This window comes from Cibotium barometz, chromosome 51 (assembly GCF_041138505.1).
Source record: "Cibotium barometz isolate CiBa-2024 chromosome 51, ASM4113850v1, whole genome shotgun sequence".
Classification (NCBI taxonomy): Eukaryota; Viridiplantae; Streptophyta; class Polypodiopsida; order Cyatheales; family Cibotiaceae; genus Cibotium; species Cibotium barometz.
In genome coordinates, this window is record NC_141096.1 from 7,431,083 (window position 1) to 7,575,261 (window position 144,179).

Here is a 144,179-nt window from a genome sequence, read left to right on the forward strand (position 1 = left end):
CTGGCATAAAATACTGGCCTGTACCATCCTGTCACCCTCTCCTGCATCAGAATTTCCCCTACTGCTACATCTGAGGCATCAACAAAAATATGGAAAGGTAGAGTCCAATCTGGTGACTGCAAAACTGGTGCAACAGCTACCATCTTCTTCAACAATTGAAATGCCTTCTCTTGAGGCTCATCCCACACAAAAGGCACATCCTTCTTAGTTAAATGTGTCAATGGTGCACAAATATTGGCTAAATATCTGAGGTACCTGGCATGCCATTTGATCTGACCCACAAACCTCATTACTTCCTTCACATTAGTAGGAGACTTTGCTGTTTGAATAGCCTCAACCTTCTTCACATCAATTGCCATGCCTTCCTGTGAGATCACATGACCCAACAAAATCCCACTCTTCACAGCAATCACACTCTTGTAAGGGTTCAAGGCTAGTCTGAACTGCCTACACCTCTCCAAACACAACTTTAGATGCATCAGATGTAAGTCCTTCTTACCAAAAACAGAGAAATCATCAACAAATACTCTCATGAAGTCTTGTAAGTGTGGCTCAAAAACCTTATGTGCCACATAATTGAAGGATGGTGGTCCATTTTTCAAACCAAAACTCATGACAGTAAAATCATATGCACCAAACTCAGTGATGAAAGCAATTTTATGCTGATCCTCCTCAGCAACACTAATCTGATTGTAACCTGAAAAGCCATCCAAAAAGCTATACATTTCATGACCTGCTACAGCATCTAACACTGCATCACAAAATGGCATTGGAAAAGGATCTGTTATGGTTGCTGCATTGAGTTTCCTGTAATCAACACATACTCTCAGCTTCCCATTTTTCTTAGGCACCACAATTATTGGAGATAACCATGTCACCTGGCTCACAGGTTTAATGAACCCGACTGCCAACAACTTATCTATTTCTTCCTTCACCTGCAATGCAAAATTCGGATTCATCCTATACCTTTGCTGCACCACTGGAACTGCATCTGTTCTTAAATTAATCCGATGCTGATGTAATGCAGGATCTATACCCTTCACCTGAGAATACTCCCAAGCAAAGACATCTATATAGTCCTGTAACAACTGCAAAAGATCCTCCAAAAATTGTCCTTCCACCTGCACACTTACTTTCACCATCCTTGGTTCTGCATCTGTACCCAAATTCAGTTCCTTAAGATCATCTTCTTTAACCCGACTGGACGTGCCATACTTCTTGTCATAAATCCTTACAGCCATCTCTCCTGCCTCCTTTTGCTCTTGTTCCATCTGTTCCTTGGTAGCAATCTCTGTTTGCTGTTCCAGCAATTGTCTGAACACTGTCCCTTCAATCTCTTGACCTGGCAAGAACTCAGACTCTTCCTGATTCTGATATTCCACAAGCTACAATATTCTTTCTACATCAACATCAAATAGTGGCACCACTGTTGGATTAGCCATTAAAAACTGTTCCTCCTCATCATCTTCTATTTCTTCAGCAAGATTAATTGTCTGTGCAAACAATGGCTTTTCTTTAAGAGACATATTTCTCTTACCCTGCATGGTTACAGTAATCTTCTTTTTCCCCTTGGTCAGAACCACCACATTCAATCCCCAATCCTGTTTAACTTTAGCCATTCTAAACCAAGGCCTACCCAGTAACATTTCATAAGGTGATAGTGATTCTGACATTCTGATTACCACAAAATTTACCAAGAATCCCATACCTGCAACTTCAATTTCCTGTTGCTTCAAAATTCCCAATGGTTGCACCCTGGTTTGATCTGCCATTTTCACCTGAAATGGTGCTGGGGCTAAACTTGCTGCACCCATTTCTTTGTATACAATTTCAGGGAGAATGTTAACCCCTGATCCTCCATCCAAAAGAACTTCATCAAACACCCTGCCCTGGTACTCAACCTTAATGACAGGAACCACAAAGTCAACATCTGCTGGATCAATGCTATTAACTGCTGAAACCAAAGTCGGATTATCTCCTGACTGCTGATCCTGAAGTCTTTTAAGCAATCTTTCCTTAAATGCTGGAACCAAAGCTAACAACTGATCTAATGACAATTGCAAGGGAGAATTTATGAGTACCTCAAACCAATCTTTGTCCCTTTCATCCTTCATCTTCACATGGCTTTCTGACTGATGCAGAACTAACTCTTCTTCATCCTCCAACTCCGATTCTTCTTGCTTGTCCTGATGCTTCAAAATTCTTCTTTGTACCTGGTCCCTGATGCCTTTTTGTTCCTTCCAATCAATTGGTCCTTTCTGTTTAGACCTGGTAACAGCCAATACCTCAATATCCTCAATATCCTCAGTATGCTCTTTGCTTTGCTGCTCTTGTATGTTTGGACCTTGCGTTACCTGTACCTGTTCATCTTCTAATTGAATCATGATTACATTTGCTTGAGCTACTGGTTGATTCTGTTGTTGCTGCTGCCCCTGCTGGTTATTCTGATTGTACCTAATCACTGGGACACCTCTTTCTTCTCTATGTTTCACCCATAAGGCACATCCTGGCCCTATCCAATGATCTGGTGCTGAACAATAAACACAAGGCATGACTCTTGCCTGTCTTCCTTCATTGTTTTCCTGTTCCCTCTATGGTGGTCTATCAGATCTTGCTCTCTGAAATACTCCTCTGCCCCTAGTTGGAGCAGCCTGGTTTGCTGCAACCTCACCCCTGCCTCTACCTGCATAAGGTGTAGTCTGACCCCTGTTCTTGGGATTATACCAACATAAAGCTGTCGTATGCCCATCCTTGTCACAAATTTCACAGAACTTCTTTTCTTTTGGTGCTGCAACAGAATAACCTATCTTTTCTTTTGGTGCTGCAACAGAATAACCTATCTTTCTCAATTTACTTACCAAATCCTCCTCTTTGGATTGCTTTGCTTTGGTCTTGTGCTTTTTCTTTGGCTTCACCTCTTCTTCCTCACTGTCGGATCCTGCTTCTGAATCCTCCTCCTCAGAATCTGATGCTGACTCTGGCTGGTCATCTGAATCCGAATCATTCTTTCTGGTGTGTTTGCCCTTGCCGCTTCCAAGTCTTTTCTCTACTCTAGCTGCTGCAATTACCAAATCATTAATTCCACCTGCAATATCAATGCTAGCCACTGCATTTTTCAGCCCACTTCTCAATCCTTTCAGAAAATAACCTGCCAGCATCTCATTGGTGGGTCTCTCATTTCCCTGTAACCTTTCAACCAGAATTCTGAATTTCTGAGCATAGTCCTCTACAAGCATCTTCTTCTGTCTGATGTCTCGGAGTTTTCTTAAAATGTCTGTTGGAGTCTTTTCCCTCCTGAATCTCTGTAAAAAGGCTGTTCTAAGATCATCATATGTTGGGAAGTGTGGTATCCCATATTGGCTAAACCAACTCATGGCCTTCCCTTCTAGAGTTGCTGCAAATTGCTGCAATTTAACTGCATCATTGTACAACACAGTATACCCATTTGCTTCCCATTTTGTCTCAAACTGAGCTACATGACAATCAGCATCCTCCTTAGATCCTCCGCTGAATTTAGCTGCTTTCACCCTAGGGTTGGGTAGTTGTTGAGCCATCGGATTTGGCTGAGGTGGTTTCCTAGGTCTTTGCCTGGTAGCCCCCCTTAATGGGTTGAACTGAAGACTCCTTCTAACTCCTGCAGACCTTCCTGTCAGGATTAGGGCGCCTAGAAGTCCCCCCACTAGCCTCTTCTCTGGTGCAACTGAACTTTCCCCCCCTTGGCCTACAACAATTTCTTCAGGGATTTGGTGTTCCTGATCATCTTCACCCTCGTCATCATAATGAAACGGGTCAGTGTTACCAATTTGGGCCTGAGCCCTGGTATAGTAAACCCTTCCTACTCTTCTGTCCCCCTCTGACATTCATTTCCCTTCTCGTAACAGAACGGGACCAGCGGGATCGCCAATGTGTTTAGGGTTCTCAAACACAACACAACTAACTACTTCTGACACAGCAAAGACACCCCCATTAGGTAACACTAACTTCAATTCCCACATCAAGCTAAACACAAACAGAGCATAGAGAACACGAATTGAGCAGAGATTTGCTAAACAAGATAGAGAATAACAGAACAAAACTGAAATACCATGTTTGATTGATCAAGATGAATCATACATTGCTTTCTCCTTCTTCTCTTATAAAAGACGACTACAAAGCCCCTATAAATAGACGACTTCAGACAGTTTTAGACGGTTGTAACTAGAATGTCACAAGACACTAACAGATGATATCCGACTAACCAGATCATAACAAACTCCGACTGATCAACAATCCGACTGAGTAGAATTCCGACTGAGCAACAATCCGACTGAGCAAAGATACATATATCCGACTAAGCAACTATTAGGTAACTATTAGGTATTCTATCTGTAGTTCAACAATCTTGTCCAGGCTTCTCTGGCATCCTCCGACTCTCAAACTAAACTTGTCCCATTAGGATATCACCTAGAGGATCTAAGCTGATGTAGGTCAAAATCCTTTCTAACCTGACATAGTCTAGCTGGCACCTAGACAACTATCAATACTAAACCTGTTAGACTGACTGCTACTGATTACTTCTAATTGTCAGCCCCCAGACCACAAAAAACATTAAACAAGGCAAAACTAATATACAAATAACCTCAGCTGACCTATGCTACTCATTAGGCTGCCGTACTTGCTGGCTCAAACTCAAGTTGATTAAGACAAATCTGATTCAACACAAGTTAGAAATTCTCAACAAACTCCATCAAAACAGCATAAAAAAAACCAAAATATAAGATTTCATAAGTCCAGCATAAACAGACTTCCTTGTGTAACTATAACAGAGAAAATCTTAACAACCCTGAGGTTTTGGGGATAAAGTAGGAAAACGAGAACACAATGAAACCAAGGAACCTCTATACTATTGTCCAAGTAAAAGCCTGTATGCTCAACTTCACAAAAACCAGACATTAGAGGTGAAATATGGACTCTCATTTTTGACCTATAGAAGTCTCCAATTACATGCCACATCATCACCGATTTGAGGACTTTTTGAATATTCAAAATTGTTTATCATGCTATAGATCATTGGAAAGGTCTCAAAGAATAGATTCCAAATGTCCAAACTCAGCTCACTTTTAAGTTGATTTGCAAAAATTTCACCATGAGCCCATTTCTCTAGAGAGAGGAGGTGTGGAAATCCTTAAGGGGCAAAAATGAGAGTCCATATTTTGCCTAATGAACAACCACCATAACTGTAGCAACACACTACAAACAGCCACCAACATACATTGGAGAGGATTATTGATAAAGGCTTTGAGCTGTCCAAGTTCTAATAGAATTGCAACACACTACAAACAGCCACGAACATACATTGGAGAGGATTATTGATAAAGGCTTTGAGCTGTCCAAGTTCTAATAGAATTGCAACTAGAGAGGTCTTAGAGAACTTGCCTCCCACAAGACCCGCTCACCTTCTATAACTTTTGCTCTGGGCACACTCAAATCAACTCAAAAAAAGCCTACGTTGTCTTCTCTTTCACTCCCCCCCACGACCCTTTTCTTCTATGCGCCCTTTAGACCTTCTTCTCGATTTCTCTTCTCTACTCTCTTCTTGAAGTATAGCTCACACAAAATCCAATCTTCACTGTCTATAGACTTCTTCTTCCAAGTGTCTCCTATCCCAAGCTTCTCTCCACAACCTCTCACAACTTTTGCCTTTCTTTCACAATCTCTCGTCTCTACTACGTACAAGTGTACTTTTCCACCATTGGCTAAGACGGCAATGACTAAATTTTATTTATTTGGGCTCAAAAAAACCTGCCAACGTCTCACTTTGAGAGATTTTGGCTACACCCATAATTCCTTACAGTTGCTTTTTAATGGCCCCCATCATGCCAAATTTCGTGCATTTGAGCCATATGAGGTAGTTGTTGCCATTGAGCTTGTCAATGGAGAACAACCTTGGCTTGGTTGTTGCAGCAGAAGAAGAGACTACCTCCATGAGAAAGCTTAGAATAAGAAGGTAGTGGAGTTTGAAGCTAAGAGAGTAAGACTTCAAGGTGTAGAAAGCTTATGGAAAGGCTATGTGAGAACTCAAAGCTCTGATACCATGTGAGAAATCACATAGAGTAGAGAAAATGGTAAGAAGAAGGAGAATGATATGAGAAGAGAGAGAGAGAAGGAGAATACTTGTAGACAATCACTTGTATTTCATTGATATCCAAAGGTTTACAAAGAGTTGGCCTTTTATACAAAATAAGGTTGCTATATGTGGAGAGGTGACCATTTCCAAGTGACTATTGGATATCCAAAGGTTTACAAAGAGTTGGCCTTTTATACAAAATAAGGTTGCTATATGTGGAGAGGTGACCATTTCCAAGTGATTGTTGGATATTCCAAAAGCAGAGATATTCCTCCTAGAATAATGCATGAAATAATGCTAAGTCAAATGGACACACACTATGCATTAATGGCCAACAGGGGCATCCACGCTGTTACCCTCTATACCTTATCCTGCTTGTACGAATCCTATTTTTCGATTTTTGGTTTGTCCTTAGCCTCACCAACAACATATGCCCTCCCTCTCCTCACCTTCCCATTCCTACTGCCTCACCTATACCCCCCCTTAGGGACCCTCATCCTTTACCCCTCCTATAAACCGTTGCACGATAATGTCCTCCTTCGCTTCGCTGTCAGTGCCACTTCCACAGACTGGAAACTCTCTTCTTCTACGAGCAAACACTTGGATACCTTCGTGATTGTTGCTACTTTTGACGACAACAACATTTCATCGTCTCCATCTTTCAAGGTCTTCATACTCGGCAAGATCTACAATGTGGCCTCCAATGAGTGGGAGGTGTGCAAAACCTCACTGCCGAGCGGAGGCCTATCTCAATTTATAGGATGTAAGATTCCTCCCCAGCCTCTCAAGAAGTCCAATATCTTCCCCTGTAATCAATTCCCTCTTCAGAAATATAAAAGATCTTGTTTCTACCTGTTTTGGCCTCCTAGAGAGAGAAAATCTTTTAAAGAGAGGTGATTCAGTTTTTAAAAATTTTTGGATGGAAAAATATCTCATCTTATTAAAATAAATTCCCCGGAAACAGAAGTTCAAAAAGAATTTCAGAAGGTGCATTAGAAATAAATTATAATCTGTTCAAAAGGCCTTATCCTAAGGGTCCAGATTTTTTGAAAATTTTAAATTAAGGTTCCTATGGACCAATAAGATTAATCCAAATGTAGGTAGGAGGTAAATTGAAGAAATAAAGAAAATGCCCCCAAAAATGAGTAAATACTCACATAAGATGAAGAGTGGATTAAGGACCAAAAGAAATACTAAAAAATAAATTTTTGACACCTCAGAGAGGGGATTCCCCCTCATGAAGTAGGTGCCTTTTTCCCATCATTTCTTTTGAATTTTAAATCAATAAAATTAGATATTTCATCTCTCCTCTCTCCTAATTCAAAATTGGATCCAAAAAGTGAACTAAACTGACCCAAAAATGGTCAAAAATTGACCAAATTGATCTGGAAAATTCTAGAATCAGTTTGCTTAGTTAGAAGCTCACTTTTTCCTATAAAAAGAAGCCTCTCCCTTTGTAGAAGCTTAATAGTGTTTTATGTACTGTTACTCTACTCCTCCCCAGAGCCAAAAACATTGCATTTATTGATAATTCATTAGTTTTTGACCATTTTCTCTTCAAAAGAATTGGTGGCCACTCTTGTTGCAAACAAGAGTAGATCCCTCAAACCATCAAGCTAAAGAAAAGCTTACAAAAATTCATGTGTAAGCTAGAAATCTTACTTTTTCTTTATTCCATTTAATGGTTTTCTAATTTTTGTTTTCTTTAAAATGAAAAATGATGTTATGCCTTGTTTGGAAGTCTTTCCCCCTCTCTTCATTCTTGAATTCAGCCTTTCTTTATCCTAGATATGTAATCAAATTGTTAGAATTAAACTTTTCATATTGTTTATCTTTAAAAAGTGAAATTTGATTAGTTTAGAATGCTTTAAACCATTTGGGATAATTTCTAAGTAACTTGAGAATGAAAAGAATTGAAAAATGGTCAGCCATACAAAGGAGGTTATGGCAAAATTTTCTTAAATTTTGTGAAATAAATTTTATCTTTTATTATTAAAAAAGAGTAATCCCCACCGCTTGTGTATTCTAAAAGCGTTATTTTCATTCTATGCATAGAAAAATGCATATTAGAAATATTTTTTTTATAAAAGTGTTATTTCCATTAGAATTAATTTCTATGCATAGAAAGATGCATATTGGAGTTTTTTTTAATTCTAAAAGTGTTACTTTTATCAAAATTTATTTTTATGCATTAATAGATGCATAAAAGTTTTTTTATATAAAAGTGTTACTTTCATCAAAATTGATTTTTATACATATATAGATGCATAAAAGAATTTTTTTATTATAAAAGTGTTACTTTCATCAAAATTGATTTTTATGCATAAATAGATGCATAAAAGAATTTATTTAATTATAAAAGTGTTACTTTCATCAAAATTAATTTTTATGCATAAAAGAATTTTTTTATTATAAAAGTGTTACTTTCATCAAAATTGATTTTTATGCATAAATAGATGCATAAAAGATTTTTTTTTTAAAATTCTAAAAGTGTTACTTTCATCAAAATTGATTTTTATGCAAAAATAGATGCATAAAAGAAATTTTTTAATTATAAAAGTGTTACTTTCATCAAAATGGATTTTTATGCATAAATAGATGCATAAAAGAACTTTTTTTAAAATTATAAAGGTGTTACTTTCATCAAAATTGATTTTTATGCATTAATAGATGCATAAGAGAAATTTCTTATTATAAAAGTGTTACTTTCATCAAAATTGATTTTTATGCATAAAAGAAATTTTTTTATTATAAAAGTGTTACTTTCATCAAAATTGATTTTATGCATAAATAGATGCATAGAGAATTTTTATATCAAAATAGGAGTTCTCTTTAATCCTATGTTTAAATCCCATGAATATTGGTAAATGAATAAGTAAATACTCTGTGAGAGAAAATTATACCATTTCATATTCTCTAGGATGGTAATGAGAAAACTCAAAAAAACTATCGAAGTTGGAATTTTAGTTAAATGATTATTTATTCCTCATAGGAATTCGTGATTAGTTTTGAATTCAATTAAGCAAATACTCAATGAATGAAATTCAGTAAAGTAGTAATTGAAATATTACCCTTCGAGAAAGATAGTTCAGGGAGAACCTTTCGAGACTCAAACCTTGAATTAGACTATGACCAAGACATAACTCCTTCGTCAGCTTCAAGAAAAGACCATTTCAAAAAAATTCACTCAAATCACCCTCCGAATCTGAATCTAAGTTGAGACCCTTTGATTTTGATCTGAGGATCAAGGTTACAGAATTCGAGGAATTTTGTTTGGAATTCAGAGACCTGTGATCAGAAAGTCTTGGGATACGGATTGAAGATATACTCATTGTATTCAAAAGAAAATCAAAACTGAAAACTTGCATAGAAATCCTGTTTTCTTAAAGGACTGCCTTACGCCAGAATGCTAGAGGGAGCATTTGGTATATGTGTTTTTCTAAGGGAAGTTCGGTTGCAACAGCTGGTGGGGGGAGTGTTCAAAGGACGGCTCACGCGGCAAAAACCTGCCCAGGTCTTTGACCAGCCTTGGTATGGTGAAAAATGGTGTGCTTTCGGTATGATGGGCGAGGGGCTGATGAAGCGGTCCCTGAGTGAAGTGCCAGGACACCTAATGAGGATCTTGGAGGGTTATGACCAAGCGATGCATGGGCTCGTGTTGCTTAGGACACCCATGCGTATGCCGTGGAAGATATTATATGATGGACCAATGTTTATTGTAATCTATTACTGGATCTCGTTTGCTAACCAGCTGGAGTGATACTATTTTTTTTGTGAGAAACAAGGATTGTATGGAATTTTTGAGCTATGACATCTGTAACCAATTTGTCAATGGATTGTTTTATAAGTTAAAGTTTAAAGAGGAGTGTGTGCGTATCGGTATTCTAAAGCAAAAGATAAGAAAGGCATTCAATTATGGGTTGGTGAGTACTTGTCTGGTTCTACCAATTCCAGTGGTTGGGCGGTGGCTAACCCATGGGCCGGAGGCTGGAATCAGTAGAGTTTTAATAATAAAATTGATTTATTAATAGGAATACGTTTAGAACTCGTGTAGTTAAATAAAATCCTAAGGACTTCTCTAATAAATAGATCAACGGCTATGCCTCATTCAATTGGGAAAAAAGCGTTGATCCCTTCAAGTTAAGTTTGTAATAGTTTCCCTTCTATCTGGTTTATTCAGATGAAGGTTAGTTCAGTATCTTGACTTCGTTAGAAAAATTTGTTAAGAAAATAAAAAATGGTGGAATCGTCCCCATTTTCTAGGCATGAGAAATTTTCCCAATTTTGGTTTTCGAAATGACCACCAGCTTAGTCTCGTGCCCAGACATTCGAGGGCGAGGCCGTGAGTGGGAAACCCTACCCCATGCATGAGGGAGCTGCGTCCGCTACCAGCAGCTACTACCGAGAATCCGGTGTGCGGAGGGGGCAATGGGATCTCATAGTTGGTATCAGAGCGTTGTTGTAAATTTATGTAACAGCAACTGAAATTGCTCGAACCTTTTCTTACACTCATTTATGTAGTGCCCTGGTTTCCTACAATAGTGACACTTGCCCTTTTTTTAGGCTTATCACCTTCTTTCTCTACATCCTTACCTCAGGATTCTGATTTTGGCTTATAGCCACCATGCGAAGAAGCTTTACCTTTGCCTTTCTAATTGGCAACAACAAAAGCTTGGTCACCAACTCGCATAATAGATCTATTTTTCCTAGACTCCTCTTCTTATTGCAAGAGTACTGAAACCAACTCATCAAATCTAAGGGAATTTGGATTTCCCTTAATCATGAGTCTAAGGGTAGAGAAAAAATTGTGATAAGAATCCGGCAATGCATTCAAAACTATGGGCACCAATGTACTGTTAGGATATATCTCATCCATACTAGAAAGCTACTCCTTAAAATATTTGATCTTGGTCAAGAAGATGTCCATTGAGTCTCCCTCATTCATGTGCTCAGACTAAAACTATTTGCATATATATACAAAGCATGCTTCATTGCGCACCTAGTATAATACAGCAAGTGCATCCCACGCGTGTTTTGAAGTCTTACATGACCAAATATGAGGAATAATGCTTCGCTTCATAAAAAGTGCAAGCAATGCATGTGCCTATGAAACTCTTCCATCCCATCTCATTTGAGCAGTAGTGGGAGGTACTGGTGGTGTATGTAGAGGACCACATCTATATCAAATTCTACTTCAGATATACCTACAGTACTTGGTTGCACTGGTAGTTGTGAAACAGGACAAGTTTCACTACCACTGACCACATTCCAAAGGCCTTTAGCAAAACCAGTACATGCCTCATCATATAGGACCACAATGGGTAGTTAGTCCCATCAAGTTTGTCCTCAGTAGACAACATGTTGAATACATCACTACTGCTAGCCATGACTTTCTACCAAATGCAAAATATTTCAACACACTGCAAGTACTCAATATTTCCTGGATGGCTGCAGCAGCTGACTGAAGCACTTGCAAAGTGTATGAAAAATAACACAGAGTAGAGAATAGAGTGTTACTAGTAGCAAAAGTATGATGGGTGTTCGATGTTGTTGAAGACACTATAGATGTTGCTGCACACCAAATCTTTGCCGCTACACATCCCAAACACCCAAAATCGAGCAAAACCAATCCAAAATGATGCCTCTCCAGAAAGTTTGCAGAAACCTTGTGGTGCCCAAAATGCACCTGAATCGTGCGGTACGGACCTCAAAAATTCTGTATACACTGTATACTTTGTATACATCACACTACAGTATATACCTTTTTCTCCTATGAGGGTATCTCAATTGGAGAAAGAAAAATGGGGTCGTGAGGAGAGAGGAAAACTACTAGATCAAGTGTCAAGGCAGTTAGCTCTGACAACAATTGTATTAGGGTTAGGGTTGCCACAATACAAACTACTAGATAGATAAGCTTGAGAGCACACAAACTTACTAGATTAGAATGAACAAATGTGTTCCAGATACAAAAGATAAGTACAGACCCCAAAATGAGTAGATAAGAGGGTGTACATACGCATGGGGAAAAAAACCTCCTAGTGAGGGAAAAAGTACCGCGAGAGTCGTAAGTGTGTTCACACAAATCACTATCATATAATACTACATTATTATCATCATCTCCAATAGCATTTGCTAATTAGCAGTCTACAAGTGCTAAGTAGCAATCTACAAGTGCTGACAACATGTGCAAATTATCAACCTACAAGTGCTAATTAGCAAATGCTATCTGTGCTAGTTAGAAGTCTATCTGAGAACAACTCTCTGGAATACACGATAGTTAGCAGTCTATCTGGAAATAGCTCTTTAGAACATATGCTAGTTGATAGTCACATCTGTGCTAGTTAGCAATTTGTCTGGAAATAGCTCTTTGGAACATATGCTAGTTAGCATTCTCTCTGGAAACAACTCTCTGGAACATATGCTAGTTAACCGTCATAGAGGTGCTAATTAGCAGTCACTAACTGTGCTACTTAGCAGTCTGTCTCTCAAAATAGCTCTCTAGAATATAAGCTACTTAGCAATCTACCCAGAAACAACTCTCTGGAACATATGCTAGTTAACAGTCACACAGGTGCTTGTTAGTAGTCACAGGTATACTACTTACATATTTTCAACAAGAAAATTATTAACATAACCCCGAACTACTAACTAGCATACCACTAACTGACAAACAAGGCATCGACAAAAGTATATTGAAAACTAGTAGGTTACGTGTCAAATCCCAAAGAGCATGATGTTATAGATTGCTTCATAGCTTTCTGGAGTGATTGTGTACACTTGCCACCTTTTTGACATGTGCTCCATGTGTATCTTGATACAACGTACAAGATTTGAAAGTATGTGGCAGTGGGCTGCTTGTTATCTAGTTTGAAGGAGTAGGAATCTATTTGCTTGTAATACAATCCTTGCACAACATAAGAACCTTTGTCAATTACATTCTTCCCTTCATTATTGTACCCCTTCTCTACCTTCTCCTTTACTATAATACACTTAACAAGGTAAAAATCTGCATCCTCATCATTGGTTGTCGCATCTGGATTTAGCACAAAAGCATCACCAACACACAAAGTGATGCTTAACACATCATAGTGGCCTTCATAAGTCAATCCTTCATATCCAATGATATAACCTAAAGGGACCTCATAATCATCAGGCAATGGCACCATATGGTGATAATCCCAAGGCTACACATGGACCCTATTAGTGCAATGGTTCCAACATCCTAAGGCTGCACATGGGCCTTGTTAGTGCAATGGTCATTGTCTCCATTTTCAAGGTCTTCATACTCAGCAAGCTCTACAATGTGGCCACTATACAGCTCTACGACTCCGCCTCCAACGAGTGGGAGGTGTGCAAGACCTTAATGTTTAGTGGAGGCCTATCTCAATTTATAGGATCTTTTCATACAATGTCTTCAGTGGTAGTAGGGCCTAAGGTTTACCTTAGGCCCTACATCTCTTTAGGTACAATCACATGCTTCAACATGGATATCAACATCTCTTTAGGTACAATCACATGCTTCAACATGGATATCAAAGCATGGAGCACAACGTCAAAATTGAGGGCACCGGATGCGAGGTGTTTCTTGATTACCTTACCAACATCTCTTTAGGTACAATCCCATGCTTCAACATGGATATCAAAGCATGGAGCACAATGTCAAAATTGAGGGCACCGGATGCGAGGTGTTTCTTGATTTCATCAACACACAAAGGGCTTTATGCACTAGGACTATGTGTTGTTGGTGAGGCAGAGGAATGTCTTAAGATGTTTAAGGTAGATGAGCTCACCATGGAGTGTAAAGAGGTGAGCTAAATGCCAAATTTTCTATGGTCCTTCTTTGCTGACCAGTTTGAACAAGACGCAACTTTAGTTTTGATCTTCATTGTTTTCATATGTGTAGGCTCAGGGAGCTTAGTGTATGTGTATACTTGCTCTTATTTCAGTAGATTGCGGGTTTCTATATGCGATGTTGACGTTGATTACAAATGGTATTAGCTTCCGACATTGTCAGATGCATTGTGGAAGAGAAGGTATCTCATGGAGATAGCACGATGTATGGTGAAAGCCCAAGATTTACCTCATGGTTTTTGGTAAGAGACACCTATGTGTGCAAACTATGTGTTGAACAAATGCCCTACCAAGGCCTTGCAGTCTAAAACTCCTTATGAAGCTTGGCATGGCCGAAAGCCTTCTATGGCTCATTTGCGTGTTTTTGGTTGTCTTGCTTATGCCCAAATATTTTTGTGAGCACATTTGTCTACCTAGAAAACCCACTAGTATCTCCACAAAGAGGAAACCAAAAAATGTAAACATAGGTGTGTAAACAAGTAAGACTTTTTTTACCTTAATGAAAACTTTATATTAAACAACTAGACTCACAAGTTGGCTACATATTGTGTGTGTGTGTGTGTGTGTGTTATGAGAGAGAGAGAGAGAGAGAAAGAGATAGCTCCTTCCCACAAGTAGAATGCGATAACCTTGGCATTTGTATGTGTACACTTTTGTATATGTGTGCGTTGCATAAACAAGAATCAACATGATTTTAAAAGTAACCTAGATTCTCCTAAAATTAACATAGAAAGTGTGCATTTTATAAATTAAAAGGGTAATTTTGATCATGTTTATTTGGAAAAATTTGGATGGCCTTAGCAACAAGCAATTGTACTCAACCTAGTTGGATCATATTGGGGTGGCTCTACCTTCTACAATGGATCACATGGTTTCTCGAATAGTTTTAAAGGAAACCATGCGGTGGACATTCTAGATGCATGGGAGTTGGATATTATTAGTCTTTTTTAGCATACTTCCTCTTTGTCCTCTCACTCTCACTTAGAATCGTGGTTTTTAAATGTGACACCATACAACATACGCATCTGGGCATGAAAGTATGGTGTTTTCCCTTGGCTTTTGAAACATATGCAGCCCTAATTCTCTAAGTCATTTTTCAAGGGGATAGGTAAATACATGAGGGATATAACATCAATGATTGGGATAGAACATTAATGATTAAGATAGATATTGTAAAGCCAAAACTCAAGCCTTGGAAGGCTTAAAAGAAGGCAAATCAAGTTGGGTCACATAAAAAATGTTCTAAGGTTTTTTTTGGGGATTTTCCCCCAATTTTTGGGTGCTAAAATTTTCAAGGTCAAATGTCATAAAATAGCACATATGCATGCCCCCTCCCCCCCTCCCCCCCATGATTGTGGGTCCTCCTCCCCCCAACAACCCATTACGACCACACATAAATACACAAGGGGCTATCACCCTTGGCCAATTACAAGCACTAGACCCATTCATGCAAGAGTCATGTGGATCTATGCACCTATGATACTTGGGCAAGAGATTGCTATGATAGTAGTCTTGTGGGGGGCGGGAAAGTACTTCATGCTCTTGGTGGGAAAGGGCAAGAGCCATAACCATCGCGAACACCCCAAGGAGCACAGGAGTCCCTCTTGAAGAAGATAGAGGGAGACTTTTACCCACAAAAGCCCAAGATTCTACCACTAGACCAACTTGTGGGTGACAGATACGCATACATTTTGGTAAGGGGTGGTTCAAAAGTGTTGAGGATGGTACCCATTTTAGGGCATGCCATAATTCTATTACTATTTGGATTGTGCTAACTTTTTTCGTCATCCTTTTTCCTCCTCTTCTTAGCTCCCTTTCCTTTCTATGTCCTAATGGTTTTTAATAAAATCTAGATGTTTTTGTTCACTTTAATGCACATACTTGGTTTACTATACTAGGAGTGGACTTTGGGTTGTTCCCCATCTTCCTCCTAATTTTTAAAGATTTTTTCTCTTTTAATGTAATCTTTGATGAACGATAATCAACACACGAGGCTAATATAGTTAAGCACGCTGGCTAGTATTAGTTAAGCAGGTTGGTTCAACTGTGTAGGGGAGCTTTGATAGAATGTAGAGGAGTCGAGAGGATTTTTTGTGGACATGGCGAGAGGACCCTATCTTCTCAAGGGATGACGATGCCTGACATAGGCACTACAGGCCACCTACTTGGCTTTCCACCTCCGATCATATGATGTAGCCTCTTAAGAGTGGGTGTATTGTTTGGGGCATCTCCCTCTATTGTATATCTACTTCCGCCAAGCCAAGAATGCTTGTAGCCTACGACATGTAGTTTTTCTTTCAGCTAATAGAAGAATCTCTTTGTGGAAAAGAAAGTATAAGCTAATACTTCCCATAGGGATTCAACTATGTAACTTGTTGCTTGATAATGCAAATCTTATTCTCTCTTTGAAAAAAAGAGGGTTAAATACTAGGATCACCTTTTTTATGCTGAGAAGTCATAATAAATTGAGCATTTCTAGTTTTAGGAAGAAAAATAAGTTAAAGATATCAAATAGCCATTATAAATCTTTAAATAGAAAAATTTACAATATAAATCTTCTTAAATGAAATGGAACTTGCAATGTGCTTAAAGTAAATTCTATACTAGTAGTGAACCAAATCAAGAACCTTGGATAAATGGGTTCACTTGAGACAGAAACCTTGAATGGGTAAATTGTATACTAGTAAAATGAACCAAATCAAGAACCTTGGATGAATGGTCAGATGATGTGAGATAAAACCAAAAAATCATGAGTAATAGTTGATGTGTTTATGGCATGTGCATGCTTTGGATCTTCTATTCTTCAAAGATATTTTAAGCTTAAAGATAGAATCATCCAAGAGCATCTCTTTAGTGGCATTCGGGGGGAGTATGAAGTCCAATCAACATTGCCAATCCAAGCATCATATGTGACAGTCTATTCTAAAACTAACATTAGGAAAGGTGCACAGAAAAAGAGTAAGAAATGCTGCCCACCTTATTCATGTGCTCCAGTAGAATAAAAGATTTTTTACGATAATAAATTTTTGGTATGCTTATAGCTTCAAAGATTGTACCGAATGTTTCCTCTCGGTGTGTCCCCACAATAAACTTGAAATGAATCGTGATTAAGGGAGATTTTTTATATTAAAAGTGTGATTTTCATCATAAATGATTTTTATACATAAATGGATGCATAAAAGAAATTCTTTTATATTAAAAAAGTGATTTTCGTCATAAATTATTTTTATGCATAAATGGATGCATAAAAGAAATTCTTTTATATTAAAAGTGTGATTTTCATCATAAATTATTTGTATGCATAAACATATGCATAAAAGATTTTTCTTATATTAAAAGTGTGGTTTTCATCATAAATGGATTTTATGCATAAATTAGATGCATAAGAGAAATTCTTTTATTCTAAAAGTGTAGTTCCTACTAAATTGGATTTATGCATGAAAAGATGCATAAAGAATTTATTTTAATCCAAAAGTGTTATTCTCATCAATTTTGATTTTATGCATAGAATGATGCATAAAGAAATCTATTTTTATTTCAAAAAGTTATTTTCATCAATTTTGATTTTATGCATAAATAGATGCATAAAGAATTCTATTTTTATTTCAAAAGAGTTATTCTTATCAATTTTGATTTTATGCATAAATAGATGCATAAAGAATTTTATTTTTATTCCAAAAGAGTTATTTTTTTTAAATCAATTTTGATTTTATGCATAAATAGATGCATAAAGAATTTTACTTTTAATCCAAAAGAGTTATTCTTATCAATTTTGATTTTATGCATAGAAAGATGCATAAAAGAATTATTTTATTTTGAAAGAATTATTTTCATTGAAATTAAAATTATGCATAGATAGATGCATAAAAGGTTTATTTTTAATTCGAAAGTGTTATTTCCCTTAAAATTGAATTTATGCCTAAATAGATGCATAAAAGGATTTTTATAAAAGTGTTATTCCTACTAAAGTTGTCTTTATGCCTAATTAGATGCGTAAAGAATCTTTATATAAAAAAAATAGAATTCTCTTACATTCTATAAATAGATGTGATAGGAATCAGATAGATGTAAATGGATGGATGGAAGTGATACGAATCAGATAAATGAAAAATGGATGTGTGGATGTATGAATGTAGATGTGGATGTGGATGTGGATGTATGAATGTAGATGTGGATGTATGAATGTGGATGTGGATGTATGGATGCGGATATGGATGTGTATGAATGAATGCGGATGTGGAAGTGGATGTATGAATGTAGATGTGGATGTGGATGTGGATGTATGAATGTGGATGTGGATGTATGGATGTGGATGTATGAATGTGGAAATGGATGTGTATGTATGAATGCAGATGTGGAAGTGGATGTATGAATGTAGATGTGGATGTGGATGTGGATGTATGGATGCGGATATGGATGTGTACATATGAATGCGAATGTGGAAGTGGATGTATGAATGTGGATATGGACATGGATGTGTGGATGTATGAATGTAGATGTGGATGTGGATGTGGATGTATGAATGTGGATGTGGATGTATGGATGTGGATATGGATGTGTATGTATGAATGCGGATGTGGAAGTGGATGTATGAATGTGGATATGAAAATGGATGTGTGGATGTATGAATGTAGATGTGGATGTGGATGTATGAATGTGGATGTGGATGTATGGATGTGGATATGGATGTGTACGTATGAATGCGGATGTGAAAGTGGATGTGAAAATGGATGTGTGGATGTATGAATGTAGATATGGATGTGGATGTATGAATGTGAATGTGGATGTGGATGTGGATGTATGAATGTGAATGTGGATGTGGATGTATGAATGAGAAAGGGGATGTGGATGTATAAATGTGGATGTGGTATGGATGTGGATGTGAAGGTGGATATGGATGTGAATGTGGATGTGGAAATGGATGTATGGATGTGGATGTGGATGTGGATGTACGAATGTGGAATAATGAATGCGAATGTGTATGTGAAATGATGTGATGTCAATATGAGTGAATGGATGAGATGTGATGACATGTGAATTGGGATGTGAATAAATGATATGTGATGTGAATGAATCTGATGTGATGAGATGGAAAATGATGTGATTGGATGAGAATGAGTACACATATGAATGGAATGTGGAATAAGTAATGTGGATTAATGAGAGATAATGTGGAAAGACAAGAGTTCATTATAGAAATTGTATTTGTGACCTGTTTGTAAATGACTGTTTTATGTCAAGAGAATGCTGGGGAAGCATTTTGATCGTCTTGTGATTAAAGTCATGGAGACCTAACTGATAAAATTTCAACTGCTATGACGGAGAGTCAATGGAGGACGTCTCATGTAGCAAGGTTGGCCGATGTCTTGATTTGACGAGCCTCGGTTTGATTAAAATGGTGAGCTTCTGGTACAATGGATGAGGGACCAAGAAAGCGGCCTATGAGTGAAGCGCTAGGTGACCCTAGATGGTGTTGACCATGCGGTGCTCGGGCTCTGGGTCGCCGAAGATACCCACGAGTACGCCGGGGAAGATATTGGAACAAGGAGTAAGAGTTGTTTTCTGAATCTGGGTGTGGATCTGGTTGATTGACCTTGCTGATGAGTCCATGACTCTTTTATATGGATTTGTTGGTTGATCTTGCTGATCTTCCATGGAGATTCCATTTTGTTATGAGAATATATTACCGATTACTATGAGCTAGGAACTATCAAAAAGGCCCCTGAGTGAACAGGTGGTGAGCGTTCTGGTTCCAATGATGCCATAAGTACACCGATGAAGGAATGATTGGAAATAAGGATTCAACCAAAGATTTTGAGGATTGTGATTAGTGACACAATGGTTTCATTAAAGGATTGTTTTAAAGTTAGCTGATGATGCTGAGAAAAAAGGCAATTTCATATTGCGTGTGTAAGTGGTGTGACTAGTTTTATGTTTGCATGAACATCCGGCTAGGGGGCCTTGGAACTCTTTTCCCTGGTACCCAGGACAAAACCTAACCAAATTCCTAATTGGATCCCATCACTACAGTGGTTGGGCGGTTGGCTAACCCATGGGACTGGATGGGGTTAGGCTGGACTGATGGATCCATAAATCGAGACTCAATTTCTGTTTAGTTCGATAGATGAAGTAAATTTCGGACAAAAATTGTTCAATGGAAAAGAATCAACGGCTGTGCCTCTCACGGGGTGAAACCTTATGCTGATGGACTATTCATTAGTTACATGTCATAAGAAACATTGCCATAGCCCAATCACAGATGAAATGAAAGAATTGGTTTACATATTTTGGAGAGATGAGGCACGTATATCCTCTAACAAAAAGAATGTTTGTCTGGAAGAGAATGGGGAGGAAAAGTCATATAAGGCACCCCGTGCACTTGCTCGATGAGCCTCAGGTGCTATGTCTAACTTAAGTGAAATAAATCAAGTCTCTACTAATAGCACTAGTGATTTATGTTTTACTCTACTTTGAACTCTATGATAATTAGCAATAGTAACTCCTTTTAGTAGTTAGTCCTTCATCTCATAATTAAAGCTTCTATGAAAAGTCATATAAGGCACCCCGTGCACCTGCTCGATGAGCCTCAGGTGCTATGCCTAACTTAAGTGAAATAAATCAAGTCTCTACTAATAGCACTAGTGATTTATGTTTTACTCTACTTTGAACTCTATGATAATTAGCAGTAGTAACTCCTTTTAGTAGTTAGTCCTTCATCTCATAATTAAAGCTTCTATGATAAACAGCATTACAAAGTGTGCTATCTAGTGTCACATCTGAAAACTAGTATGGTCTAGTAGATAGATGATGCTAACTAGAATGGTCCAATAATAACAAGCCTGGTATGATTACTAGCATGTGCTAGTAACTAGATTGTACTAACTAGCATGGTCTACTAACAAGCACGGTCTAATAACTAGCATGTGATTATAGCAAGTAGATGATGCTAACTAGCATAGTATGATAACTAGCATGACCTAACTAGACGATGCTAACTAGCATGCCTAATAACAAGCAATGTTTAAGATGCTAACTAGCATGTCTAATAACTAGCATGTGATTCTAGCAAGTAGATGATGCTAACTAGCATAGTATGATAACTAGCATGACCTAACTAGACGATGCTAACTAGCATGCCTAATAACAAGCAATGTTTAATAACTAATATGTGCTAATAACTAGATTATGCAAACTAACATGGTCTCATAACAAGCATGTGATGCTAGCAAGTAGATATGCTAACTACCATGGTATGATAATTAGCATGGACTAATAACTAGATGATGGTCACTAGCATGGTCTAATCACAAGAATGTTCTAATAAGTAGTATGTGCTAATAACTAGATTATGCTAACTAGCATGGTCTCATGACAAGCACAATCTCACTAGCATGTGATGTAGCAATTAGATGATGCTAACTAGCATGGTTTGATAAGTATCATGTGCTAATAACTAGATTATGCTAACTAGCATGTGATGCTAGCAAGTAGATAATGTATGCTAGCAAGGTTTGATAACTAGCATGTGCTAATAACTAGATTATGCTAACTAACATGGTCTAATAACAAGCGTGTGGTGCTAGCGAGATGAGTAGATATGCTGACTAGCATGGTATAACTAGCATGCACTAATAACAAGCATGCTAATGAATAGATTATGATAACTAGCATGGTCTAATAACCAGCATGCTAATGACTAGATCATGCTAACCAACATGGTCTAATAACAAGCACAGTATGATAACATTTACTATTAATTGACATACAGATGTGTTACTTGACACGTGATGCTATGAAGGCAGAGTGCTAACTAGCATTGTCTGATAACAAACAAGACAGTACTTGTGCTAACTAGAACTTGCTATTAACTTTTAAAGCCAAATCAGGTGATGAGTGCACATGCTCGTCTAGATTTGAGATTAATGCATTATTGTGAAATTTCACAGGTTCAGTTCTTCCATAGGTTCAAAGCAAAATATCTAGACTATAACATTGGAATGAGATCCTTTGAGATACTGAACCCATTTTTCATATGTCGGTTGAAGGATAGATACACATGCTACTGTGAATACCATGTGCAAATGTCCTTTATAAAGGACACATTGAACCACATGCCGTCCCATACCTTCGGGCTCCATGAAGTGGGATGCAATTGTAAATGTGACATTTGTGCCACATGTGCTCCTGACATGAGCATTGGTTGCTCGGCTTTACTTCTAAAGGTATCACACATCTGTGGGATTCAATACTCTGCCCAACTTAGAAATAGATGCATCTTTCCATAGCAGGAAGTGTCTAATGGGAGCATGCAAGAATTGTGGTGTGAAGAAGTTAGAAACATGCGTCTTAAAGACAAAAAAAAGGTAAAGACCATTACTGTAAAATTATTTGAATATGTCAAAGCAATGGATAAGCATTTAAAAAAAAGAAAAGATCTTTTGCATTGCGAGTTTCTTCAGCTCTTGAAGACCAAGCTCAAGCTCTTCATCACACATAACTACATCGCCCAATGGCAAGCATAACAATGCAAGGAATGTATACTTAAATTTCCTGATGATGTGGTTGTTTCAGTTGTATATTTTGCAGAGCTATGCATTAAGGATGAAAAATGAGATAGAGTCCATGCACTCCCACTCGAGTTAAGTAACCATTTTCATACACATAACGTATGATCGAAAGGTAGGGGAAGTAGTCAAAACAATCCACTTCTTCATATCAGATGACAAGGTGCATGGCACACTGTTTGTCTAGCATTGTTTTATGTTGCATTGTGATTGTCTACGAAGACAAGGTGTCTCTCTAAAACAACACTAGGTTTGGTTACATGGTGCAGCCTCATAGTTCAAGGCTGCTAGGTGTTTCTATTTTGTTGCAAGATATGCTGGACTGACAGGGATGAATGTAAGGTTCCCCCTTCTAAAATAGGAGAAACACTTAAGATAGTCCACTAAGTCTTAACTTGGAGAAAATTTTCTATTTATCGACACCTTGACCATGTAGAGATTCAAGGATACGATTCATAGGTAAGACCTAGTCCTATCCCACAGGGGAAGCGTGATCTTCTTAAAGTCAAATCACCCATAGGGTAATTTATCATAAATTGGGCAACTACTAGGCTTGATTTCTAGAGGCAACGCTTTTTTCCTCATCCATGCAAGGCACAGCCGCTGACCTAGTCTTCTAGAATAGAGTTGCCCAAGAACCTAATTATCTAGCCTAGAGCTTTCACTTAATCTGTTGGAAAGCTACCCGACTAATCGGGTCCACCCGTCCGTAGGATGGTGCCATCGGGGCATTCCATCCTCCCACTTTCCACCCTACTCACGCGTCAATTTGTTTTCTAATTAAACCTACCACACTGTTTGACATAAATAAACATGTTTCTTAATTACGGCCCTTTTCACAAGGTTTGTTAAAATAGCCTTTTTACACAATACAATCATGCCAAATACAAGATATATATATATAAAGTTGATACATGAATCAATTCCATACAAGCCAAACTGGCTCTCTTATTCTTTTCCTTTATTCTGCCGATGATCTAGAATTCGGCCTTCCAACCTCTACATGCTGGGCAAAACCCTACGGGGGATCATACACCTCATCATCAGTTCTGGCGAGGACTCAAGCCGGCCTGTCGCCCTGTCACGCTCTATCGCTTGATCCTCCCGCCCCCCCCAGAGGGATGTCTGCACACTAGGATGGACTTATTTATCGCACTAACATGGGCCCTCAGAACTATGTAGCATCATAACCTCTCGCCTCAATCGGCGAACCTTATTCTCCCAATGGTATGAGGGATACCTTGGGCCATTCCTAGGCTTTGCTAACGATGCCGCCCGGCTACACAAGCACGAAACGGAGTTAGCGTTGAAGCCAGGAAAAACTTGCACTCTTTAAAGATAACAATTTCAATGCAATTTATTGAATACAGCATCACACAATTCGTAACTTCATACAATTTTATGTCATTATTTTTAAAAGGAAAAGATACACATTTATTAGCACTAATATAGAAAAAAAAACTCTTCTTTAAAATATAACCAAGCTAACCTGGTCACCATTTCCTTGAGGATGAAAAGGGAGGGTTGCCGCATCGGGGGCATCTTCCCTAATCTCGTTGTTGCGTGCTCCTCTCGGGGCAATATTCTGATGTTTCTGGGATGGGGCCATCTTGGACGTCGACTTGTAGGGCTTGCTCTTACAGTCAAAGCACTTCAGTCGGATCTCAATTCTGAGATCGTTTGCTCACCGTATGAGCAAAAGACTATAGCACACGAACCCTTTCTTAAGGCAAAAACCTCTTATTAAAGTCTACGTAAATGTTGGGGGGGGGGGGAAATTGTGAGATGTCCTAAAGACAAAAACGTTTTGCAAAAGGGGAGAAGGGTTGAGGGCTGTTGTAAGTCTATTCACACAGGGGGGGAAGAGTTAAGGACACTGCCTTCTAGCAAGAGGGGGATGGAGAAAAATTGCCTTATCTAAAAAGAGGCAAATGAGGGGGTGTGAGAGGGGTGGCTGCAAGGGGTGGCTGTACTATAGCAAGTACACCACACAGGGACGGACGACGGTACAACAGGGCGTAAGCTGCGCAGAAATACGTGTAGCCTGTGGAGCACCCCGAGGGTTTATGTAGCTGAGGGGTAGGGTACAGGTGCTGCGCAAAGCAAGGACGAAGGGATGGTGTACCATCAAAGGCTAGGATCAGTGGCTTGCATGGGTCTAGGGGAAAGGCACGGTGTCGGTTATCAGGGAAAGGAGTGGTACGCATGTACCTTATCTGGTCTAGGGCAGCATGGGTGTCCACGTAGCGGTCCACACAGTGGGTGGCTGTCCTTTGGTTCTTGTGCGGCCATCGTACGGGCACCCTAGCAATTGTGTACGGTCCAAATTTTGGGGTGGGTGTTGAGATATCGAGCTCATCTAGTGAGGCGGTGGACACTGATGACCTGCCTGGGGGATAGGCCCCACACTTACACCACTGGCATGGTTGGTGAGATCATGGGAGATATGCGGCCAGTGGGATGACAGGCTGTGTGACAGCCATTCTAGAGACTGGCATAGTTATAACGCCAGCTCATTTAGTCGGGTTCACACTATAGAGAACCCGTGTATGTATTGGTTGAGTACCTTTCATATTATTGTGTACTCTTATTCTTGTATATGGTGTGTTGAGTGTTGAGTGAAGAAGAAGAAGATTTTCAGCCTCTCACCTTGTGTGTTCTCTATTAGGGTTTTGTGAGTGTGTGTGTGCTTGCAAGAGCTCAAGCTCTCTTTCCCCCTGCATCTTTTCATGGTATCAGAGCCTGGTTCATGCTAAGGGCTGAGCTGCAAGCAAGAGAACCACAGGAAGCGGTACGAGGGTAAGAGCTGTAACTACTCTTCCCTATTTGTGTTGGTGATGACTACACCCTTGTCGGGAGCTCTACGGGAGGCACCGGCAACGATCTCTGATTGAGGAGCTTTCTTCGCGCGGGAGTAAAGCTATAGGGCAACTATACTGTCCTATCGGACTACCTTTTTTAGGCCGAAAATGCATTTCGGGCGCGTCTGGACCTCCGTTTTTCAGAAAGCAGGCAATTTCGAGCACTACGGGTAAGTCATTGATTCTCTGCAGAACTCTGTTTTAAGAACTGTAGGAAGACAGATTGACTGTGCAGACATTGTGGGTGCTGCAAGAGGTCTACAGTTGCCATTGGGTGTATGTATGCACATTGATGTCACTGGTTGTGACATTTGAGAGTACTACAGTACCGCTGTGCAGAAAATACAGTAGTTTGTGCAGAAAAACCAGAGTGCAGTTTCTGGTAAAATTGTGTGTTTGGCAAGATGTCAAATGATGGGATAACTCAGATTGTGGCTGAGAAGCTTGATAAGAATAACTTCCATGCTTGGAGGTTCAGGTTGACGAATTTCCTGATGGGAAAAGGCTATTGGGATTACATAGAAGGTGAGCATGAAGAGGCATCGGAGATACCGGATATAAATCCAACTGCTGCAGATGTGAAAGAGTTTAAAGACTAGAACCAACGAACCAGGAAGGTTATGTATTGGCTCTCCATTAGTATACATGACACCATGATTGGGCACATTCAGGATGCCAAGTCCCCCAAGGAGGCGTGGGACACCTTGGTAAAGCTTTATGAAACAAATACCAAGGCACGCAAGATATAGTTGAAGAATGAACTTCATACTGTGGAGAAAAAGAGCATGTCTGTGAATGACTATGCATTGAAGATAAAGGGTATTGTGGATCCCTTGCATCTATTGGTGTGTCAGTAGATGATGATGATAAGGTGGAGGTCTGTCTACGTGGTCTCGGGCCACAATACAAGGCGTTCAAGACGTTTATTCAGACTCGGGAAAACATTCCCAACTTTACAGATTTGGTGTCTATGCTGATTATCAAAGAGAAGAGCTTGGGTGAAGACCAACAGTCTTCACAAAGCAAAAACATTTCAGAGCAACAGGCCTTCTACACGAGTTTAGGAAGAGGACAAGGTAGAGGAGGCCGTGGACGCGGTCAAGGAGGTGGCTGAACAGGTAATTAGAATTATGGCCAACAGTAGCAGCAACAACAACAGTCCCAGAATCAACAACAACAACAACACGCAGGTGGAAGAGGCAAATTCAGAGGCAGGGGGAGTCAAAGAGGACGTGGAAATTGGCAAAGGCAGTACAATGATGCACGTGAATGCTATTATTGTGGTAAGACTGGACATGTGCAGGCAGAATGTTATAAGAAGCAAGCTGACATGCAAATGGGAAAGTGCAGCAAAACAACTATGCATCCTCAAGCATAAATAATGAGGATAATGAAAGGTTGTTTGTTATGCAGCATGTCGTGAATGCCATGTCTGAAAATGTTGATGCAGCACAAAAAGATAATGTATGGTATGTGGATTCAGGCGCTTCGAACCACATGACAAGGCATGGGGAGTGGTTCAAGGAGATGAAAAACCCGGAAAGACCAGGTTTTGTGGAAACAGGGGATGACACTGCTCATCCAATTGCCCATGTTGGAGATGTGCCATTGTCTATGCAGGATGGCAAAGTGAAGTACCTTGCAGATGTACTTCATGTACCGAACATAACAAAGAATCTAGTTTCAGTTGGCTAGATGATTGAGCAGGGTTTGCAGGTTCGGTTTAACCCTGATGGTTGTTATGTTGAAGACTTTAAAGACAAGTGCAAGTTGGTTGCAAAAGGCAACAGAGTGGGCAAAATGTTTACGTTGAATGTAGACATGCCTGAAGTGAGTGCTGCGATGTTTGCAAATGGTTCAGGAATTGTTGCAGACACAGACATTTGGCATAAAAGGATTGGACATGTGAATGTGCAGAGATTGAAGTCTATGCAGACCAAAGGAATTGTGACAGGGCTGCCAAAATTTAAAGTGGAAGGTATGCAGAAAATATGTGAAGCATGCCAATTTGGGAAGCAAACAAAGCATGTGTTTCCACGTAACAGATATGTGAGCAGAAATGCACTAGATCTTGTGCATTCAGATGTATGGGGTCCTACGAAGACCATATCTATGGGAGGCTGCAAGTATTATGTGACTTTCATTGATGACCACACAAGAAAAGTGTGGGTATATTTCATGAAGGAGAAGAGTGAGGTGTTCACTCACTTTCAGAATTTCAGAGTTTTGGTTGAAAAGCAAACAGGGAAATATGTAAAGTGCCTAAGGTCAGATGGAGGGGGAGAGTACTTCTCCAATGAGTTCTCTGAATTTTTGAAGAAGAATGGTATTCGGAGACAGTTTACATGCAGATACACTCCGCAGCAAAATGGAGTTGCTGAGCGAAAAAACAGGCACATTGCTGAGATTGCGCGAGCATTGATGGAAGAGAAGAATATGCCGCATTGCTATTGGGCTGAGGCTGTTTCTACAGCAGTATACATCATGAACAGGACTCCAACTGCAGCCATACATGATGTAACTCCAGAGGAGAGGTTTACTGGCAGAAAACCAGATTTGTCTCATCTGTCTTTGGATGCATTGCATATGTGCATGTGCCAGATGAGCTGAGAACTAAGCTGGATCCAAAAGCTGAAAAATGTGTGTTTATTGGATACTCCCTTGAGCAAAAGGGATACAGGTGTTATAACCCTGCTACACGTGAGTTGAGGGTAAGCAGGGACGTTGTCTTTGATGAGATGAGCAGCTAGTATGCTGCTCAAAAAGAAGCTGTTGGGGCTGATGTGAGTGGAAGTGTGATTGCACAGAATGCAGGTCAGCAATCACAGTCTTTGAGTGGACCAGGAGAGTCCTCATCTAGTGGGTCTATTGATAGACCATGGAGTGGCAGGCTGCGTCATAATACCAGTCCTGCAAATGTGATTAGTACATCACGTAGAGGAAAAGAGAAAGTGGTTGAGTCTCTTGGTATGCCTGACATTTCTGCAAGGCATTCTCATGTGGCTCAGATATGAGCCTTGATGAGGAGCTTGGGATCCCAGCTTTGAGAATACCTGGTGTAAAGAAGGCTATGGAAGCCATGAATGAAAAGCTGCGAAGATCAGGGAGAGTGAAGAACCCTGTGCAAAGATTTACATATGATGGTTATGTGGCACATCACTATGCATATATGGTGGCAAAGGTTGTGCAGGTTGTAGAGCCCACATGCATTGATGAGGCTATTGGAAATGTGTGTTAGGAGAAAGCTATGGATGAGGAGATGGATGCACTATATGGAAATGAAACTTGGGATTTAGTGCAATTGCCTGAAGGCAAGAAAGCCATTGGATGCAAGTGTGTGTACAAAGTTAAACATAACAGTGATGGAAGCATAAACAGGTACAAGGCTAGATTGGTAGCCAAAGGATATGCGTAGACATATGGGATTGATTATGAGGAAACTTTCAGCCTAGTTGCCAAGATGGCAACGGTGAGAGTTGTGATAGCAGTGGTTGCATCAAAGCAATGGTCTTTACATCAAATGGATGTAAAGAATGCATTCTTGCATGGGGATTTGCAAGAAGAGGTGTCTATGTTGCAGCCACCTGGTTATGAGGATGTGGGTCACCCCGAGCATGTTTGCAGGTTGAAGAAAGCCTTGTATGGCTTAAAGCAAGCACCAAGAGCATGGTCTGACAAGATTTCTGAATATCTTGTCACTATTGGCTTTCATGTAGCCAATGCAGATTTCTCGCTATATGTGAGACATGGTGATAGAGGAGTTGTGCTTGTTGTCATCTATGTAGATGACTTGATCATTACGGGGGACCATGATGCAGAGATCTTTGATGTAAAGATCTTGCTTAGATAGAAGTTCGAGATGAAGGATCTGGGGGAGCTTAGATATTTCTTGGGCATTGAGGTGATTAGGTCGCCACATGGTATTGGATTACTGCAGAGACAGTATGGCTTGGACATGTTGTCCAAGTATGGTATGACAGGCTGTAAGCCTATTTCTGTGCCATTAGATCAGAATGGCAAGTTGAGTGCAGATTCAGGAGAGATCTTGGAGGATCATACTATGTACAGGCGCATATTAGGAAGTTTGATCTACATGACGATCACCAGACCAGATTTGAGCTATGCTGTTGGGTTGGTGAGTCAGTTTATGCAGGTTCCAGGGAAGCCGCATTTGGATGCAGTGAGACGCATACTGAGGTATGTGAAGTCTACTTTGCATTGTGGACTATTTTATGAGACTGGGACAGAGATATGTGTACATGGGTACACAGATGCTAGATGCTGATTGGGCTGGTAGTATCTCAGATAGAAGATCTACCAGTGGATTCATGTTTTCTTTGGGGAGTGCTACTGTGACTTGGAGCAGCAAGAAGCAGCCTACGGTTGCTCTATCGAGTATAGAGGCCGAGTACAAAGGAGCTGCTATGGCAGCATGTGAGGTAGCTTGGTTGAGAAAGCTACTTGCAGATTTGGGTCTATCAGTGGATAGACAAGTTGTCATTTTCTGTGACAACATTAGCAGTATATAGTTGGCCAGGAACCCAGTCTTTCATGCTCGTACGAAGCACATAGAGGTCCACTACCACTTCGTCAGAGAGAAGGTCTTGGCACGAGATCTTGACCTTGTTTATGTCAGCACAGAGGATCAGGTAGCTGACATCTTCACCAAAGCATTGGGTACAGAGAAGCTCCGTAGATTCAGGGCTTCGCTTGGTGTACATGAGATGGAGTTGAGCTCGAGGGGGAGTGTTGAGATATCGAGCTCGTCTAGTGAGGCGGCGGTGGACACTGATGACCCGCCGCCTTGGGGATAGGCCCCACACTTACACCACTGGCATGGTTGGTAAGATCATGGGAGATATGCGGCCAGTGGGATGACAGGCTGTGTGACAGCCATTCTAGAGACTGGCATAGTTATAGTGCCAGCTCATTTAGTCGGGTTCACACTATAGAGAACCCGTGTATGTATTGGTTGAGTACCTTTCATATTATTGTGTACTCTTATTCTTGTATATGGTGTGTTGAGTGTTGAGTGAAGAAGAAAAAGATTTTAGCCTCTCACCTTCTGTGTTCTCTATTAGGGTTTTGTGAGTGTGTGTGTGCTTGCAAGAGCTCAAGCTCTCTCCCCCCCTGCATCTTTTCATCAGTGGGGTCCCCAAATTTGCGTGCCAGACCCTGCCTCGGGGGAGCAAATTTTTTTTTTTTGTCCGGGAGGTTCTCTTAGTTGTTGGGGTTCAGACCGTTCGTCAATCGGACGCCCGGTCGTGCATTTATTAAGGTTTAAAGGTCGTCGTTTTTTAACTAAAATGACTGAAATTTACGTATAAGCTTGATCCGGTGTCCATTTTAGATGTTGTAAAATCCTATATTAGGGTAAAATCACACGCAAATTCTAAATTTGGGCTCAGAATTTGAAGATTCTAAGTAGATATGACTCAAATAATAAAATTATTGATTTTTATACCATAAAAACTCATAAATTTTCTATTACATGAACGTTTCTTTATTAACGAAGATGGGTATGTTACATCCTTCCTCCCTTAAAGAAATTGAGATGTCCTCATCTCGTCATGAATTGGGGATAATCCTTAAAGAGTGTACAGCTTCATCTTCCCAAGTTGCATCCTCTTCAGGGTAATCTTTCCACTGTACTAGATGTTCTACAAGAGTTCTATTTTGGAGTTGCCTTTCCCTAGAATCTATGATGCTACTGGGCTGTAATTCAAGGACTCCTTGAGTAGGGATTACAACTTGTTCATCATCAAGAATATGATCGAGATTGGGTACATATGGTTTTAACAAACTTACATGAAATACATTGTGGACTTTGATATGGGCTGGGAGTTGGAGTTTATAGGCACTTTTACCTAGACACTTGATAACTGTATAGGGACCACAATACCTAGGGCTGAGTTTCTTATATTTTCCAAGTGATAGAGAACTTCGTTTGGGTCGCACTCGTAGAAGAACTCTGTCTCCTTCCTTGAAGATCCTTTCAAACCTCTTGGTGTCAGCATAATGCTTTTGTTGATCTTGGGCAGCTTTAATATCCTTTTGGATTGCCTTGGTTTGTTCTTCCATCTCTTCGAGCATTTTCTTGGATGCCTCAACTCTTATGGTCAGATCAGAGAAATTTAGAGGAGACAAGCATTCTTGCCCATAGAGTGCTTTTGAATGGTGACATTCCTATGCTCTGATGATAAGATGCATTGTAGGCAAATTCTACCAGAGGAAGGTATTGAATCCACCTTCTTGGTTCCCGTCCACAATATGCTCTGAGAATGTCTTCAATTACTTGATTGACTCTCTCAGTCTGGCCATCGGTCTCTGGATGATAAGCTGTGCTAAAGCAAAGTTGAGTTCCCAAGGCTTGAAATAAGAACTACCCCATAACTTTGAAGTGAAGTCAGAATCCCGATCACTTACTATCCTTTTTGGGAGACCATGAAGTTTGAGGACTTCCTTGATGAATATTCGAGCAACATCAGAAGCTTTGAAGGTCTTCTTCACTGGTATAAGGTGAGCTACTTTGGTAAGTAAGTCCACTACTACCATAATGGAGTCATATCCTCCTTGAACAGTGGGGAGACTTGTGACAAAATCCATACTAATGCACTCCCGTTTCATTTGTGGGGAATATCTAAGGGTTGAAGTTTTCCAGGCATCTTGACCCTTTCAGCTTTGATCCTTTGGCATGAGAGATATTGCTTCAAGTACCGAAGGACATCATTTTTCAAGCCTGCCCAATGAAAGCTCCTTCTTATGGCATTTAATGTTTTTGCATAGCCTGGGTAGCCTGCAACAACAGGACTATCATGAGCTTCATGGAGGATAAGTTTCTTTAAAGTAGGATCCTTAGGGATACATAGCCTGTGTGATTGAAGTAGAGGCTTCCTTCATGAGTGGAGTATCCCTTGATTAGATTCTTCTCTTTCTCTGAATTTCCCCCTTCTTCTACTAACTTCATCATCCTCTGATAATTTGGATCATGAGATGAGATGAGACTTCTTCCACCTTGACCAGTATGGGATTATTTGGAATTGAAATTGCACTCAAGAAAGATTTGTGGCTAAGTGCATCTGCTACCACATTATCTTTCCCAGGGTGAAATCTGTGAAAAAGATAATTTCATATTGGGTGTGTAAGTGGTGTGACTGGCATTAAATTTGCATGAGTATCTGGCTAGGGGGCCTGGGAACTATTTTCCTTGGTACCCGGGACAAAACGTAACCAAATTCCTAATTGGATCCCATCACTACAGTGGATTGGGCGGTTGGCTAACCCATGGGACTGGATGGGGTTAGGTTGGACTGATGGATCCATAAAATGAGACTCAATTCTGTTATAGTACGATAGATGAAGTAAATCCCGGATAGTAATTGTTCTATGGAAAATAATCAATGACTGTGCTCTCGATAGGGAAAAAAACATTGGTTTCTATAATCCAAGTGCAAGTTTCTTCCTTGATCTGACCAAGTGACTCACAAGTTTGGTCGGATCAGTTTGGTCGGTAATGACCCTGACTACGTTAGAGTACAAATATCCTGGAGGAATCGCCCGTGCTTTCTGGGCGAGGGAAGTTTTTTCGGGTTTGGTTTTGGAAGAACCGAGGGATTAGTCTCTTGTCCGGATATCCGTGGTGGGCGAGGCCTCGAGTGAGGGATCCTACCCCACGCTAGAAGTGCTACTTCCGTTGCTAGCACCCCTCTCCCCCCGAATCCGTTTGCAGGAAGCGGGTAGGGATCTTTCAGCTGGTATCAGAGCAAATTGACTAAAGTGGATCAACTAAAAAGCCAAAAGTGTCAAAAATTTGTGAAGTAATAGTAAAAGGTTGTAATTGTGTGATAAAATTCATACGAATTGATATTCAAAATGAAGATTCATAAAATTAAATGTGGGTCTTCAGATCAAGTACCGCAATTGTATGGAAATCCTTGACTTGCTTGAGGCCTCGAGTGAGGGATCCTGCCCCACGCTAGAAGTGCTACTTCCGCTGCTAGCACCCTTGAATCCGTTGTGTAGAGCGGGAAGGGATCTTTCATAGGTTATGGTTCGGTGGAGAATCAAAGTTCTAGTCTTACAAGTCCTCTTGCTTATAATGCAAGGAGCATTACATTGGTATCATATCTAAGTTCTATCTCTTCCATGTTTTCATTAAGCTACTCATTGCTAATACTAATATCTACTCCTTCATCTCTTGTCATTGATTTCCATAAGCAGGAGCATTACATTGGTATCATATCTAAGTTCTATCTCTTCCATGTTTTCATTAAGCTACTCATTGCTAATACTATCTTGTCATTGATTTCCATAAGGTAATCCTTATACTTCTCAAATCGTCTCCATACAAATACCAATTTTTTAATAGATTGGGCATACCTCTTACCTAGTAGATTGAGCATACCTCTTGCCTAATAAATTTGGAATACTTTGGAGATTATGCATGAAGCAAGTGGAATACATGACAACCTTGAAGAATCATTGAATCAAATATCAACAACAAGGAGGAATCAATGGAATTGTTATTCACATCATTAGAGACAATTCATAATTACCCAACCAAGTAAGGTCGTTTGTGGTGTGTCTTTTTTGCTTTGTAAGAAACTTTCCATTTTGCTTATTGTTAGAGTAAATGGCTTCTCAAGGTGGGAAGGATGAAAATGGGGAGAAGGGAAAAAACCTAATGTCCTCTTTCCACATGGAAGAGCATATTACAAAAATAAATAAGTAGATATGCAAGATTTAGATCTTAATAAGTATAAGGATATAGAAATGAAGGAAATGAAAGAAAAAATGTCTAATATAGAGAAACAAATTGAAAAAATGATGGGTCTTCTTAGCTCCTTGCTGGTCCTTGATGGGGAGGAGAAGGATTAGGAGTAAAAGAAATATCTAAAAATAACATTGATGAGGGAAGGAAACAAATGTAGAAAAAGGATTGAATATTTAAAGGCACCCACTTTTAGTGGAGAAGAGAAGGAGATAAATAAAGATGTGCTCCATATTTTTCTACAAAAATTGAAAGATTTGCATTTTTAAGAAATGTACCTAATCATAACCACCGCATTGAAGCTAGCCTATCCTTAAAAGGCAAAGCTTATAAGTGGTGGATGAGTTTAGCTGAAGCAAGGTAAGTACCCACCAATTCTCGGGATTCATTTAAGGAATTTTATCGTCTTGAAAATGAAGAAGATCAGAATTGGGAGGAGTGGGATAATTGTTCGATGGAATAAAATAATTTAAGTTTGACTCAATATATAGCTTGCTACAAAGAAATTGTCTTAAAACTTAAAAGCATAGACAATTTTCAAAAAGTAAGAGGCTTCATTAGAGGCCTAAAAAGGGAGTACAAGAAGTAAGATTGCTCCAAATAGCCAAAAAACTTAGATGAGGCTATAAGATTTGAAAAAACATTTGACGATACCATGGGTAATGGTAATCGTAGATAAAAATATAATAATTTTTCATGTAAGCTCAAAAAAGAAAGGGTTTTTTTCTTTAAAAGATATGAACCTTCAAAAAGCAAAAATCCAATCCTATTAAGTTTCTAAAAAAGTAAGATTTTAAGGGAGCAGTTAAAGGAAAACTTTTTTTCTCTTATCTTGATCTATGACCTGATAAAAAGAATTGTCCTAAGTCCCAAGGATAAGAACTTTTGGGAATGGTAATGATAAACCTAAAGGAAGATCAGTGCACACTATTAAAGTGCTAACACTTAAGGATTCTCCTTAATATAAATCGGTTGAGGTTTGTCATTCTGATGAAAAGCATTGTTGTACGGTGGCAAAATCTATGTGGGAACCATCATTTGGACCACATGATTTGGTTTGAGTGCATGGAAATATTAAAGATAAAAAAGTCAGAATCATCATAGATGATGTAGCAACACAACTTTTTAAATTACAACTTGGTTAAGAAACTTAACCTACCTCAAGTCCCAAGTTCTCATAAGTATATAGTATCATTAGCCAATGGCTATGATAAAGGTGAGTGAGATACTGTGGTAAACCAAGTTGGGATAAAGATTCAAGAGTACGAAGCACTTTTGGATTTTCAAGTGATGTGTCTGTTGAACGCATATGTAATTCTTGGGAGAGAATGGTTATTTTCATTGGTAGAAACACTTTTGAGAAGCTATTTGCATAATACACTAACATTTGAGCATAAAGGAAAATTTATTACATTGCAAGGAGAGAACAATGTACCATCTTCTACTTTGATATGCAATATTGAGCTCCAAAAGCTTCATCAAGATAATGGAATAGAATAAATGTTTTTCTGATATGAAATTCTTTAGTTTAAAAACCATTATGAAAAGTTTGATTCAAGTATTGTGAAGTAGTTAATTATTCTTTGAACAATTTATTAGAATAATTTAAATATTTCTTTATGGAAACATTGCCGAAAGGTTTATCTCCAAATAGAGGGATAGATCATTCCATAGAAGTTTTAAAGAATTCAAGGCCAATTAGTAAGTCACCATATAGATTAAGTTTAATTGAAAGACAAGAAGTTGAAAAGAAGTTGGCTGAATATTTAGAACAAGGCTTTATTAGGCCAAGTAAGTCTCCCCCCCGGCCTTCACCAATATTATTGGTGAAGGAAAAAAATGAATCTATGCACTTGTGCATAGATTATCATGGATTGAATACAATCACAATAAAAAATAAATTTCTTATTCCCAGGATAGATGAGTTATTTGATCCCAAAGATGCTAAATATTTTATTAAGATAGATTTAAGGTGTGGATATCATCAAGTAAGAATTATAATTGAAGATGTGCCAAAAACAACATTTAGGACATCTTCTGGGCACTATGAGTTTTTACTTATGCCTTTTGGTCTAACTAATGCTCCCACTACTTTTATGACCATAATGAACACTATACCCTTATTTAGGAAAGTTTGTGGTGGTTTTTATTGTTGATGATATATTAGTCTTTAGTTAAAATGAACAAGAACCTTTGGAGCACCTTAGAAAAGTATTATTGAGAAAAAACAAATTATTTGCTAAAGAATCTAAATGTGATTTCTTCAAAAAAGAAGTGCAATATCTTGGGCACATAGTGTTTAACAAAGGGATTTGTATGGATCTTGATAAAGTTGAAGCTATATTCAGATGGAAGGCCCCATCTAATATAGATGAGTTACAAACCTTTTTAGAACTTGCTAGATTTTATTGAAAGTTTATAAGAAATTATCCTAAGATAGTTGTTCCAATGATGAACCAGCTTAAAGAAAAAGGAAAAAATTTAGTTGAACTCATGATCAACAAACTAGTTTTGAAAAATTAAAAGTGGCAATAGCTACTGATCCTATTTTGAAAATAGTGGATCCAAATGAACCATTTGTGTTGGAAACATATGCTAGTAATTTTGTTGTAAGTGCAGTATGATTACAAAAGCAAAGGCCAAATGCATTTGAAAGTAAAAAGTTGGACAAAGCTTAAAGTAACTATTAAACTTATGAGAAATAGTTGTTTGTAATTGTGCATGCTCTTAAGAAGTGGCATCATTATTTGTATGGTGCCAATTTTGAAGTATTGTCTAACCATGAAAGTCTTAAATGGTTAAGTACTTAAAAGGAGTTAAAAGCTAGGAAGGCTAGATGGGATGAAATCATATAAGAGTTTGATTTTCAAATCAGATATAGAAAAGAAAATTTTAATGTCGTGGGAAAATTCTCTAAGTCGAGCACCCATGATAAATGAGTTGAGTTTTACTTAACTAGAAAGTGAGTTGCTGGCTCACTTAAAAAGGAAAATGTGCTAATGACCCTAGCTATAATGTAGTTTGGAATTACTTGATTTAAAAAAATAACTCTCAAAAAGAGAGTAAAGAAAATGCCGAGTGTCACTTAAAAAAGATAGTGCTTCAAAAGAATCACTTAAAGAAGGGTCAATAAGTGAAAAAGATTGTTTTAAAAGTGTTTCCATCAATAATGGGTACTTGTTATATAAAGGTCATGTTTGTGTACCCAAAGAAGAAAATATTCATCATAGTATTTTACTATAATGTAATGACAATCCAACTGCGGGGCACCCGAGAATTTATAAGACCTATGCACTTGTTAAAGATAATTTTATTGGGAAGGTTTAAATAAGAACATCCAGAATTATGTTATGAAATTACCTAAGTGCCAAGTTAATAAAGCTGAATGCCTAAAAGTAGGTAGAATATTACAACCACTATAAATAACTAAGGGGTAAGTGGGAAAGTATTTCTATGGATTTCATAGTAGGACTACCCCGAACAAGTAGAGGGCATGATTTAATGTGAGTACTAGTGGATAGGTTAACCAAGTTGGTATAATTTATACCAACTAAAATAGAAGTAAAAACACCATAATTGGCTAGAATGTTTATCCATCATCTATACAGATTATATGAATTGCCAACAGATATAGTAAGCAACCGAGATACAAAATTTACAAGCCATTTTTGGAAAGAAGTGTCAAAAAAGTTGGACACCAAACTTAGTATGAGTATGTTTGAACATCCACAAAGTGATGGACAAACATAAAGGGTTAATTAGGTCCTAGAAGATATGCTTCGAGCATATGTTAATCATAAGCAAAATAATTGGGATGAGTATCTTCCATTATTAGAATTTGCTTATAACACTGCAAAACATTTTGCTATACCAATTTTAGTCCATTTATGCTAATTTATGGATTTCAACCTAGAGTACCCATAGCTGTTGGGTTTCAAAAAGAAAAATGGCAGAGTGTGAAATACTTTCTCAAAGGCATGTTAACATTGCAAGAAGCAACATTAAAAGAGTGTGGGGTCGTTCTATTAGTTATGAGAAAGGTAAAAGAAGACTAATTAATTTTGAGGAAGGTGATTTAGTCTATGTAAAAGTTTCTGAAAAGTCAAAAACTTTAAAAACTAGAAAAGTTCCAAAGTTAAGTCCAAGGTATTATGGTCCTTATATAATACAGTTTAAAAAAAATGGAAGTGTAGCTTACAAGGTAGCTTTACTTGAAGGATCTAGAGTGCATCCTATGTTTCATGTTAGTAGATTGAAACGCAAGATGGAAAACAATGACATCATCATTGGAAAAGAATCAATTATAGTTGATCTCATAGAACTACCTATTCTTCCACATGAGCCTAAAAAGATTCTTGAATATCGAGAAAAGAAAACTATGCATTCTGTGTCTAAAGAATGCTTAGTAAAATGAAAAGATAAACCAGAAGGAAGGATCAACCTGGGAAAGAGTGGCTACAATGAAGAAAAGGTTTCCTTAGTTTGTTTTCAAGGATGAAAACTTTTCTTTTAAGGGGGATGAAATGTTATGAGACTGACAAGAAACACTATAAGGTAAGACTAGAAAAGATTATTTATTTGTAAAAGGTTTGCATATAAATAAGGTTCAGGGGATTTCAAACCAGAAATACCTAAAGAAATGGTTAATAGGCATTAAGGTTAAAGTAAAAGGGATGTAGATGGTGCACAATGGAAGCCCAAAGGCCACAGAAATAGGCACCCTCTTCCAGGGGGAGTTTAGGAGGCATTGGAGAGTGAAAAGGCCATGCCTAGCCAATGAAAGGTTAAGGGGCTGAAGTCAGAAGGTCATGCATCACTTAGGTCTATATAACCATGTGTTTAGGGTCCATTTGGGATATGGTTGGGTGGACAATCAAAGTTTTAGTCTTACAAGTCCTCAAGATTATAACGCAAGGAGGTCATGGGGACATCAAGGAGAACAAGTGGTACCCATAGTAAAAGGTGTCACGTTGGATAAGTATAATGCCATGAAATATGGGTCCGGAGGAAAGTCAGCTTGGATCGCGAGCTTTGTAAGTTATATAGCTTGTATTATAATACATGTGCTTTCTTATGAATTGCTAAATATGTGTCATTATTTCTATGTATTTAATTTCATGTGCTACATGTTCATAATTGTAGGAAATGGAAGTTGGTTTGAGAGAGAACAAAAGAAGAGTTATCGTAGACATCATCTAAAGCCAAAATTGGGGAGTAGCTTAAACAAGCAAGAATGGTGATCAACATTATGGCATCGACTAGAGAGCTCAACGCAACTATGGGGTGAGTAGTTGATCCCACATGTACTTTATTTCTTTAAATATTTATATTAAAGATTTATATGAGCTTGTTTTAGCACTAGCTGTGTATCCTTTTTTATTATGTAATGTAGGAGGAGATTGAAAGTGGTTAGGATGAAGGTGAAGGTGAAGGTAAAGGTGGTGGTGGGAGCTCGAGGATACAGATGATGATGAGGAGGATGATTAAATTTGAATATTATCTTTGTGATCTTATGAGTACCTTAGTTTGCTTTTTTGAAATAATAATTTGACCTTATACATCTTCTTATTCTCAATGTGAACACTTTGTTTGACTTAATGTGTACTAATCTCAATATATGTTTATTTTTTGAATGATTTTTTAATAATATGTTGTAAATGTGTATTTTTCATACGTGTGTTAGTTTTTTAAAGACAGAAGTGGGGGGGGGGATGGGAGAGAGAGAGAGAAGCATATTTGATATATTCATCTCTCTCTCATTCTCTCCCCCCTCCCATTTTTTTTGCATAGACTGTAATGTAGATATTTACCTGGCTACATGTGCGACTATAGCCACATGCCCCTAGCAGCATGCATAATCGCACGAGATAAATTTGAAACTCTATAATTCTTGTGTAGAGAAATTGTAGATGCACCTTATGCATGCATCCTCTTGTAGTGAGTTCATCTAGCTAATGCCCATCCCATGTTGTTTTTTACACTTCAAAATTTGAGTCATTAGAAATGTAGTAGTTTGGGACCCTCTTTGGGATGCCAAATAACCTCCTCCTCACCTCTTGTCCATCATAGCAGTGATGCATTTTTTTAGGTCAAGATCACTGTGCCCAATAAATGTGTTCACCCTAACCCCGAAATTGAAAATAAATTATCATGTGTGTATAGCCCCTTAGAGAATTAGGACTATTGCATGGCCACCTGCAACAAGTGAATTGATGTTATTATCAAGTGTGAAGTGAAGGTGGAACTCCTTCATGGATAACTAGAGTCAGCGGTATTTTATGAGATCAAGGAGAAGATGTATGAAATGGTGTTTGTAAGAGAAAAGTGCACTGTTGTTGTGAGCAGCATATGGAAGAAAATTGAGAATAAGAGCAATATGAGCATTGGGTGATAGCATAGTTGAGAAATGTGTGAGAGAGCCAAGGGGATTTTGGGTTTGATCTTTATGGAAGTTGTTGGTGTATGGTGTTTTTGAGAAAATGATAGGGGATTTGACTGGGAAATGTTGAGTCCATCGAGAGAGCAAAGGGCACTAAGGTGATAAAAGATCTTGTAGGAAGCTGGTTCCCTAGAATCTCTCTAAATAGCAACTCTATTACAACTTGGACTAGCCTAAGGCTTTAGGCTTTGCTCAATTTATCTTGGTTGTGTTTGAGGGTGAAGGCCTATAGGAGTGTTTGCAGATTTCTTTGTAGCTAGTTCTTGTGGAATTTGAAGGAGAAGATTGAAGGGCTTTGTTGGGGTCATCTTGTGGGGGATTCCCTTGTTTCCTTGATGCTTTCTCTCTTTCCCGTTTAATCTTCACGTCTCTAGGCTATGGAGACAGACTGAATTATCGTCTATATAGAATAGGTTCCTTTTATTATTATTTTTGGATGGATGAGTTGATTTTTTTGCTCTACTCTTGTTGTTTGGTTTGATATTGTTGTTGAGAGAATATATTCTTGAGTAAGTTTCTAAGGTTTGGTAGGTCGGGTTTGGGTCCAGGAAGCTTTAATTTGGAGTCAGAAGGGTTATGTCACTTGGAGTCAGCTGTGTGTCTAGATTAGTCAACTGATGTTGTTGAAGTATAGATCTTGTCTTGTTTAACACTTGTGAAGTATGGGCTGACAATCAGATACCTGTAAGAATTCGGCCGGATAGGTTGGGGATTGGATGGTAGTTTAGATCAGGACTATGTCAGGTCAAAAGACAGTTAGCTACTATCAGCTTGGAGTGTGTGAAGTTGAGTCTTGGTGGAATTTGATGCATTTAAGAGATTGGAGGTGTTATAGTAGCAGACATTGGGGTGTTGAGGTCTAACTAAGGACTGGGTAAACTGAGATAAAAAGGTCAGCAGATCTTGGTCAGCAGGGAGTCAATAGAGGTGTGTTGGCAGGTGTTGTGAGGTTCTAAATCAAGTGAAGATAGTTGGCAGGTGTTGTGAGGTTCTAAAGCAAGTGAAGATAGTTGGCAGGTGTTGTGAGGTTCTAAAGCAAGTGAAGATAGTTGGCAGGTGTTGTGAGGTTCTAAAGCAAGTGAAGATAGTTGAGGCTGGGGAGCTTTGAGGAAGCTTAGGGAACATATTTCTGACTAGGATCATCAAACAACTATCTGATTCAGTTTTCAATCATAAAACTAATTAGTTTGTGTTAGCTAGAAGATTTTGTGGTTAGCTCAGGGGTTTTGAGTAAAGATCAGAGGTATTGGAGGTCAAAACAAACTTCTAGGAGGATAGCTAGAGGAGTCATCTATATCACAATTAGAGGAGTTGGAGAGTATTTAGGTGTCCAACTATGTTAGCTGGAGGACACAGGACATCAATTGAGTGGATTGGTACCTTGATTTGTTGTTTGTGTTGGTTTTGTGGTGCTAGTGGTGGTTCCCTCCTCATGGTTGTGTGTTTGGTGGATGATCTATAGAGGAAGGTCTCCCCGACACATCGTTGTTTTGGTACCCCTACTGAGGAAGGCTTTGAAGCAGAGGATGGGAGGAGATGTTTATCCTTTGGAACCTAGAAGGGCAAACAAATAGGATGTTAGACAAGATGTTAGGCGAGAAGAGGAAATGCCAAATCAGTAGGTACCATAGGCTCAACAGTAGGTAATGGACCAAGATAGGGAGAGATGAATTTAATTGGCATGGATGAAGAAGTGGACATATTAGCTAATAAGAGAACTAGAGGGACATAGAATGAGCCAAGACCATCCAAGAGGAAGACGTGGAAACAAGTGGAAGATCAGCCCAAGGAAGGTAGGAAGAAGACCAAGTCTAGAAGACACATTGGCATGCAGGATTTTCCTTTGGGTGTTCATGAGAGGAAGGGTATGATCTGATGAAAGATCTTCAAAAAAAAGGGACCTAGTCTAACTTGGCCCCAACTTTTGTAGCTATGCCCCAGACTCAAGAGGACATGGAGTAAGTTGGTTAGCACAAGAAACTCCAAGAAAGAGAAGAAGGGAGGTCAAATTAATGTAGTGTAGGTAAAAAGGAGATAAAGATTATGCCAGTTATGGATGCTTGGGTGAACAAGCACAGAGTTCCCAAAGTATATATTGATGGTGGTGCATAGGTATGCATAATGACCCAATACATAATGGAGACTTTGAGACTAAAAGTTGTAGCACCATCTAAATTTATAGTCAAAATGCCAAAAAGTTTTTCAGATGTTGGGGAATTGTAAAGAAGCTATAGGTGAATGTTTTGGTACTAGAAGCAGAATTAGATGTATATGTCATGCCAACAAAGTATGAAGCATACCCACTGATTCTTGGGAGACTATGGATGATTGCTATGAGGGCTGGAAAAGACTGGTGGAGAGGACATCTAATTTTGAGGCTGGACGAGCCTGTGAGAAAACAAGTCAGATATGATATGTCTAAAGAAAGAGAGAGTAGGACATCAAAAGAAGAAGATGAAGAAATGAGCTCTATAGAGGATTCATAAACATAGGAAGTCAGCTTAGAAGATGGTCCAGCTACTGTTGGAGTCTAATTCTGACCTTATGTGTATGTCTGTATAGCTATGTTCAGAGGAAGGTAAGAAGATAAAGTCTAAAGTTGAAGTGTAGCCAAGTGGGCAAGAAGTTTTACAAAAGATGTTGGCCAATGATCTGACTGAGGCTAAGAGAAAGGAGTATATGGGCATGCCGCAGAAACTTCTAGACCTAATTATCTCTTCTTACACACAGATTAGGGGAGTGTCTACAGTGCTACATCAGATCCAGGTGAAGCCAAGGGATAAGCCAATCGTACAGAGGTTGAGATTGGGAATTGTATAGCAATAGGTTTTGAGAGAGGAAGTGGATAAACTATTGAAAGTAGGGTTTATATTCCTGGTTGATAACTCTGAATGGGCTTCTCCAGTGGTAATCAATCCAAAGAAGAGTGGTAAATGGAGAGTATGTGTTGATTTTAAGGCCCTAAATGCTATAACTAAAAGAGATCATTACCCATTGCCTTTCTAAGATGAGATTCTGGATAGTGTGGCTAGACATAAAAGATATAGTGTGTGTATTGGATATTCAGGATATTTTCAGATCTCAATTTCTCTAGAGGACTAGAGGAAAACCATCTTTATTATCCCTTGGGGATGTTTTGCACAAGATTATGCCCTTTGGGCTACCAAATTCCCCTGTAACCTTTCAGAAGTTTATGAATATGGTGTTTGAGCCCTATCTAGGGTTCTACATCAGAGTGTTTATTGATGAATTTTGTATCTATAGTGGGCAAATGGATCCATTGTGAGAAGCTAAGGTTGTCTTTGAAGACTTGATGATTTGGAAGGTCAGTTAAATCTAGATAAATGTCTTTGAAGAGATTTGATGATTTGGAAGGTCAGTTAAATCTAGATAAATGTCGTTTGGCTCAAGCCACAATGACTCTTCTTGGTCATGTGGTTTCTTAAAATTGGATTGAATCTAATCCTGAAAAGGTGAAAGCTTTGCTTTTATTGGAGGCTCCTCAAGAGGTCAAGTAGTTGCAGATTTTCACTCACAAAGTAAGATATCTTGCCAGGTTTATCTTTTTTTTATCTCAGGCTTTATATCCATTGCAACAAGAATCCCAAAGGGATCCTTCTATCTGGCGAGTCAAAATGGAAGAGGCCTTCATGGTGAGTAAAAGAAAATTTTAGTACTTTACCAGTGGCAATGCCTCCTAACTACAGCAGAGAATTTTTGTGAACCCTACTGTGGGTGAGGATGTTGTGGGTGTAGTGTTGTTACAGTAGGGAAGGAACATTCTTATATGAGGCCTATGTATTTTGTCAACACAACTAAGACACAAGGGGAGAGGATATATTCTGAGGTAGAGCAAGTGATGGCGGCTATTGTTTTTGCTCTTAGAAAGTTTAGATCTATCTACTCCCAAAGCCATTTACTAGTCTGACCCCCCATTGTTCTCTACTTCCTCATCTAATCCAGTCTAACATTCCTTCCAAGTGATTGTCCAAGTGATTGATTGAATTCCAAGAGTTTCAGTTTATTTGTATGGTGGAGGATAGGACAACACTAGAACTACATTGGTTGATATTCTTATTTGTATGGTGGAGGACAGGACTACACTAGAACTACATTGATTGCAGAGAAGAAAGTGCCCATATGGAAGGGCCCAAAAATAGGGCTATCAAATGCTTTTACTCTGTTCTTTGATGGGCCTTTAAAGAGAAACTGAGTGATGAAAAGTGGAGGTATAGTCTTATTGGACCCAAAAGGCAAAGAAGTAGGGATTAAATTGCAAGTGTAGATCAGTAATGAAACTGAATATGCTACTTTGGAGTATGGATTTTAGCTGTGCATTAAGAAGGGAATCAGAAATTTTATCATCAAAGGGGACATTTTTTGGGTCATTAGGCAGCTTCAAGCTGATCGAAAAGCAAAAAACCCTAAATTGAAAGAATGGAATTTTCAAATAAAGAGGATGATGCATAGATTCTAGAAAGCGTAGATACATCATGTGAAGAGGGAGCTGAATCAGGATGCTGATGCACTAGCAAAGGGGGAGTTGCACAAGGATCTAGATATGCATGCTATCACTGTTGCCCATCCCAGCTCGGTTAGAAGAGAGAAATTACAAGAAATTGAAGATTTTTTACACTAGGTCATGCACCTTCAAATCTGTCCAAGAGGTAGAAATATGGTTTCATCAGGAAAGCTTTGTAGTACCTCATTCTGAATGAACATCTATATATGAAAGACAAGTATCTGATTCTCAAGAGAGTTCCTAGTAGGGAGGAGATATTTGCCATTTTTTCCTCTTACCATGAAGGTGTCTATGGTGGAGGGTATTTTCCCTTGATGTTGACAATGAGGAAAGTCTTAACAATAGGGTATGTTTGGCCTACAGGAGTTGTGAACCCTGTCAAAAACAAGGAAGAAAGTTTTTACAATATGAGTTAAGGAAGAATATTTTTTACAATATGAGTTAAGGAAGAATATTTTATCATATGGAGCTTTTGAAAAGTGAGGATTGGATGCAATTGGTCCTCTGCCCACTACTGCTAGGGGTAAGACCTACATATTGACTAGAGCAGACTATCTGACAAGATGGACTGAAGCTAGATGTGTGAAGAATATAACTTCTAAAGAGGTGGACAAACTTGTATTTGAAGACATGTGCCAGATTTGGCATACTTTTGGAGCTATTGGCAGACCAACAAGGATCTAGATTCGGAGGAGAGGTTATATAAGAGATCATGCACAAATTACATATTACACATAGGTAGTCTACTCCTTACTATCCCCACTGTAATGGGCTAGTAGAAAGGTTTAATGGAGAGTTATGCACTATGCTGACTAAGAACATCCCAAATAGTGGGATTTGCATGTTTCCTTAGCTATGTGGGATTATAAGGTTTTCACCTTATCATCTTGTTTTTGGGAAAGAGGCCATGATGCCTATTGAGGTTGAAATTCGTAGTTTATAGTTTCTTCTGAAGCATCAAGAACGGGGACTAGATGAGTTTCAGTTAGCTTGAGAAGAGGAAGCCTTGGACCACTTAATTCAGTTAAGAAATCAAAGAGTTGAGCATTTAGATCAGACTATTAAAGACAAAGGTATCAAAGAAGGTGATCTAGTGCTCAGGTACAACAATGGACTAGACAACACTTTCTAGAGCAAGTTCCATATTAAATAGGAGGGTCCCTTCAAGGTGGTACATATACATAAGAATGGTACTTATCAACTAGCTTACATGGATGATCAGTTGCATTTAAAAAGAGTCAACGGCTATAGGCTTAAGCCATATTGGTGTAGAATTCCAACTGATGTCGGAGATTTTTCTTCGGACCTAAATATACTTTTCTTTGAGGATTGTTTTATTGGACAACATGCTGTGGTTGAGCAGAAATAATTTAACCAAGGGGAGTTAGGAAGACTATGATGGTTTATTTTGGGTCAAGATCATTGTGCCCAATAGATGTGTCAAGATCATTGTGCCCAATAGATGTGTTCACCCCAACCCCAAAACTGAAAATAAATCATTGTGTGTGTGTAGACCCTGAGAGGATTAGGACTAGTGCATGGCCACGTACAACAAGTGAACTGATGTTATTAGCTATGAAGTGAACTGATGTTGTTAGCTATGAAGTGAATTGATATTATTAGCTGTGAAGTGAAGGTGGAACTCTTGCATGGATAGATAGAGTCGGGGGTAGTTAACGAGATTGAGGAGAAGATGTACGGAATCATTGTTGTGCTAGTTTTTTAAGAGAGAAACGCACTATTTTGTGAGCAACATAGGGAAGAAAATTGAGAAGAAGAGTGATAGGAGAATTGGGGATAGCATAGTTGAGAAGTGCATGAGAGAGCCAAGGGGATTTTGTGTTGGAGCTTTGTGGAAGGTGCTGGTGTATGGGGGTGGAAGCATGAATATGTGTACAAAAAAGTTGTGTCCCCGGACAATGCTATTTGGGTAGTGAACTAGCTCTTTGAAAGGTGTAAAGCTAGATTTCAAGAAATCCATTTTACTCTATGAAAAAGACCTCACAATTCTAACTTTTAGGTTGTACAATTCAAACCTTTGGATTCTAGGCTAGGCTCTGATACCATGTTAAAATTATAGCAATGTGATGAGCTATGGTGGATCAAATGCTAGAATCAACATCATTAACAAAGTGATTAGATAATAATTAAGATGTGATTAGTGAGTAATTAACTAATAGCTGAATGTAGGCATGGACAATCAAAAACCAGCAAGTTCTCATTAGGCCAATGCCTCAATTTATAGAGTTTACATCCAAGCATCTAATCCCATTGATTTCTCCTTGATTCACTCCCCCACCTCTTTTGCTTGATTCTCTCCACCTCTCCCAAAATATCTCCACACTTCCTAAATCTTCTCATGCTACCATTTATTCTCTCCCAGTAGATTCTTCTCACCTTTTCACAGGTTCTCTCACATTTACAGATTCTCTTTTACAGCCTCTAGCCAAGGGCTTGTTCCCGCACACACCCTATTCACTTGTATATTTCAACACAAATTCCTAAATGGATCCTATCACTACAATGGTTGAGCGGTTGGCTAACCCATGGGGCTAGACTGATGGATCCCTAAAATGAGACTCAATTCTATTATGGTACGATAGATGAAGTAAATCCTGGATAGTCTTGTTCTTTGGAAAAGAATCAACGGCTGTGCTTCTCGACGATGAGGAAAAAAGCGTTGGTCTCTATGATCCAAGTGCAAGTTTCTTCCTTGATCTGACCATGTGACTTATAGGTTTGGTCGGATTAGTTTGGTTAGTTAAGGCTCTTGACTACGTTAGAATAAAAAAATATCCTGGAGGAACGCCCGTGCTTTCTAGGCGAGGGAAGTTTTTCCAGGTTCAATTTTGGAAGAACTAAGGGATTAGTCTCTTGTCCGGATATCCTTGGGCGAGGCCCTGAGTGAGAGGCTCTGCCCTGTGCAAGAAGTGCTACTTCCGTTGCTAGCACCCCCAAATTCGCTGCGCGGAGGGGGCAGGGATCTTTCAGCTCATATTATAGCGAATTGGCTAAAGTGGATCAATCGAGAAGCAAGAAATGTCAAAAATTTATAAAGTACGAGTAAAAGATTGTAATTGTGTGATGAAATTCATATAAATTGATATTCAAAATGAAGATTCTTCAGAGGGAAGTACCGCAATTGTATGGAATCCTGTTTGAGGCCTAGATATGATGGTATTTACCTTATAATTCCAAGGACCGTGACTACCCGTATATATCGTGGGTATAACTGTAGCTCTTTACTAACAATATATACAAGTAAATATAAGAACTTGAAATTATAAGCAAAAATGCTAACCAGATGATGAATTCGAATGCTAGCTAATATGATCTTAGAATTTTGGTTGAGAATTGATGAGTTGATTTGGATTCTGATGATTGAAAGATAATGATTCCTGAATTCTAGTTGAAAGAAGATACGTTTAACAAAGCCACATGAGGATAAATGGGACGAATCCCAGTGATGTGATGATAGTAACTAGAATGATGATTGTGACTTCAGAAAATCACTATGAGATTAGTGGATTGTGCTGAGACAGATTGCTACTGTTTGACCTTGACCCAGTGACTAATTAAGGGATGACAAATTAAGAACCTGCATAACGAAAATGCCCGTGGAGGAATGTTCAGATGGAATTTTCGGTTTGAGGGACCATTACTGTGTTAAGAATATGAATGAATTATTCTCTGATAATGAGTTCCGTATGTTCTTCTATTAGAAGAAATCTTTATCCCATGATTATGTGGGGGGCTGACCAATCTAAAGAACCCCAAAATCAGTTGGATCTTAAGTCGGATTTGAATTATAAATAAAGGGAGTTAACAAGAATTTTTGTATTGATAGGATCATGGATCGAGGTCGTCGTGGTAGGAATGTTAATCCCCAACTTGATGAGGAAGAGCTTGACTTGGATGTTCGTAAAACTCTTCATAGATCGCAGCCTAGACCTTTCAAGGGTGAAGGGGAAAACTTATGCGAGGCTATGGAGAAGTGGATCGAAGCAATGGAAGAGTACTTCGATGTCACCGGGTACAATGAAAAGAGTAAAATGGCTCTTGCAAGGCTAAAAATAGTAGAAATAGCCAGAGTGGAGAAACCACTGTGAGACAAACCGTCTGGATCGAAAAACCCAGACACGGAATGATCTCAAAATTTACCTAAGGAAGAGATTCTGTCCTCTCGGATTTATGGAAACCAAGATGAATGAAATCTTAGAGTTAACCTAGGGGATCAGAACCATTAAAGTGTATCATCAAGCATTCGCTCTTCTCCTCAAGTACTCGCCACACCACTGGATGAAGAACAACTGATGCCCAGGTTCATTCGGGGATTGAACAAACCTTTGAATATCCTAGTGAAGAATGTCAAGCCAGTTTCCATAGCCGAAGTAGTGCGGGATGGCGAAGGATTTCGTCAAGGCCTTTGATGTCAAGGTCCCGCTGAAGCCAGCACCATCATCTTTCAAAAGATTTCTAGCTCCACAAGGTGATTCCAACCTTCCACCGCCTAAGAGACAACAAGGTCAAGCTCATAATATGGAAAGTTCCAGAATGGAAGAAAGGTCCTTTTCCCAGAACTCAATCCCTTGGAATTCAACTTCAGAAGTTCCACCCTTGAACAAGGAAGTGAAATACTATAACTGTCAAGGATTTGGATATCGCAGTATGGATTGCCCAACTCCTTTTGGATCAAGGTTTTTGGTGCAGGGAAATCAAGGACCAAGATTCCAGACTCCAGCTCCTTCCTACCACAGTAATCAGGTTCCTTTCCGTCAAAATCAAGGAAATCCTAGAGGTAGACCCTCTGACCTGTTGAGATTCAAGCTCAATGTCAGTGTGAGCCAGCTATGCTATGTGCTAGCATGTTAGGTAGGAACATGTGTGAGACATAAATGACCACGTGTCCAGCTGGTCATAGAGTATGGACATTAGCTAGGGTTAGATGGTGTGTGGACACAACTCATAGAGTGTTGTGTGTATTATGGATTATGCATTTAACTTTGTGTGAGAGTGGAGATGGCTTCCCTCTATGGTTAGGGTTTGCCCTGTACATTAGGGTTTGCTCCTCTGTGTGTGTCTCCTCCCCCTCTACTGTTCTTTCAACATGGTATCAGAGCCTTGCGCTGTTTATTAGGGTTTTGAGTGAGTGAGTGAAGAGGGAGAAGAAGCTGTGAAGCTTGCCATTGGAGCTGTGAAGCTTGGAGCACACCAAATACTATCAGATCTGAGAGCTTGGCCTACCGGGTAAGGTCTTCTAAACATCCTTGAGTGGATTGCACGTGATACAGGCAAAAACAAAGCAAAGAGAAATTCTGGTTTTTGGAAGCTTTCCATTAAAGCTTGGAAACACTGATGTATGGTGAAATAGAAGTGATTCTGGCAAAAGACACATGTATTTCACAAAGAGGGATGTATTGGAAACCCCTATGCAAGCCTTAAACAAATTTTGGAGCAAATTTACATGCATTTGATTGAGTGAAAAACTCTAGTTTTTGAGCTCTCACAAAACAGAGAAAAGCAAGTCAAAAATTGATGCATTTGGAGCAAGTTTTTGGTAAAAATCAAAGCATTGATGGGTCACACACTTGCCTAGGTGTGTTGGGCACTTAGTTTCATCATCAAATTGTATTACAAACACTCACAAATCCCTGTAGAGCAGGCGGCGCAGCTCCTACAGAGAAACAGGGAAGTTTTGTGTTCATTTTGAAGCGAGGAGATCAAATGCTCATTGGTTGCTTGATATATTTCAAGTTTGATTTAGCAATTAGTTGCTACACACATTGGAGAAGAGGGCTATGTGATTGGATTGATGAATTATGCCTAATTGAGCTGGGAATGAGCTGATTAAAAGACTGTTCAAAAAACAAAGCATTTTTAATTGAGCAATTAATCTTTGGTCTTATACAATTGGACAAATTCCTCTTACATGGAGTTGATGGACACTATTGCTAAGCGAATGAATGCCTGGTTGCTCAATTTGGACAAATATTGAAGAAATTAGAGCCAATTTACTACTGGTTTTTCTGGTTTTTTCCAAAACAGAGAAAGGGGTTTTTAAAAATTGATATGTATACATGTCAGATGGTGTTGATACTCTACATTGAGGTTGTTTAGGTGTAAATGCAAGTTTTCCATACTTGATTGCACCACTACATTGTGATTTGGAGCCGTGAAAGCGCATCAAAATAGGGTATCCCGGACTGCGTGAGTCAGTTCATCTTGGATGCATACAGGTTGATTTTCTACATCAAATTTGAAGATTTGTGATTACTTTGGAGTATCTGGAACACTCATTGGAGTGTGGTTGAGCCGAGGAAGGCTTGGTTACAGTTTTGGATGAGTGCGGAAGGTGCACATTAAGCAAAAATGTCGGATAATCCAGTTCAGATTGTTGGTGAAAAGCTGGATAGGAAGAACTTCCAGGCATGGAAGTACAGGATAAAAAGTTTCTTGAAAGGAAAAGGATTTTGGAATCTCATTACAGGTGCTAAGCCAGAGCCAGAGCTACCTCGACAACCTACACAGCAGGCAGCTTATTGCTCATAAGCAATGGTCAGAGAGAGCATTCAAAGTGCTGCATTATTTGTCTATATGTATTTCTGATGCTATGCTCATACACATACAGGATGCTGAGAATCCCAAAGATGCATGAGATACTTTGGTCAAGATGTTTGATACAGATACGAGTGCTCGCAAGTCTCAGTTGTGACAGCAGATACATAATGTGAAAAGGAATAAAAGGAGCATACATGATTATGTGCAAGAAATCAAGAAGTTTGCAGATGCATTGGCCACAATAAATGCCCCCATGCCTGATGATGATTTGGTGGATATTACCTTGCGTGGTCTTGGCAAGGAATACAAATCTTTTGATACATCTATCTCAGTGAGGAGTATAGGTTTACCAAACTTTGATGAGTTGGTTTCACTCTTGCTGGTTGAGGAAATCAAACTCAGTGATTCATTTATGGATGCATCTACTAGCCATGATGATGGCAAAAATCAGGCTTTCTATTCTCAGAGAGGTTTTAGAGGCAGGGGAGATTCACATCACGTGGATGTGGTGGTAATGGTCGTGGATGGCAGGACAGGTCACCACAGCAGAATTTTCAGCCTTCATATGGTGCTAGAGGTGGTCGTGGATATGCACCTCAGCGAGGCAGAGGTAACCCCCGATGGTAGAGGATGTTGCCAAGGCCAACAAAATTCTATGCAAGATGTGGAATGCCATTACTGTGGCAAATATGGTCATATGGCGAGAGATTGTTTCCACAAACAGAATGATTTGAGAGGGGGAAGAGCACAACGTGGTGGTCATTATGGTGGAAATTATGCACAACATGGTGGAAACTATGCATCAAGCAGTAATGATGGCACTGCAAATCATTTGTTTGCCATGAAACATGTTGTGGGTTCTATGACGACAAATGCTGAGAATGATGACACATGGTATATGGACTCAGGAGCATCAAACCATATGACATGTCATGGTGAATGGTTTGAGCATATGAAGCCTATGGATGTAAAAGGCTATGTGGAGACAGGTGATGATACCCAGCATGTCATTACACATGTTGGAAGTGTACCATTGGTTATGCACAATGGTCAGACAAAGTCTATGTCAGATGTATTGTATGTGCCTTCTATCACAAAGAGCTTGTTCGTCAAATGGTGGAACAAGGATTACAGGTTCGTTTCAACGAGCATGGTTGCTTCGTTGAGGACTTTAAACATGGATGTAGAGTCATTTTGCTAAAGGCAAGAAAGAAGGCAGATTGTTTAAGTTGGATGCTCGAATTCCTGAGCTAAAATCAGCCATGTTCTCCAAAAGTAAAAATGTGGTATAGGACATTGATATGTGGCATAAGAGGATTAGACATGTCAATATACAGAGATTAAAGAACATGTAAACAAGAGGCATTGTCAGTGGATTGCCTAGATTCAAATATGATGGAAATATGCATGTTTGTGAAGCCTGTCAGTTTGAAAAGCAGGCAAGGTTGAGGTTTCCTAGAGAAGGAAATATGAGTAGCAGGCCACTTGAGATCGTACATAGTGATGTATGGGGTCCTGCACAAAACCCATCTATCAAAGGCAGTTTATACTATGTCACATTCATTGATGATTTCTGTAGGATGACATGGATATACTTTCTTAGAGAGAAGAGTGAAGTATTGGAAAAGTTCATGGATTTCAAAGCTTTTGCAGAAAAGCAATATGGCTGTTGGATTAAATGTTTGAGAACAGATGGAGGTGGTGAATACACCTCAAAGGCTTTTGAGCATTTCTTGAGGAAGCATGGAATAAGAAGACAATTGACTTGCAGGTATACACCTCAGCAGAATGGTGTGGCTGAGAGAAAGAATAAAGTCATATGTGAAGTGGCTAGGGCGATGCTCAATGAAAAGAGCATGCCAGATTACTATTGGGCAGAAGCATGTGCTACTGCAGTGTATATACTGAACAAAACACCTACGACAGCCATTCATGGAAGCATGGGCCAGAGATGCGGCTTACAGGTTATAGGCCAAACATTGGACACCTTAAAGTTTTTGGATGCACAGCTTATGTACATGTGCCTGATGAAAGAAGAAGGAAGTTGGATCCTAAGGCAGAGAAATGTGTATTTGTTGGATATGCACAGGATCGAAAGGCATACAAATGTTATAATCCACAAACTAGACAAGTGGTCATCTCACGTGATGTGGTGTTTGATGAGCTTGCTAGTTGGTACAAAGCAAAAGATGAGGGTGTCATTGAGTCACTTAAGGCTGATGTGCATGTGAACTTGCCACCACAAGCAAGTTCTAGTTCTACTACTATGTCTGGGCCAGCACAGCAGAGGCTGAGAGTAGTACAGTACGTCCATGGTCAAGACGTTTGAGGCATGAGAGTGTGAGCACTGGTGGGAGTAGTGCTATGGATAAAGGAATGAAGAAGGTCGAAGGAATTGGAATCACAGGTTATGAGTCATCTAGTTCGGAGAGTTTGGATGAGGAGCTTGGCATACCTGTTTTACGCACACCTGGTGCTAGGTAGGATAGATATGTGCCACCACATGCTAGAGTTACAGGTGTTCAGAGTTACCCGCATGCATTGCGGAGATCCCAGAGAGTCAGATATCCAGTTGACAGATTGACATATCGAGATTTTGCTATGCACTATGCATATATGACATCTATGGTGAAGCATGTAGAACCTACATGCTATACAGAGGCTATTGGAGAGCATGTATGGGAGAAAGCAATGGATGTTGAGATGGACGCATTAGTCCATAATGATACATGGGATTTGGTTGCATTACCAAAGGACAAGAATGTTATTAGATGTAAATGGGTTTACAAAGTGAAGTGCAAATCTGATGGTTCTATTGAGAGACATAAAGCAAGATTGGTAGCAAAGGGTATGCAAGACCCAAGGTTTGGACTATGATGAAACCTTTAGTCCAGTGGCTAAGATGGGCACAGTGAGAGCAGTCATTGCTATGGCTGTAGCTAATGGCTGGGAAATGCATCAAATGGATGTCAAGAATGCATTTCTGAATGGAGATCTACAAGAGGAAGTGTATATGACACAGCCAGAAGGGTATGTACACCCAAGATATCCCACTCACGTATGCAGATTGAAAAAGGCATTGTATGGTCTGAAGCAAGCACCTCATGCTTGGAGTGATAAGATGAGAAGATATCTTATCTCACTTGGTTTTTAGATTTCTACAGCAAATTCTTCACTCTATGTGAAGAAGACAGAGCATGGGATTGTTTTACTCGTCATCTATGTGGATGACTTGATTATCACAGGTGATCATGGTGCAGATGTGATGCATGTCAAGAAAACTTTGAGTGGGCAATTTGACATGAAAGACCTTGGTGAGTTGAGATACTTTCTTGGCATAGAAGTGATCAAAGATCATGCAGGTACATGGTTAGTACAGCGCGCCAATATGCATTGGATATGTTGGCAAAGTATGGCATGATAGGGTGTAAGCCTATGAGTACACCTTTGGAGCAAAATGTGAAGTTGCAGGCTGATTATGGTGAGGAACTTGATGATCCATCTATGTACAGGAAGATGGTTGGTAGTCTCATTTACATGACTATCACACGCCCAGATTTGAGTTATGCTGTGGGGCTAGTAAGCCAGTTTATGCAGAGCCCCAGAAAGCCTCATTTGGATGCAGTGAGACGCATCATGAGATATGTGAAGACCACTGCACATTATGGTCTACTTTATGAGAGTGGTAAAATCTTGGATATACATGGCTACATAGATGCTGATTGGGCAGGTAGCTCATATGACAGGAGGTCTACTAGTGGATATGCTTTTACACTTGGAAGTGCCGTGGTGAGTTGGAGTAGCAAGAAGCAACCTACAGTTGCTTTATCCAGTACAGAGGCTGAATACAGAGGTGCAGCCATTGCTACTTGTGAGGCAGTATGGTTAAAGGGTCTCTTGGCAGATTTATGTGAGCCTATTGATGGCAAAGTTGTCATTCATTATGACAACATGAGCAGTATACAGTTGGCCAAGAATCCAGTATTTCATGCGAGGACTAAACACATAGAGGTCCATTATCACTTTGTCAGAGAGAAGGTGCTAGATGGTACAGTTGATCTTCAGTATGTGAAGACTGATGAGCAGGTGGCAGACATCTTTATGAAGCCACTTAGCAGGGAGAAGTTTGAGTACTTCTGGACTATGTTGGGAGTACATGGGATGAGCTTGAGGGGGAGTGTTGAGAGTCTTGATATCCCAAGCTCATCTACATCTTCATCGGCAGTACATCATGAGCTTGAGGGGGAGTGTTGAGAGTCTTGATATCCCAAGCTCATCTACATCTTCATCGGCAGTACATCATGAGCTTGAGAGAGGCTGTTGAGATTCAAGCTCGATGTCAATGTGAGCCAGCTATGCTATGTGCTGGCATGTTAGGTAGGAACATGTGTGACATAAATGACCGCGTGTCCAGCTGGTCATAGAGTATGGACATTAGCTAGGGTTAGATGGTGTGTGGACACAACTCATAGAGTGTTGTGTGTATTATGGATTATGGATTATGCATTATGCTTTGTGTGAGAGTGGAGATGGCTTCCCTCTATGGTTAGGGTTTGCAATATACATTAGGGTTTGCTCCTGTGTGTGTGTCTCCTCCCCCTCTACCGTTCTTTCAACATAACCAACCCTCAGTTTCAATCCAAAGTAATGCAAGATCTCCACCTCAGAATAGGGGAAGTCAAAGAGAGATGTTCCTAAATCGTCCGTCCACTTCTAAGGCAGTAACGTTGGAAGTGATTGAAGAAGAAGAAGATGAAAGAGATTATACTCCACCTGCGAGATGAGGACATCTCGTGTTTTTTAAGTGGGGTAGGATGTAAGATTCCTCCCTCTGGCTTTTGAGGACATCTCGTGTTTTTTAAGTGGGGTAGGATGTAAGATTCCTCCCTCTGGCTTTTGAGGTGTAAAGGTGTAAGAACCTCCCCTTCTGTGCTTGTAATTATTCCCTTCTCTAAAATAGAAGAAAGATCTTGTTTTACCCTATTTGGCCTAGAGAGAGAAAATGTCTAGAGAGAGATAATCCAAAATTAAGATACCTTTTGATATAAAAATCCTCCTAGTTTCTGAAATGGCTTTCTCTGAAATAGAAGTTCAAAATAAACTTTCCAATGTGCATTAGGAATCAATTAAAAATGATATAAGGGACCTTGGCCTAAGGGTCTAGATTTTTAGAAATTTCTAGATTATGGTCCAATTAAGGTTCCTATGGACCAATAGGATTAATCCAAGTGAACATTGGGATGAGATAAATTCAAAGAATAAAAGAAAATACCCAAAAATGAGTAAATGCTCACATAAGATGAAGAGTTGACTGAGTACAAGGTTTATTAGTTAAAAATTAAGAGATATTACTAAAAAAATGAGATATTTTGAAGAAATGATGAATTTTTGACACCTTGGTAAGGAAGGGGAGACCTTTGAGGAAGGCGCCTATTTCACACCTGTGGATGAGTTTTTAACTCAAAAAATTTGTGATATTTTTATCTCTCCTCTCTCCTGGATCAAACTGGATCAAAATGGGAGCTAAATTGGTCCAAATCTTGTCTAAATTTAGCCAAACTAAAGTTGGAAAATTCTAGAACTTAGTTGGACTCAGTTAGTGGCCTCCCTCACCTATAAATAGACCCTCATTCTTTTGTATTCTCATCTTTGAGCTATACCATGCTAGTATTACATTAAAATAATGATATTTTCTATTATCCCTTAAAAATCCTCTACTTTTGGAGAGATTGGAGCTTCTCTCTCTCTTCAACAATCCTTGGAGCCTTCTTCTCAACATACTAAACCAATTGATTTGTTGGGGGCTTCCTTCTAAGATAAAGAAGCAAGCAAAATCAAGAGGGAAGATGTAATTTCATGGTTTTCTTTAATATTCTCAATGATTTCACTTCTCAACCCCTCTCAAGCTTGAGAAGTTTTAAATGAATTATTTTTCAATGAAAATTAAGCTTTCTATAAGAATTCTAATGATTAATCACAAAAAGTTTATATTTATGCTTAATTAGGATGCTTTTTATGTATATCTCTCTCTCCCCAAAAGAATGGTCATTCCTATGACGGACTAATTCTTATTCAAATGGATGCTTCTCATTGATAAATTCTCAATTCAAAAATCAAACTCTATGCTAGTTAAGTTAGAGGTTTGAAAATGGCTTTTTTATGCTTTTATGCTAATAAAATTATAGTAACTTATGATTTAATTCCATAAATTGGATTTAGGTCTAATGATAGTTATTCTATCATAATTATACTACAAAGTATTATTCTTTCCAAAAATATTGAAAATTATCAGTAATAGCAGCGGAGCTATGGCAAAAAATTTAGAAATTAATACATAACTCATTTTTATGCATAATGTGAAAAGAGGACTTCCTACCATATTCTAGGATTGGACATCCTATGCTAAAAGAATGATTCTCATCAAATTCATGGGAAACTAATTTTTAGTATTTATGCATAAATAATTAGTTTAAAAAAAGATGAATTTTTGGTATTTTCTATTTTAATGCAAAAAGAGAAATTTCCATGATAATGGAGATCCATGTAAATAAATGAAAAAAGAGAACTTTTTGTATATTAAAATAATGAATATTTAATTTAAAGAGAAATTTAAGATAAATTTATTTTATGCATGAGAAAATTTAAATGGTAAAAAAAGGAATTCCCATGACAATTGGAATTCAATCATTTAAATGTTAAAAGTAGAATTCTTGGCATATTTGAAATAATGGACATTTTTATTAAAGAAAAGAGGAATATTAGAAAAATTTATTTTATGATAAAAGAGGAATTCCCATAACATTTGGAATTCAATCATTTAAATGCAAAAAGAGAAATTCCCATGATATTTGAGATCCAAGAAATTAAATGGAAAAAGAGGAATTTTTAGCATAAGTTAAGATATGAGTATTTATCAAAAGTGGAATTTTGAGCATTATTGGGAAATATGGGTAGAATTGATTTTTGTAAATCCCATGAATCTTTTACTCAAAAGAAGAATATTGAATATATTTCACTTGAGAAATTTGAGAAAGAATATGAAAATATCCATCGAGAAAAAGTACCTTTAACTAGGCCAAGCAATTGGCAGAAATTTAGAAAAAGTCCCATCGGTTTTGAAAGTAGAAAATGTTACTAAATGTGAATACGATGTGAATAAGATGAGAATACAATGTGATAAGATGTGAATGCAATGTGATAGGATGTGACAAGATGTGAGTGGATGTGGTAAGATGTGAATGTGATGTAAATGGATGTGGATGTAAAGAGATGTGGATGGGATATGATGTGATGTAAATGGATGTGGATGTAAAGAGATGTGGATGGGATGTGATGTGATGTAAATGGATGTGGATGTGATGAGATGTGGATGGAATGTGATGTGATATAAATGGATGTGGATGTGGTGAGATGTGGATGAAATGTGATGTGATGTAAATGGATGTGGATGTGGATGGGATGTGATGTGATGTAAATGGATGTGGATGTGAATGTGATGAGATGAGATTAAGATGTGATGATATGTGAAAGGAAGTGATGTGATGTAAATGGATGAGAATGAGATGTGGACGTGATGTAATGTGGATGGGATGTATATGATGTGATGTGGATGTAATGAATGAGATGGATGTGAATGGATGTTATGAGATGTGAATGGATGACATGTGATGTGATGTAAATAGATGTGAATGGATGTGAATGTGATGTGATGTAAATAGATGTGAATGGATGAGATGTGATGTGATGACTGGATGTGATGGGATATGGATAGATGTCAATGGATGAGATGCGATGTGAATGGATGTGATGTGATGTGAAATGGATGTGATGTGAATCGGGATAGATGTGATGTGATGTGTGAATCGGGATAGATGTGAATGAATGAGATGTGATGTGATGTAAATAGATGTGGATATGGATGTGATAAGATGTGGTGTGATGTAAATGAATGTGGATGTGATAAGATGTGATGTGATGTGAGATGGATGTGGTGTGATGTGATGTAATGTGAATCGGGATAGATGTGAATGAATGAGATGTGAATGCGATGCGATGTGATGTGAATCGAGATAGATGTGAATGAATGACATGTGAATGTGATGTGATGTGATGTGAATCGGGATAGATGTGAATGGATGAGATGTGATGCAAATGGATGTCATATGATGTGATGTGAATCGGGATAGATGTGAATGGATGAGATGTGATGTGAATGGATGTGATGTAAATAGATGTGAATGGATGAGATGTGATGTGAATGGATGAGATGTGATGTAAATAGATATGAATGGATGAGATGTGATGTGAATAAATGTGATGTAAATAGATGTGAATGGATGAGATGTGATGTGATGTGGATATGGGTAGATGAGAATGGATGAGATGTGATGAGGATAGATGTGGATAGATGTGATGGGATGTAATATAATGTGATTAGACGAGAATGGATGAGATGTGATGAGGATAGATGTGGATAGATGTGATGGGATGTAATATAATGTGATTAGATGAGAATGGATGAAGGACGATGGGAATACATATGATTGCATGTGGATTAAGCAATGTGAATTGATGTAGAATAATGTGGAATAACAAGAAATGATGTAGAATAATGTAGAAAGATGAGAGTTCATTAGAAATTATATTTATGACCTGTTTTTAAATGACTGTTTTATGTCAAGAATGGTGTGAAAGCATTTTGACCATCTTGTGAATGAGGTCGTGGAGACCAAAGTGATAAAGTTGCAACAGCTGACGAAGAGTCAACGGAGGACGTTTCGCGTAGCAAAGTCGGCCGAGGTCTTGACCATTTAAATGGTGAGCCTCCGGTACGGTGGATGAGGGACCAAGGAAGCGTCCTATGAGTGCAGTGCTAGGTGACCTGTGAAGGATCCTAGAGGGTGCTGACCATACGGTGCTTGGGCTCTAGGTCACCAAAGATACCCATGCGTGCATCGAGGAAGAAAATGGAACAAGGTGTTAAAGTTGTTTTCTGAACTCCGGTATGGATCTGGTTGATTGACCTTGCTGGTCCTCAACGGATGAGTCCATGGATCTTTTATATGGATCTATTGGTTGATCTTGCTGATCTTCAATGGAGTGTCCATCTGGATTTTTATAAGTGAATATATTTTTCGGGTACTATGAGCTAGGAACTATTGAAAAGGCCCCTGAGTGGATAGGTGGTGAGCGTTCTGCTTGCCAATGATGCCATAGGTACATCGATGAAAGAATGATTGAAAATTAGAATTCAACCGGATATTTTGGAGGATTATGATCAGTGATACTATGGTTTCATTAAAAGATTGTTTTAAAGATAGCTGAATTTGTGAAACATGCAATTTCATATTGGGTGTGTAAGTGGTGTGACTATCTTGAAGTTTGCATGAAGCGTCAGCTAAGGGGCTGGGAACTCTTTTCCCTGGTACTCGGGGCAAAACATAACCAAATTCCTAAATGGATCCTATCACTACAGTGGTTGGGCGGTTGGCCTAACCCATGGGACTGGATGGGGTTAGGCTGGATTGATGGATCCCTAAAATGAGACTCAATTCTGTTATGGTATGATAGATGAAATAAATCCCGGATAGTCTTGTTTTATGGAAAAGAATCAATGGCTGTGCCTCTTGATGAGGAAAAAAGCTTTGGTCTCTATGATCCAAGTGCGAGTTTTTTCCTTGATCTGACCATGTGACTTACGGGTTCGGTCGGATCAATTTGGTTAGTTAAGGCTCTTGACTACGTTAGAATAAAAAAATATCCTAGAGGAATCGCCTGTGCTTTCTGGGTGAGGAAAGTTTTTTGGGGTTCGATTTTGGAAGAACCAAGGGATTAGTCTCTTGTTCGGATATCCGTGGTGGGCGAGGCCTCGAGTGAGAGGCTCTTGTTTTCTTAACTAGACTCTAAAATAGGAAGCAAATAGCTATGCAACTTTGGAGAAGTTGAACCTACTTGCCCTACATGATGTCCCCATCAAATCTAAAGTCTATTGGTTTTCTTTTCTAGAGACAAACAAGACCACTAAATCTATGTTCAAACTTACTCAAGGAGACCACATATACAGACAGTAAGTTGTAGCATTCTATTGCAATTTGGCTCTGCACATGGCACTCTATTGTATTGGGCTCTTGCATTTGCTAACCACACATTCTTGTTTTAATATGTGGGATGTGCACATTTATGTTTTTGTTTTATAGTCTTCTATGGATAGAAGTGATTTTGGAAAAAGTATCGCAGAGAGCTCATGATCTCTTAAGATATTTTCAAGAAGTTCTTGGTGGTTTTGTGGTCCTTGAAGATTGTTTAATGTACAACTACTATGAAGAGGTGAAGCTTGTTTTAGGCTCTACATATGCGGCCTTTGGATTTAGTGGCTTACCACTATTTACTCGAGGTATCACGGAGTAGAGAGCCTAGCGGGGAAGAGATTCAGAGATGAGAATTACATTTATGGCTTTATTTCTTGAGTTATTTTGCCATCGTGATGGTATTTACCTTGAGTTAGGATGTGTTACAACCTCTATTCTCAAGGCATGTTTGAAGATAGGCCATGTGTGCACCTCAATGGACAAGGATGAGAGACTTGTATCATCATACGTGTAGCCACTGCCTCTTGCTAAGAAGTGGGGACGACATGGGGAGAGGCTAGTAGTTCACAGGTTGCTGATGAGATTGATGCATGTGCAAGAGATAATCCATAATATGACTAGTGAGCATCTGCACATTCTGCATAGTTTCAGTGGGATGACTATTTGTTTGTGCTCCTTGTTCCAATATCTTCCACGACGCACGTGTGGGTATCTTCGGTGACCCAAAGCCCGAGTACCGTATGGTCAGCACCCTCTAGGATCCTTTGCAGGTCACCTAGCACTTCACTCATAGGCCGCTTCCTTGGTCCCTCATCCACCGTACCGGAAGCTCACCATTTAAATCGGTGGTCAAGACCTCGGCCGACCTTGCTACGCGAGACGTCCTCCGTTGACTCTCCGTCAGATGTTGCAACTTTATCATGTAGGTCTCCACGACCTTAATCACAAGACGGTCAAAATGCTTCCCCAGCATTCTTGACATAAAATAGTCATTTACAAACAAGTCACAAATATAGTTTCTATAATGAACTCTCGTCTTTCCACTTTATCCCTCATCAGTCCACATTACTTATTCCACATTCCATTCATATGTGTACTCATTCTCATCCAATCACATCATTTTCCATCTCATCACATCAGATTCATTCACATCACATATCATTTATTCACATCCCAATTCACATGTCATCACATCTCATCCATTCACTCATATCGACGTCTCATCATTTCACATACACATTTGCATTCATTATTCCACATACACATCCACTTTCATACATCCATTTCCACATCTGCATTCAAACATCCATATCCACATCCACATTCATACATCCACATCCACATTCCATATCTACATCCATACATCCACATCCACATCTATATTCATACATCCACATCCACATTCCATATCTACATCCATATTAACATCCATACATCCACATCCACATTCCATATCTACATCCATATTAACATCCATACATCCACATCCATACATCCACATCCACATCCACATCCAAACATCCATTTCCACATCCACATTCACATCCATACATCCATTTCCACATCCACAACCACTCAAACCTCTCTCTAGAATATTTTCTCTCTCTGGGACAAAACAGGTATAAACAAGATCTTTTATATTTCTGAAGAGGGATCTGACTACAGGGGAAGATACTGGACATCCTGAGAGGCTGGGGAGGAATCTTACAGTGCAAGTGGTGATAGTGTGTTGGTCATATCTCTAATGAGGTGTGGTTGATACAACTTGATGGCATGGTTGTGTGAGATGGGGGTTGGAATTTGCAAACTAGTTTGTGATGCCTAAAACTTATTTTTGTTTTGATTTCAATACGAAGTTGACTGTCCCAATATGCAGAGGCAATGGAAAGAACTTGTTGTATCTACCATGTGAGAATTTCCATTTTGAAGGATGCTGTCAATTATATGTGTAGTCAAGCCTTCGGAATGCATGGTGGGTTGTGCAAATGTACATGCATGGTGTGCGTGTATTCATCACTACCATGTCAATGTTCTGCATCTAAACACATTGTGAAGAGCATTTTAAAGATTATAGATTCTATCTTGTGCCCTAGGCAAGATGGGTCTACTTACCATGTAGTAAAATGTCTCATGGGTGAATGTACGAAGTGTGGAACAAAGAAACTAAAATGTTGCCCACACGAGCTATTTGAAGACGCAAAAACCATCATAGTGAGAGTATTTGAGGATGTGGAAACAGGCACTTCTGAAGGTGGAAAGAAGGAAAAAATAAAGGACATTGTATACAAGAAGATGCGTTGCACTGATCTATTGCAGTTGTTTAAGAGCTACCTTCAAAAGTTTATTAAACATGACTTCATGTATCAATGGAAGGCTGAATAGCAAATTCAAGGAGTGCATTATGCATTTTCCAGATGATGTAGTTGTTTCAGTCATGGACTTTGCTGAAAATTACTCTCTCAAGGAACGAAATGAAATCCAATTCATGCATTGGTACTCCCATCAAGTCACCATTTTTGTGCACATTACCTACTATCGTGTTGGAGGTGATGTGAGAAATACTATACACTTCTTCATTTCTGACGATAAAAGAATGACACTCTGTTTGTGAAAAATTTCTTCATGCTACATTGGCAATGGTTGAAGGACAAAGACTTGGATGTCAACCAACATTGGGTTTGGTCTAATGGGGCTACATCTCAAGGCAAGGCAAAGAGTCCCTTCTATTTTGTTGGTAGATATGCTGGATTAACAGGAAAAATAATGGTATGGAAATTTTTTGGTAATGGTCATGGTAAGGGAGAACATGATGGGGTAGGTGCAGTTGTGAAGAGGGCTTTAACACATGAACAATTGAAGGACAATGGAGCTGAGTTAAAATATGCAGCAAATGTCATGCAATTCCTTCATCAACACTTATCCAACGGATCCATTGCACACTACCCTTCCAAGAATAGGCACATAGAACGTATATTTTTGGAGGTCAAGGTGGGAGATGTGAATCGAGAGATTCGATGGGACTGTCAAACTTTCCCCGAGGCATGCTCATTACATTGTATTAGTGGCTACTCAAAACAAGATGGATCCACACTTTCATATAGACAACTTTCTTATTACTATAGTGCATGCATGCACGATCAATGGAGAAGATTCTGACACAAAACACATGTGACAAGCTGGAGCTACCATAAGATAACTCCTAATGACGGTGGAAATAGTGATGAAGAATTTAATGAGCCTACATATGAAGGGCATTATGAAGCACTAAGCAAAGCACTCCAAGTAGGAGATAAATTTGTTGTCAATGCTAAGGATGGGAATGAAGAAGTCATGGACTTCTACTTGATCAAGTGCACAAGTACAAAGGAGAAACTTAGAGTAGATGAGGAGGACAGTTTGGGTGATGAAATTGAAGTAGGGTCCTACATTTTCAAGGGACTCTTTTATAAGAAGCTAGATGAATCCCGTTACAAGTTGTTGAGTAGAAAGCCTGTGGTCTACATATACTCCCATCTTGTTAGATGTATTAAAATTTCTATGACACCTATTAAAGGTGCCGAGGGATTGTATATGATCGCTCCCGAGGTCTTTGAATCTATATACAACAGCATGCCATGGGACCTATAAACTCATATTTGGTCATTAAATATATTTTACATTTTTGCTTCAATCTAGCATTCAAAAGTGTCAATCAAGTGGTGAACAAATATTGTTAATCAAAAGTACTTATCAACCCACATATGTTGAGATGTCAAGCTCAACATGAGCTGACACTCACGAGGCACTTGCATGACCATTCGACATTTACATCACTAGCGGGTTTGGTAGCTGGCATTAGCATATCTTTGCCATAGATTCTACAACTGGATTACACCGACTAGTCCACATCTACCCACTCCTCTTAGCGTGTTCACATTATGGACCGCTTGTGTATACTCTATTATGTGTGTTACTCACTTTATCTTCATTGTAGACCTCTTTTGTTGTGTGAAGAAGAAAAAGAATTTTTAGCCTCTCACCGTGTGTGTTCTCTTCCAGGGTTTGTGTGAGTGTGTGTGTGTGCTTGCAAGAGCTCAAGATCTCTTCTCCCCTGCATCTTTTCATGGTATCAGAGCTTGGTTCATGCTAATGGCTAAGTGGCAATAAAGAGAAGCACAAGAAGTGGTACGAGGGTAAGAGCTTCATCTACTCTTCCCCCTTTATGTTGGCTACTACATCCTTGTCGCGGGAGCTCTTTGGGAGGCACCGGCAAAATGAACTCCGATTGAGGAGCTTTCTTCACGGGAGTAAAGTTACAAGGAAACTATACTATCTGTAAATGCATTTTGGGCACTTCTAAACCTCCGTTTTTCAGTTTGTAGGCGTTCACGGGTATTGCGGGTAAGTTTTGATTCTCTACAGAATTCTGTTTTTGGAACTGTAGGAAGGGCGATTTGTTGTGTAGACACTATGTGTACTACAAAGAGGTCTCAAAGTTGCCATTGGGTGTATGTATGCAAATTGGCATCATTGGTTGTGAGAATTTGGGTGTAGTATAATACCACTATGAACAGAGAATACAACAATTTATCTAGGTCAAACAAGAGTTTTGTTTTTGGGTAAATTTGTGTTGTAGACAAGATGTCTAATGATGGAATATACTAGATTGTTGGAGAGAAGCTTGACAAGAACAACTTCCATGCTTGGAGGTTTAGATTGAAAAATTTCCTAATGGGAAAAGGTAATTGGGACTACATTGAAGGTGAACATGGAGGAGGCACCAGAGATACCTGAGATTAATCCAACTATACAGATGTAAAAGAATTCAAGGATTGGAATCAAGGAGTAAGGAAAGTCACGTGTTGGCTTTCTATTAGTATACAGGACACTATGATTAGGCATATACAAGAAGCCAAGTCACCTAGCATGGAAGATTTAGTTAAAGAATGAGATTCATATTGTGGAGATGAAAATTATGTCTGTGAATGATTATGCTTTGAAGATCAAGGGAATTATGGAATCCCTTGTATAAATTGATGTTTCTATGTTGATGATGATGATAAGGTGGAAGTGTGTCTACATGGTCTTGGGTCTTCTCTTAAATGATCACCATTGACACCAAATTTGTGAAGTTGGGAATGTTCTCCCAAGTCTTAATGGACCTCTTGAATGCTTTGTATTGTGGGTGAAGATCAACAGTCTTCACAAAACAAAAACAGTTCAGAGCAGCAGGCCTTTTACACGTGTAGGTAGAGGACGAGGTAGAGGTTATGGATGTGGCCAAGGTGGTGGCCAAATAGGTAATCAAAATTATGGTCAACAGTAGAAACAGTCCCTAGAATCGTAAACAACAACATACAGGTGGAAGAGGCAAGTTTAGAGGCAGCGGGAGTCAAATAGATTGTGGTAATTAGCAAAGGGGTAGCATAATGATACACGAGGCTATTTTTACTATGGTAAGCCTCGACATGTGCAGGCATATTGCTATTAGAAGCAGAGTGACATGGGAAATGGAAAAGTACAGCAAAATAACTATGCATCCTCTAGCATTGATAATGAGGACAATGAGAGGTTGTTTGTGATGCAACATGTAGTTAATGATGTGTCTAGAAATGATATGGCAGCATGTAAGGATGATGTATGGTATCTTGATTTAGGGGCTTCAAACCACATGACAAGTCATCATGAGTGGTTCAAGGAAATAAATAGTCTTGAAAGACCAAGTTTTGTTGAAATAGGGGATGACACTGTTCATCCGATTGCCCATGTTGGAGATATGCCATTGTCTATGCAGAATGGTAAGATGAAGTACTTTGAAAATGTACTTCATGTTCCAAACATTATAAAGAATCTGGTTTCCGTTGGCCAGATGATTGAGCACGGTTTGCAGGTCCGGTTTAACCCTGATGGCTGTTATGTAGAAGACTTTAAAGATGAGTGCAAGTTGGTTGCGAAAGGCAATAGAGTGGGCATAATGTTTACATTGAATGGAAATATGCCTAAAGTGAGTGTTGTAATGTTTTCAAATGGTTCAGGAGTTGTTGTAGATATAGACATTTAGCATAAGAGAATTGGGCATGTAAATGTGCAAAGAATAAAGTTTATGTAGACTAAAGAAATTGTGACAGGGCTCCCTAAATTTAAAGTTGAAGGTATGCAGAAAGTTTGTGAAGCATGTTAATTTGGAAAGCAAACAAAACATGTAATTCCACATGGCACAAATGTGAGAAGGAATGTACTAGATGTTATGCATTCAGATGTATGGGGTCTTGCAAAGAAGACTGTCTATGGGTGGCTACAGGTACTATGTAACATTCACTGATGACCACATGAGAAAAGTGTGGGTATATTTCATGAAGGAGAAGAGTGAAGTGTTCACTCATTTTCAAAATTTAAGAGTTATGGCTGAAAAACAAATAGAAAAGCATGTGAAGTACCTAAGGTTAGATGGATGGGGAGAATACTTTTTGAATTCTTGCAAAAGAATGGCATTCAGAGATAATTTACATGTAGATACACTTTGCAAAAAAAGAGTTACTGAGCAAAAAACAGGCACATTGTAGAGATAGTAGGAGCATTGATGGTAGAGAAGAATATGCCACATAGCTATTGGGTTGAGGCTGTATCTATAGCAGCTTATATCATGAACAGGACTCCTATTGTAGTTTTTGGATGTATTGCATATGTGCATGTATCAGATAAGTTGCGTACTAAGCTAGATCCAAAAGCATAAAAATGTGTGTTTATTGGATATTGCCTTGAGCAAAAGAAATAGAGATGTTATAATCCTGCTACACGTGAATTGAGGGTAAGAAGGGATATTGTATTTGATGAGATGAGTAGCTGGTATGCTACTGAAAAAGATGTTGTTGGGGCTGATGTAAGTGGAAATGTGGTTGCACAGAATGCAAGTTAGCAATCACAGTCATTGAGTGGACCAGGAGAGTCCTCATCCAACGGTTCTATTGATAGACCATGGAGTGATAGACCATGGTGTGGTAGGCTGCATCATAAGACCAGTCCTAAAAATGTAGTTGGTACATAACATAAAGGCAAAGGGAGAGTGGTTGAGGCCCTTGGTATGCCTGATATTTCTACAGGGCATGAGATTCTAGTGGCTTAGAGATGAGCCTTGATGAGGAGCTTGGGATTCCAACAATGAGGACACCTTGTGTGAAGAAGGCTATGAAAGCCATAAATGCAAAGTTACAAAGATCTCGAATAGTAAAAAACCATGTGCAGAGGTTGACTTATGATGGTTATGTGGCACATCACTGTGCTTATACAACAAAAGTTGTGCAAGTAGTAGAACCCACATGTTTTGATGAGGCTATTGGAAATGTGTGTTGGGAGAAAGCTATGGATGAGGAGATGGATTCATTGTATGGAAATGATTTGGTGCCGTTGTTGCTTGAAGGCAAGAAAGATATTGGCTGTTAAAACATAATAGTCATGACAACATAAGTAGATACAAGGCTAGATTAGTAGCCAAAGGATATGCGCAGACACATGGGATTGATTATGAGGAGACATTTTTCCCAGTTTAAAAGATGGCAACTCTGAGAGTTGTAACTTGTGATTGTGGTGGTTGCAGCTAAAGGCTAGTTTTTACATCAGATGGATGTAAAAAATGTGTTCTTCCATGGTGACTTGCAAGAAGAGGTGTATATGGATCAACCACCATGTTTTGAGGATACAGGTCACCCAAAATATGTATGTAAGCTTCGTAAGGCTTTGTATGGGATGAAGCAAGCTCCACGAGCATGGCATGACAAGATTGTTGAGTATCTTGTCAATATTGGTTTTCATATGGCAGATGCAGATCACTCTTTGTATGTGTGCAAAAGTGATAAGGGTATTGTGATCATCACCATATATGTAGATGATCTTATTGTTAGAGGTGAAAACTTGGATGAGATTGAGCATGTGAAAAGTCTTCTCAAAAGGAAGTTTGAGATGATGAAGGATTTGGGAGATGTGTGCTACTTTTTGGGAATGGAGGTCATTTGCACACCTAAGAGTATTTGGTTGTCACAGAGACAGTATGTATTGGACATGTTGTCCAAGTATGGGCTGGCTGATTATAAGTCAATCTCGGTGCCATTAGATCAAAATGGCAAGCTTAGTGCGGATGCATGTTATGTGTTGGAGGATCCCACTATGTATAGGAAAATGGTGGGGAGTTTGATCTATCACAATTAGCAGGCTAGATTTGAGTTACACTATTGTCTTAGAGAGTTAGTTTATGCAGATTCCACACAAACCACAACTTGATAGTGTGTGACGCACACTTTGGTGCTTGAGGGCCACTGTTGATTATGCATTGTTTTATGCAGTGGATGTACCATTGGAGCTATATGGGTACACAGATGCAGATTGGGCAGGTAGCATTTCGGGCAGGTATCAGAGCTCGAGCTCTCCTCTCCCCTGCATCTTTTCAAGCATCACAATGTGTGTGCTTGCAAGAGCTCAAGCTCTCTTCTCCCCTATGTCTTTTCAACGTATACACAGCTATTAGTAGTTATTAACAATTTTGAACAAGTCATATCATAGCTAGTATAATATTAACACAAAAGAAGCTTTGCATTATATATCATTCCACATGTCCATTATAGTACACTCTCTACATGTCCATTACAAAGGAGATGAGAATATATTACATTACATCAAAATGTTACACCACAGTACAATCTGCAGCAAAATACAACCACATAGAATCCCTAATTTCTTGTGATATCCTTGGTTGTTTGTAGAAAAGGTGTATTCCATACCACCTTGGTTGCCTCTTCCTCTTCTTAAACATCCTCGCTCGCGCAGGTGTCATCGTGTGCCATCCGCATATCATCTGCGGTCTTGGGAGCTACATGGCCTACCATAATACCCCCATAATAGTTCAGCTTTCTCTTGGCATGTTCTTTAATAAGTGTGATAACCTGCAAATCTTCTGCATTGCCACATTCACCAAAAACATCACCTCTCCCAACAAACGATTAGCTATCGAGTGCTTTTAGATACTTCCACAACCATGGGGCTAGCTTGTAAGTAAAAAATGGTGCACACCATGAATCACTCATGGAGCCAAACTTTGGTACAATACAGAAGGTGCCAGGAACTTGTAAAGGCTATCATCGATAAGCAATGTTTTGTCTTCATCAAATTGACTGTTTCTCTCCCAAAAATCATCAAGATGCTTGAAAAACATAGGTTTCTTGGCATGTAAATGATAACCTTGCAATACATCACAAGAACCTTGCCCAATGAAGCCTGTAATCACACCACACAGACTTGGAAAGTAACTATGAAATTTCTCCACCAAATTCTTTTCTATGCATAAGCTCTATAAGTAGACCCTGAAGTGCCCTGCTGGTCCACAACAAAAACTAAATAGTATAAGGGCACACAAGGAAGTAAATTCTCCTTGGATTTAGCACTAGAATTTGTTAATATTGAATATGCCAAGATGGGAAGAACAACTCTTCTTGTAGATCCACTTTATGAAACAGAAGACCATTGAGGCCAAGAATTAGAGCACGAGGATCCTCCTCCAGATTGACTAGGGTGGATGAATTCTCCTTAGGTGCTTCAATCATCCATGTTGGATCATTGCAACATGGAAAAGCCCGTGCACAATAGCTAGACTAGAATATATGTCGTAGCTTTTTATAGTACATTTCCTTGAGCTCCTTCTATGTCTTCATCCTATCGTTTTATGGGTGACACGAGCTACGCAGCTTAGGCCTCATCTTATGCTTTTTGTGTTGAAAGCATACTAGATCCATGCTCATTTCTCTATGGATGACTGCACACATAGCATCACACATAGCATCACATATCAAGAAAGGAACTTGACACTAAGCACAAAATACTACATAGGCAAGTACAAATTCAAACACAAACGTGATGTATGCACAAATTGAAAAATTCAATGGTTACACTTAGAATCATCAAATGTCAAAAGACTAATACATTATTCAATGTTTCCTTGGCTCTTGGCCGAAACAGAGTTACATAGGCATATTTTGGGACAATAAATCACCATCATCAGCATGGATTTTAGGAGCATCATGCTCAAGAGTAGTGTGAGCACACCAGCAATGGTCTTTGTCTCTTCAGCAATAGTATTCTTCATTCTTTCCACACACACGAATGTTTCCTTAGATACTTCCACAACTCGATTATGTGCATGCACAGGAGCTTTCTTGAGCCTCTTGGATGACACTTTCTCACGACTTGGTTTCTTTCATTTTGTGTGCATCAATATTTCCTGCAAGGTGTCCTCACATGCTGTGTCAACAAAAATTCATGCACATAGACAACATGGCATTTTAGGCAAGAAGCTTGACACCAAGCACAATATTTACATTACACAAACTGAACTTTCAAAATAGCAACAATCTAATGTAGAATTCAATGTTTTCATAAGCATACTTTGAAATGACGAATCACCATCAGCATGGCCAACATGCTTAGGATCACGTGCACCCTGAGTGATGCATGCGTGACCCTCCTTGGTACTTGCTTTCCTTCACCGCCTTTCTGTCACTTTGCCTTTTCAAGAAGTCCTGCAAGGTGTCTCCATATGCTTTATCCACATTACTTGGTATCTATTGGTCTGTACCAATATCAAGTGACCTCTTGGGTGAAGATGCTACCAAAATAGTAGAAAACATCTAACAACTATCAAAAAATCTAAAACTATTAACAACGAACACATCCATCAGCATGTAGTCATCACACAACTATTGGTTGCCAAAAACAAAATTGTTAGGTACTACCATTTGTTACCTGTGCTATCAAGAACAACATTTTGAACCATGTTAGAGCCTTCAAAATCCCAAGGATCACTGACATTAGTTGTCGGTTCAAGTGTGCTCTTGAGTGGGCTGCAAAAACAGACCTGGTTGGGCCACTTTTAATTGATACCCTCCTAGGTGAAGGTGCTAAAAAAATAGTGGAGAACATTTAGTAACTATTAATACAACTTTAAACACAAGTGCCATATTTATTACTACAATTATTAACACAACAAATATTAGCATAACTATTAACAACAACTATTAGAAAAGCTATTAGCACTTAACAAAAGCTATTATCATGCTTATTAGCTCTTAGCATAGCTATGAACAACTATTAATACATGTTTTAGGACTTAACAACAACTATTAAAAGCTATAAGCACAGCTATTAAAAGCTACTAATAGCTATTAGCACAGGTTTAGAGTTTAGGACTTAAAGACAATTAGGGTTTAGAGTTACCACAACTATTAACAGAGCTATTGACAGTTATTACCACAAGCATATTAAAAACTATTAACATCTATTACATAGCTATTGGTAGCTATTAGCACAACATACATATTAAAAGCCTATGCATAGCTATTAGAAGCTATTACTTCAGCTATTAGCAACTATTAATATATTTAGGACCTACCCCATAGCTACTAACAACTATTACCATAGCTAAACATCTATCCTGTGGAGGAGTCAGTTGTATCAGTTAGATGGGTTTAGAGAGTATTCATGTATCTGATTGTGCCAACTATTGACAAAGGACATAAGCTAAGTAGATTGGTACCTTGATTTGGTGTTTGTGTTGGTGTTGTGGTGTTGACAGTGGTTCCCTCCTCACGATGGTGTGTTCGGATGAGATATAGATGTAGGTCTCCCCGACACATCAGCGATGGCTACTAAATTTTTCTTTAATACTCCTCTGAGATCTTTCACAGAGGGATTTCTAAGTTCTCCTTTAGTAGTCCTCTACGATCTTTCACAAGGAAGACATAATGATTGTGAATAGTATATGCTTAAAATATCTCTATAATAGGTTATGGTACCCCTTTGAACTTTGAGCTTATTATATCTTAGATTCCCATTCAACCATAAACGTTTTTTTATTTTTTTAAATGTTAAGTAGATGTAATAATTAGCATAGAGCTATGGCTTATAGTGTCTAGTTTCATCTTCTCTTAGTTTTGATAGCATGACTCATGTATGTCCATAGCTTTGACATATTGAAATAAAGGAAGTTTTTTTTCAATGGCATCATACTTTTACAATGCACTTTTTCTTAATGACCCTTTAGAATTTGTAGGAGAATTTTGTAGTTATTTGAAGATTAAATTTTTACTTCTACTTAGGCTATGGAGTGGAAGATCTAAAGACTTTTACTACACCTATTGTTGTGAATAGAAGTGCAACTTTCCTCCTCCTTCTTTGACTAAAAGAATTTCCTCCTAATTCTAGAGGAATGTCTACTATAGGTAAAAGATGCATCTAATGTTTTGATTCAAATGTCTTAAAAAGTGTTCCTCTAGCTCTTTAAGACAAGTGGCTAAGGGTTACTAAAAAGTGTGACAAGTGTGGTAGACATAGATAAAATCTATTCTAGTTGTGTCACATTTATTACTAAGAATCCCTAATCAACCTCATAGGATGTGTTTTCAAGTTGTGTAGGACAACTATACCAATTCAACCTAAACTTTTGGTAGTTTCATCATTGTAGTAGCAAGTTTTTTAGAAGATGTAAAAATATAGGCAAGCACTCAAGAAATGTTAGATTTGAGTTATATTGTTGCTGTACATATTCATTCCTAATAATAGCTATGTGGTGGAGTATTTAAGTTGTATTGTTGCCCTACATGTACATTCCTAATAATAGCTATGTGGTGGAAGATGAAACCAACATATATTCTACTTTGTTATCAACTATACATCCACAACGGCCACATTTTTCAATATGTGGACCACTATTAATGGGAATGCCTATAAACGCGGTTAAACTTTGCAGGATGAGGTTCTTAGCCTCGATAGTAAGAGAAAACAATTCACAAAAAAAATCATCAAGGTAAAATGTCATGCTTATCATTATAACCCATGGGGGGAGGGATGTCACCTCAAAATGGACTTGGTGGCATTGACAAGATTGTGGGAAGTAATGTCAAGCTTTTGACTTTTCATAGGAAAAAGAAATGCAGTTAAGGAAAGTGACAAGACTTTGTCAAAAAAGGAGGATATTTTTTTTTCCAAAAATGAAGTTAGGTGCCTGAAAGAAACATTGTGATGTAGACTAATAAACAAGAAAACAAATTTGAAAATAGGGCAAAGATGTGATTGGGAGACTAATTTAGGACACAAGAGGAGAATAACAATATAATCCCTTATTCTAGGTGCTAGGAGATAATCACATGGACCACCAACACCAACAAAGTGGGGTTATGCTTTCTAAGTGTGAGTGGAAATTGACCCTTTCGATTGAAGACTCAAGCTCTCTTAAAGTTTTTTATCGTACTCATATATTTTATCTTTGACTATGAAATAAATTCTATGTCACTAAGCATATCTATGTGCTATTGGGGGGGCAGAGAAGGAATGGTTCATGAGAAAGTCGTTGACAAGTTGTAGAGGTGAAAAGCTATGTGGAAGGCGCCATATTACAATTGGGCATTTTGAACAATTGGTGGGAGGAGCGTGCAAAATTAACATTGCCAGACCATAGGTGGTATTATTATTGATACTAGTGGGCAACTAGTGCTTCTCACATCTTTTGAGACTCCAAATTCAAATTCTACCCAAACCTCCTCCGTCTTTTCCAAACCTCCAAATTCTTGCCATGTGGAAGCTTTGTGAAACTCTTCCTTAACATAATATAGAGATAAAGATGTACTAAAAAAAAATATAGTAACGTATAGTGTAAGAATATTAACAAAGAAAAGGGGCGAGTTGGAAAGTATAAAAAGGTTGCCGTCTTCATAGCGTAGAAGCGTGGGTCACGAGATGTGGGCTAACTGTGTTAAAAAATTGAACGAACAGAATGATCAACCTTACTTGCAACGATAGGCTGAGATGGGCACGTAACTGCGGGGCCTTCAAATAGCTGAACTCGCCAAACTACTTGCAAGCCACTTCTCTTCTTCTTCTTCTCGCAACATGAAGCTGCTTTCTGTCCAAAGCATGACCATCGCCCTTGTCATTATTGCTTACGTGACGCCCGCACAGGCATCCGATGGACCCGGTGTGTTCACTCTTGCCCTTTTAATCATCATCATAATCTTCATTAATACTCTGTAATCTTTATGATATTGGTTTTCGGGTTAAACGCAGGCTTGGAGGTGGCCGTTGCGCACGTTGCAGCTGCACCTACTATGAAATTGCCCGTCAAGGTCCTTGACCAGAGTTATTAGTACGATTAATGTGCCGTTAATTGCTTTTCAAATGCGCCAAAATCTTAATTTCATTCCTTTTTCTTCTTCTTCATCTAATTACAGAAGCTCGATGAGATTAAGGGAGCGTCGGCAGTTGCACAACAGCAGTGGGGCCAGTCTGGATCATCTGGAAGCAACTGCTGCTAGTTTATGATAGAATTGTGGCTTTGTAAACACCCAAAATTTGATAATGGCTTCTTACAGCTCTCCTTCATAGTTGAACCTTTCTGGCAATGTTTTATTTATTGGTTAAGTTATTATTTCCAGTCGAAGTGAAGTTTTTTAAAAATATATTTTAAAAGAAGCCCCTTTCTGAGAGGATGCAATGCAGCATTGCACCACTCTCACAGACACCACAGATATCAAGTTCCAACCCGGGTCTATAAGCCGGGTCTATTCATTTGGGTAAAGTAGAATGAGGGATTTTTTTTTGCGAGCTTTTTTTGCCGAGCTTTTTGGAGCAATGAACAAGGAGTCCGAGCTTTGCAAAGGACCATGAACTTACTATGAGCTTTGTAAAGGACCAGGAACTTACTTACATATAAATAACAAGCTTTGAAAGATCAACAATATAAATTTCAGTCTGTTAAAGATCTAGTCCCCATAAAAATATTAATAATTACAAAGTCTTTTGATCCACATCATACTTATTGATATAATTACATATATTCATATACCTATCTAAATTCATGCACCTCATACATATACATATACACATACAAAAGATACATATACATACATACATGCAAGAGCTACCCTACATACTAACATATATATATACATACATACATACATACTTTCTTACTTACTTAAATATAAAAAACAATCCTTTAAAGATAAAAAATGTATATATCGATCTTTAAAATTCCAAACCATGAAAATCTCGATTACAAAGTCTTTTGATCCACATCATACTTATTGATATAATTATATATATCTACCTAAATTCATACACCTCGTACATATACATATACATACATACATACAAGAGCTACCTACGCAGCACTAACATATATACATACATTACATATATACTTTCTTACTTACTTAAATATATAACACAATCTTTTAAAGATCAAAAATGTATATATCGATCTTTAAACTTCCAAACCATGACAGTCTCGATTACAAAGTCTTTTGATCCACAAATTATAGCATTCTTCTACGTGTCATCCTGACCTAATGAGAAATCTCCCAGACATACTTTGGCTACCTCCATGTCATTCTCTATCCCCATATAGTGCCTTTTTAACTCTTGGCATGCACGTCCCAAGCCTCCACATCCCGCAAAAACGTCCAAGACACCATCTCCTTCACTTGAGAAGGTCTCCACTAGCCACCTACAATGAAATACAATCATAAACGTGCATCTAAGTATTTTGAAAAAGTAGCTATGAAAATGAACAGAATGAAAATTGTCTCACCTAAAGAACATAGGAGATCTTTCTGCACCACCTCGAATGTAGCGCTCCAAGACCGTCATGCGTTGGAATGGATGCTTCTTATTCTTCTCAAAAATGAAATTTCGTTGAGCGTTGAATAACTTCTTTGAAACATTTTGCCCAGCCTTACGATCAATAATAGGGACATGGCAATTTACTCGATAGAACATACTAAGCGCCAATGTATCCACTACCATAACGAGAAAACATTATGTTTGGATATCCATACCACATAACATGTATACATAAAGGGAAATATTTGAGAGATTATGACTTACCCGTTCTCCATTCTCATACAAATAACTTGATTCCACATGAACAGACATTGTTCGATGTATGACCAATCCAACTTTCTTTCCCGTGGAATATATTTTAGGAAGTTGATCCATTAGACTTAAACACACAAACCAACCTTCATCAGCCACCACAAACAAACCAACAAAACTGAGTGTGGCACGTATCAATGATGAAGAAACTTGATTCCATGAGGGACACCCATCTGTATCTACATCAACAACTTGTAAACCTGTAGGAAAGTCAGCCCATACAAGGCGAGCCACTGTATCTGAGGGAGCACCTCTATGAGATAGAGCCTTGGGAAACTTCATCAAGAATTCTTCCACACTACATAAAAGATCTATGATGTCTAGTTTTGGTAAGTATAACTTGGAAAACTAATTCTATGGTGAAATTATTCTTTTTACCTATCTGAGCCCTCCGAAAGAGTGTGGACGTCTACCAGCAATATGTGTGAAGAACACCTCTCACCTGCAAGTAAACAAGACAAAAAATGAGATGCATTTCGAAAGCACACACTTCTCAAAATAAATTTGTGATGGAAAGTACTCTTACTAGTCATGTCCATGATGTCAAGTTTTCCTGACACCTCCCCTTCTTGAAGATGCTCTGGAGGGTCTCTCTCTTGATCTTCATTTGTGGGGTCTCCCTCTTGAACATCATGCATAATGTCAAGACGTCTCTTTGTTCGCCTCTCACGTTGCACTTGAGATGATGTAGATGTATGCTCTTGGTGTGATTGTGGCACTCATGAGACAGTGGTGTGGATGGTTTTGGGGCCACGCGTGAGGATCCAACTACTACTGGAGATTGGGTCAAGTTTGTTGGCTACGAGGAAGGTATTCTAGAGTCTTCTTGAGTTGAGGGCTCTCTTTCAAGCTCAGATTGGCAATTCTTAAATTCTTCAAGAAATAGATCAAGATAATTTAGTAAAAAGGTAGAAATCCCCAGACCTTTTGTATATGTATATGTATGTAGATGTATATGTATCTATGAATATGTATATGTACATGTATATGTATGTGTATATGCATATGTATGTGTATATGTATATGTATATGCATATGTATATGTATATGTATGTAGATATGTATCTATGTATATGTATGTTTATGTATATGTATGTAGGTATATGTATCTATTTATATGTATATGTATGTAGGTATGTATCTATTTATATGTATATGTATGTAGGTATTTGTATGTATATATATGTAGGTATATGTATCTATTTATATGTATATGTATGTAGGTATATGTATCTATTTATATGTATATGTATGTAGGTATGTATATATCAAAACTTAACAACGTTTCTTTAAAATTTGATATGCCAAACCTTAAATGTAACATGAACTATGTATGTACGTATGTATGTATGTATGTACAAATTTGTAAAAAATTTGGACAGCATCTCCTTTGCATTTTCTAAAAAATCCCAAAATAAACTTCAAAACTTAACAATGTTTCTTTAAAATCTAACATGCCAAATCTTAAATGTAACATGAACTTTGTATGTATGTAGGAATTTAGTATATAATTTAGTGTATGTATGTAGGTATGTATTTATGTATGCATATGTATATGTACATATATGTTTACATATGTATTTGTATATGTATATATTTGTATGTATATGTATTAAAACACCATATTGGGGAATATGGGAATTTCCCATAAGTTTGGGACACATGGTCAAATCTTTGGATTAATCATAACTTGAACATTGTTACTCCAAACTGAGCGCTCTATAGCTCACTAGATTCCATTTTTCAAGCGCTTTCCAACAATAGGTCACATGATATGGTTTTGAAAAACTTATAGGCATGTTATCCAGGTCCCACCTTTTTAGTATTCAAAAAATGAGAGTTGGGAAATTTCCAAACTCACGAATATAGTGTTCTAATATGTATATGCATATGGATAGTTTATATATATTTATATGTATGTATAGGTATGTATTTGTATAGGTAGGAAGGTTTACATATACATGTACATATACATATACATATACATTTACATTTACATATACATGTACATATACATATACATATACATATATACATGTATAGGTATGTATTTGTATAGGTAGGAAGGTTTACATATACATGTACATATACATATACATATACATTTACATGCATATAATTCAGTAGAAAGCAAAAAAGTACCTTTTTCTAGGAGCCCCTCACTTGGAGGCACATGATTTAGAGGATAGTCCAACCACCAAGGACATCTCTTATATTCCCAATCAGAAACCCCTCTCTCAACCCATTCCTTCGGGTACATTGTTTTCGAGGAATTTGGATCTACCCATTCTTTGATTGCTTCCGTCTCTTCGTCCATTAGACCTTGGCCAATGAGTAACTGCACCCACCTACATATCCAAAATAAAACAAACAACACTAAAATATTTTTTTAATGCGTATATATATTTTCTGCAAAAATAGAATGGCATTAGAAGATATATACCTGTAGACAACCCTCTTTGCGGCATTCTCCACCTCAGGTTGCTTTTGGCCTTCCTTCACTTTTCCAAACTTTGCCCACACCTCATGGAAGGCCCATGGTATGTGTTTCGATCGCTCCTCTTGCACCCACCATTGCATAAATGGTGGGACGTAGATAACATTATCATATACCAATAAACCCTCCAAAATAGAGTCCGCCTCCCCTATTAGCTCTTCCCAATACAACTCTTTCTTCATATGCAGCAACGTCTTTTTGTTATCCCCAAACATCTCTAAAATTACCTTGTCCTTTGCCCTCCCGGTCATAAGCATTTGAAGCAATTCCGTCTTCCTATTTCAGCATCATACCAAAGCCATAAGAGATTAGATGTTAAGGTTAGTTTATGTTAAGAGAGGTTTATTGACATGTGACATACCTTTGAGTTGAAATCCAAGATATGGCGACTGTGTAGAGCTTTTCTTTGGTCAGAGCAACCAATCCCTTCTTAGACCAATCATAGTTATATACGAGTTGAAAGAATGCATCACCATTGGATGGGTTTGCAATTATGAGTATCTTGTATGCTCTATCTCGAAATGTTTGCTCTACACCACGTCTGGCTTTCTCACATTTTGTCTCATATTCTTGCAACCCCATGGCATGTCTATCAATGCATGATGTAGCTTGCTTCACCGCATTTTCAAACGATGTCTACGTATAACGAAAAGGACTCATTATCACTCACACGATTAAAAAACATTGATAATCCGTTTATTAATAAAAGATGGGAAACGTAAACACTACCTTCCACACAAGCTGTGCCAAGATTGTAGCTGGAGCATTGTACCATTGCTCTCCACTTCGTCGCTCCAAACTAAGCTCCATTAAATCCCACCTCCTGACGTCTTCACCAAGGTAGTCCAATATGGATGATTTGTCCGCCATTCCAAATCGTTGAAACATGAAGATCTCATGTGACAATGTGAGTGTAACACTAGTGCGCACCAATCTATTGTAAATAGTCACAACAATGAGCCAAGAACTTAACATGACTTCACAATGTCTGTAATTAAGTAGAGAAAGTTCACTTACTCATTTTGAGATCGCAAAGCCAATAGCAATTCTCCTTCTTGCTTCTTGTCTAAAATTGACATTTGACCCGGACATGGCATGAGGGGCTATGAGACCAAGCTAGAGAAAACAAAATAAAGATATTACAATATATTACTTTTAATGTTGCATAAAATCACTCTATGGCATTCAAAAGAACATACTTCATGCACTCGAGACATCCATGCCTTCACACGATGATTGCCATCCCAAACAAGAAACTTCTTACCACCATTGAGATCCTCCCACTCAGTTCCTCTGATTTCATCCTCAAATCTGTCATGTTGTACCACCCAGTTTGGTCCCCATTCTTGCAAGTCTATTTGTGTGACCGCTGTGAAAATAGACCTTCCAGGACATGTAAGTGAAACTAAAAAAGGAGGAGATGCTTCGACATAACCATGGCAGTCAAAGGAATCACGAAACACCTCAAGTTGGCTAGAAACTATACGGATGGCTTCATTTGGAATCAGCCTGTAGAAAGGGACCAATGGGGTAGAGGAATTGCATTGCACAAAAAACTTAGTGAATACATCACCAAGCAATCCCAATTCAATAGATTTTCCAAGAAGCCTTCTATGGGTCTCCCCTTGACCAGTACTAGATTCAGGAATCTCCATGTGAGTTGGAGGAGGTGAGCTCATTTCGTTCTCCAACACAAGCGCTTTTTTCTCATGAACAAGAGAATTATGTGCTTCTGTTTCCTCTCTAACAGGAGATACATGTGAGGACATAGGTGTCCGTGATTGAGCTTCCTCACTAAGAGTCAAACAAACACGCCCAGATCTAAGTGAGTATCCCCTGTTGTCTGTAAGACACACACACCAGGCCCAAGTAAGCATATCTAAAACATTAAAACACAATCTCAGTAGAATCTTGGCTATTCACATCATATACCTTTCTTAGTCTTTGCCTGTTGTTTTCCTGCTTTTCTTGGAGCCATCTCTCTCTCTTTTGCCCTGAATATGAGTAGCAAAAAGTTTGAGTTGAATGACAGATAGAGATGATCAACCTCACACATAAACCCTACTTCATGTCTATAGGAACACATATGAGTAGCAAAAAGTTTGAGTTGAATGACAGATAGAGATGATCAACCTCACACACAAACCTTACTACATGTCTAAGAAAACATTCAGGATGGTGAAAGCTCTAGAGGCTAGCACACAACTTCAAAGAGTAGATCAGTAAGCTCACAAGGCCGGATACCAAAACCAAGATCGGGCCGTAACTATAGGCCCTATTCAAAGAAACCTCTAGGAAACAAACATTCACCCATCATCAACTAATGGGCCCCACTGTGCTGGATCCACCATGCCCAAACCAACCCCAATGGAGCTTAGATTTAAGAGGGTGCTCAACGCAGGTTGAAAATGGCACGACACTTATAATGCATGGCTATGATTATTGGATATATCAGACACTAATGCTGAATAAAAAAACAACTATCTCTGTAAATAATAGAAAAGCTTTAAAAAAGTATGCCACACATATTGAACCATTGAAAAACAATTTCAATAACTTAAATAATAGAAACATTTTAAAAAAGTACGCCACACATATTGAACCATTGAAAATGTGTGTGTGTGTGTGTGTGTGTCTGTGTGTGAGAGAGAGAGAGAGAGAGAGAGAATATGTGATTTACAAAAAAGAGAAAACTCATGCTCGTTTAAAACTTTTTTAAACATTTAGGCTCAAAAGAGAGAGAGAATATAGTTTAGGCTATGTATATATGTACATATATATATATTTTAGTCTAGGTATTTATTAGGTTACACACACACACACACACACATATTAAGCTATATGTATTTTAATAAATGTGTGTGGTGTGTGTGTGCGTAGCCTAATAGATATATAGTCATATATCTATATATCCTAAAATAGATAAAAGGCTAGTCTCTTTGTAAATACACACACACACACACAATAAAATACATATATCCTAATAGATTCTTAGCCTAAAGTATATACAATATAATATATAAATATAGACATGTGTGTGTGTGTATTTACAAAGAGACTAGCCTTTTATAAAAATAATACTTAGAACCAATAAATGTATATATTTGTATATTTTTTTATATATTTGTAGATACATATATATTTGTATATTTTTTATTTAAAAAAATTATCGTGACCATTCTCAATCGTGATTTCTCCACCTTGTTTTATCATTTCAACCGCCTACATTCTCAATCGTGATTGCTCCACCTTGTTTTATCATTTCAACCGCCTTCATTCTCAATCGTGATTGCTCCACCTGTTCCTTCGTTTTTATATTTTCATTTCACATTTTCGTCTCTCCTGTCCTTTCTGCATCTTCGTATTGCCTTCCCTATGGAGCACACTGTCACCTTTGAGTGGGAGCTTGATGGCTGCAGCAAAAAATCTCAAACTTTAATATTTCTCCACCAGACCACGCTTGTCAGTCATGGATATCTACAAGTTCTACCTTCATCACACGCCCTTTCTGGAGTGAAAGCTACTAGGACCGATGGAAGCCTATAGGAAATCATCGCTCATTATGATATGGAGGGCAATAAAAACTACATCGTAGATATTACTCGAAGTAAAACATATATGCTACAATGTAGTCCTCTCTTGCTACTGATAGTCTTGATTCTAGTGCTAATGACATTGCCCAAGATGTCCGACACATTTGTAGACTTCAGTGGATAAAGAATTAGGGACACAAAACACCCATTTTCATATCTCGAGCTCCTCCTCTCAGAGTGACTTGAATGGCTCAGCAATTGTTTTGCAACCAGGTGAAGGCACAAGCAATCTAAAAGGTTCAAAGCACAAGATCTCTGAAGATGAATGTATTGCTTCACAGAGTATACTTTCAGTTCTTCGTAAGAAGGAGCAACCTTCTCTTCTACGTTCATTGTTGGAAAAAGTTACTCGAGTCATCCAAGCCCAAGAGGTGCCAAGACATTATGATGGTGATTCCATCCTAGAGTTTCCACCAACATATGGCAAAATATGGATGGAATGGAGCAAAAATATGATGGTCACCTATGGACACGTCCAGTAACATCAAACATGTTTGTAAGTTGTACCGTGCGTATTAGCTATTGTGTTGGTACTTTGGAGTGCCATAGGCTCAGCTATCCTTTTTACTTGAACAATAAAAGGTATTACAACACCTTCTTTCATGGACATCTGACAAAAAAGATTGCAGTTGGACTTCTGACAGAGGATGAGAAAACTAAAATAGTTTGTCACTTTTGTTGCAAAACTGCACATTGTGTGCAAGTGTGTAGATGTATTGTGTATTACGTAATGCCTCCTGACACAACTATTACAAGAATGATGCTCCACATTGGGCTGCATGAACATCCAATTCAGCCAGGAACTTCAAGGTCAATGTTGGAGCGCGTGAAAATGTTTGTTTCTCAAGTGTTGAAAGCCCAGAGAAGTGGGGGTCCTCAAAAAATACAGATGGATATTGTGAAGGATATGTTGTTTTCCTCCATGATGAATCAAAATGATGAGCTACCTACAAGTATTGGGGATCATGAGCTCTGCAATTTTTTGGAGGAGTTGAATCCTCTTGTGGAAAACCAGAGGTGAGTACTCATTCTGTGACTTAATTATATTTGGATGTATTTTTTTACATTTGGTTCTCTCTTTATTGTAGGGCTTTGATAGCATCCTTCTTATACAGAGAAGATCTCGCTATTCATTTATACAAGGTAGCCGTTTCCCAGGACAAGGTGGCCCTGATGACAAATGTTATGTCTTTAAGATGTCTTTGCGAGGACCAGCATCAGGCGTGGACTTGGTGAATCGCATGCGGTGTGATAGTGGAGGTGACTTGTCAAAGTCCTAGGTTTTGTTTGATCACACTCATCAAGTTTTTGGTTGGTCAACAATGGCTTGTCATGTTTACGACCCAAGGTGAGAATACGTACTTCAATTTTTTCCTTTCTTTCATTTACCTTGAATGATAGCTAATTGAAAAAAAATCTCTCCAAAATCCTATAGTGTTCAAGAGCTGTTGACAATTGCCACATGCGAAATGAAGGAAGAGTTTACAAAAAGCTAAATACTATTTTGGGAAATGCTGAATAGCACAATGGAGCAATGCGGTTATGCACCCGCACACTTCTATGGGTTTAGCTAATCAAGTAGGGTCCAATTGGTGTGCAGTTAGGACCGTTTTCAATGGGAGTTCGCACAACATTATGGAGGACAAGGAGCAAACGTGCTTATTCCATTGGAAACAAAGTTTGATGAAGCATGCTAAACAATACGTGAAGGCAGAAAGTCGACAACACCATATTGACTTGTGTGAAGAATGGAGATTGGCAACCAATAAGGAGTCAGCTTTCTTAAAAAGTAAAGAGATTCGTGAGTGGTGGAGAAATGGACATGTTCATGAGGGAAAACTATCAGTGATGGATACGTGGATGAGTTGGTGGGAAGTACGAATAGCACATTGGGGCAACCTCATGTCAAGGGTGAGAAATTTTATGGAGAAATGATATGTTGTATGGATGTATTTGCATTGGAGTCAATTTTGTGAATTCATGTATGAAACCTCTTGTGTGTAGGTGGTCTTAAGCTCGGTGGATTTAGCACAAACCCCTCGAACAAACTTATCTGAAAGTGTACATGGGAGTTGGCTTGCTGGTGAAGGATACAAGGAAAAGGTTAGCTTGTATGATGAGTGCATTTCAGATATGGCAAATGCTTTACTACAAAGTGCAAAGCAATATGCATATCAGATGGGGAAGCACAAAGGTGAGGGACCAAGCTTTAGCAAGTTGCTGGATAGGGTGGCAGCAAGGTCAAGACCGACACCACCACAAGTAGATCGCATGGTCCATGAAACAGTAGCTAATGCTCCTATGTATGAGGAATCAAGGCCTCTACATGGAGATAAGGAGACTATTCAACGGAAGAGGGTGAGGACGACGGAAGTATACCAATGCTCACATTGTCCAGGTTATGTCATGCAGAGTAGACATCGTCAAAACTAGGGAATAGCAAGAAGAGTAAGTTTTGGAGATAGATCTAGAACAAACAGTGCAGCAAGTCACGCTTCAAGGGGAGGACCAAAAAGTCCAATGACTGGAGGAAACAAAAATGTCAGACATGAAGAGCCTAAACAACATTATGGCACAATGAGCGGAGGACAAATGCATGTAAAGGAAGAGGCCGTTGGACGCACAATGTGGGCCATTAGACGAACCCCATTGAACTCAAAAGTCAAATGTTTGGGACGTATTGATGGAAGACTTAAGTGCAACTCATACATACAGGGAAGCTCTATTGGAGTTATTGCCCCTAGCTTCTACTCAAAGTGACGACATCTTGGTCCGGGAGAGCCAAAGGCTCAAATGATGTGGTTTTGTCCTTCAGATGTTTCACACACATGGCATGTAGATCCAAAGATAACATACAAGCCATCATACCCAGATATGTGGAAAGTGGATGTTGGGACCAACATAACCAGCCAAGAGGTAGAGAAACTAGTAAAGGCAGGGTTCAAGTTAGATGTTACTCTCATGAAGAACCTTAAGTTTTGTGTCAGGGGTGGGAGAAATGTCCACACAAGCAGCGGGCAACAAAGAAAGTGACAAGAGGCCACATGATGCTACACAGAATACAAAGAGATCAACCAAGTGGAGGCATTGGATTTCCAAATAAGCAGAAAAGAGGATTGGTAGTGCCGAGGCTATGACAGCGACAGTCCTTAATGAGAGTGCAATGCAGCCGTCCCCCTACTCTATTTTTCATTTGGCATGTGAGAGTGGAGAGGACTATTTTATACACATCAAGGTACAACCTTGGTGTACATGTCCTGATTTCATGCAAAGAGAATCTAGAGGAAAGTCTTACGTTGCATGTCCTGATTTCATGCAAAGAGAATCTAGAGGAAAGTCTATTTTATCTTCTTGCGAGTTTTGGGATTACATAAGAATGAGGATATGGTAATACATCAACCGACACTATTACCAGAGGAAGTGGGCAATATACTATCACGTCCTCGAAGCAAGGATGTTTGTGCCTATACTTAAGCTTTAATCAAGCCTCTCATGTTTGTGCCTACTTAAGCTTTAATCAAGCCTCTCATGTTTGTGCCTACTTAAGCTTGTAAGGAAATGTGAAGTCAATCTTTTTGTAAGAAAATTTGAACCAATATTATATTTGTCTTGCTTTGGGATGGAGTATACTGTCACGTACTCTAAAGTCTTATTGTAGGTAGCTTGCGACGCTATGGTAAAGGAGTTGTACCAACCATATATCTTCTTGTAAGGAAATGTGAACTCAATCTTTTTGTAAGAAAATATGAGCCGGGTATACTTGTTTTTACTTGTGTTGAAATAAACATTGGAAGAAAGGTACATAGATAGGTATGTTTGTGCCTATATTTAAGTTTCTTGGACATAAAATGTGTGTTTATATGTAGGAAGGAAGGTAGGTAGGTATGTAGGTATGTATGTATTCATGCATGTATATGTTTGGGAGTATGCATGCATGTATGTATGTATGTATTGTACAAATGTGTGTATATATGTATGTATGTATATATGTAGGAAGGTAGGTAGGTAGGTAGGTGTGTTTGAGAATATACATGTATATATGTATGTATGTATGTGAATGTATTTATTTCTCTTTCATAAATACTTACTATATAAAAGCTCACCAAAATGTATCATTTTTCTTACAAGCTCGCATAAAACTATCTTATCTCCAAAAGCTCGCCAAATAAAGCTCACAAAAAAATCAAACCCAAGTAGAATGGCAGGGGTTGGACCACTTGGGCTAGAGCCCCTGTTTGACAGTCAAAGTGAGGTTTTAAGTATTTGGCTTTGCACCACTCACAGACACCACAGATATCAGGTTCCAACCCGGGTCTATAAGCCGGGTCTATTCATTTGGGTAAAGTAGAATGGCAGGGGTTAGACCACTTGGGCTAAAGCCCCCGTTGACAGTCAAAGTGAGGTTTTAAGTATTTGGCTTTGCAAAAAAAAATAGAATTAAGGATAGTGCTTTTATTTGGATGGCCTCGGGGTTGATTTTTTAATAGCTTCAAAATGTCCTCCTTGGTGACATTATGCCCTATAAATAAATTTTAAAAAAGCTGGTATTTCTGTGAACTTTTTAGGTATGTCTCGTACATGTACAAACACATTTCAAACCTTCAATAAAAACTAAATTTGATAAAAAAAATGCTAAACGACAAACTTACACTTGTCAAAAAAACTTAGAATGCAATTACTAGCACTGATGTAGAATTGTAGAAGCAACTGAATTATGAGTTTCCTCAAAATTTGGTGGTTCTGAACTGTGGTGATCGATGGATAACATCAATAAGCACTTCACATAATGATCAATCAACGTGTTAGGGGTTGGGAGTTTTGGCTTAAGGTAAGCATGTTGGATAGCAATACTCCATCCTCATATTATATTGTCCAGGCACCAACTAGCTCATGTTTATGTGGCCCCCATTATGAGGAGTAGCCATTTGCATAGCCCGAGCACCTAACATCCCCATATTCCGATGGAAAGGTGGCCTAGAAGGCTAGATGGTTTAGAGATATCTTGTATCAGATTTGACACACTACCAAATAGGCTACATGCTACATTGGACCATTATCTCATAGAGGTACATGGAGTAGGTAGACTTTACTCTTGGACGACTTGTTTTGACATTGTGGGGCTCGAATGGGGCCCAAGCTAAGCCTAGATGGATGTGGGAGGTGGAAAGTCTACACTACGAATGGTGGCACAAACTATGATTGTGGATCTACACCATCATGTCATGGTTGCCCTATGTATACAGGCCTATATAAATACATGACCAGTCCGTTCTCTACATAGTTCATTAGTCACATCACTATTATTTACTTCTTAGCTTCTACTAGCATACAACCTTTGTCTTAATAGTTCTAAATTAACCAAGTGTGGGGCTTCGCCATCTATTATATCACCTCAATAATATCGTATCCTTCGCTTTCTCTATTATTATGCAATATGAGTTTTAAAGTTTTGTTTTGTGTTGTGGCTCTATCTAAGGGTATTGCTTCATAGCTTAAAGTATGATAGTTTTGTTACATCTTTGAATGGTATCATGCCTACTCCTCTCATATTTGAGGAGTTTAGCTCATTAACTTGGGATGAGGTGATGAGCACATAAATTCACAAACAATGGTGCTTTGGTAACACAAAGATCATGGGTAAGGATTCTAACTCTTCAACAGGTTAAATGCTTTAACTATAATAAGAAAAGGACATATAGATTAATAATATAAAAAAATAAATTAAATGCCAACAATGGCACTCTAAAGACCAAGGAAGAATCAACTACTAATGACTTTGTAGAGAGGGAGTTGTTTATTGGCATTATGTGCATTGAGTTATGATGGTCTTTAGAGTACCAACAATGGAACTCTAAGAATCAACTAATCACATTGTAGAGAGAGAGTTTTTTATTGGCATTGTGTATAGTGAGATATGATGGTTCTTGGATCATCGACATTGAGGCTTCTAGGCACATGATGAGTCATAAGGATAGGTATTCATCCCTAATGTCTCTAGGAGATGACATCATGGTGCCAATGGGAAATGATGCAGAGTGCCCAGTCAAAGTTCATGTACTATTTCACTTATTTCTAAAGAAGATTGTACAAATTTATTTTAAATGCTCTTCGGGTCCTAGATATGAATAGAAAGCACCTTTTTATCTTAGCCAATATTGACCGCGACTTGTTGTGTGTGTTTACTCTATGAACAAGAATGGTATAGTCATTCTTAATAACAATGATAAGGTCATTACAAAGGACATTCATAGAATCAACTTGTATGAGATTTTGATATTTACAGTCCAGGTTGATTTGGGTAGTAGCAAAACTTGGCTTGAGAGATATGGGCATCTTAGTATGCATACACTTTTAAAGAGGTAGAAAGTTAAGGTAGTTTAGCATTTGTTTGCGCTAATTTTTTATAGTATGCTCATGCATATGAAGCTTGCATTATGGGAAAGAAGCATTGGAAGCCAAGTACAAGAGGCTAGTTTAGGCTCAAGTCTCCTCTTCACCTCCTACACACCAGTCTTTGTGGGAAGATGAGTACAATCACTTGGAGGTTCTTTTTCACATTGATATTATAGTAGAATTATTTGGGTGTATAAGATAATATCTCAGGATTCTAGAAAGTTTAGGAATGTCTTGCATTGGTTGAAACTAAGATATGAAATAAATTGAAATAATTCAAAACAGAACTAGGGAGAGAATTCATGTCTGGAAAATTCTTTGGTTTCTCGAAAGATGCATAAAGTGGTAGCTTAGTATCACTCACACTCTATAGAAAAATAGTGTTGCATAGTGCAAGAATCCTACTATTATGGATATGGCAAGGAGTATCCTTGGCATCTATCTAAATTCTTTTGGGCTGAGGCAATTAACAAGGATGTGTATATTCTTCACAACAAGGTAACAAGGATTTGTTACATTCTTAACAAGAATGTAACAAGAAGACAACCACCGTTAACAAAACTTTTGATAATTAGATCTATTTCATATATTCCTTATACTAATATATTATTAATAGATAAATACAAATTGCTTAATAAAATACTTAGGCCACACTTCATATTGTGAGTTCTTTAATATATATAAACACTAGAGTTTGTTAGCTCATTTGCTCATTTACACTTTCGGCCTTATAAATCTGGAGATATGTCAATGAAATGGCATCATATTACATTATGGAGAACTTATGTGTGAAAATAAAGTAGCATCACTACAAGGCGATTCGATGGTCACAACCTTGTTGAATCCAAATTATCGTTGTGTAGTGACTTTCTCAAGGGTTTCAAAGAAATGGGGTCATATTACATTATGGAGAACTTAGGTGTGAAAATAAAGGAGAACTTAGGTGTGAAAATAAAGGAGAATCACTACAAGGCAGTTACATGGTCACAATCTTGTTAGATGACCCAAATGCCTTTGTAGTAACTTTCTCAAGGGTGTCAAAGAAATGATGTCGTATTACAGTATGGAGAACTTATGTTAGAAAATAAAGCAAAATCACTATAAGGCGATTAGATGGTCACACTGACCTTGTTGGATGTCACAAATCGCTTTGTAGTGACTTTCTCAAGGGTGTCAAAGAAAAGGTTTCATATTTTATTATGGAGAACTTATGTGTGAAAATAAATCAAAATCACTACAAGGCAATTCTAGATGGTCACAATCTTGTTAGATGTCCCAAATTGCTTTTTGCAAGCAGCAAATTTCTCTCAAGGGTATCAAAGAAATGGTGTCATATTACATTATGGAGAACTTAGTCAAGGGTGTCAAAGAAATATTGTTGTATATTACATTATGGAGAACTTCTGTGTAAAAATAAAGCAAAATTACTACAAGGTGATTAGATGGTCACAATCTTGTTGGATGTTCCAAATCACTTTTTGTGGTGACTTTCTTAAGGGTTTTAAAGAAATCGTGTCATATTACATTACCAGGAGAACTGTTGAAATATGCAAGTGAATAGGTGTGTGCGGGAACAAGCCCTTTAGCAAGACTATAAAAGGGAGTCTGAAATTGAGTGGTTAGCAGTGAAAAGGTGAGAGGTATCTATTGATGAGAGAATCAAGGGTAGCATGAGTGAGTATAGGGGTGTGGAAAGATTCTAGGAAAAGGTGCCCGTAGATGTAGGCTTGGTGGCACAAATCAAGGAGAAATCAGTGGGATTATATGCTTGGCATCTTGTGGATGTACAACCTATAAATTGAGGCATTGGCATAATGAGAAATTGTTGGTTTTTGAGTATCCATGCCTACATTAAGCTATTAGATTAATTGCTCACTAATCTCATCTTAATCATCATCTAATCACTAAGCTTGCTAATTATGTTGAATCTTGCATTTGATCCACCATAGCTCATCATCTTGCTTGCATTTTAACATGGTACCAGAGCCAAGCTTAGGATTCATCCAATTGTTGAGCCTAATTATCTTGCTAATCACCCTACTAATCATAATTAAAAATTAAACCATTTTTTAAATCTATTTTCAACTAACCTCTACACCCCCAACTGGTGGAGGAGATCCCTCTCCCTTTAGGCTTAACATTAGCTCAAAAGACTTCAACCATAGCTAGACACAATCGCTACGCTCTAGTCCATCACCTCAACTCGTCAAAATGCCACCGAGAGCTGCAGAATTTTGTGATTTTGTCGACGCCCTTTTTTTGGAGAAGATCTCAAATCTACACTTACACAAGATGAATCAAGCTAATTCCTCTTAGCCCTAAGGGTTTTCAAGGGTTCTCTACATGTTGGTGATCTTAGATTTGAGAAATTCCTCAAGGAGAAGTGGAATCAAGCTCTGCATCAAATCTCCAAGTGACTTTGGTAAAACAGAGATTAAGCATTCAATGTTTGGTCAAATCTTTTGTTTCTTGGCTTGATCTTCTACTAGAATAACTACTATTGATTCCCTTGAAAAGATTTGAGCTTATTTAAACTCTAAAGTACCAGATCTGGCCTCCCTGTACACTCTATTTTCTCCACACAAAATAGGGAATTATTTTACTAATCAATGATTAATTAGCACTAATCACTATATTTTGGTACAATTGATGGTTCAAATTTACCATTGGGTATCTGATACAGATCCCTATCACTTCAGATTATAATTTAGAGATGGTTTGATATCCCAACCATTCAGTATAGGTCAGTTACCCTTGGCTTTATGTAATTATTGGTGAATTCATGCTGATAAACTTGTTGTAATCATCATTAAACATCATGTTGGAGTTGTAAAAGGGTAGAAACTACCCTTGAATCTTGAATTGGATAAAGAGGTAAGACCCCCTTCACATCATCATGAGCAGTACACAAGAAATAGCTAAATTTAATGGGGGAGCAGTTCCATACATGGAAAACAAAGACCATGTATTTGCTCATGAGGAAGAATCTATGGGGGCTAGTTGAGGAGGGAAGAGATGAATGTCTAGAGGAGATTGGGGAGAATGAGTGGAAGAGCAGGAATGAGAAAGCATTAGGACTCATTGCACTTAGCTTAAATGATGAAATCCTTCATCACATTACAGGGATACAACGGGCTAAAGATGCATGGGATGAACTCAATAAATTATTTGGCACGCAAGAAAAAAATTCAAAGATAAACCTACTAATGCAATTCTAAAAACTTGACATGAAGGAAAGTGAACCTCCTCTTACCACACACTTGAACAAATACAAAAGCATTAAGCAACAATTGGTAGCCATTGGGAAGAAGGTAGAGGATGATGAGGCACTAGCAGTGCTTCTAAAGAGTGTGGACAAGGGAGAGTATGAGAACATTGTGGCAACCTTAAAGAATGTACCAAAACTGAAGCTGCATGAGATAGAAGGAGCTCTACTAGAGCAAGAGAACAAGTTCAAAGAGAAGAAAGGGTTGGACCCAACAACTGGAGAGGAGAGGGCATTCTACACTTGAGGAAGAGGTAGGGGAGGAGGAAGGACCTTCACTTGTCACAATTGTGGGAAGCCAAGACATATGGCGAGAGACCGTCTACAACAAACCCAATGAAGAAGGATCGACATATTGGCAAACTTCATGTGTGGCGACTCCTAAGGAAGAGGAGTCAAGACATCTTTTCTGAGAGAGAAAGAGAGAGAAACCCCATAACCCAATGTAACCTATCCCAACAGAGTAAAACCCAACAGAGTAAAACCACCTATGAGCCACCGATGATGTAGGCCATGTGGTAGATGTATGTGTGAGAACTTTAGTCAAGGTCACGGGCACTTGTAGTAACCTTGGACACATGTAGAGAGTCAAGGACTATAAGTTAGGGACTTGAGGCACTGGTCTCGCAGGCTACCAAGTAAGAGGGAAACTTGGTATAGGGTCCAAGTGTGCTAGAGCTGTTCACTTGAGGGAAAGTGTTGATGCAAGTGAATGGGTGTGTGCGGGAACAAGCCCTTAGCAAGAGACTGTAAAAGGGAGTCTGAAATTGAGTGGGTAGTAGTCAAAAGGTGAGAGGTATCTACTGTGATGAGAGAATCAAGGGTAGCATGAGTGAATATATGGGTGTGGAAAAATTCTAGGAAAAGGTGCCCCTAGATGTAGCGGAGGTGGCACAAATCAAGGAGAAATCAGTGGGATTAGATGATTGGCATCTTGTTGATCTACAACCTATAAATTGAGGCATTGGCCTAATGATGAGAAATTGCTCGTTTTTGAGTATCCATGCCTACATTAAGCTATTAGATTAATTGCTTAGTGCGGTTAGATGGTGACAATCTTATTGGATGTCCCAAATCGCTTTGTAGTGACTTTCTCAAGGGTGTCAAAGAAATGGTGTCATATTGATTATGGAGAACTTATGTGTGAAAATAAAGCAGAATCAATACAAGGCGATTAGATGGTGAAAATCTTGTTGCATGTTCCAAATTGCTTTGTAGTGACTTTCTCAAGGGTGTCAAAGAAATGGTATCATATTACATTATGGAGAACTGTGTGAAAATAAAGCATCATCACTATAAGGTGACTAGATGGTTACAATCTTGTCAAGGATGTTGGAAATCGATTTGTAGGGACTTTCTTAAAGAAATGGTGTCATATTACATTATGGAGAACAACAAAAGCCAATGTTGATCATAGATAGTTGGTCAAGTATAAAAGACACCACATCAGATATTGTCAATGGTTACCCGATCGTGCCCTTGCTGCCTATCCATCCTTTATTGCATCGTACACAGGGATACTAGCAAGTTAGAGTACACATGGATACTAGCAAGTTAGAGTACGATCAAATTCACAGAGGAACGGTCATTCGTCTTTGTGTATGGGAATAGCTTAATTAGAGCATAGACCGTTCATCTTCAAAAGTTTGCAGGTGCAGTCATGGACTGGATCTAGGAATCGATGTTCTCTTGGGGAAGAATGGATGTTTGCAGGTGACTGGTACTGATGTAGGTAAGCTAGGGAACAGAGGTTCCCTTAAGGAGGAACAAGCATTCATTAGTCAAGAAGGGTGTGTTTGTGGATGTGGATGGATTGAGGTACTATGGGCATTTTTATAGAGAGGAACAAACGTTTAATTTGAGAAGTGTGATCGTGGTGGGTAGGAGGGGATATGGATGTTTTCTGGGGGGAACAGTGGGCATGGGCTGGTCTCAGGTATGACTATTCACTCGAGGAGAAATAGACATTTTCCTTTTAAGGTACGGATGTTCATTCATAGACTATAGTCAGGTGTCTTCATAGCACTGAAACGGCTATAAGAGATCTCGTCAAAATGACATATCTACTAAGATTGCAACCATCTAATCACCTTGTAGTGATTATGCTTTATTTTCATACATAAGGTCTCCATAATGTAATACACTACAAAACATTGGGAGCGTAGTAGCAGTTTTTAGCAGTGTTTTTGCAGCGTCTTTGGAAGGAAAATATTGGGGGTTTTCAAGATGCTGGGTAGCGATCTATCGCTGCTTCATAGTGCTTTTTTGTTGCTAATAAGTACATCTAGCAGCGAAAAATTTTTGTTCAACAATGCTTTTTCGCTGCCCAGCATCGAAAAAGCACTGCTCTCAGCAATGTCTATAGTAGGGAATAAACGCTGCTGTAAAAATATCTCATTTCTCTTGCCGTTTCTTTTGTCGCCGCGTAGTTTCATCTTTTGAATACAATAAACTTGTACTTTGAGTTTTGTTTTACAGGTTTTTGCCTTGTCTATCACTTCTACCTCTCCTACCCTATCCTCCTCAAGCTCAAGCAAGGCATGTCTATTGTTTTCATTTATCTCCTATGCAAACAAGCTTTTCATGAAAGCTATCTTTTGAGTATTTCCTTTCTCTTTTCTCTCTTTTAAGTTTTTCTTTTCTTGTTTTTTCCTTCTTCTTTTTCCTTAATTAAGAGCTCTCCATTAAAGCTTCATATGGTAAGCGATCTTGATTTTTCTTAATACTTTTTTTTTCTTGACTTGGTTTAATTTTGTCAGTTTTCAACACATACAAGCCACACAAGAGATCTCTTTCACTTGTATGTTTCTTCTTTCATGCTTTTACATGTTTATAGGGTTTGTAATTTTTAGGGCTTTTAAGATTAGGGTTTTTTATTAATTGATTTTTTCCTTATTTTGGTTTGATTTTGTAGGTTCTCAACACATACAAGCCTCAAAAGGTAAGAGATCTCTTTCTTACATGTTTCTTCTCTTATGATTTTACATGTTATAGGGTTTGTAAGTTTAGGGTTTTTTTATTTTCCCATGCTCCATGCTCTATGCATGCCGGTACTTTGCATTGTGGACTATTTTATGAAACTGGGACAGAGATATGTGTACATGGATACACAGATGCTGATTGGGCTAGTAGTATCTTAGATAGAAGATCTACTAGTGGCTTCATGTTTTCTTTGGGGAGTGCTGTTGTGACTTGGAGCAGCAAGAAGCAGCCTATGGTTGCTCTATCCACAGTACAGAGGCCGAGTGTACAGAGGTGCTGCTATGGCAACATGTGAGGTAGCCTGGTTGAGAAAGCTACTTGCAGATTTGGTTCTATCAGTGGATAGATAAGTTATCATTTTCTGTGACAACATTAGCAATATACAGTTGGCCAGGAACCCAGTTTTTCATGCTCCCACGAAGCATATAGAGGTCCACTACCATTTTGTCAGAGAGAAGGTTTTGGCAGGAGACATTGACCTTGTTTACACAGGATCAGGTCGCTGGCATCTTCACCAAAGCATTGGAAACAGAGAACCTCCGCAGATTCAGGGCTTCGCTTTGTGTACATGAGATGGAGTTGAGCTCAAGGGGGAGTGTTGAGATATCGAGCTCATCTAGTGAGGCGGTGGACAACACACTGATGACCCCCGCCTTGGGGATAGGCCCCACTTACACCACTGGCATGGTTGGTGAGATCATGGGTGATATGCGGCCAGTGGGATGACAGGCTGTGTGATAGCCATTCTAGAGACTGGCATAGTTATAGCGCTAGCTCATTTAGTTGGGTTCACACTATAGAGAACCCTAGTATGTATTTGGTTGAGTACCTTTCATATTTAAGTGTACTCTTATCTTTGTATATGGTGTGTTGAGTGTTGTGTGAAGAAGAAGAAGATTTTTAGTCTCTCACCTTGTGTGTTTTGTTTTAGGGTTTTGTGAGTGTGTGTGTGCTTGCAAGAGCTCAAGCTCTCTTCTCCCCTACATCTTTTCAGCCAAGTCCCCCAAGGAGACGTGGGATACCTTGGTAAAACTCTATGAAATGAATACCAAGGCACGAAAGATACAGTTGAAGAATGAACTTCATACTATGGAGAAAAAGAGTATGTCTATGAATGACTATGCATTGAAGATCAAGAGTATTGTGGAATCCCTTGTATCTATTGGTGTTTCAATAGATGATGATGATAAGGTGGAAGTCTGTCTATGTGGTCTCGGGCCACAATACAAGGCATTCAAGACGTCTATTCAGACTCAGGAAAACATTCCCAATTTCATAGATTTGGTGTCTATGATGTTGACTATAGAAGAGAAGAGCTTGGGTGAAGACCAGCCTTCACAAAACAAAAACAGTTCAGAGCAACATGCCTTCTACACAAGTTCAGGAAGAGGACGAGGTAGAGGAGGCCATGACGCAGTCAAGGAGGTGGCCGAACAGGTAATCAGAATTATGGCGAGTAGCAGCAACAACTATAGTCCCTGAATTCTCAACAACAACAATACCAGGTGGAAGAGGATAATTCAGAGAGGCAGGGGGAGTCAAAGAGGTTGTGAAAATTGGCAAAGGCAGTATAATGATACACGTGGATGCTTTTATTGTGGTAAGCCTTGACATGTGCAGGCAAATTGTTATAAGAAGTAGGCTGACATGCAAAATGGGAAATTGCAGCAAAACAACTATGCATCCTCGAGCAGAAACAATGAGGATAATGAAAGGTTAATGTTTGTTATGCAACATGTCGTTAATGCCATGAAAATGTTGAAGCAGTACATAAAGATAATGTATGGTACGCTAATTTAGGTGCTTGGAACCACATGACAAGTCATGGTGGGGAGTGATTCAAGGAGATGAAAAACCTTGAAAGACCAGGTTTTGTGGAAACAAGGGATGACACTGCTCATCCAATTGCCCATGTTGGAGATGTGCCATTGTCTATGTAGGATGGCAAAGTGAAGTACCTTGTAGATGTACTTCATGCTCCAAACATTACAAAGAATCTGGTTTCAGTTGGCCAGATGATTGAGCAGGGTTTGCAGGTTCGGTTTAACCCGGATGGTTGTTATGTTGGAGACTTTAAAGACAAGTGCAGGTTGGTTGCAAAAGGCAACAAAGTGGGCAGAATGTTTACATTGAATGTAAACATGCTTGAAGTGAGTGCTACAATGTTTGCAAATGGTTCATGAATTGTTGCAGACATAGACATTTGGCATAAAAGAATTGGACATGTGAATGTGCAAAGAATGAAGTCTATGCAGACTAAAGGAATTGTGACAGGGCTGCCAAAGTTTAAAGTTGAAGGTATGCAGAAAATATGTGAAGCATGCCAATTTGGAAAGCAAACAAAGCATGTATTTCCACGTGATAGAAACGTGTTCAGAAATGCACTAGATGTTATGCATTCAGATGTATGGGATCCTATGAAGACCATGTCTATGGGAGGCTGCAGGTATTATGAGACATTTATTGATGATCACACAAGGAAAGTGTGGGTATACTTCATGAAGGAGAAGAGTGAGGTGTTCACTCATTTTCAAAATTTCAGAGTTATGGTTGAAAAGCAAACAGTCAGGGAAACATGTAAAGTGCCTAAGGTCAGATGGAGGGGAGAGTACTTCTCCAATGAGTTCTCTGAATTTTTGCAGAAGAATGGTATTCAGAGACAGTTTACATGTAGATACACTCCGCAAGAAAAATGGAGTTGCTGAGTGGAAAAACAAGCACATTGGTGAGATTGCGCGAGCATTGATGGGAGAGAAGAATATTCCGCATAGCTATTGGGCTGAGGCTGTTTCTATAGCAGTTTACATCATGAACACGACTCCAACTGCAACCATACATGATGTAACTCCAGAGAGGAGAGGTTTACTGGCAGAAAACCTGATTTGTCTCATCTGAAATTCTTTGGATGCATTGCATATGTGCATGTGCCAGATGAGCTGAGAACTAAGTTGGATCCAAAAGCTGAAAAATGTGTGTTTATTGGGTATTCCCTTGAGCAAAAGGGATACAGGTGTTATAACCCTATTGCACGTGAGTTGAGGGTAAGCAAGGATGTTGTTTATGATGAGATGAGCAGCTGGTATGTTGCTGAAAAAGAAGCTGTTGTTGGGACTGATGTGAGTGGAATTGTGGTTGCACAGAATGCAAGTGAGCAATCATAGTCTTTGAGTGGACCAGGAGAGTTCTCATCTAGTGGTTCAGTTAGACCATGGAGTGGCAGGCTACATCATAATACCAGTGGTGCAAATGTGATTAGTACATCACATAAAGGCAAAGAGAAAGTGATTGAGCCCCTTCGTATGCCTGACATTTTTGCAGGGCATTCTCATATTAATGGAGAGTCTAGTGGCTCAGAGATGAGCCTTGATGAGGATCTTGGGATACCAGCTATGAGAACACCTGGTGTAAAGAAGGCTATGGAAGCCATGAATGCAAAGCTACGAAGATCTGGGAGCGTGAAGAATCCTGTGCAGAGGTTTACCTATGATGGTTATGTGGCACATCATTATGCATACATGGCAAAAGTTATGCAGGTTGTAGAGCCCACATGCATTGATGAGGCTGTTGGAAATGTGTGTTCGAAGGAGAAAGCTATGGAGGATGAGGAGATGGATGCACTATATGGAAATGAGACTTGGGATTTAGTGCAATCACCTGAAGGCAAGAAAGCCATTGGATGAAAGTGGGTGTACAAAGTAAAACATAACAATGATGGAAGCATAAGCAGGTACAAGGCTAGATTGGTAGCCAAAGGATATGCACAGATATATGGCATTGATTATGAGGAAACTTTCAACCCAGTTGCCAAGATGGCAACAGTGAGAGTTGTGATAGCAGTGGCTACATCAAAACAATGGTCTTTACATTAGATGGATGTAAAGAATGCATTCTTGCATGGGGAGTTGTAGGAAGAGGTGTATATGTTACAGCCACCTGGTTATGAGGATGTGTCACCCCGAGCATATTTGCAGAGGTTGAAGAAAGCCTTGTATGGCTTAAAACAAGCACCAAGAGCATGGTCTCACAAGATTTCTGAATATCTTGTCACTATTGGCTTTCATGTAGCCAATGCAGATTTCTCGCTGTATGTGAGACACAGTGATAGAGGGGTTGTGCTTGTTGTCATCTATGTAGATGACCTGATCATTACAGGGGACCATGATGCAGAGATCTTTGATGTAAAGATCTTGCTTAGACAGATGAAGGATCTGGGGGAGCTTAGATATTTCTTGGGCATTGAGGTGATTAGGTCACCACATGGTATTGGGTTACTGTAGAGACAGTATGGCTTAGACATGTTGTCCAAGTATGGTATGATAGGCTCTAAGCCTATCTCAGTGCCATTGGATCAGCACGAAAAGTTGAGTGTAGATTCAGGAGAGATTTTGTAGGATCCTGTGCGCTTTTGCCGCACAGGTCGTAGCTGGGGACTTGTCGGACACCGTATGCGAGCCACGAATGGCTGCAAAGGGAAGGAAGCTCAAACAGAATGCAAAGGGTGTGTCACTCACCGCTCAATTGCCGCCTTGAAGGATTCCCGCGTCGCAGCAATGAAGAAGGAGCCGCCGTCGCCGCTCTACCGCCTCTCCGCCGCCGTGCCGCTACACAGTGCTCGATCGCTCTCTCACTCACTCTCTCTCTCTCTCACACACACGCAGGAGAAGGAAACCAAGAAGATAAGGCAAGAGCACTCTTGTATTCACAACACATGAGAATGAGGATTTTAGGGTTACATTTGGCTCTTATAGGTGACTTGGCCGTTCACACTTGGGCACCCATACATGGCCGGCCGATCCTAACCCTTATCCTACTGATATTCAAGGTGCGTCTCTCATCGGTGATCACCCAATCCCTTCATCCTTAACATATGGTGCCGACAAGCCCGGCCCATGACTCAGAATATTTAAATTAATGACGTAAAACATAGTACGTCTGAATGTCCGTCATAGGTTAACATGCCCCCCTTCCTGATGTAGATTCCGTCCTCGGAAGCTATGGTATGGTAAGCTCGATAGGGTTGTTGTGGTGGACCGTCTGTAAAATAGGGAAGTAGAGTGAAAGTATGCTGGAATTCAAAAGATATAAAGCGTATAAATTCAAGCATGTTAGACCACAATGGATATTGCTATGAACTTAGTTTAAGGGGTCACATGAATGAGTTAGTGTAGCAAATTAACAGGAGTTTAATAATTATTGAAAGTAAATCAAGAGTTAGCAAGGTGTCAAAGGTTAATCAATGTTTATAACTGGCCTAAGTCAAGGAAAATAACCAAGCTTAATAAATAAACAGATGACCACACTGTGTCTACTCTAAGAACAAGTTAATACCACGAGTCTAGGCACACAAGAAACATTAGAGTTACAAGAGCCTTTTGCCTTTTTTTTAAAAAAAAATGCACGTGACAATTTTTACACACAATGGCGACCTTCCTAAGGCAAAACTAACATCGATCCTGGTACCATGTTTAACACAAGGCATTATCCAGGAATCTATTAGTTCACCTTAGGCAAGGCTACCCCCTATCAACGAAGGCATCGGTCTGGAGTAGAATACTTCTCGCCTACCAAGTATCAATAAGGCGATAGGCCAACATTAAAGCACATCATAGACTTGTATTGCCATTTATTGTAAGCTTTTTTTTTTAAATCTATTTCTTTTGATCTTCGCTCCTGAACTATAATTTGTCTTGCATCCTTTTGACAAAGGGGTAAAAGCTATGTCCTAGAGGTCAACACACACATGGCCAGGTGTCAAGCATTAAGATGGTTTGACCCTAGACCTAAGACAATCATATTCCAAGGTTAACTAAAGACATCATGCTGCCTAGGAATATTTCCAATAAAGTTAAGCTCATTAATGATTTACACTAGCATGCAAGCAACTTCAAAAACTAAGTAGTACATTGACAATTCCCATGTGGTCATGCATTATAGTTTATGCAATTAATTGAATAGTAAAAACGAAAGAGAGTGGGCATGCAAGTGGCTGACATTTTCACAAAGCCACCAAGTGGGAGAGAGAAGTATGAGTACTTCCGTGACATGCTTGGAGTGCATGAGATGGACATGATGAGCTTGAGCGGGAGTGTTGAGATATCAAGCTCAACTCTGCCAGATTGATATCATTAGTACAGTGTGGACACTAGGACATTAGTGTGTGGACAATAATGGCCAACCCCAGATGGCCAGAGTGTGTAGACATTAAGTCTAGGTTTACTTTAGTGTGAACACACATCATTATGTGTGTGTAGATTGTGTGGAGAATAATAAAGCAAAGCTATGGTGCTTCCTTATCTTGTGTTGATGATTAGAATATAGATCTGGTGTGTGTCTCCTATGTATTGCCCTCTTCTATTTCTTATTAGAAGTTTGAGATGAAGGATTTGGGTGAGCTACGGTATTCTTTGGGCATAGAGGGCGTTAGATCATCTCATGCATTTTGTTATTTACAGAGGTAGTATGGCTTAGACATGTTGTCCAATCATGGTATTTTAAGAGAGCTCAATGTCCCTAAGCTCTCAAATGAGCCACTTTTTATACAAAAACTCTAAAACTCCCAACAAGTTCCTATGTGGGATTATTGTTAAGCCCATTCCCACACTCATCTACAACTTGGAACTCTTTACAAGAGCCCTAAGTATCTTTTTGTTGCATCCTTGCATTGATCTTCACTCGTCACGCAACAGGTGTAGTAGCCAACACAAAGGGGGAAGAGTATATGAAGCTCTTACCCTTGTATTGCTTCATGTGCTTCTCTTGCTTTGCCACTCAGCCCTTATCTCATGAACCAAACTCTACTACCATGAAAAGATGCAGGGGAGAAGAGATCTTGAGCTCTTACAAGTACACACACACTCACACAAACCCTAGAAGAGAACACACAAGGTGAGAGGCTAAAAATTCTTCTTCTTCTTCACATAACAAAAGATGTCTACAAAGAAGATAAAGTTACTAACACACATAATAGAGTATATACAAACAGTCCATAATGTGAACACGCTAAGTGGAGTGCATAGGTGTGGACTAGTCGATGTAGTCCAGCTGTAGAATCTCTAGCGAAGATATATCGGTGCCAACTACCAAACCCACTAGTGATGTAAATGTCAAACGGTCATGCAGGTGCCTTGTGAGTGCTAGCTCATGTTGAGCTGGACATCTCAACAACAAAGGCAATGGGTTAGCATGTTGGCAAAGTGACAGAAAGCACAAGTTATGTAGCTACAGACCTCAAGATGAAGATAGAGGATGCTGGTGGAAAGGTGATGGAAGAATGCCCAAAAGATGGTGAGACTATTTACGGAGGGGAAAATGGTCCTTAGTGTGTTGGAGGTGCCACATGAACATGAATTGAGAATTTTTCATTGGAAGATGCAGGTGTGGAGATTGCATGTTTGTTTGGTGAAGTGGTGGAGTATGAGAAAGAGAGACTACTAGAATTTCCCTTCTGTGACTCAGGTGATGATGGTGCTATTATGGTTGAGAAGATATGTATGCATGAATATGTGGATAGTGATGAAGATAACTTGATGGATGACACCTTGGAGGGTCATTTGGATTTCTTTGAAGAATCTATGGATCAAGAATGTGCTCAGTAGGCCCATGTGGTTACAGAAGTGTGTGATGGTGATGATGAGCTGTTGGATGTTGTGAAGACGCTGAGGATGTGACCGATAGATGCCGCTAGTCTTTGAGTTGGACTGTTTGGAGGATAGTGTTCAGAATGTGGTTAGTAAGTTTTTTCATGATGGTAAGGATGTATTGGGGGAATGGGATGAGGGTTTGATGAAGGAGTAGGGAATTGAGGAGAGTTATAAGTTGTGTGAAGAATTCAGAACTGACAAGGATGGAGAAGTAGGGAGGAGGATGGGCAGTAAATTTACATGTATTGTGTAGCCCATTGATAAAGGGAAGGCTCATGGAGTGTCTGCAAACATTTTGTAGGTTTTTGCTCTAGGTGGCTACTTCAGTTCAACTGGATGGCTTTGGAGAAGGGTGGTGTACCCTTTTGATCCAGGGGGATGGTGAAATGTTGGATCATGTTTTAGAGTTATTTTAGAATGATTTGTGGAGGACAACACTTTGGAACGCAAAGGAGGCAATGAAACACCTGAAAGTGTTTCACCAAGGGGGGTGGGCTATATGTGAGAGGAATCCCAAGTCCATCCAAAACATGGTATATATGAAGAAGGAATGTAGATAAGATAGTGTGTAGAAGATCCCATGTGGCAAAAACGACGTGGCAGCCAAGTATAATCAAACAGGTGCATGAAATCAAAAAGGAAAGTGCATGGATGATCGTAAGAACTGGGCTATGTAGGGTTCTGGAATGAAGCAAGGTGGCGACAAAGTAGAAGAGGGAGAATTGCTGTGGATTGAGTGGTTTTTGATGGTGTGGCTTGAGAGACCACCAGAGAGGGGATGGAGTGTGTCTCCTATAGAACAATTGATGAAGTTTGTAGGCTAGAGTTTTTATAGATTTTTAAGTCTATAGAAGAAGAGACTAGTTGAGTGTGAGAGGAGTTGTTGGGATCAGAGCAAAGGAAGAGCTAAAGACCAGAGAGCCGGCTAGGAGGTGTGTACCCTAGGGTATCTGTGCAGTGCCTTTGTTAGACACTTGATTCCGTTTAATTCATCCTCAACTGTAGCTGCTTTTAGTCAGCTATGTGTTGTTTTTGTGTGAGAGACTTGTCATTCACAATAGTGGATTTAGAGTTTGAAGTTGTCTTGTCAAGGTCCACTGTTAGAAATATAAGACCAACTTGTCCCTTAGCCATAAAGCAAATGTGCATAGGATGAAATGTTAGCCTAAGCTAAAATCAAAGTGTGTAGCATCACTCCACATGTCCATGCATATTTTAAGGGGCATCCCTATATTAAAGGAGTCATGGATAATCTTTACATTAGGGAGAAAATGTTAGGGAGAAAATGGAATATAAAATGGGCCCTTTACTAATCAAAAAATTAGTGCTAATCAAGTTATCCACCAATGGGAAGGGGGGGAGTACACATTCTATAGGGTAGTTATTACATTTCTTAGCCTTGTCCCCTTATCTTCCACCTCTCTCTAGAGGTCACACCAAAGTTCAAGGCAAGGGTAAAATCTCCTTTTTGAAATGACATGGGCCAACATTTTTAAATAAAAAAGTGCAGCTCGGCCAAAAAAAACCTAAAAATTTAAAATTTTGGTTTTCCCTCCAAAAAGGTGTTTTTACCTCAAAAAATGCTACCTAAACATATTCTATGGTGGAAAACCCATTTTTCAAGCTCGTTTAAACTCTCTAAGCTCTTAATCTCTCTCTAATCCTCTTCCACAAGATTCTTTAATCTTTTATTATTGCATAATCATCTCTAAAGCTACTGTACCCTCCCTAATCTCATCTTGCTCTCTCTTGCTCACCCATACCAAACTTTAATATTCTATTTCTTCATAATCTTCTATTTATTTAATCATTTCTTAAGCTGTTGTGCCCTCTCTTTTCCTCACTCTTCTTCACCCATACATCTGATTATGCCTACCTCTAGTAAGAGACCAAGTGATTCCATCTTTGAATACCTTCTCTACAACACTACAGATGATGAAGGTGAGTGGATTGGGCATCCATTTAGGGTGAAAGATTGGGTTTATATGCAACCAAGTGCCACAGGTCCACATCGAGTTCTTAACTGTGGTGTTTTGGAACACCATTGGAAAGGAAGGATTCTTCATTTCAAGAAGGATAAGGATGGAGAAATCAAGGCAATAATACAACATGTCTACATGGTTGTAGACATGTATCTTCCTCCTTCCATGGAGAGGAATAGGCTCCCTTACAACTCTAAGTATGTGGTTGTAATTTTATTTAGAAATGGCTTGTTTTGTTTTACTAATTATGGTATGTGGGTTGCAGACATTTTTCCATCAAGCTATATTAAAGAACAACCTTGAGAAGCCTCACTGGTGTGTTTAGTGCTTTCCATAGTACAATAGGTGAGCTTATGTTTCAAGGTGAGAATCATAGAGCCCTCTTCAACAAAAATATATTCTTTTACACACACTCTTACAAAGTCCCTTCTCGGCCTACAAAATATGGTAGCCTTGAGGAGATCCCTGTGGACTCTTTACACAGTGTAGAGTGGCCAGTTTCGGATAGGTGGAGTGTTAATGCTATCAAAAACAAGATGTATTCTGACATACACTCCTCCTTAAAATTCTCTAAGGTCTCTAACTCTGTGGGGTTTAGATGGTTTGCCCCAATCCATCTATTTGTATTTATGTTCTCTAAGCTTTCTCCACAACCCTATTAAGAGACCAAGGTTATGTAAAAGGGAAGGAGAAGGGCGTGTGTGAAGGGACTTAAGGTCCACTAGCTCACCTATTTAAAGGTGGAGCTAGAAGACATTTTTGGTATGAAGCAAGAAGTCTAGTTGTATTTTGAGCAACTTAATAAGCAAGATATTTTCTTGTATTTTGTGAGTCTCTCCCCCCACATAGTTGATCTAGCATGAGCACCACGAATTCAAACAAAGTGTTCTTTAACACTAATGAAGTTAATCTCCATCAAAATTAGTGGTTGGGCACAAACCCTAAGCGCTAAACCATAAAATTTACCATCTTAATCTCCTATTTATGAAACATCCTTGGCTTGATTAAGGGTTGTTGCACTCTCATAAGCCTTTCTCTTTTTAATTAAGCCTAAATATCATAAATTTCTGGTTTTTTCTTCTTCATAAATCAGCCCATTACTCTCTAATAATCTCCTTCAATACCCAATGTCAAAGGACAACACCCAAATTAAGAAGTTCTCAGGAGAGGGCTTCCACACTTGGCAAGTCCTTGTCAAGTACAAGATGATGTCCAAAGGTTTTTGGCCATTCATCTCCAGCACTAAGGTTATTGATCGAACTAAGGCCGAACTAAGGCTGAAGATATTGAAGATGATGAGAGGGCACAAGCCATCATCATGCTTCATCTTCATGAGGCTCTCATTCACCATGTGGACCAGCTTCCGACTGCAAAGGAGAAATGGGATGAGCTTGATAAGCTCTATGGAGCTCGTGGTAAGAATTCCAAGATCTCACTCAAAATTGAATTTTTCAGCTTGGAACTCAAAGAGGGTGTGAGATCCCTCTGCCCCCTCCATGCACCGGACTCCCGGTAGCTGACAGCGGAAGCAGCCCCCTCATGCGCGGGGCAGGGATTCTCACTCGGGGCCTCGCCCATGAATGTCCGGGCACGAGACTAGGCTGGTGGTCACTCCGAAAACTGAAATCGAGAAAATTTCCCATGCCCGAAAAAGCGGGGACGATTCCACCTTTTTGAATTTTCTTAACGAATTTTTTTTTCTAACGAGATCAATTCTAAACTATCCTTCACTTGAATAAACCAGATAGAAGGAAACTATCGCTCATATAGTTTGATCATTTGAGTAATTTTAATGCTTTTTTTCTAATCAAGATCAGGCACAGCCGTTGATCCACTCAATTGAGAAATTTATCAGGGAATTAACTAGCTACTCAAATCCTAGCGTAATCCTAAGATTTCTCAGTTTGATTATTAAAACTCCACTGATTCCAGCCTAACCCCATCCGGCCCATGGGTTAGCCACCACCCTGCCACCACTGGAATCGGTAGATCCAAACAAGTACTCACCCACCCATAATTGAAATGCCATTCTTAACTTTAGCTTTAGAAAACAGATACGCACACAATCCTCTATAAAACTTTAATATAAAAATAATCCATTGACAAAATAGATATGATCACAGATTTCATAATTCAAAACTTCCATTCAATTTCTTGTTTCACAAAAAAAACAGTACCAATCTGGACTCTCCGTTGGGACCAGCTGCAACGAGATCCAGTAAACAGATTACAATAATCATTTCGTAAACATACATATATATATCTTCCTCGACATACATATGGGTGTCCTAAGCACCGCGAGCTTGTGCATCGCCTGGTCAAAATCCTCCAGGATCCTCCTTAGGTGTCCTGGCACTTCACTCAGGGACCGCTTTGTCAGCCCTCGCCCATCGTACCGGAAGAACACCATTTTTCACCATACCCAGGCTGGTCAAGACCTGGGCAGGTTTTTGTCGCGTGAGTTGTCCCTCGAACACTCCCCGCCACAGCTGTTGCAACCGAACTTCCCTTAGATAAACATATATGCCAAATGCTCCCTCCAGTATTTTGGCGTAAGACAATCCTTTAAGAAAACAGGGTTTTTATGCAAGTTTTCAGTTTTGATTTTGTTTGAAAACCATGAATAATCTTAAATCCGTATCCCAATACTTCTAGATCCAGGTTTGAATTCCAAACAGAATTCCTCGAATTCTGTTAACTTGATCCTCAGATCAAAATCAAAAGTCTTAACTTAGTTTCAGATTCGTGGGGGATTTGAGTACATTTTTCCTGAACTGGACACATCGTCATTGATTGAATTTGATGAAGGAATTAGGTCTTGGTCAATAGTCTGAAACAGAGTTTGGGTCTCGAAAGGTTCTTCCTAAACTATCTTTCTCGAAAGGTACTATTTTAATTTCTCTTTTTCTAAATTTTGTTCGACAAATATTTGCTTACAGATTTCTAAAACGTGAATTTCTTATGATGAGGAATAAAATAATAATTTATCTCGATCTCCAACTTCGATAGTTTAATTCAATTTTTTCATTACCATCTTAGTGAATATGAAATCGTAGCATTTCTTCTCATAGATTATCTACTTATTCATTTTTTTAATTTTTGCGAGATTTAAATAGAGGATTAAGAGAACCCTTATTTAAATATAATCATTCTATATGCATCTATTTATGCATAAAATCTAATTCTGATGAAAGTCACACTTTTATCATCATAAAAATCATTTATGATGAAAATCGCTCTTTTAACATGAAAGAATTTCTTATATGCATATGTTCATGCTTACAAATCATTTATGATGAAAATCACTCTTTTAATATAAAAGAATTTCTTTTATGCATATATTTATGCATACAAATCATTTATGATGAAAATCACTCTTTTAATATAAAAGAATTTCTTTTATGCATACAAATCATTTATGATGAAAATCACACTTTTAATATAAAAAAATCTTTTATGCATATGTTTATGCATAAAAATCATTTATGATAAAAATCACACTTTTAATATAAAAAATATATCTTTTATGCACCCATTTATGCATAAAAATCATTTATGATGAAAATCACACTTTTAATATAAAAAAATATCTTTTATGCATATGTTTATGCATAAAAATCATTTATGATAAAAATCACACTTTTAATATTAAAAAATATCTTTTATGCACCCATTTATGCATAAAAATCATTTATGATGAAAATCACACTTTGAATATAAAAAATATCTTTTATGCATATGTTTATGCATAAAAATTATTTATGATGAAAATCACATTTTCAATTTATAAAAAAATATCTTTTACGCATATGTTTATGCATAAAAATCATTTATGATGAAAATCACACTTTTAATTTTAAAAAAATATCTTTTATGCATATGTTTATACATAAAAATCATTTATGATGAAAATCACACTTTTAATATTAAAAAAATATCTTTTATGCATATGTTTATGTATAAAAATAATTTATGATGAAAATCACACTTTTAATATAAAAAAAATCTTTTATGCATACAAATAATTTATGATGAAAATAACACTTTTATAATCAAAATAAAAATTTCAATATACTTCCTTCTATGCGTAGAATTTAATTCTAAAGAAAGTAACACTTTTTTTTAATAAAATATTTTTAGTATGCAATTTTCTACACCTAGGATGAAAAAAAACACTTTAAGAATACATATACGATGGGAATTACTCTTTTTGAATAATAAAAGGTAAAACTTATTTTATACAATTTTTAGAAAATTTTGCCATAACCTCCTTTGTATGGCTGACCATTTTTCAATTTTTAACTCTCTAAAATCAACTAGAATTTCACCAAGAGTATTTAAATCATTCTAATGTAAACATTTTCTACTTATTTAAGAAAAACATTATGAAAAACTTGATTTTATCCAATAATCATTCATCTAGGATAAAGAATGGTTGGATTTACTAAAGAAGAGAGGGGAATGCCTTTTTTCAATGAGGCATAACATCATAATCATTTTAGAGAAGACAAAAATCATAAAAAAACCATAAAATAAAATATAAAAGAGAAGAATCTCCAACTTACATGGATAATTTGAGAGCTTTCCTTTGGCTTGATGGTTTGAGGGTTCTACTCCTGTTTGAAACAAGAGTGGCCACCAATCTTTTAGAAGAGGGAAGGTCAAAAACTAATGAATTGAGTAAAATTCACAGTTTTTGGCACTTGGGAGAAGCAAGGTAACAGTGCAAAAATACTATTGAGTTTTAACAAAGGGTAAGGCTTCTATTTATAGGAAAAAGTGAGCTTCTAACCAAGCCAACTGATTCTAGAATTTTCCAGATCAGTTTGGTCAATTTTTGACAATTTTTGGGTCAGTTTAGTCCACTTTTTGGATCTAGATGAAACAGGAGAGATAAAAATATCCCATTATTTGAGAGTTTAAAACTCTCCCACACATGTGAAATAGGAGCCTCCTTCATGAGGGGAATTCCCCCATACTGAGGTGTCGAAAATGCATCATTACTTCTAAATATCTCTCTTTTTTAACTATTAACCTTGTCCTTAGTCAACTCTTCATCTTATGTGAGTATTTACTCATTTTTGGGGGATTTTCTTTTTATTCTTTTATTTATCTCCTTCCTACATTTGCATGAATCTTATTGGTCCATAGGAACCTTAATTTAAATTTCGAAAAAATCTTGACTCCTAGGATAATGCCTCTTGAATAGATTATTCTTAATTTCTAATGCACCTTCTGAAAATCTTTTTGAACTTCTGTTTCAGGGGAACTTATTTTAATAAGATGAGGTATTTTTCTATCCAAAAATATTTAAGAACTGAATTACCACTCTCTAAAAGATTTTCTCTCTCTAGGCCGAAATTGGTAGTAGAAACAAGATCTTTTATATTTCTGAAGAGGGATTTGATTACAGGGAAAGATGCTGGACATCTTGAGAGGTTGGGGAGGTCTCTCCGACTTGAAAAATGTGAGATGCCCTCATCTCGCAAACTGGGGGGTAATCCCACAACAGATCGGCTTCATTCTCCCAGGTGGCATCTTTGAGTAAATCAGAATGTCATCACAGAAACTAGAACAAAATCATCCAAGTATTCTTTGAGGATGTCCTGCATTAGGCGATTGAATGTAGCTGGGGCATTAGTTAATCCGAACGGCATGACAGTAAATTCATAATGCCCATAGCGAGTATTGATGGGCTATTTTTGGTATATCTTGATCATTAATCCTGATCTGGTATTACTCGGATTTGAGATCTATCTTTGTGACGATCTCAGCTCCATTTAGCATGTCCAGAAGCTCATCAATTCTTGGGATATGATACTTATTCTCAACGGTCAGTTGATTTAGACCTCTGTAGAGTCCACACAGAGTCTAAGCGTTCCATCTTTCTTTTTCTGAAAGAGAACTAGTGCACCTGAAGGTGAAACATTGGGTCTTACTAACCCTTGTTCTAACAGCTGTCTAAGTTGTTCCTTGAGTTTGATGGCTTCAGGAACTGGCATTTTGTACGTGCGCAAGGCTACTGGCTGAGCTCCAGGGGTCAATTCTATCACATGATCTACTTCCCGAATTGGAGGCATTTCAATTAGCTCTGCTGGGAATAGATCATCAAATTCACTTAACCATTCTGGCTCTTTAGTCTTAAGCTTTGAGTCTACTGGGTTCATTTTGACAACATAAATTTGCTGCTTCTTTCTAAGTCCTTTCAGCAACCTAGAAGCTTTTACTAACTGAAGGTTTGGGGATCCGGAAACTCCAGTTCCTTGAACTTTGTTCCTGTGAAGGTCATGGAAGGAAATGGTTCCATTATGACAGTGTATGTCAGCTTGATTTTTGTGGAGCCAATCCATTCCAAGGATCCCGTCAAAAACTCTCAGAGGTAAAACTTTGAACTGGCAGTCGATTACATTACCATCTAGATTGAACTGGATAAGATCTGTCTCATGGTGAGTGAAAAGAGTCTTCCCACTGGCCAATTCAACTTGCATAGGTTTCCCTAATTTCTGTTCTAAGACTAGCTTACGCAAGCATCCAGGGGAAATGAGTGAATGAGAACTGCCTGAATCACCCTGATACTCTGCTGGAGTATGGATGACTGAGAACTGTTAGTTAGGCCCTTGGTTTTCAATTGTAGCATAGATCTGCCCTCTTTCCTCTTCTACTACATCTGAAATTGTGACTGCTCTGGCTGTTGCAGTCTGAGGTGGAACTCTTTCTCTTTGGTTGCCCCAGTTCTGGGAGGGAGTTCTGAGGTTACTCTGGACAGAGGCAGATGGTTGAGCTGGAGTTCTTCTAGGGTTTCCCTAGCTTAGGCGAGATGGACCCTGATTAGACTGGTATGAAGAGGTTGGTCTCTGAATTCGGGGTCCTTGACTTCCCTATCCCCTTGACATGGTAGGAGTTGGGTAGTCTTTCAGTTGGTGACCAAAACCTTGGCATCCAAAACATCGGTTTTCACTTCTGAGTTCATCCTTCTGATTTCTTGAAAGAGATGGGGCTCTTGAGAAAGTATTCTAGGGGAAGGGTCTTCCTTCACTTCGGAATCTTCCTGTATCCTGATTCTGATTCGGGCCTTGCTGCCTCTTTGGGGGTGGAAAGTTTGAAGTACTTGCTGGGCTTGGAATCTTTTAAAGTTAGAGGGTGCAGGCTTTGGCGGGACCTTTACTACAAAGGCTTTGGCAAAATCCTTTGCCATTCTTATTGCTTCAGCCATGGACACTGGCTTGGCATTTTTGACCAGTGTGTCCAAGGGTTCGTTCATTCCCCAAATGAGCCTGGCCATGAGTTGTTCTTCATCTAGAGGTGGTGAATATTTGAGTAGAAGAGCAAAGGCCTGGTGATATTCCTCGATGGGTTTGCTCTCCTGCTTTAGCTCTAAGAATTCGTTCATTTTGATTTCCAAAAATCCAAGGGGACAAAATCTCTTTCTCAAATAGGTTTTTAGGTCGTTCCAAGACTGAGTATTTCTATCCAGACGGTTGGTGTCACAGTGGTTTCTCCATGCTACCCTAGCTATTTTCACTATTTTCAACCGGGCAAGAGCCACTTTGCTCTGCTCATTGTAGCCTGTGACGTCAAAATTCTCTTCCATGGCTTCCACCCATTTCTCCACAGTCTCGCCTAGGTTCTCCCCTTCTCCTTTGAAGGGTCTTGGCTGAGTCCTATGAAGAGCCTTGCGAACATCAGGGTCAAGCTCATCACTCATCTTGAGAAAGAGGGTCTGGCTGACGGCCACGGTTTCCTCGTCTCATGATTCTATAAAAAATTTATATATTATTAAATTTTTATTTTGATATCATCCACGAGATCCTAAGACTTAAGAGGTTCGAAAAACAATTTCTTAAACAAGACAATGATCTTATTGGAGATCTATGACATATGTCCGATACCTAAATCTAGGGTAGTCAAGGCAAAACATCTTCTCAAGGGAACACGTAAGGGTCAGCAAGTTTTCTTAGTCAAGCTCAACAAAGCCATTGAACCTAGTATGGAGACAGAACCCTCTTAGCTCCAAGAATTCTCTGACATCTTCCCTGACGAGCTTACAGGGCTACCGCCTCCTTGAGAAGTCGATCATGAAATCGAGGTGATCCTTGGAGCTCAACCCGTCTCAAAAACGCCCTATAAAATGTCCCTTCTTGAAGCCATTGAACTTAAAGAGCAACTTTCCCAACTCATTGAGCAAGGATTCGTACGCCCGAGTAGCTCTCCTTGGGGGGCACCTGTTCTTTTCCAAAAAAAGAAGGACGGAACTCTCCGCCTTTGCATAGATTATCGAGAACTAAATCAAGTCACTATCAAGAATAAGTATCCTATCCCTCGCATCGACGAACTTCTTGATAGGCTTCATGGAGCCAAAGTCTTCTCAAAAATAGATTTGAGGTCTGGTTACTATCAGATCAAAGTCAAGGAAGCAGATATACCCAAGACAGCCTTCAATACCCGTTATGGCCACTATGAGTTTACTGTAATGTCATTCGGGTTAACCAATGCTCCTACAACCTTCAACCGCCTAATGCAAGATATATTTTGTCCTTACTTGGATGAATTTGTGCTTGTTTTCTTTGATGACATCTTAATCTACTCCAAAAATCAATGGAAGAGCATGAGGAGCATGTGCGTAGAGTTCTGCAATTGTTGCGCAAACACAAACTCTATGCCAAGAAGAGCAAATGTACGTTCTTTACTCATCAAATTGAGTATCTTGGATTCATCGTCTCCAAAGATGGCATTTCAGTAGACCCCGCCAAGGTCAAGGATATTTTGGAGTGGCCACTCCCTAAATCAGTTCGTGAAGTTCGTGGGTTTTTGGGAATCACGAGATGGTATAGGATTTTTATCAAAGATTATGCCTTGGTAGCTGCACCTTTGAGGACGGATCTTCTTAAGAAGGATTGCAAAATAGTGTGGCTGCACAACAGTTTTGATAAGCTCAAGGAAATTATTACTTTTGTCCCAGTCCTGAAACTTCTTGATTCGCAAAAGAATTTGAAGTGGTTACTGATGCTAGTAGTCTAGCACTTGGTGGTTTCTTAGGCCAAGAACGAAGACCAGTCGCTTATACTTCCCGCAAGCTGAAGCAATATGAAGCAAATTATGCCACCCCCATGATTTGGAGCTCTTAGCAGTTGTTCATTGCCTCAAATTATGGAGACATTATCTCTTGGGGACAAATTCCAGCTTGTAACTGACCACAAAAGTCTAAAGTGGATCTTCACCCAGCCTAACCTCAACATGCGGCAAAGGAGATGGATTGAAATTCTACAAGAATATGACTTCGACATCAAATTTCACCCCCTGGGAAAGATAATGTGGTAGTAGATGCACTTAGCCACAAATCTTTCTTGAGTGCAATTTCAATGCCAAATAATCCCATATTGGTCAAGCTGGAAGAAGTCTCATCTCATGATCTAGATTATCAGAGGATGATGAAGTTAGTAGAAGAAGGGGAAAATTCAGAGAAAGAGAAGAATCTAATTAAGGGATACTCCACTCATGAAGGAAGCCTCTACTTCAATCACACAGGCTATGTATCCCTAAGGATCCTCCTTTAAAGAAACTAATCCTCCATGAAGCTCATGATAGTCCTGCTGGCTGCAGGACACCCAGGCTACGCAAAAACATTAAATGTCGTAAGAAGGAGCTTTCATTGGACAGGCTTGAAAAATGATATCCTTCGGTACTTGAAGCAATGTCTCTCATGCCAAAGGATCAAAGCTGAAAGGGTCAAGATGCCTGGAAAACTTCAACCCTTGGATATTCTCCAAATGAAGTGGAAGTGCATTAGTATGGATTTTGTCACAAGTCTCCCCATTGTTCAAGGAGGATATGACTCCATTCTGGTAGTAGTGGACTTACTTATCAAAGTAGCTCACCTTATACCAGCGAAGAAGACCTTCAAAGCTTCTGATGTTGCTCGAATATTCATCAAGGAAGTCCTCAAACTTCATGGTCTCCCTAAAAGGATAGTAAGTGACCGGGATTCTGACTTCACTTCAAAGTTCTGGCAGTCCTTATTTCAAGCCCTGGGAACTTAACTTTGCTTTAGCACAGCTTATCATCCAGAGACCGATGGCCAGACTGAGAGAGTCAATCAAGTAATTGAAGACATATTCAGAGCATATTGTGGAAGGGAACCAAGAAAGGTGGATTCAATACCTTCCTCTGGTAGAATTTGCCTACAATGCATCTTATCATTAGAGCATAGGAATGTCACCATTCAAAGCACTCTATGGGCAAGAATGCTTGTCTCCTCTAAATTTCTCTGATCCGACCATAAGAGTTGAGGCATCCAGGAAAATGCTCGAAGAGATGGAGGAACAAACCAAGGCAATCCAAAAGGATATTAAAGCTGCCCAAGATCGACAAAAGCATTATGCTGACACCAAGAGGTCTGAAAGGATCTTCAAGGAAGGAGACAGAGTTCTTCTACAAGTGCGACCCAAATGAAGTTCTCTATCACTTGGGAAATATAAGAAACTCGGCCCTAGGTATTGTGGTCCCTATACCGTTATCAAGTGTCTAGGTAAAAGTGCCTATAAACTCCAACTCCCAGCCCATATCAAAGTCCACAATGTATTTCATGTAAGTTTGTTAAAACCATATGTACCCAGTCTCGATCATATTCTTGATGATGAACAAGTTGTAATCCCTACTCAAGGAGTCCTTGAATTACAGCCCAGTAGCATCATAGCTTCTAGGAAAGGCAACTCCGAAATAGAACTCTTGTAGAACATCTAGTACAGTGGAAAGATTACCCTGAAGAGAATGCAACTTGAGAAGATGAAGCTACACTCTTAAAGGATTATCCCCAATTCATGACAAGATGAGGACATCTCGATTTCTTTAAGGGGGGAAGGATGTAACACACCCATCTTCACTAATAAAGAAATGTTCATGTAATAGATAAATTTATGAGTTTTTATGATATAAAAATCAATAATTTTATTATTTGAGTCATTTCTAGTTAGAATCTTCAAACTTTGAGCCCAAATTTAGAATCTACGCGTGATTTTACCCTATAAACAGACACCGGATCATACGTAAATTTCAGTCATTTTAGTTAAAAAGCGACGACCTTTAAACCTTAATAAATGCATGACTAGACGTCCGATTGTGTGAACCTCAACGACCAGGAGAACCTCCCGGACAAAAAAAAAATTCGCTCCCCCCGGGGCGGTCTGGCACACAAATCGAGGCGGGCGTCCCAAATTTGGGGACCCCATCTCAAAATTTAGACCATACACACTTACCAAGGTGCCCGTATGATGGCCGCACAAGAACCAAAGGACGGCCGCCCATTGTGTGGTCCACACGTTGTCGTGCCGTGGCACGTCTATGATATGAAATCATATTAATGAATCCATTTAACATGGATCTAGATGCATGGGATTAAGTGCCACAGTGTACATGTTTATATGATGTTGTTTATATGCCTTTATGCCGTAGTCGACACATGAACATACCTTACCAGGGAGTTGGAGCCTTGGGTGTGGCGCCGTTTTATGAAAAATGCTTCTAGAATATGCATAATATGGTTTTGGAATGTGGGTGTGTGGTTTGCATCATCGCAATGTACATACCTCGCCTACAAAGTACTATGCGGGCAAAAACTGCCAAAAATAGCAGGTTTCGGGCGTCGTCGTCAAAAGTGTGTCAAATCATCATGAAAATCCCAAAAAATGAAGTCAATCATGGATTTTATGCTAAAAGGATCAATCCCACAAATTTAGGGATTTTTCCAAGGTCGTTTGGGATTTTTCTGCCCAAAAATGGCTTTTTTAGGCCAAAAACGGTTGAAAAATGGTCACTTTGGCAAAAATGATAAAAAAAATTGACACACCAGCTGAATATCTCGTGAAAATATGATAAAAGGGGTTGAAAACCACGAGAAAACTCAGAAAAATACAGCCTTGGGTTTTTGGGACTAAAAAAAATCATAAAACTATGCAGTTTTTGGCGCCGATTTCTCCCAGATTTGAGTCTTGAGCTTAACAAAATCAAGCAAATCACTTGATTCAATATCTCCTACTCCAAACTCTCACAGCCAAAAGCCTCACACTTTCCTAGAACGAACACGTTCTTTTCGGACAACGTACAGCTACGTGGACACCCATGCTGTCCCAGACCAGAGAAGGTACATGCGTACCACTCCTTTCCCTAATAACCGACACCGTACCTTTCCCCTAGACCCATGTAGGCCACTGATCCATAGCCTTTGATGGTACACCGTCCTTTCATCCTTGCTTTGCGCAGCGCCCGTACCCATACCCCACAGCTATATAAACCCCCAGGGTGCTCCACAGGGCAACACGCATTTCTGCGCAGCGTATGCCCTGTCTGTACCGCCATCTATCCTTGTGTAGTGTACTTGCTGTAGTACAGCAGTCCCTTGCAGCCACCCCTCTTACACCCCCTCATTTGTCTCTTTTCAGATAAAAGGCAATTTTCCTCCATCCCCCTCTTGCTAGGAGGCAGTGTCCTTAACTCTTCTCCCCCCCGTGTGAAGAAACTTACAGCAGTCCTCAGCCCTTCTCCCCTTTAGCAAAACGTTTTTGTCTTAAGGACATCTCACAATCTCCCTCCATTTGTGTAGACTTTAATAAGAGGTTTTTGCCTTAAGAAATGGTTCATATGCTATAGTCTTTTGCTCGTACGGTGAGCAAATGATCTCAAAATTGAGATCCGACTGAAGCGTTTCGACCGTGACAGCAAGCCCTACAAGACGATATCCAAGATGGCCCCATCCCAAAAATGTCAAAATATTGCCCCGAGAGGAGCGCGCAACAACGAGATTAGGGAAGATGCTCCCTATGCGGCTCCAACCCTCCCTTTTCAAGCTCCTCAAGGAAATGGTGGCCAAGTTAGCTTAAAGAAGAGTTTTTTTTATTAGTGCTAATAAATTTATATCTTTTTCTTTTAAAATAATGACATAAAATTGTATGAAGTTACAAATTGTGTGATACTGTAATCAATAAATTGCATTGAAATTGTTATCTTTAAAGAGTGCAAGTTTTTCATGGCTTCAACGCTAACTTTGTTCCGTGCTTGTGTAGCCGGGCGGCATCGTTAGTAAATCCCGGGAATGGCCCAAGGTATCCCTCATACCATTGGGAGAATAAGGTTCGCGGATTGAGGTGAGAGGTTATGATGCTGCCGAGTTCTGAGGGCCCAGGCTAGTGCGGTAAATAAGCCCACCCTAGTGTGCAGACATCCCTCTGAGGGACGGGAGGATTGAGCGATGGCACCTGAGAGGGCGATAGGCCGGCTTGAGTCCTTTTGCCAGTGGCCGACGATGAGGTGTATGGTCCCGTAGGGTTTTGCCCAGCATGTAGAGGCTGGAAGGCCAAATTCTAGATCATCGGCAGAATAAAGGAAAAGAATAAGAGAGCCGATTTGGCTTGTATGGAATTGATTCATGTATAAACTTTATATATATATATCTTGTCTCTGGCATGATTGTAGCTATTTTAACAAACCTTGTGAAAAGGGCCTTAATTAAGGAACATGTTTATTTATGTTTCTTAATTAGAAAACAAAGTAGGGTGGAAAGTGGGAGGATGGAATGCCCCGATGGCACCATCCTACGGACGGGTGGACCCGATTAGTCGGATAGCTTTCCAACAGATTAAGTGAAAGCCCTACGCTAGATAATTAGGTTCTTGGGCAACTCTATTCTAGAAGACTAGGTCAGCGGGCGGCTGTGCCTTGCATGGATGAGGAAAAAAGCGTTGCCTCTAGAAATCAAGTCTAGTAGTTGCCCAATTTATGATAAATTACCCTATGTGTGATTTGACTTTTAGAAGATTACTCTTCCCCTGCGGGATAGGACTAGGTCTTACCTATGAATCGTATCCTTGAATCTCTACATGGCCAAGGTGTCGATAAATAGGAAATTTTCTCCAAGTTAAGACTTAGTAGACTATCTTAAGTGTTTCCTCTATTTTAGAAGGGGGGAACCTTACAATTCCTATGCCATCTCCACCATCAACAAGAAGAAGAAATGTGCAACTTGTGGGAGGACTAATCACCAAACAAAGGATTGCTTCACCAAAAACCCTTGTGTGCACAGCGGAAAGACAAATCATCCATCACAAAGATGCTATCTCAAGGACAAGAAGAAAGAGAAGGTCAACACTTTTAAATAAAATCACTTTGTAGAAGTCTCCAGTATTGTTAGACTTGGATATGATGATGATTCCTATGCTTTGTAAAAAGGTTGTCATTGTCCACTCTTGTATATGGTCAAAAAGCCTTAGTTGTTTTCTTTCCCTTGTTGTTTGTAAAGAGTACTCAAACCTTGTTATTTTATAGTTGAGACTCTGATGTATCTAGGGGGGATGTTGTTAGGATCAAAACGTTTGCTAGAGTGTCAAGTTTGGCTTAAGGGGGTGTTAGAAATATAAGCCCAACTTGACCCTTAGCCATAAAACAAATGTGCATAGGATGAAATGTTAGCCTAAGCTAAAATCAAAGTGTGTAGCATCACTCCAAATGTCCATCCATATGTCAAGGGGCATCCCTACATCAAAGGAGTCCTGGAGAATCTTTAGGAGAAGCATCTAGCATATCTACATTATTAGTGATGTCATCCAAGATTGGATCCAAAGGCTATATAAAGCCCATATAGCACTCTTAATGATCAATATACTAAGTGGTCCATTGTGGAAATACTCTCCTCTTTGCATTTTCCATTAGCATGTATTTATCTGATGCTTGATGGTGACCTTGAGTACACTCTATTTCTCATTGGTTACATCTCATTATTATCTAAGTGGTGGCATGTGCTGTTGTAGTGGTGTGAGTTCGTCTATGTGATGATCATGTCCATTGCTTGATTCATTCATTCATTAAGCTCACACCATGTCTTTTAACATGGTATCAGAGCCCCTTTCTATGGGAGTGTGTTCTTTCATGTGTTGAGAGACCGCATCTTTGTTTTGTGGGTTTTCTACATTGTTACTCTCTTGTCATTTTGTGGGAAAGTGGTGAGAGTTTCAGCATTTCATGTGTTTCTTGCATTGGTTGCAAAGTATAGGTTGGTCATTGGCATTTGTTGCTTCATTACAAAATTTGTTGCCCCTTAATAGTTTACATGCTTGAGTAGCAAAGAGTAAATCCATCGTTGGTTGCAAAGTATAGGCTGGTCATTGGCATTTGTTGCTTCATTACAACATTTGTTGCCCCTTAATAGTTTACATGCTTGAGTAGCAAAGAGTAAATCCATCGTTGAGTAAGCTCCTAGTAGTGAGTAACCTTCTCAAAGCATTGGAAAGAGAAGAAGGGTTTCATCAAATTCTGCATCGAACCCAAACTGAATGATGGAACATCAACATTGAAGGTATTAATTGTTGTTTTTTCTTCTAAGTAAAAACAATGAAAGTTTATCCTGTTTTGGAGCTCTCCATTACATCTGTGTGGACATCTTCCTCAAGGTTTTTGGTAGGGCTTCTATAGCCCACACCTCAGGACAACTAAGGTGAATCCCTAAGCTTGCAAGAATACTCCACATACAGCCCACCTCAAGGGCAACTAAGGTGAATCTCATTAACAAGGCAAGGTGTTGTTGACTAGAGAAGAACATTTTTTTTTGGAGGCTCTCAATCGCTCAAATAAATAGCATATTGGGAGGATTTCCTTCAAGCCTCTGTAGTCCAGTTTGTGGCAACCTGGCTCAGCATAGATCTAATAAAAGCGCTGACTGTGTGCACGTATTGAAGCTTTCTCTGCATACGGGTTTGCTGCACCTTCAGCAAACCAAGTGCTATTTGGTGTGTTAATTAGTACCTAATTAGGTGGTCATTGGTGCACAAGTCAAACAGTACCTCTGGCACATCTGACAAGCGATCTCGTCCAGTCAAAAAAATAGCATAAAAGTTCCTTGACATCGACTTAGAATCTGGCCTCCACTTCTCCTCACCTTCCTCCTTATTTTTAGGAGGGAAAGTTCAAACTTTTAATTTTTTTTCTTGGTGATTAAAACGTTATAAGGCTAAGGTATAAAACCATTCACACACAATTCTTATGGACATCACATCCATGCTCTAGCTTTCCTTATCATTCTCAGTGAACATTATTGCATGTCTATGTGACAACATTATCTTGTAACATGCTCTAGCATTATAAAGAGCATATTGCATCTTGCATTTCTTAGTGAAAAGGGGTTGATAGTTTCAAGTGTGTGTGTTAGCCAAATGCCAAGATATTTACACACTAAAACTAAAGCCCAAATTTCATTCGCCACCAAAATCTCTAAGACCAATTTCAAGATCAAGGCAAAGTCACATTATCTGGACTGGTCAAAGTTCATGTGTACACATATTCACTTATTTGGTGAAGGGATACTTGATTAGAGCCTTTTTTGGATGAAAGACAAGCTCCATTGTAAAGTCCTAGAGCTATAAAGGACTTCCTTATTTGTGTAACACTGTGTGTGTGTGCGGGGTTGAGTACCATAGCAAATATGGTGGGAAATATGTTTGATAAAACAAATAAATTTGATGGATCCAAGTACCATACTTGGTGCATCAAAATGCAAATGTGTCTCATAGAAAAAGACATGTGGGGAGTGGTTGATGGGACTAAGAAAAGGCCAAGTAGAGATCCAGATCTCATCACTAAATGGACCAATTTAGACACCAAAGAATTATCTCTCATCATTTGTGGGCTAGATGATAGCCAAATCCATCAAGTGCACTCAGCAAAGACTTCCAATGAAGCATGGCTTAGGCTCAAGTCCCACCACCAATGTAGCTGCTAGATTCTTCTTAGGAAGAAAATTTATAGGATGGAAAAAGATGACAAAGCTAGTATTTCTTCTCATGTCAATGACATTTGTTGTATGATTGATCAACTCAGTGGTGCTTGTGTTTGAAAAGGAGGGCACCTATGTGTTGCTCTCTAGAATGCCTCCTTGTTATGAACAATGTGTCTCAATCATAGCTAATCAAACTAATCATGCTCTGACCTCAATGACTTCTGCTCTCATTTTGGAGGAAACTTGTATGGGGGGTTCCAAATCTTCAACTTATTCAGTACCAATTCTAGTGGAGCATTCCTATTCTACTACAGTCAAGGACAAGGAGACCAAGGTCCCCTAGAACTTGCTAGTATTACAAAAAGAAGGGCCACATCATCAAAGATTGCTTCAAAAGGAAGAAGGATGAAGAGGAGAATGAGAAGGGTAGGGAAAGGCAAAGAAATCAGAGAAGGAGGTGGCAAACTTCTCCAAATCATTATTCTAGTTGTTATGTATGACATTTTATAGCCTGTGAGGCATTTTTTATCTTAGTGATGTCATACTAATTTTTATCTTAGTGGTAGATCTGATCCAAGCACACCCTACGTGTATACTTGCTCAAGGGAGGGTGTTAGAAGATATATGATCTAGCAATAATTATTAGTGTGATTTCCTTAGTGATACCCTAGAGTGTCTTGTTCTTTCTAAGGTAAGAAGGCTCATTTACTAGAGTAACTAAGTGTAGGTCTACTATAAATACTTTCCTAGATTGAGGCATCACCTTTTAGGTGATTCTAGTGAGAAATCTAAGGGAGGTGGATAGATTCATGGGCACTAGGCACCTCCTTCTCTTGAGCCTATATAAACAAGGTCTACTACTCACACTATGAGCTAACTAGAGAGCTAAGTGAAGAGTGTAATGTCTATGATTTGTTTAGTGGCTTAGTGATCAATATACTAAGTGGTTATTTGTGGAAATAATCTCCTCTTTGCATTTTCCACTAGCATGTATTTATGTGATGATTTATGGTGACCTTGAGTACACTCTATTGCTCATTGGTTACATCTCATTATTATCTAAGTGGTGGTATGTGTTGCTGTAGTGGTGTGAGTTTGTCTATATGATGATAATTTCCATTGCTTGATTCATTCATTCATTAAGCTCACACCATGTCTTTTAATAGATACACGATTGATTTGAGCATTTGGAGGCTCTAGAAGTTTCAGTGGGGAGGACACAAAGTAGAGGAAGCCTACATCAATTGAGTCAGTTTAGTCAGCTTTGAGGGAACAATCAGATTGGAGTTAGATGTGAGCATGCTATTGTTTTAGCAAAGAGCCTATAGTGTGATAGCTTGATTAGTTTGGAGTAGCATGAGGGTCAGCGGATATGAGAGGACGTTTGAGAAAAGTTTTTGATTCAATTGAGTTAGTTGGGTCAGTCGATTATGTGTCAAATTGCGAAGGTAGGTTTTGGTTAGGTTCCGTCGATTAGGTGTGGAGGTGTGCTGGAGGGCTAAGGGCAGGAGCTAGGTTGATTGGTGTCCTTGGACCTGGGATTTCAGTGTCCCCTAATATTGATACCATTGTGTTCTCTTCTTGTGTGTCTATTGGTGTTGTAGTAGAGGCCATCACCCAGTCACCACACAATGGGGCACCACCATGACTAGGCCATCTAGTCAACATCTCCACATATCTTTCTTGAGATATGTGGAGATACTGATAGATGTCCCAATAATGTTGTATATCCCAACATAATAGAAATAATACTATCTTGGGCAAGATCAGTAAATGAAAATAAATTATCTCAAGCGAGATAGAAAGATGAAAATAAATTATCTCGGGCACGATACATAGTTTTTAAAAAATGATCTCGGTCGAGATACAAAAATGAAAATAAATCTAGCTTGAAGGAGACAAATAATTAAATAAAATTATCTCGGGCAAGATAATTATTTGAATTAAAAATATCTCTAGCAAGACTAAAATAAAAAAATATTTTTGATTGTCACATATCTTACTTGAGATAGTTGGGCCCTAGAAACCCCATTTATCTTCTTTGTCCTCACATTTTCTCCCTTGTCATTTTTTCACCCCCAACTTTGTGCTTTTCTTGCTGTCATTTCTAGCATAATATCTCCCAAGCTATCAAATTGTTGTGTACCCAAGATGTCAAGCTACTATCCTTTCCTCATGCAAAGCTCAACACAGATTTAAGCTTTGTTGCCTAAGTGCCCCACCCTCTCACCCTCTTGCCTCTCATGAGATTGAGGGGACAAAAATATACACTGAGAAGGAGAGAGAGAGAGAGAGAGAGAGAGAGAGAGAGAGAGAGAGAGAGAGAGAGGATAGACAATGAGAGAGAGGGAGAGGGAGAGAGATTGAGAGAGAATGATAGAGAGAAAAATAAGAGAGAGAGAGAGATAACGATAGAGAGAAAAAGGAGAGAGAGAGAGAGAGAGATTGAGAATGAATAATAGAGAAAATAAGAGAGAGAGAGAGATAATGGTAGAGAGAAAAAGGAGAGAGAGAGAGAGATTGAGAATGAATAATAGAGAAAATAAGAGAGAGAGATAATGATAGAGAGAAAAAGGAGAGAGAATGAATGATTAAGAGAGTGGGAGAGCATTACAATTCGTTTATGAGGATGGGTGAGTCATGGCTATCGGGTCATCACTTAAGGCTCATCTATGCACCCATGTAGCTATGCCATCACATTCTACTATGATATGTTGCGTACTATGGTGCCATGTCCCATCATCACGAGATTTGTATCTACTTTATATAGCAGTTATACACCTAGTTTGTGTTGGGACTCGAGGTAGACTACAATAATCATCAACCCAATGCTAGGCTATAATGCAGGCTAGCTTTAGGACCAACATGGGTGTGATGGGATCGCGTGGGCCACATGCAAAAAAGATCTAGTGGCAGCACACCATCACACCCACGGGCATTCAATGAGGATGAAACTTTGTGAGTGGGGGGAGAGGAATCCCATGGAACCAATTTGCAAAGTTTCACCCCCATCAAACATTGGCTGGGTATGATGTGCTATCCAAACCAACTCTTTTTTGCATATGGGACCCCTTTTCATATGTGCAAAAGGGCGGGTGGCAACACACTGTCACCACACACATCTCGCGTCCTTTGGTGGGGATGAAACTTTTTGAGTGGGTGGAGAGCAGCCCCACAAATGCACTTACAAAGTTTGACCCCCATTGGATGCCAGATGGGGGTAAGGTCCTACCTAAACTTGTTCTTTTTTATTGTATAGTACGGGACCCCTTGGGCCATATAGAAAAAAGAGCAGGTGGTAACACACTATCACAACATGCATTAGACATCCGATATGGATAAAACTTTGCAAGTGGGGAGGAGAGAGAAACCCCATGGACCCACTTGCAAAGTTTCACCCTCATTGGACGTTGGATGGGTGTGATGTCCTACCCAAACCTACTCTTTTTTGTATATGGGACTCCTTGGGCCATTTTCATAGAAGAGCGGGTAGCGGTACATTGTTACACCCATCTAGCATCCCGGATGGTGGGGATCAAACTTTGCAAGTTGGGGGAGATTAACCCCATGGACCCATGTGAAAAAAAAGGGTGGGTGGTGTCAACACACTATTACACCCATCTAACGTGTTTGATGGGGATGAAACTTTGTATGGATAAAGTAGCCGTATGAACCCAATCACAAAGTTTCACCTCCATCAGATGTCGGATGGGTGTGATGTCCTATCCAAACCCGCTCTTTTTTGTATACGTGGGCCATATGCACAAATGAACAAGCGGGCAACGCATTGTCACACATGCATCTGGTGTTTGATGGATATAAAATGTTACAAGTGGAGGGAGAGAAACCCACAAACCCACTTGTAAACTTTTACTTCTTGGATAGGTGTAATGTCCTACCTAAACCCACTCTTTTTTTGGATACGAGATCCCTTGGGCCTAATGCTAAAAAGAGTGGGTGGCAACACACCGTCACACCCATCCAATTTCCAATGGAGATGAAAATTTGCAATGGGGGGAGATAAGCCCCATGGACCCACTTGCAAAGTTACACCCCCATCAGACCGAATGGGTGTGATTTCCTACGTAAATTGCTCTTTTTTGCATAGGGGATCCCTTGGGCCATATGCACAAAAGAGCAAGTATGGAAACACACCATCACATACTGATGGGATGAAAATTTGTGAGTGGGGAGAAGAATCCCCATGGACCCACTTACAAAGTTTCACCTGCATCAGATATTGTGGATGGGTGTGATATTCTACTAAAACCCAACTCTTTTTTTGCATACAAGACCCCTTCAGCCATATGCAAAAAAGAGCAGGCCGCAACACACTATCACACCCATCCTGCATTTTACGGAGATGAAACTTTGCAAGTAGGGGGACAACAACCCTATGGAAACCCGCTCATGTTTCTGCATATACGGGACCCCTTGGGCCATATGCAAAAAAGAGTAGGTTGCAACACACTGTCACACCTATTCTATGTTTGATGGGGATAAAACTTTGTATGTCTGAGAAGGTAAGCCCCATGGACCTACTTTCAAAGTTTCACCACCATTGGGCACCGAATGGGTGTGACGTCCTACCCAAACCCACTGTTTTTTGTGTATGGGACCCCTTGGTCCATATGCGTGAGAGACAAGGTGGCAACACACCATATGACACGGGTTGAATAATCACTATGTCATCTCGATAACATGGTAGGCATTGTAACTACTTCTGGAGATAGGATGATGATAGTTATAACTCTTAAAGAGAGGGAGAGCTTGAGTTCCTTAGCAAACACACACACACAGAGGAAAGTGCAAGACACAAGAGAAATGGATGGATGAATTTTCTTCTATCTTCTCTTCTCTACATCCATATAACTAAAAGATAATAGTACATATATAAAGGGAAAGTACTCTCCTAGAATAACATACAATGGTTAGTCCATAGTGTGAATCCGACTATATGAGATGGTGCTTTAAATATGCCATAACTCTGGCACTCCAAAGTGATTATCACACAACCTATCATCCCACTGGTGACACATCAACCATAATCTCACCAACCATGCCAGCTATCCCCCACGTGGGTCATCAATGTCCGCAACACTAGTTGAGCTCAATATCTGAACACTCCCCCTCGAGCTCAACTCCACAAACTGCACTCTAAGTAAGCTCCTAAAACTATGGACCTTCTCTATGCCTATTGCATTCGTGAAGATGTCAACCACTTGATACCTCTGTGTGTGTACATATACTAGATCTACATCATGAACCTTCTCCCTCAAAAAGTGATAATGCACTTGAATGTGGTTTGTTATAGCATGGTATAATGGGTTATTGGCCAACTATATGCTACTCATGTTATCATAATAAATGATAACTTCCCTATCCATGGGCTAACCCAAATCACCAAGTAGCTTTTGAAACCAAGCTACCTCACAGGCTATCATAGCAAAAACCTGTACTCTGCCACTATACTTGACAAGGTAAATGTTGGCTGATTCTTACTACTGCAACTCACAGTAGCACTCCCAAATGAGAACATAAAACCATTAGTCATAGATATCCTATCTATGACACTACCAGCCCGATCAACATCTTTGTGCCCATGTAGTTGTATCTCTATACTAGTCCCATGGACAAAGTCCATAATCAACTATGGACTTTATGTATCTGGGAATCCATCCAAGTGTGGCTTCCTAGGGACCTACATAAGTAGACTCACAAGTCCAATAAAATAGCTCAAGTTTGGCCTAGTAATGGTCATGTACATCAAGATACCCACTATGCACCTGTATGTAGTGGGGTTCTTCAAAAGCTTACCTATATCTAGAAAGCTTTTTTTATTATCCAATGGCATTGAAATAGGCCTCCATTGGCGCCGCTGCCGGGGAGAAGACTTAAATCCGGTTGAGAGTGTGTGGAAACCACCACTATTTCCTCTTTTGGTTGCAAAACCATTGAGTTATTAGGATAAGTGTGAGTGTGCGATCTCGATGTGAGTGGATAAGGTCAGGATAAGAAAAAAAAACCATTGAACGGTTGAGGTTTCTCCTGCATTGTTTTTTATGTTTTATTGCTTTTCAAGTACTGTCAGTATGCTTACATTCATTGTTTTTTTGCCATTTCATGCTTTCATGCTCTTCTTTAACATGTAATTAGTAAAAAATAAATAAAAATAAAAGAGGTGCGTTGCTAAGCTCTTCCATAGCTTATGCAAGCTCCATAGGCGTCCAAGTGAGAAGTCCCCTTAAGGATGAGAGGAGAGAGGGAAAGAGAAGGGAGAAAGGAAGAGAGGAGAAGGGAGAAAGGAAGAGAAGGGAGAAAGGAAGAGAGGAGAGGTTGAAATTTTGTTTTTTATTTTTTGTTATATATATATATATATAAAGAAAACACACAAAAGAAGGAAGCGAAGTGGGCGGCTGCGTGGAGTTGCAAATGTGGACTCGGCTGGCTGTAGGTGGAGGTGGAGCCAAGCAGTGAAAGCAAAAGAAGGTGGTGGCCAAGGGGCGGTGAGGCGTAGCAAAAATATATATATATATATACGCTAAAGCGTGGAAGAAGGCGGGCTGTGGGGGGCGTCTTCATCGGGCACAGCAGCAGAGGCCGTCGAAGAGGAGGCGTGAAGCTGTTGGTCAGCTGGCAGCTGGAGGCGTAGCACCAGTGTGAAGGCGGGCTGTGGGAGGTGTGTAGGTGGAGGCGCAGCAGTAGCAAGTTGACTGGTGGCTGGCAAGGAGGAGGTCTTCGCAGCAGCAGCAGTTGGAGGCAGCGTGGAAGAGAAGGTCGTAGAAGGTCTGCGTGGAGAGTGGCTGTAGGTGGAGGCGACGAAGGCAGCCAAGGGGCGGTGAGGCGCAGCAAAAAGGAAAAAAAAAGGAAGCTAACTGCAGGCGACCGGCATGGAGAAGCCGGCATGGAAGAAGCCGGCGTGGAAGGACCTGCGTGGAGTTGTGAAGGTAGAAGGCGCCTGAGAGCCAAGAGCCGGTGAGGGGCTGTAGCCTGTGGAAGGCTGACTGGAAGCGTGGAAGAAGGTTAATGTGCAGCAGCTGAAGAGCGAGCAGAGGCGGAGGAGAAGCTGCAGGGCGAGCAGGCCGTCGAAGCGTGAAAGAGGTCGTTGCGTGGGGGCCTGGTTGCAGAAGGCCGCGTGGAAGGAGGTGGAGGGGCCGGCGTTGCAAACGAACGCGTGGAGGCATTGAAGCTGGTCGTTGCGTGGGGGTCGGGTTGCAGAAGGCACGTGAAGGAGGCGAACGGCGCAGACGCGATAAGGTTAGTATTTTTTCTTTTTTTTTAAATTTGTTATTTTGTTTTTTTTTAAAATAAAATAAAAGAAAAGAAAAAAAACCATAAAACAATAAATTCTAAACCAAAAAAAAAGAGAGAAAAGAAAGAAAGAAAGAAAAAAAGAAAGAAATAATAAAAAAACAATTTTTGTATTTGTATTTTGAGTCCATATATTTTGCAATTTTTTATTTTTTTTAATTTTCTGTAAAATTTTGCATAATTAGAGTAACTTGCATTTTTTTAGAATTTCTGTAATTTGGGGAATAGTTAGTATTTTTGTTTAATTAGTATATATATATATATATATATATATAAAACAAAAAAAAGAGAAGAAAAGAGAAGAAAAGAAAAGAAAAGAAAAGAAATTAAAAAAAATTCTGTAAATTATGCATTTTTTAGGAATCCAAATTTTTTACATATTCTGTAACTTTTTATTTCTTAAATTTCTGTAATTTTTGCATAATTAGAGTAACTTGCATTGTTTTAAAATTTTTGTAATTTTGTGCATAATTAGTATTTTTTTTAGCGTAATTCATATTTTTGTGTAATTAGGAAAAAAAAGTAAAGTAAAAAAAATCATAAAAAAATAAAAAAATAAAAAAATAGATAGTTACACACATACTCATTTTAGTTGCATTTAGTGTTTAAGTAGGGTAAAAAATATATATATATATATATACATAAATATATATATATATATATATTTAAAAAAAATAAAAACAAAAACAAAACAAAACAAAAAAGAAAAACATTTAAAAAAACACATAAAAAACCAAAAAATTTTGACCTTATGCACTTGCGGTCGGGACGTCTTATAGACTCTACCATAGGGCCTAGGGCACCTTCTAGAGTACCTACGCAGGAAAGTGGGACCCAATCGGTAGGAAATTTGGCAGATACTGCTGAAACCTTTTCCAAATCCCAATCTGATACCTTTTCAAGAACACCTAGCTCATTGTCCATGGACAATCTAGGGCCGTCAAATAGTCATCCCTGAGCCCCAAATAGGACACCCACAAGATCTTTTAATCCATTTGAAGCCAACACTATGGGGTTAACACTTAATGTGAGACTCCAATATGTCTACACGAACGCTCAAGGAGCTGAGATCTTTAGGGATCCACAACAACGGTATCTTGTTAAGATCGCAGACATTTTCTCAGAACTTGATAGAGCACCTCTAGTCATCACTGACCAGCGTAACATGTACATGGGTGGAGATGGTGTTCGCTACGAAGTCACCTACCATCCAGAGAATGTAGACAAATTAGGGGAGCTCTATAAAACCGAGTTCTTAGACTTATCGAAGCTTTCCAGAGCAAGGGAGTTTAGAGATGATTGGCTCATTGAGCCGGACATGCCTGGACCCTCCAATGCCCATTCCTCAAAGCCATCCATAGATGATTTACTTCTTGTAGATCTAAATTTGGAAAGGGATAGGAAAGGCAAGAGCAAAATGGATTAGGGGGCTGAGAACCAATGGGAGTTTGTACGACAAATTCCAGTGACAAAGGTCTTACAGGACGACCCACTTCAAGAGGTCTATAAGGACTCTTTAGAGGGATATTATGCCACAACTAGATTGCTAGAGCTAGATCTTCCTCTAGCATTTGTGGTGGTAGTTGAGAACCTTGCAGGACACATGAACCGAATCGTTGATAAATGGGCCAATGAATACCGAACCTTAGATTGGAAGGAGATTTGGGAGCTCACGTGGAAAGGACAACCATTATTCATGGAAGTATTCTCAACAAATACAGCCAAACCAGGAGAGACAGCCTTTCTTGGAGAAACTGTGGCTCCTCCCCTACGAGAGTTCACTAGAGAGGGACCCTCAACATCAAAGTGGACCACTGCAAGTAGCCCAACTCTAGCACCAAGATATTGTCCTACACCAAAAGTGCGACCACATGTCACACCACAACAACATTTTTCTCACTATAACAATCGGAGGGTAGGGGAGCTAACTCGGCCTCCCATAAATGCACCTCCTGAAATGCGGGTGACAAGATCTTTGGAGGGGTTTGGTGAGGCTGGTAATAGGGGACCCACACCAATTTGGGATGCATGTGGACCATCTTACCAAAGAGAGGAACAATTCCCACTGAGAGTGAGAGGCCGTAGGCCCTATGATGATGAGTATTCAAGACAAGTAAGGCCATCAACTCTTCAGAAATTGGTAAAGAAGTATGAAGGGTCGGGAGATCCATACGACCATGTAGCAGCATTTAGGCAAGCAGTTCGAGCTGAGCAAGTGGCTGACAAGCATACTCAAATTGAAGGATTTGGGCTCACTCTTGAGGGAAAGGCCCTTGCTTGGTTTCAGGCACTAGAGACTTTAGACAAATCTTCTTTATGAGTTTTGGAAGAGAGATTCATTGCTGCTTTTTCCTTGATGGGGATTCAACATGACACGGTAGCAAACATCTACTCTTTCAAGCAAGGCGAGAATGAGAGTGTTAGAGACTGTGTAAATAGAACGAAGCAGTACATTAATCGTTGCCCAGAAGATGAGAAGCCCGCCTAGAGTCGATTAATTTCTCTCTTCTTAAAAGGACTCAAAAATTCAACACTGCATACACATCTCTATGCAAAGAAGCATACAAATTTCAATGAGTGTTGCCATGATGCTATGGATTTCACCGATAACTTCAAATTCCAAGATGGTACTGGCCCTAAGGTGAAACCTAGAGATCAGTGGGGTGATGACCAAAGTTCAGGGTCTAGCGCGCTAGTGAATCCAGACCAGATAGCTAACCTAGTACTAAGGAGATTGGGACAAACCTATCGCCCACCCATGCAACCAACAGTAGCAGAGAATGAGGAGTGTACTACCTACAGGTCCTCATCTTTGTGGAGCATGTGGCGATAACCACAAAATCGAGGAATGTAATACCTTTTCTCCTCTAGTCACAAACCAACCCACAAAGAAGTGGTGCCAGGCCTGTGCTTGGAACTTTACCCACACCACACAGGAATGTACTCGCATTGCAAGAATGAGATAGGAACGTGAGTAGCCAAGGGGTGGAGTGGCTCCACAAATGTATCACCAGTATACTAATTTTGAACGTAAGCCACCGATGGCACAAGAGCAAGCACGACCTGTTCTTGGTGCTCAACCTCCTGCTCCTGGGACTGCTCCTGTGAGGATTGTTGACTACGACAATTCAAATATGTGTAGAGACTTGGTAAACCCAGGCTATGTGGAGGAGGAATATGCATCATATTCATCCAAGGAAAATCCCTTTGAAAGTCCCGCATATCAAAGCCAAGCACTGAGACTCAACCAGGGGAACAAAACTCTTTGATGTTGCTAGGTGGCTACCAACCTAGGACTCCAGGCCCCTCAGGTCAATGGTAGCAAAGGAAAGTAGAAGCCAAACTAATGGGCCCCTGTTATGAGTGCGGAGAACCCCATTGGGCTCGTGATTGTCCACATCGCTCAAGGCAAGCATCTCGATCCAATACAACAGTACCACAGTTTCCACCAATTGAAAGATATTGTCTAGGGTGTTGTGTAGAACACTTCCCAAAGGATTGTTTGCTGAAACCACATGAGGAAGGCACCTCTCAACCAAAGGTCTCACTCAACCTTGTAGGGGCAGTTCCATCACCACCTTCATTTGAGAATGAGGATGTCATGCCACTTAGAGTCATGACCAGATCACAGACACGAAATGCCAAAACGCAAAATGATGAGACACCTTGAACTAGGGATGCAAAGGCAGATCTAGTGGACAAGACCCTATAGTCTAATAGAAAAAAGACCACTAGGAGGAAAAAGAACTGCAACAAGCGAACTAAAAGTGCATCCACTAGTTCTCAAGAAGCCTCTAAACAAAACATGAGGGATCAAACTTTTACATCCCCAAGAAGTGCATGAGGAGTATCAACCTCAACATGGGCCTAGTGCTAAACAAGATGAGGCTAGTACGACTGAGGATAGTTCTGGGGGTTCTGTTTTTGTGGATAAAGTGAATGAGACTCTAGATGCCATCATTGATGCTCATGGAAGTCGCATTGCAGCTTTATCTGAGCTACCCAAGAAGCTTCAAGAATACCCAAACCCTCGTGAGGAGAAGATCAATCTAGCTGTACATCAGCAACTCATTAGGGAAGCTCAGTCAATACTTGAGGGACCACCACCACCTATTCCTCGGGGCCCAACCTCTCTTAAGCCAACAATAGAAACCATACCAGAAGTGTCATCAAGTCGGGAAATGAGAAGTGAGCTCATCTCACAAGCTCATAGCGAGAGGTCTGCACCAATTGACACCCCATTGAAAGAAGGAATTCTACCACAACCTAGCCTTGCCTTCCCATGCAATGATGAAGTTATTGATGCTAACGAGGACATGGCAAATGAGATGTGGGCAGCAGTTCATGAGAAAGTTAATGAGAATATGTCCTCTATTAGTTCACCTCCATTCTCTGAGGTGGATTTTACCAAGGGCACGGTAAACAACTCTAGACGCCCAAGCATCCAGGAGGAAGTTCAAACAATTGTTTCTCCTAGAAGTAAGCATACAATGAAAACCTTATCATCATATTTGGGAGAATATGAGAACCGTTCTCAAACCTTGAGGATACCCTCCATGCATAGAAGGTTGACAAAGGAGATGGATATGGGTATCGTGCAAGCTATTTTGTCAGCACCTGTGGCTTGTACCTTACCTTTGCTTGATTTGATAAAGCTTCGACCTGAGTTGTGGAATGATATTGCCACATGTTTGTCAGAGCAGGTATTGCTACAAAAGGGTCACCATGAGTGTACTATACACCCCGAGACAAAGCATGTTTTGCCAGTTCCTATCAACAAAGTAGGAAAATTTTGTGAGGACGATCAGGGAAATTCTACCCTCCCATTGGAAGTGCAAAAAGTAGCTTCAACTGCAATACTTGATAGTGGTGCAGGAGTGGGCATTGTGACAAGGTCCATTTGGGAAAAGTGGGGCAAACCAGCTATTAGGAGTACTAGGATGCGCTTGCAGCTAGCAGATGGAAGCTTAGAACATCCCCTTGGGCTGCTTGAGAACATATTGGTCACCACATGTGGGATTGAATATGAGCACACCTTTGCAGTAGTGGATTTTGGAAAACATCCAAACTATGAAGTGATATTGGGTAGACCATTCATGCGACAATTTCAAATGATTCAAGATTGGGGATACAATTATTTATACCTCCGACATGATTCTGTCATCACAAGGGTCAACCTAAGGAATCACTCATATCGTGATGTAACAAAGTCTCCAATAGATGAGTTTGATTCTGCTTCATCTGAGGGCTCAAGAGTTACGTTGTCAGACGGGTGAGAAGATCTGTGGATGTGTGGAGCCTCATGTAGGGATTTCAACACTGAGAGACTTAAGGGTAATCGAAGTGTATCAGACGAGGAATACATTCGACAACCCTTCCCTAAGCATTTAATTGATCCACTAGAATGGAGTCATGTCCTTGCAACATTATCGACATGTGCTTTACCTAAGCCAATTCAATTTTGTGACTCAGATGGATATGACATTATTCCTATACAAATGGTACAACCACGTGACCTTCTAGATGATTTGTACTATGGGGATGTACCATGTAGAGGAAGTGTCAGTGGAGGATTTAACACTCGAATCTGCTAATGATGCTGATAAGGAAGATGGATGGGACTATGATTTTGATAATGATGTGATAATCCCTGAGGAAGAGTTAGGAAAGGCACGCCTACTCTTGAGAGGAAGGGAGGTTCAAGTAGAGATCCCTCGAAGCCGACCCAAACGTAAATGCTGTAAGAGCCATAAGAGAATCCGTAAACAAGATGAGAGGGAACGACGTGAGAGACTACAAAAAGAAAAGGAGGAGTCTAAGAATGAACTCTCTCGACCACCACCTCACTTCTCAGGAAAGAACGGATATCTATACTATGTCCAAGCACAAGATAGTATCAAAGACCAAGTAAAACGATCAGATGGATTCCAAGCAGGAGAAAAGCTAAAAACTGTTAGCAAAAATCGTAAAAAAAACGAAGAAACAAAAACCAAAACTCAAGTCTAAAACCGATTCAAAAGAGAGTGTCGGAAGTGCAAAGACAACGGTTGAACAAAAAAATTCGATGCAAGATGGCAAAGGAGAGCTCAAAACCACATGGTCTTCAATGAGTGATGACTCAAGTGGACAAGAACAAGGTCTCAATGTTCCCCCCAACTTCACACAGTACACTCTTCAAGATCAGAAGATTGTTCTTCAACAGCCCATGCGACAAAAGCCAAGCATGCCAGGGGTTTCATATGATGGTCCAGAAGATGCAAAAAAGATTGATATTGCTAAGCCAGGAGAAGAGCCTCGCTATGTGTGGATTGCCACAGACTTGTCCTTAGATGAGGAGAAGTTATTAATTCAAACAATAAAGGAGTATCGCGATGTCTTTGCTTGGAGTTATAAAGACCTCAAAGGAGTTGATCCAAGCATATGTCAGCATACAATTCCATTGCGAGAGGATGCAAAGCCTTCCAAGCAACGTCCTTATACTTACATAGAGAATTTTGCACGAAAGATAAAAGAAGAAATAGACAAGCTCTTAGAGGCAGAATTTATCTATGAGATTGAACACACTGAATGGGTCTCCCCTATTGTAGTGGTGTCCAAGAAAAATGGAAAACTTTGAGTATGTGTAAACCTCAAGAAGGTAAATGCAGCTACTGTGCGTGATCATTACCCACTTCCAATCACGGATCATGTTCTGGAACGAGTTGTAGGGAAAAAGGCATATAGTTTCTTGGATGGATTCTCCAGTTACAATCAAGTGTCAATTGATCCAAAGGATCAACACAAGACAACCTTTGCTACTAAAGATGGCATCTTTGCCTATCATGTTATGCCATTTGGTCTAACAAATGCACCAGCAAACTGTCAGCGGTTAATGAGTCATGTATTCAAGGAGTACCTTAGGCAATTTCTTGAGATCTTCATGGATGATTTATGTGTTCACTCACAAGAGCGTGATGATCACATAGAACACCTCAGACTTGTGTTTCAAAAGTGTCAACTTTATCGTATATGCTTGAATCCTGACAAGTGCAAATTCATGGTAAGACAAGGGAAAATCTTGGGCCATATTGTTTCTCGCAATGGGATTTCAACAGATATGGATAAAATTGATGTCATTGTCTCATTACCTCGGCCTATCAACCCTAAAGGGGTACAAACATTCATGGGACATTGTGGCTATTATCGTCGATTCATCTACATGTACGCTGTCCTAGCCAGACCATTATATGCTCTTCTTGTAAAGTTTAATTGGACTGATGAGTGTGAGGAGTCCTTTGAAAAGTTGAAGCAAGCATTAGTGACTGCACCCATCTTACGGGCACCAGATTGGAACCAAATCTTTCATGTCCATATTGATGCATCAAACTTTGCAATTGGATGTATTTTGGCTCAATCGGGAGAACATAATAAGGATTTCCCAATCTCATATGCTTGGAACAATGCTGAGAAGAATTATACCACAACAGAAAGAGAAGGTTTGTCCATGATATATGCAGTGAAAAAGTTTCGCCATTACCTTTTGGTAAACAAATTCATATTTTTTGTGGACCATCAAGCATTGCTATATTTGGTGAATAAGCCTTGTGCAACCGGAAGGATTGTGAGGTGGTTTATCATCCTTCTTGAGTTTGATTTTGAAGTGGCAGTTTGAAAAGGAACAACTCATCTTAGGGCAGATCATTTGTCGCGAATCACCTCTAGCGAAGCTCCTGTGGGTGTGGATGATGATATGTTAGATTCAACACTTTTCCTTGTAGAGACAGCTCCTAAATGGTCTGAACCCATCTTAGAAATTTTGACAAGTGGGCAGATACAACTAGCGGGTCCTAATGTGGATATATGGCGACCATTCAAGTTAATCTCAGGGAGATTATATCGCCAGGGTAATGATGGAGTGTTGCGACTTATACCTAACCCTGACCAATATGAGGAGATCTTGGAATGGGCACATGCGGGTATCGGTGGAATCCATGCATCAGCTACTACTTGTGTGCGACGTATATCTCAGGATGGGCAATGGTGGCCTACCATGCATGCGGATGCTGAAAAATTTGTTCGTAACTGTGCTTTATGTCAAATTCAACAGCCAATTCATAATGTCACATTATTCCAAATTTCAACTACACCAAGTTGGAGTAAGTATATTGTGGACTATCTTCAGCATGGTCATACGGATCAAAAAATTCCTAAACATCAAAAGCGTGCTATTAAAGTTGAAGCGGCAAACTATATGCTGATAGAGGGCCAACTCTACAAGAGAGGCAAGGATGGCAACTTACGCATGTGTGTATGTGAAGCTGACTATTTGAAAATGTTAACTCATGCACATGCAGGTGTTGGGGGTGGACACTTTTCGGGCAATACCACAGCTAAGTTGATTAGGTGGTCTGGGCTTTGGTGGCCAACCTTACAAATGGATGCCGAAGAATATATAAACCGTTGTGACGATTGTCAAAGGACCAAACCTCCCATCACAAAAGACAATATGCCATTGTGGCCTATGTTAAGCACACGTGCTTTTACAAAATGGGGTATTAATTTTGTCGGTCCCATTAAACCTCCAGCCCGTCACACGCATGCCGAATATATTATTGTCTCGCAACTGACTATTTGACCAAATGGGTAGAGGCAAAGGCTACTGTTAAAAATGATGCCAGAACCACAGCCAAGTTCTTGTATGAGTACGTGTTTACACGCTATGGATTACCCATTGAAATCGTTAGTGATCAAGGTGTGCACTTTGTGAATGAGGTCATAGAGTTTTTGCTTCAAGAATTTATGGTAATTCACAAGCGTTCTGCACCCTATCATCCCCAGACCAATGGACAAGCTGAGAGTACTAACAAGATTCTCTGCACAGCACTCACAAAGATTGTTGAGGGACATAGGACTGATTGGGAGCAAAAGTTGCACTCAGTTCTTTGGGCATATAGGACAGCCTATAAAACATCTGTGGGCACAACCCCATTTGAGCTTGCTTTTGGGCTAGATGCAATTCTTCCCATTGAATTTCTTATACCTACCCTACGAGTAGCTAAACAATTGGACTCGACTGGTCATGAGCTTTCACAACACGTTGATGAATTAGAAAGGCTTGATGAGACCCACTTATTGGCGGTAATGGGGATGTATGCTGAGAAGAGGAGACAAAAGCAATGGTATGATAGAAATGTAACAACTGGCCAATTCAAAAAAGGAGACCTTATGCTCTTGTACACACTTAAGAAGCATAAGAGAAAGCTCAAGAAACGTGGTCTAGGACCGTTTGTGATTAATGAGCTTACTCCAAGTGGTGCAGTGCGTTTAGAGACACTAGAAGGTGAGCAAATGCCTAACTTCATTAATGGAAGTCGTCTCAAGAAATACAATGAACCATTAACTGAAGCCATGCTTCAACAAATGCATGCTGCACAAAACGGAAAGAAGCACTTGACCTACTTAAATGTCAGGCTCAAGAAGAGGCTAAAGCTAGAGTTGCAAAAGCTAGGGAGCGTTGCAAAGCTTCTATGTTGGCCTTACAGTTGGCTACTGATGAACCATACGTCGATCCTTTCAATATTCAAGTGTGCCTTCATCTTCATGAGACTACCTACTTTGTCTCTGCCTTAATTGACTCTAGTGCAGATTATAATGTTCTCTCGTTTAACACATGGATAGCCTTGGGACAACCAACACTTGCGCACATTCCTGTTGACTTACGAAGCTTCTCAGGTGAAGATAACCCTATAGAGGGAAAATGTGTCATTATGATGTCCATTCAGGATCACCAGATGTCAGTGCCCTTTTATGTGGCAAGTAAATCCAAGGCAGTGGTAGAGGCTGTTCTCGGTCGATCGTGGTTAAATGATACCAATTGCTCATTAGATTGGAAGAATAGACAATACAAATTGCAAATTGATTCTGATTGCATTTTGGGATCTGCTACTCCACGAGTTTTATCATGTCAAAAGGGTGGTGTTTCTACCCTACACAACCCACTTTCAAATTCTGCTCATGAAGCTCCAACACAAATGATGTGGATAGTGAGGGCCATGGCTGGCATGTTCCAACTACTGTAGTCACTGCTCAAAGAAGGCTAGGCAAGAAGGAGTTATCAATTTGGCTACCCAAAGATGTGTACAAACTGGTACCATTTAGCCCAATTGCTAAGCCTCCTAAAAAGCACATCTTTTCCAAGCCTAAACCTCAGATTGTTACTCGTTGGGTCCCAAAGCATGTTCTTAGAGCACAAGGCTATTATGAGGACGCAACAGCAATTTGGCTTCCTAAATGCCATGGTTTGCTAGGGGTAAAAGAGTGTATCAATAAGATTCCAAAAGCCACCCTTGGTTTTCCATATCAGTGGGTGCAAAAGAAATCAACACAACCTCTTCAAGAAGGTGGCTGCGATAGCACCTACAAATCTACTTGTGTTGATCTTCTTAAAACATGTATTGAAACACCAGTTGTCCCAATTACTCCTTGTTACACAATTCCACCATCAACTTGTGTACCTAAGATAAGTCCAACTTCAAATGAGTCTCCTTTGAGCATAGATTCTAGCACTTCAATGCCTAAATCCTCTTATCTTGCTCAAATTCCTCGACAATTGCTAAAATTCCCACCTCTTAAGAAGGACATACCCAAAACCAAAGATAAGGCATTAACACTACAATTGAAGCTCTTTGGTAGATCAGTGTTTGCATAATATGGTTCCTTATGCCTTTAGAGGATTGCGTTCTTTTTTAGATAATCTTGTCTATAATGTTTTTGATTGGGATTTTAATGATGGATATGAGTGTTTCTAAATTAAATTGTTCTACGTCCAGATAACCCTGATAGTACTTGACCTGATCATCGTGGGGGTTATAGTGCTCCTCCTTTTCAAACTCATTCTAGGTACTTCTATGCTCCCTTAGGTGAAAATTGCTGTGGGCATCACTTTGTCACGTTATTCTATCAACAGCATCACCCATTTCCACATTGTCAAGAGTGTGCATGACTCGTATTAGGAGAAGCTTCACACATTTGTTGGATATGCCGCTCTTACTTTAGACGATATGGCATGGGCTTAATGAAACAAATTGTGGGAATTACACCCCAATGCCATAATCTTCTTAATGTGAGAATACCAGAGAGAGGACCAAATCAACGTAGATTACCTGAGGAGGTTCAAGCACAACAATGGAGGGATACATGCTTAAATGACTTGCAACCACCGATCTTGCAAGCCCTCCTTCCCCAAGCCTCAACATGTCAATATTAGATCAATATGAGTACCTATATTGCGCAGTTCCAAAATCGAAATTGTCTGCTGAACCTTCCCATAGAACCAATGCCATATTTTAGCGAGGAAGCACTCCTTCCTCTACCACCTTCTCCAGAGGCAGGTTTTTGAAGGGTTGTCCCTGCATCCTGAAGAAATTGATACCATCTTTCCAGCAGACGTGGACACGGATCCACCACCAGTGCAAGGGTAAGCTCAGCGACTCCACAATAAGATCGACAAGCCAGGGCACTTTTCTCCCATTGGGTTTTTTCCCTCGGCTATATTCGGTGATTGGCACCAATAACAAATTTTATTCCCTTGTTTTCTTTTCTTGTTTGTTAATAAACATTTTGCAGAGATCTCAGCTAAACAAGAGCACCAAACACACCCCAACAGTCCACCTACTGTGCACACAAATTAGGAAGGGGGGAGACATGCAATGCCTACAAGAAGCAAAGAGAAGCAATCAGCATCAGCAATGAATCAATGCAAACACACAACATCAACCAGCACTACAACAGGTGTATTCAAATCTTAATCTTTTGTTCTTTATGTGCTTTTATCTTTTGGATACATTGTTTACATGTTCACACACAGTTGGCTGGATTAAGTTTTAGATCAGTTGTTAAAATGTGGTGAGTAATTTCTAGATTCTTAGAGGACTTGGTAGAAGGTAATTCTATTTGAAGACAGTGTAGGATATATACCAACGGAGTATGCCAAGTTCTTATGTTCTCAAGGTATATTAGTTATCCCTAGTGGTAGCTACCTCTTAGGTATGAGCTAAGTGCTAGGATTAATAAAAAATTTACGAAAATATACCCCAAAAAAATATATATACAAGTGAATCGAGACATGACGTGTCTACAACCATGTGGAATGCTTGGTAGGACCTAGGGTTGTCTTAGCACCTTGGGGCCGATGCCTTGGTTTCCATGGGGTGAACACTGACATCTAAAAGCTTCAGAAAAAGACCTTCAAGGACTCTATCGCCTTGATAGATGTTGGTAGGACTCTGGGGTACACTATGGGCCCTCGAGACCGATGCCCTCATCTTCATGGGGTACTCCTTATTTCATAAAAGAAAGAAAAGGGTCTGTCGCCCTTGAGATACTTAGCGGCTTTTAGATTCTCTTGGCGGAGGTCTCTTGGCCATTGCTTGGGTCTCATTGGGATGGAACCTTAATCTTTATCATCCTCTACACACACATCAAAAAAGAAAAAAAAAAGAGAAAAAAGAGGAAAAAAAAAAGATCAAATCACCATTGCTCATATTTAGGAGTAGGTTTGCCACTTAGGAATAACTTAAATACTTGTAGGACATTGAGACTGCGGTCATAACCTATGGTGTGCAAGCACACTTGCCTTTGCATAGCACTATCTACCACTTAGTCTCACTTTGACTAGTCTTTACTCACCTATTTTAGTACTCTTTAAAACTCTAATCAGCCTTTCACTTGTATGCTCATGTGTGAAATTATCATTGCTGGGTTTTTCTTCTTTTCTTTTCTTTTTTTCAATAAAAGGTTTACTTGTATCCATTATTTTTTGTAGCTCTTGCTTCTACCGCGCTCGAGGACGTGCGCAAAATAGGAAGGGGGGAGTGTTGCATGACGAGTGAAGATCAATGCAAGGATGCAACAAAAAGATACTTAGGGCTCTTGTAAAGAGTTCCAAGTTGTAGATGAGTGTGGGAATGGGCTTGACAATAATCCCACATAGGAACTTTTGGGAGTTTTAGAGTTTTTGTATAGAAAGTGGCTCATTTGAGAGCTTAGGGACATTGGGCAATTGAGCTCTCTTGAGACTAGCTCTCCCTCTTTTCCCATAGAGGTGCAAGCTCTCTTGAGACTAGCTCTCCCTCTTTTCCCATAGAGGTGCAAGCTCTTCTCTCTCCCCATCTACATTGTTGTAAGTTCTATGTTTGTTAATTCAATGCAATGAGTTGATATTTGTCTCTCTTCTCATGTCAATTCTCTAGTGTGCATGTTTCTTATTGATAGCTTCAAGGTTTGTGAGCATGCTAGGGAAATGAGTATTTAAGAATGAAGAATGCTTTGATCTTGTGTATGCAATAGCTAAGCTTTCTTCTTGTTTGGATGCATGGATGAGTGGAATGTGGAGTTGAGTGAGCAATAGCAAGATTGAGCTTATGTGTATGTTAAGTCTATGTCAATAGTAGTAGTATTCCTAGCATTCTCTCCATCAAATGGATAAGCTTTTGTGCACCGGTATGGGTTGAATCCCTAGCTCCGAAAGGGATGCAAATCCCATTGGATTGAGCTACGTGTGGATCATACTACTCTTGCTACAAGTGAGAGAGTTTTCCGTCTCTCCAACACCCTTGTCGGGAGCTCTTTAGGAGGCACCGGCAAACGAACTCCAATTGAGGAGCTTTCTTTGCACAGCAGCAGAGCTACAGGGAAACACTTGTCACAGCGAGTGACCTCAATTTACATACATACACCCAAAGGCAACTTTAAGACCTCTTTGCAGTACACACAGTGTCTACACAACCAATTGCTCTTCTTGTAGTTCCAAAAATAGAGTTCTGTAGGAGAATCAAAACTTACTCGTGCAATTCCCGGCCGTGAACGCTTTTTGCAAACTTTAAAACGGAGGTCCACACGCGCCCAAAATGCATTTTTGGCTTTGAAAACTTTGTCCAATGTCCGCTACATAGAGAATACAACATTTTGTGTAAGTCAAATAAGAGTGTTGTTTTTGGTAAGTTTGTGTTGCAGACAAGATGTTGAATGATGAAATAAACCAGATTGTTGTAGAGAATCTTGAAAAGAACAACTT

The 144,179-nt window shown here is 39.3% G+C and overlaps 1 long non-coding RNA gene across 1 annotated transcript; it reads left to right on the forward strand.

The window, feature by feature from the left end:
* The first annotated feature begins 75,616 nt into the window (after positions 1–75,616).
* LOC147609271 (uncharacterized) lies at positions 75,617–76,222 on the forward strand. Its single transcript, XR_015264219.1, has 3 exons — positions 75,617–75,749; positions 75,839–75,897; positions 76,003–76,222. It is a non-coding gene; the product is annotated as an uncharacterized LOC147609271 (long non-coding RNA).
* Positions 76,223–144,179: the final 67,957 nt, after the last annotated feature.